The sequence below is a fragment of the Elephas maximus genome, chromosome 25, assembly GCF_024166365.1.
Source record: "Elephas maximus indicus isolate mEleMax1 chromosome 25, mEleMax1 primary haplotype, whole genome shotgun sequence".
Taxonomy (NCBI): domain Eukaryota; kingdom Metazoa; phylum Chordata; class Mammalia; order Proboscidea; family Elephantidae; genus Elephas; species Elephas maximus.
In genome coordinates, this window is record NC_064843.1 from 35,076,702 (window position 1) to 35,220,880 (window position 144,179).

General features: G+C 42.6%; 2 protein-coding genes and 1 pseudogene across 2 annotated transcripts; 2 read left to right on the forward strand and 1 right to left on the reverse strand.

The window, feature by feature from the left end:
* Window positions 1–25,809: 25,809 nt before the first annotated feature.
* On the forward strand, window positions 25,810–26,770 carry LOC126067260 (GTPase NRas-like; annotated as a pseudogene).
* A 21,616-nt stretch (window positions 26,771–48,386) lies between these two features.
* On the forward strand, window positions 48,387–70,405 carry AHCY (adenosylhomocysteinase). Its single transcript, XM_049868992.1, has 10 exons — window positions 48,387–48,520; window positions 54,778–54,968; window positions 56,199–56,274; window positions 57,901–58,050; window positions 59,850–59,962; window positions 60,383–60,590; window positions 60,682–60,769; window positions 60,869–60,986; window positions 65,726–65,920; window positions 69,512–70,405. Exons 1-10 carry the CDS (start codon window positions 48,493–48,495, stop codon window positions 69,641–69,643), a joined length of 1,299 nt encoding a protein of 432 aa, XP_049724949.1. The 5' UTR covers window positions 48,387–48,492; the 3' UTR covers window positions 69,644–70,405.
* Window positions 70,406–79,041: 8,636 nt separating this feature from the next.
* ASIP (agouti signaling protein) lies at window positions 79,042–95,033 on the reverse strand. The gene is made up of 3 exons (XM_049869003.1): window positions 94,874–95,033; window positions 85,247–85,314; window positions 79,042–81,027 (listed from the first exon to the last, which is right to left on the reverse strand). The coding sequence occupies exons 1-3, from the start codon at window positions 95,031–95,033 to the stop codon at window positions 80,851–80,853; spliced, it is 405 nt and encodes a 134-aa protein (XP_049724960.1). The 3' UTR covers window positions 79,042–80,850.
* Between the last annotated feature and the right edge of the window lie 49,146 nt (window positions 95,034–144,179).

Genomic DNA, 144,179 nt, shown 5'->3' on the forward strand with positions numbered 1-144,179 from the left:
AGCTTCTAATCCCCTCTACCCTCTCATCTCCCCAACAGGCAGGAGATGCCAACATAGTCTCAAGTGTCCACCTGATCCAAGAAGCTCACTCCTCACCAGCATCCCTTTCCAACCCATTGTCCAGATAGTTATGTTTCTTAGTAATGTATTAGTAGATAGCTAATACATTGAACAGGACCCCTGGTGGCACAATGGTTAAGCACGTGGCTGCTAACTGAAAGGTGGGTGGTTTGTACCCACCAGAAGCTCTGTGGAAGAAGAGACCTGGAGATCTCCTTCTGTAAAGATTACAGCCAAGAAAACCCTAAGGAGCAGTTCTACTCTAACCTATAGGATCGCTATGTGTCAGAAGCGACTCGATGGCACATACCACCACCATACATTCAATTGGTCATTTTATAGATATTGCTTAGGATGTGGCTAAAGTAGGAATTCAGCAAATTAAAGCTATGAGATAACACATTTTCACTATCAAATTGGTCACAACCAAAAAGTTTGATATCTCATATGTGTTACCAAAGGTATGAGGAAACAGTCACTTTCAGTGTTGATAGGAATGTAAACTGGTGTGATGCTAATTGTGTGATGGGAAGACAATTTGGCAATATCAACAAAAATTAAACATACATATATCAGGATATTCACATGCAAAAAGATGAGCTTAGATCCTTACCTCACACTAGATCAATCATGGTACATCCTGACACTGAAAAACTATGCAGCCATTAAAAAAAAATTTTTTTAAAGAGCAAGGCAGATCTATATGTACTGATGTGAAACAATCTCCAACTTATTTAGAGGAAAAAAAAGTGTAAAACATTTGGTAAAAATAAAGACCGTACATCTATTTGCTATTATATGCATAGAAAACCTCTAAGAAGGGCACAAATGTCTCAAAGAAAGTGGGTGACTGGGGGACGGAGTGGAATAAAAACATTTTTCCTCTATACCTTTTAATACTTTTTGAATAGTGTATCAAATGCATGTATTGCCTACTTGAAAAATAGATTTTTTTTAAATAACTAAATTTTTTAAGTTTAAAAAAATGAGTTAATTTGCAGAAAGATATGAAATCACATCACGGACAGGATGTAGAAAGTCCAAGCCACTAAGGTAGGACGTAGACAAGTGCAGCTTGTAACACATGGCACTGATCTGTCCAGTCTTCCAGCTTGGGAGCCAGCCCAGAGAGAAGGAGACTAGCCCGGGACCATCCATCATAGTGGCCGACTGGGTCTGCCTTCCTGGTGACTCCACATCCCACTCTTCCTGGTCTAGGGTTGGAGACGGACAGAGACTGGGCTCCCCCGCAAATCCCAAGCCTTCCTCATACTGACTGCTCAGGACAGTGGGCCTGGAGGGAGCCATCGGGTATCCACGACCACTGCCCAGAAGGGTCCGTCAGAATGGGCCCATGTCACAAGCACAGAGCTCCCGGCCATGAGGCTGCATCACAATCCTGCTGCAGCCAGGGATGGTCAGGCCACTCAAGTCTCTGGGCATTAGGATGGTACCTCACTCCCAGAAAGTGGAAGGAGGAAGGGACTTTCTCCCACTTCTCTGTAGCTGAGGTGCAGAGCTCAGGAAGTGGGATTAGAATCCTGGTTCTGCTGCTTATTTGCTGTGTGACCTCAAGCAAGTCACCTAACTTCTGAGCCTCAGTTCCCTCAGTTGCAAATATGGAAATGATACTTTTTAGATGAAATAAAGCAATACACAAAAGAAAGTAAGGGGACAACCTAAATGTCATCAGTAAGAGGGTCAGAGAGCTAGGATCCAGGCTCGGTGGCTGTGTGCAATCAGAAACAACTCCCAAAATCTCCCTGAGTTGCTATTCCAGGGGACATGCCAGGGCTACCACAGCAGGGCAGGGACACTGCAGCTTACTCTGCCAACACTGAGCTTTGGAATGCTACCAATAGCTGCTCTCACCATTCTCACTTCTCTGGGCCTCAGTTTCCTTATTTGTGAAATAGAGACAATTATGTGCATACCTTTTAGGGGTGTGTAGATATGTACATGAAATTATGTATGTAATGTGCTAGGCCAGATGCCAGGCACATGATAAGTGCCTACTCAATTAGGGTTAGCAATGGTAACGTCATGTGGTGGCTGACAGGAAATGTTCTGGAACGCAGGTAAGACACACGCAGAGATTCCAAGAAATTCTTGGAGGAGACTTGACAAGGAATGCCAGATTGCATTGGTAGGTGGGGGCAAGAGCCAAGGAACCATGGAATTATTTTAAAAGTTATTTTACTGAGAATGTGTTATATTGGTACAAAAGCTATAGAGTATATTATTTTATTTAATTTTCATAATGTGCAAAGGGCAAGGACTGTGAGAGCCAAAAACATTCAGGATTGAATTCAGCTCTGCAATTTCCCAGCTGTGTAGTCTTAAACAAGTGACTTTATCTCTCTGACCATAGATGTCCTCATCTGCAAAATGGTGATGAAAATGAGACGTCATGAAGATTAAATGAGTGAGGGTATATGCCAAGCCTGGCATAGAGTAGGTGCTTGATAAATGGTAATAGAAGCAGTTGTTGTTTTCATTATTAATATCATTTCTCTTACAGTCCATGTCAGAAGTCCCAACCATGAACAGCAGGATCTGGAGCTATAGACCAGGGTGCTGGGGACAGAGCCAGGCAAAGGTAAGGAAAAGTTCATTTTGATGGGCAGGACACAGGATCCAGAGAGGATGGAGGCAGATGGCTTATTCTGCGTTCCAGAACAAGCCCAGGTCAGCAGTTGGCATGAGGTGGCCTGGCAGCAGGACAGCCTTGCAGGAAAGGAGACAAAATAAGTCAGGGTCCTAGCCCCAGAAGCTGAACTCACTGATTCAACAGCACAGCAGTGGTTATGACCCAGGCTGTAGGGTTAGGCAGAGCTGGCCTTGAATCTCAGCCCCACCACTGACAAGCTGTGATGTTGGGCATGTTCCCCATCCTCTTTAAACTACATTCTCTTGCCTGTGAAAGGATGAATATCTTGCTCCCTACTTCTGCTCCTGTCATCCTTCTACGGTGACTGGTTCAACGTCCTTGCTTCTCAGAGTCTGCCTTGGTCTCCTTATCTCCAATGACCTCAGTCTCCCACAGTCATAACTGAACATAAAGTCCAAACCCTCCATTTCCCTTTACCACCTCCTCCCCTTCCATCCTTCACCTCACTTTGGGACTATAAATCCACTGGTCCTCATACACTGTCCACCGTCCCTTCTGGCTTCCATGTACCTCATGGTCTAGCTGGGTTCCTTGCTCCATTGTTGTAATCAACTTCCTGCCCCAACATCTCCTGGATCTTCCCAGTTCAGGATCTGCTAGGTCATCTGTCTGCCTTCTGTGGCAGCCATGATGAACACACCTAGAGAAAACCATGTATCATCGTTTTGTTTTTCTTTAGATTTAAGTTCATGAGCCCCATTGGGTTCTCAAACTTACATGGATAACTTACCAGGTTTCTCCTTTGGATTACTCTACTAGACAAGTGTTTCATACATTCTCCCCTCCTTTAGACCTCCCTCACAAGCCTCTCCCCCTTTTTAGCAGGCAATGTTGCCTCAAGCTTTTCGATAAAATAGAAGTCAAGAAAACTCCCTCACTTTCCCATCTGCACTAAAGAAGTGTTTCTCATCCCCTCCACTGATACTCTGGGTCTTGGGTCCCATCCTTTTCACCTTTTCAATTTTCTCTTCTCTCTCCTACATCACTAATTCCACCCTCTCTATTGGCTTTTTGAGCCCTGGTGGTGCAGTGGTTAAAAGCTTGGCTGCTAACCAAAAGGTCTGCAGTTCAAATCCACCAGCCACTCCTTGGAAACCGTATGGGGCAGTTCTACTCTGTCCTATAGGGTCAACTCGATGGCGATTTTTTTTTTTTATTATTATTGACTATTGGCTTATTCTACCTGCAAATGATCTGCAAACAAACATGTTTTGGAATCCATGATATTAAAATAAGTAAATAAATCTCCTGTGACCGTACATTCCCCTCTGTGTTTCCATCTTCTGCCCCTTTTACAGCCAGAAAACTGACTCAACTAAGCGTCTCACCTTTTTCATCCCAAATTCAATCTTTATCATACTCCAGTGTGGCTTCTGTCCTTTCCTGTCCACTGAAACTGTTCTTATCAAGGTCACCAACAACTGCCATGTCTCCAAATCCAGTAGGCATTAAGAGCTTGCTCTAGAGGCAAACTGCCTGGACGTGAAACCTGCTTCCCTCACTTACTTGCTGTATGGTCTTGGGCAAGTTACCTAACATCTCTCTAACTCAGATCCTTATGTGGAGAATGGACACAATAATAGCGCCTAGCCCTAGGTTGGGTTTACCCCTAGGTTATAGAGCCGTGGTGGTTCAACAATTAAGAGTTCAGCTGCTAACCAGAAAGGCTGGTGGTTCAAACCCACTCAACAGCTCCACAGGAGAAAGGCCTGGCAATCTGCTCCCATAAAGATTATAGCCAAGAAAACCCTATAGGGCAGTTCTATTCTGTCACATGGGGTTGCCATGAGTCAAAAATTGACTCCATGGCACCTAACAACGACAGCCCCTAGGTTTACCGTGAAGAGTTGATTCTGACTCCAGGAGACCTCATGTGTTGCAAAGTAGAGCTGCACTCCATAGGGTTTTCAAGGTTGTGACATTTTTGCTTCCATTGTGCTGCTGGGTAGATTCAAACAGCCAACTTTTCAGTTAGTAGTTGAGTGCTTAACCGTCTGTACCACCCAGGGACTCCTTGGCACATAGAAAGTGCTCAATAAGTATATTTTTGTTATTATTAGTAGAGTATGGCCATGTCATATTTGAGTTCTCAGCAGCTGTCAGTACAATTGCATACCCTCCATTCGTAATGAAAAGCTCCTCTCTGAGTCCCTGTGATTCCTCAAATTCCTGACTTCCCTCCTGCTAAGGATTCTACCTGACATCTAAACACCGCTCTGCTCAGGGGTCTGTTCTCTTCCCCCCCTAAGTGATATTACTCATTTCCATGGCTTAAAATGAGTAAGGAACAATACAGTGACTTTTCAACACAGTACTCTGAGTTTACATTCTTAAGGGATATATTTGGAGGACCAAAACCTCATTTGGTAGTTTTATTGTTATTTTTTTTTTTCAGTGGACCAGTATTGGTATTGTAATTTTGGAACTATTGTTTGTGTACCATAGGATAAAGCAAATAAATATGTTAATAATATTAGGAATCAAGATTTTCCATGTAGGAGAAAAGAGATCCCAATATAGTCAAAAAAGCTCAGAAAAACACTATGAGTTGGAAATAGTAATGTAACCTTATGATTAAAATACCCAGTAGCAATGAGGTCACCAAGAGCCCAACTCTTAGTCTTTAAATATCTTTCCCCATTAAAAGTGACCAGAGCACTTTGGAGAAACGGCTGATTCCAGAGTTTGGGCAGGGGAAGTACAAAGACAGCCTGGAACAATAAAGGTGTGTCACAAAGAAACAAAAGCCAACTTGAAGGGGCTCCCACTGGCCAAATTTGGGACAATTTGAGTATCAACAATAAAAAATGAATATAATTGATTATAAAATATTGAACAAATAAATATCTATGAGTTTACAGAACTGGAGAGAGGGTGAGGGGGCAAAAGAGAGAAACTCATTTGTCACCATTGGAGATGACTTTACTCTGATAACTGGTTATTAAAAGGAAAAGGTTAAGCATTTACCCCATTTTTTTTTATTGTGCTTTAAGTAAAAGTTTACAAATCAAGTCAGTCTCTCATATAAAAATCTATATACACCTTTCTATATACCCCTAGTTGCTCTCCCTCTAATGAGCAGCACACTCCTTCTCTACACTCTCTATTTTCATGTCCATTCAGCCAGCTTCTGACCCCCTCTGCCCTCTCACCTCCTCTCCAGACAGGAGCTGCCCACATAGTCTCATGTTTCTTCTTGATCCAAGAAGCTCACTCTTCACCAGTGTCATTTTCTATCCCACCAACCAGTCCAATCCCTGTCCACAGAGTTGGCTTTGGGAACGGTTCCTGTCTTGAGCCAACAGAAGATCTGGGGACCATGACCACTGGGGTCCTTCTAGGCTCAGTCGGACCATTAAGTCTGGTCTTTTTACGAGAATTTGAAGTCTGCATCCCACTGTTCTCCAGCTCCCTCGGGGTTCTCTGTTGTGCTCCCTGTAAGGGCAGTTATCGGTTGTAGCCAGGCACCACCTAGTTCTTCTGGTCTCAGGCTGATGTAGTGTCTGGTTTATGCAGCCCTTTCTGTCTCCTGGGCTCATAATTACCTGGTGTCTTTGGTGTTCTTCACTCTCCTTTGATCCAGGAGGGCTGAGACCAATTGATGCACCTTAGATGGGGCTTGCTAGCATTTAAGACCCCAGATGCCACTCTCCAAAGTAGAATGCAGAATGTTTTCTTAACAGATTTTATTATGCCGATTGACTTACATGTCCCCTGAAACCATGGTCCCTAAACCCCCGCCCCTGCTACACTGGCCTTTGAAGCATTCAGTTTATTCAGGAAACTGCTTTGCTTTTGGTTTAGTCCATTTGTGCTGACCTCTCCTGTATTGTGTGCTGTCTTTCCCTAAACCTAAATTAGTTCTTGTCTACTATCTAATTCGTGAAAACCCCTCTCCCTCCCTCCCTCTTCACTCTCATAAGCATCAAAGAATATTTTCTTCTCTGTTTAAACTATTTTTCGAGTAGTCTCATACAATATTTGTCCTTTTGCAACTAATTTCACTCAGCATAATGTCTTTCAAATTCCTCCATGTTATAAAATGTTCCACGGATTCATCATTGTTCTTTATCCATTGTGTGAATATGCCATAATTATTTATCCATTCATCCGTTGATGGGCACCTTGGTTGTTTCCATCTTTTTGCTATTGTAAACAGTGCTGCAATGAACAAGGGTATGCATATATCTGTTCGTGTAGAGGCTCTTATTTCTCTAGGATGTATTTCAGGGAGTGGGATTGCTGGATCGTATGGTAGTTCTATTTCTAGTTTTTTAAGGAAGCACTGAATCAATTTCCAAAGTGGCTGTACCATTTTACATTCCTACCAGCAGTGTATAAGTGTTCTAGTCTCTCTACAACCTCTCCAACAGTTATTAGTTTGTGTTTTTTAGGTTAATGCCAGCCTTGTTGGAGCGAGATGGAATCTCATTGTAGTTTTGATTGGCATTTCTCTAATGGCTAACGATCATGACCATTTCCTCATGTATCTATTAGGTACCTGAATGTCTTCTTTAGTGAAGTGCCTGTTCATATCCTTTGCCTATTTTTTAATTGGGTTATTTGCCTTTTTGTAGTTGAGTTTTTGCAGTATCATGTAGATTTTAGAGATTAGATGCTGATTGGAAATGTCATAGTTAAAGACTTTTTCCCAATCTGTAGGTAATCTTTTTATTTTTTTGATGAAGTCTTTGGATGAGCATAGGCGTTTGATTTTTAGGAGCTCCTGGTTATCTAGATTCTCTTCTGCATTGTTAGTAATGTTTTGTATACTGTTTATGCCATGTATTAGGGCTCCTAGCATTGTCCCTTTTTTTTCTTCCATGATCTTTATCATTTTAGATTTTATATTTAGGTCTTTGATCCATTTTGAGTTAGTTTTTGTGCATGGTGTGAGGTATGGGTCTTGCTTCACTTTTTTGCAGATGGATATCCAGTTATGCCAGCACAATTTGTTAGACAAACTTTTCTTTTCCCCATGTAACTGACTTTGGGCCTTTGTCAAATATCAGCTGATCATATGCGGATGGACTTATGTCTGGATTCTCAATTCTGTTCCATTGGTCTATGTATCTGTTGTTGTACCAGTACCAGGCTGTTTTGACTACCATGGTGGTATAATAGTTTCTAAAATCAAGTAGAGTGAGGCCTCCCACTTTGTTCTTCTTTTTCAGTAATGCTTTATTTATCTGGAGCCTCCCCATCTTTTTTTTTTTTTTTTGTATTGTGCTTTAAGTGAATGTTTACAATTCAAGTCAGTTTCTTATATAAAAACTTACACACACATTGTTCTGTGACCCTAGTCAGTCTCCCCACAATGTGACAGCGCACTCCTCTCCACCCTGTATTTCCCGTGTCCATTCAACCGGCTCCTGTCCCCCTCTGCCTTCTCATCTCACCTCCAGACAGGAGGCTGCCCACATAGTCTCATGTTTTACCCCATCTTTTTAGGAGGCTCTGAACTTCATCCTGAGGAGAAAGCAAAACTCTCTCTCTCTTTTTTTTTTTTTTTTAACAGTAAAATGCAGCTAATAAATGTAGGAAGGCTGATAGAATAAAAAAAATTTTAAATCATCATTTTGTAACCCCCAATGAAATAATTGATTTAGGGAATGATCATCAATGGCTGCTAAAACCATGAGGTGAAAGGCCATTGGACAATAGTGACAATGTATCACCTCACAGATTACCTACTAATTGCAAGGAGAAATAGACCCTGTGCAATAGTAGAGAGATGTGGCAGTCAGTCACCACCTTAACCAAGTCTTCAACATTATCGTCACTTGGCACACAAAGGGACAACCTGCCGTGACATACCTCCCAAAGTAAAAAATACCAAGCATCCAACATGACCTATGAAGCATTGTACTTTAGCCCAAAATATTTGTCCTGAATATAGATCTAGTTTCTAGTTTATAGGAAATACACAAGATAGAGGGATAAGCTAAATGCACCACAAAGAATCAATAAGATAATGACAGAGTGTTCCTCAAGATAACTGGCCTTTTTACTTCAAAATGTCAATACCACAGGAAAATAAAGGGGTGGGGAGGGGTCTGTTCTAGATTACAGTAGACTAAAGAAATATAAAATCTAAATACATTATGTGAACTTTCAGTGGGTTCGAGTTCAAAAAAGTTATAAAAGAGCAATTAAGAATATCTGATCATGGACTGGAAAATTAGATGCTATTAGGGAATTATTGTTCATTTTCTTATGTGCGATAATGATATGGCTATAAGTGAAAATGTCCTTATTTTTAAGGAGTGCATGCTGAAGTATGCAGGGGTGAAGTGTCATGTTGTCTGAAACTCATTTTCAAAAGGTTTAGCAAAAAAAAAAAAAAGTACACACATGCCTACATGTAGGTGAAACGAATATGGCAAAATGTTAACAGTTGTTAAATCTGGATGGTGGGGATTTGGGCGATCGTTGTACTATTCTCTCAATTTTGCGGTTATATTTAAACATTTTCAAAATAGAAATCAAAAAAATTTTCAGCCATAAAGGGAAATGAAGTCTGATACCACAACATGAATGAGCCTTAAAAATATGCTGAGTGAAAAAGGCAGTTGCAAAAGGACAAATATTCATTTACATGTAATAAGCAAATACACAGAACCCAAAGATTATTATTTGTTAGGAATAAGCCAATATATGGAAACCAAAGATTATTATTGGTTACCGGGATGAAAGGGAGAGGGAAATGGGGGGCGGGGGGTTCTGCTCAGAGAGCATTGAGTTTATTTTAATGGTAGTGGAACAATTTGAAAAATGTTAACAAGAATTGCTGTACAACTTGAAGAATGCAGTCAATGTCACTGAATTGTGCATGTAGAAATTGTTAAGATGGCATATGTTCTGTTATGCGTATTTTTACCACAAAAAAAAGAAGTTTGAATTCATTAAAAAAAAAAAAAACCTAAAAAAATTACCGTCCCTGTGCCTCCCAGTTTTATTTCTATATCTCAGACTCTTCCTCTGAGCCTGAAAGAAAATACACCTAAAAATGTCAACAGTGGTTATATTTGGGTAGTGTGATTGTGGGTGATCTTTTTTCTTTTCTTTCTACTTTCCTATATTTTTCAGATTCCAATGAAAATATATTACTCTTCTGGTTAAAATTTTAAAACTTGACATAATAAGCGTACAAAATTTGAAGACAAGGTTAGGTGATTCACCAGAAGGCCAACAGGCTTGTTGAAATGGGTGGGATTGTGGGGCTTATTTTAAGCTTTAAATCAGGGCTTCAAACCCTGCTGATAATTTGCATTTCCAACAAGTTCCCGGAAGATTCTAATTCTGTTGGTGAGGGACCAATTTTGAGGACCACTAATACAGCAGTGGTTCTCAAATTTATTATACAGAAGAATCATCTGGGGATCTTGTTAAAACGTAGAGTCTGATTCAGTATATCTGGGGTGGAAAGTAAAATTCTCAGCAGGGGATCAAACCAGAATGAACCGGTTCAAAGCCCTGCTTTCAATGTTCTATGGCAGGATTCTCAAACTTTGCTGTGCCTTAGAATCACTTGGGGAACTTTTTTAAAAACAGCTACATTAAGGTATAATCAACACAGAATAAAATGCTTATACGTAAAGTGTATAATTTGGTAAGTTTTAACATGTGTAAAGATCCATGAAATTACACATAGCCATCACTCCCAAAAGTTTCCTCATGTGCTTCCATAATCCCTTCCTGCCGTTCCTCCCCAGACAACCACTGACCAACATTCTATAACTATAGATTAGTTTACACTTCTTTTAGAATTATATGTATATATGGAATCATACAGTAAGTACTCTTCCACGTTTGGCTTATTTTACTCAGCAACATTATTCTGACATTCATCCGAGTTGCTGTATACATCAATAGTTCCTTTGCTTTTGTTGGTAACAGCAAGCCATTGTGTGAATGTACCTTCATTTGTTTATTCGCTTACCAGCTGATGAACCACAGGGTAGTGCATTTCCAGGTTTTTGAATAAATACTCACTGGAATAAAGCTACTTGGAACATTCACGTATAAATCTTCGTATGGACGTATGCTTTCATTTCTTCTGGTTACATGCCTAGGACTGGAATTGCTATATTATACGGTAGATGTACTTTTAACTTTATAAAAAACTGCCAAATTATTTTCCAAAGTGTTTATACCATTTTACATTCCCACCAGCATTGTATAAGAGTTTTGTTCTGGGATGCAATTAAGTTACTTGGGAATGGGTTGATTCTTTTGGGTCTTGCTTTTAAGATTAGGTGGGACAACTACTTTACGTGAAGGGAAAGACAAGACACAATACAGGTAAGGTCAGCACAACTGGACTAAACGAAAAGCAAAGAAGTTTCCTGAATAAACTGAATGCTTCGAAGGCCAGCGTAGCAGGGACGGGGGTTTGGGGACCATGGTTTCAGGGGACATGTAAGTCAACTGGCATAATAAAGTCTATTAAGAAAACAATCTGCATCCCACCTTGGATAGAGGCATCTGGGTCTTAAATACTAGCAAGTGGCCATCAAGATACATCAAAGGTCTCAACCCACCTGAATCAAAGAGAACGAAGAACACCAAGGACACAAGGTAATTACAAGCCCAAGAGACAGAAAGGGCCACATAAACCGAAGACTACATCAGCCTGAGACTAGAAAAGCTAGATGGTGCCCAGCTACAACTGATGGCTGCCCTGACAGGGAACACAACAGAGAACCCCAGGAGAGCAGTGGGATGCAGACCCCAAATTCTTGTAAAAAGACCAACTTAATGGTCTGACTGAGACTAGAAGGACCCTGGTGGTCATGGTCCCCAGACCTTCTGTTGGCCCAGGACAGGAACCATTCCCAAAACCAACTCTTCAGACAGGGATTGGACTGGACGATGGGTTGGAGAGGGATGCTGGTGAGGAGTGAGCTTCTTGGATCAGGTGGACACTTGAGACTATGTTGGCATCTCCTCCCTGGAGGGGAGATGAGAGGGTAGAGGGGGTTAGAAGGGGGCGAGATGGACATGAAAAGAGAGAGCAGAGGGAGGGAGCAGGTTGTCTCATTAGGGGGAGAGCAATTGGGAGCACGTAGCAAGGTGTATATAAGTTTTTGTGTGAGAGACTGAGTTGATTTGTAAACTTGCACTTAAAGCACAATAAAAATTAAAAAAATAAATAAAAAAGATTAGGTGGGACCAGAGCAGTGCTTAAACAAGGGTTAATTTTTCGCCACTACTGAGGCAATACCCTTCTGTGGACTCTATCCAATGCCCCAACAATCATGAAATTTTTCAGTCTGGTTGGTGGAACATGCATTATTCTTAGCCCCGTATGAATATGGAGCACTGTTCCTTCTAATCCTGTTGGGTGGTTCTTTCCCCAGTCTCGGGTAGTTTCTTCACATGCATGCAGTTGTGAGTACTCAGCTGATTACTTGGGGCGAAGCCTCTTAAAAACTCCAGAGGTTTCCCTCTAGGCAACTCTCTCCTCTCTGGTATTCTCCCCTGTGAACTCCAGCCTCCTTGGTCTCCCCAGGCTCTCAGCTCTGTCTCCCCAACTCAGGGAGTCTGTTGGACTCCACCTGGGTTCTCCATCTCTGCACTGTGGGCTGAAAATTTTCTTCAGACAGTAATTTTTAGCAGTTGTAGGTCTCACCTAATTTGTTTCTAGTCTCTTCGGAATCACTATCCTTCTGTGCCTGATAGCCAGTGTCTTGAAAACCGTTTCATATATTTTTTGTTTCTTTATTATTATTATTTTTTGTTCATATAGGATGGTAAATCCAGTCCCTTTACTCAAGGGGAGTAAAATCAAGGGAGCTTTAAAAAATCTCAACATCCAGGCCACACCCCAGAAAATTAAATCTAGATCTATGGAGGTGGGGCCCAGGCATCAGTATTTTCTTTAAACCTCTCAGGCTGATTACATTGTGCATCTAAATTTAAGAACTAGCATTCTATAATGTGCTTTTATTACTTTGGAAAGTAATAAACTATGCTTGGCCATAGGAAGATGGCACAAGGTCACATCTTCAACTTGCAGCTGATTAAAAAGATTAAATATCTTTAAAATCCCTGATTAAAAAACAAAGTTGGTTTCAAGCCCAGAGTTGAGCAGAGCCTGCCTGCATATGAGAGTTAAGTGGTTCTAGCTGTGGGAAGAAGTAACGAGGAAGGCAGGGAGCTGGGCAGCACCTCACTGTCTGGGTGCATTTACAGTTAATTATTTCCAGTCAACAAAGCATTCCTATCTCACTGTCTTGCTTCCTTTTCTTCCCCCAACAAAGGTGAAGCAAAACTCACCATCTCTATTTGGCAGATTTGGAAATGGGGCTTACGAGGTAGAGTGACTTGACAAGATGCAAATTAGTAGCAGAGTTAAAATTTTAACCCAATTCTCAGAGGCAGATTAAGGAACAAAGCAGTCCTTAGTTGGCAAGCTTCCAGGGGTCAGGGAACATCCCTGGAAAAGAGCTGAGATAAAGCAAACTCTGTTTATCAGGCTTCTAGAAGAAGAGCAAGAAATTCCTTGATAAGCTCCAGAGGTGGGAGTGGTGAGACAAGGACTTCAAAGAGGAGTGCTTGAGGAGCAATAAAGTTCCCACACTGCCTTCTAAGGTGAGGAGAGCTAGGTTCCCTGCAGAGCTTCTGCCTTGGGAGGGAATATGTAAGTGTTGGGTCAGAACTGAAAAGTTAGGAAAATAAAGAGGAGACTGGGTGCTGCTACTACATTCTCTCTCCTGACTCTTCCTCACCCAGTACTCAGCCTCTCCTCTCAATGAAGACCATATAGTAATACAGCAATATTGGCTCCCTTCTATGGAGTATTTGCTATGTGCCAAACCGTTTCTATAAATTCTTACTATGACTCTATGAGACAGATACTATCATCACATTATCTTGAAGATGAGGAAAAGTAGGCCAAAAGTATTAGTTACCTATTGCTGTGTAACAAATTACCACAAACTTTAACAGCTTAAAACAACAATAAACCTTTATTATCTCATACATTACCTGTGGGCCAAGAATTTGTGAGCAGATTAACAAGGTGATTCTGTCCTGGCATCTCAGGAGGTTACAGTCAAAATGTCAAGCTGAGCTGTAGTCATCTGAAGGCTTGGCTGTGGCTGGAGTATTCATTTTCAAGGTGGTTAATGCACATGTCTGGTGAATCAGTTCACTGTTGATGAGAGGTCTCAGTTACTTGTCCTATAGATCTTTCCTTAGGGCTGCTTGAGTGTCCTCACAACACGGCAGCTAATGTATCCCAGAGCAAGTAATTCAAGATAGCAAGGCAGAAGCTGAAATGTCTTTCACGACCTAGCCTCATAAGTCACACATCACCATTTCTATAACATCCTAGTGGTTACGCAGGTCAACCCTGTTCATTGTGGGAGGGGACTATACAAGGGTACGAATACCAGGAGGCAAGAATCATTAAGGGCCATCTTGGAGATTAGTTGCCACAGTGGCAAAGTAATTACTAAGGCCACACAGCTATAAAGTGTGAGAGGTAGGCTCTGAACCCAGATAGTCACTCTGTCTGCCACAGTAAGCATTGTCTTGAAAGAGGAGGGGCAGGCAGGTGCCTGTAGGTCTCTCCTGTCCTGGAGATATTCGTACCTGAGGTCCTGTGCTTCTCGCTCCATTGATCAGGTGGGTCAGATACCTTATCTGATGTGTCAAAGAGATATTTTGTCAAAAGAACCTAACCTAGGCACGTTTTCAAAAGGTTCCACAAGGAATCACTTGAGAACGGACTTGCTGAGTCAAAGGGAACCTGGATTCTGGCTCCAGCTTTGCCATTGACTTACTTGGGACCTTGGGCAAGTCCCAGCCCCTTTTGGGGCCTTTGTTGTCCCATCTGTACAGTGGGGTAGCTGGATTCCATGGTCCCCGAGATCCTCTGGCTGGGAGATTCTAGGATTCCATGCACAGAGTTGTTAACTGAGAATCCTGAGAGGGTTCCCACTCCACTTTCTCTGGTTCTCTCAGACCTTTGCCCAAGCAGAGTGGATGCCTCAGGTACAAGGGTCAACCTTCTGGGCCCAGGCCAGACCAGGCCATGCCGTTCAGCCCTGCTTCACCCGCAGATGGCTGGCACCATTGTTCCCCCATAAAGCTGGGCCCCTTTCCAGCTACTGCTGCCCTCAGGGCAGGGGAGAGGCTCAAAGGACTCAGTTGTGTGGCCTTCTCACCATCACCCCCCCCCCCAACCCAGGGCAGGCCTGGTCATCCAACAGGCTGACTCAGCCTATGCAGGGGAACAAAGAAGATGAGAAATGCATTCGATATTTTCCCCCAAAATACTTCAAAGTCATCATCATTGAGAAAAATCTCCTTACATTTATTTTACAGCTTAGTGGGATTTTAAAAAATCGGGATGAGAGCATTATAATCTTTTCAGTGCTTAGGAACCCATATTTTAATGATTTATAATGCACATTTGTTTGCATTTTTATATCTTTGGAATTAAGATGCACTTAACCATTGATAACAGGTCATAAACTAATTGCAGTATTTTTTATTATTTAGTATTATATAAAATAATGGTGCATATTACAATGGGATCTTAGATTTGATGGAATACAGTAATTAGACCCTGTTCTTGGAACCTAGGTCTTGTGCGGAGTAGACGGGCACCAGACCCACTCCTGTGCACCCCCACAGGCTTGTTCTTACCCTGAGTCATTGTCTTAACCCTGTGTCTCCAATACAATGCTTTACACTTTTTAAAGCTTTTTCTATGCCAAAGACCCTGAAGGAATTGTGAGGAGGAGGCTGTCCCTGTTTTTGGCCAGAACAGAGAGGTTATTTACTGTAGTGAAAGGGCACAAAAGAATTACAAGAAATTTAATTCCATGACTCATAGCTAACAGTTATCTTACTTACACTGTAGGCATTATTCTAAGTGTTTGATGTGTGTTAACTCATTTAATGCTTATAACTATTTATCAAGTAGCTACTAGTGTATTCCCATTTTATAGATAGGGAAACTAAGCCACAGAAAGGCAATATAACTTGCCTAATATAGCTGTAGGTCCCTGGATGGTACAAACAGTTTGCACATGACTACCTTTTTTTTTTTTTTTTACTATCCTGCAATGAATAAGGAAGACTGAAGAACAATTGATGTGTTTGAGTTATGGTGTCGGTGAGGAATATTGAATATACTATGGGCTGCTTTTTTTTTTATGGGCTGCCAGAAGAACAAATAAATCTGTCTTGGAAGAAATATACCCAGAATGCTCCTTAGAAGCGAGGATGGTGAGACTTTGTCTCATGTACTTCCGACATGTTATCAGGAGGGACCAGTCCCTGGAGAAGGACATCATACCTGGTAAAGTAGAGGGTCAGTGAAAAATGGGAAGACCCTCAATGAGATGGATTGATACAGTGGCTGCAACAATGGGCTCAAACACGCAATGATTGTGAGGATGGTGTAGAACCGGGCAGTGTTGCTTTCTGTTGTGCAAGTGATCACCATGAGTCAGAACTGACTCGACAGCACCTAACAACCACACTATCCTAAAGGTTGGCAGTTCATACCCACTCATTAGCACCACGAAAGAAAGGCCTGGTGATCTGTTTTTGTAACAATTACAGCCAAGAAAACCCTATGGAGCAGTTCTACCCTATAACACATGGGGTCACCATGAGTGTATATCACTTGATGGCAACAGGTTTAACAGGTTTTTAGATCATACAGCTAGTAAATGGCACAGCCCAGGGTAAAAACCAAATTTTTCCCTTGCCCTCCTCTTCCAGCTTTCACCCGAGAGGTAACATGATCATAAATGTGGTACATATCCTGCCAAACTTGTTTTTCTGCATTTGTGGCATATACACGTAGAGATATATCATTTGGCTTTCCAAGGGTGTCATGTTGATCTGCAATTAGCTTTTTTAACTTAGCCCCGTGACTTAGCTATTTCGCTTCTGAATCAGCACAGAATTCCATAGTGTGGACATCATGAAAGTACTTCTGGGTGCCTATGAGGTACAAGGCCTCATCCTATGTGCTTCACATATATACCTCATTTTAACCCCACAGCTTGTGATCACTACCAGTTTTTCCTGTTTTTTGAAAAAATTGTACTTTAGATGAAGGTTAACAGAGCAAACTAGTTTCTCAGTAAACGATTAATCGTGACATTTGTTGCCAACCCCCTGACATGTTAACACTCTCCCCGTTCTTGACCTTGGGTTCCCCGTTACCAGCTTTCCTGTCCCCTCTTGCCTCCTCATCCTTGCCCCTGGGCTGGTGTGCCCATTTAGCTTCATTTTATTTTATGGGCCTGTCTAATCTTTGGCTGAAGGGTGAAGCTCAGGAGTGACTTTATTTCTGAGCTATAAGGGTGTCCGGGACCACACTCTCAGGGTATCTCCAGTCTCTGTCAGACCAGTAAGTCTGGTCTTTTTTTTTTATGAGTTAGAATTTTGTTCTACATTTTTTTCCAGCTCTGTCCAGTACCCTCTATTGTGATCTCTGTCAGAGTAGTCAGTGGTGGTGGCTGGGCACCATCTAGTTGCGCTAGACTCAGTCTGGTGGAGTCGATGATAGCTGTGGTCCATTAGACCTTTGGATAAATGTTTCCCTTTTGTCTTTGATTTTCTTCATTCTCCAGGCAGGATGAGACTAGTGGTATATCTTAGTTGGCCACTCACAAGCTTTTAATACCCTAGACGCTACTCACCAAAGTTGAATGTAGAACATTTTCTTTATAAACTATGTCGTGCCAATTGAACTAGATGTTCCCTGAGACCATGGTCCCCACAGCCCTCAGCCCTTTAATTCGGTCCCTTAGGGAGTTTGGATGTGTCTGTGGAGCTTCCATGACCTTGCCTTGGACAAGCTGTGCTGGCTTCCCTAGTGTTGTATACTGTCTTACCCTCTACCAAAGTTACCACTTATCTTTCGTCTATTTCGTGTTTTTCATCCCCACCCCTCTCCTCCCTCATAACCATAAAAGATTGTTTCTTTTTGTGCAAACCAAGATGTTTTTATAGTAGTGGCCTCATATAATATTTGTCCTTTTGTGATTGACTTATCTCACTGAGCATAATGCCCTCCAGATTCATCCATGTTGTGAGATGCTACACAGATTCTTCATTGTTCTTTATCGCTGCGTAGCATTCCACGTGTATATGTACCATAGCTTGTTTATCTATTCATCTGTTGATGGGCAACTAGGTTGTTTCCATCTCTTTGCTATTGTGAACAATGCTGCAGTGAACATGGGTATGTATATGTCTATTCATGTGATGGCTCTTATTTCTCTAGAATATATTACTAAGAGTGAGATTGCTGGATCATAAGGTATTCCTATTTCTAGCTTTTAAAGGATGCACCACATAGTGTTCCAAAATGGCTGTACCATTTTGCATTCCCACCAGCAGTGCATAAGAGTTTCAATCTCCCTGCAGCCTTTCTGACATTTGTTATTTTCTGTTTTTTTGATTCGTGCCAGTAGTGTCGAGGTGAGATGGTATCTCATTGTGATTTTGATATGTGTTTCTCTAATGGCTAGTGATCATGGGCATTTCCTCATGTATCTGTTAGCCGCCTGAATGTCTTCTTCGGTGAAGTGTCTGTTCACATCCTTTGCCCATTTTTCATTTGGATTATTTGTCTTTTTGTTGTAGAGGTGTTAGATTTTCCTGTAGATTTTAGAGATTAGATCTTTGTTGGATCTGTCATAGCCAAAAAATTTTCCCAGTCTGTAGGTTCTCTTTTTACTCTTTTGATGAAGTCTTTTGATGAACGTAAATGCTTAATTTTTAGAAGATCCCAGTTATCTAGCTAATCTTCTGGTGTTTGTGCATTGTTAGTTATGGTTTGTTTCCTGTTAATGCTGTATATTAGGGCCTGTAGAGTTGACACTGTTTTTCCTTCTATGACCTTAATAGTTTTTGGTTTTATATTTAGGTCTTTGATCCATCTTGAATTAGTTTTTGTGTACGGTGTGAGGCATGGGTCCTGTTTCATTTTTGTGCAGGTAAACATCCAGTTTTGCCAGCACCAGTTTTGTTAGCACCATTTACCCCATTTAAAGGATTTGGGGACTTTGTCGAAGATCAGGTGACCATAAGTGGATGGATTTACATCTGGGTTCTCAATTCTGTTCCATTGGTCAATGTGTCTGTCGTTGTGCCAATACCAGGCTGTTTCAACTACAGTAGCTATATAGTAGATTCTGAGTTCAGGTAGTGCGAGTCCTCCTACTTTATTCTTCTTTTTCAACAGTCCTTTACTTACCCAGGGCCTCTTCCCTTTCCACATAAAGTTAACGATTACTTTTTCCATCTCTGTAAAGAATGCTGTTGATATTTGGATCAGGATTGCATTGCATTCGTAGACTGCTGTGGGTAGGGCTGACGTTTTCACAATGGCATTTTTTCCATTTTAAAGGTAAAGAAAATGAGGCCTATTTTAACCAAGTAAATGAAAAAAAGTAAAAATGAAGCAGGGTTTTAACTGACAGCCCACATTCTTAACCACTATACTTGTAAGTACCTTCCTTAACTGAATAGTTTAATTCATTCTCTTGCTGTTGTTAGCTGCCGTCAAGTCGATTCTGACTCATGGAGACCCCATGTGCGCACAGTAGAACTGTGTTCATAGGGTTTTCAACGCTGTCACCTTTTGGCAGCAGATCGCCAAGCCTGTCTTCTGAGGCACCTCTGGATGGGTTTGAACCGCCAAGCTCTGAATGATTTGTGCCACTCACGGACTTCTCTGATTCATTCCCCTATTGGTGAATATTTAGGTTGTTTGCAACTTTTCCCTGTTACAAACAATGCTGAAGTGAACATCCTTGTATCTGATTCTGAGTGTTTCCTAGGATGGGTTGTGATGATGGGCTTGCTGAGTCAAAGGCCGTTACATTTTTAATGGCGATATTGTCAAAACTCCCTCAGAAAATGCCTTTGTAATTTACACTCTCGCCAATTGGAGATCCTTTTTTCCCTAAGAAGCACAAGAATTTGGAGACAATACACCTAGGTTTGAGTCCTCTTTGGAATATGATTTGAACCTTCTCGGTGGGTTGTTTCCTTCTCTGTTAAATAAGGGCAATGATCCTGACCCTGGGGGGATTGTGAGGATCGGAGGGGCTGTTGTTAATGTCCCTGGCATGCAGAGAATGCTTAATAAACAGTGCTCAATAAATGATACCCAATAAACTGCTCTGGTTTAATTGTTGTTGTTGTGTGCCATCTAGTCGATTCCAACTCATAGCGACCCTATAGGACAGAGGAGTACTGCCCCGTAGAGTTTCCTAGGCTGTGATCTTTCCGGGAGCACATCGCCAGGTTTTTTTTCTTCCATGGAGTAGCTGGTGGGTTTGAACCACCAAACTTTAGGTTAAAAGCCAAGTGCTTAACCACTGTGCCACCAGAAATCCTCTGGTTTAATTCCCATTGCCATCGAGTCGATTCTGACTCATAGTGACCCTATAGGACAGAGTAGAACTGCCCCATACAGTACCCAAGGAGTACCTGGCGGATTCGAACTGCCAATCCTTTGGTTAGCAGCCGTAGCACTTAACCACTACGCCACCAGGGTTTCCCTGGTTTAATTAACCCACTGCCATTAAAGAAAAACACTCCTGGCACAGTGTAACCCCTCAGGTGATATCAGCCTGGAATGCTATACTGATGCCTATCTCCATCACAAATGTAATTAATGAACTGGAAATGCTTTATCAAGAAACGAGTAGCCAGACTGCATGCTCTAGAAAAGGGTAGCCAGCTATATCCACTGAGGAATTTCATGATGACAGCATGCCTTGGCTCGCCCACCCAGCCCATCCCTGGGGGTGTCTCTCATTTCCCCTAAGAGTTGAGCACCTACCTACTATGTGTACTGCAGAAGACTTGGTCTCTGCCAGCCAGGCCACTCTCATCCTTTTATTTTTCTTCATAGCACTCAGCACCACTTGACCTTATATTTGTTTATTATTTATCTTCCCAACTGGGACGTTAATTCCTCAAAGACAGGGGCTTTGCTCACTGCCGTTTCCCCAGCCTTTATTACAGTGCCTGGAACATCGTAGGCACTCAGTAAATACCTGAAATAAATAAATGTATGAACAAATGAATTACTAATAGCCACGAGAATGAGGAGGAAGAAGGCCAAGATGTGGCGTTGCCACTGAAACCAAAGAGGCAATTGTGTGTGGGAAGTGTTGACCCTAACAAAGCTCCCTGATCCCAGCTGAGGTGTGGTTTTATGACCCTCAGAAGAGCCCCTTCACTTGGCTTGCCTGCCTTTACAGCTGGTCATAGTCCCCAAGGGTTCATTTGATTTGAACATCCCTGGAAAGATCTGAAAGCTTTCATTGTTTTTACGTTTTCTCATGTTTCGTAAATGTCAGTCACAAACAGGCACATTCTGGAAGACATGCACTCACACATATACACACAGCCTAAAACACATGCTTGGCCATATCCCATACCCTTGTACACCCTCATGGCTCAGTCAACTCACATCCAGTTCTAATCATACACAATTGTGGACACACACTTACACTGGATCTCAGACACTCTCACTGCTCTGTCCCACACACACTCATGCACATCCACAGCCCTATGTGTATTCTTGTGTGCACAGGTACACCTCCACTTGTGCACACAACCCTTGCCTAAGTTTCCAACTCTATACCCACTCAAACTCACACACACACACACACACACACACACTCCACATCATTCCTTAAAGTTCAGCTCCTATGAGTATGTACACATGGACCCACTTACACACATCTTTTAACTCACCTCCAGGGTTCATCACACACATACAAACTGGCAATGGCCTGGTGTGGTGAACCACACTGGTTAGAGCTTACCATGATGACCTGTCCCAACAAAAGTAAGCACTGGCTACATAGCAGGTGCCCTGCACTTTGGATCCGTATCTCCATCAATCTTCACAACAATCCAATGAGGTAGATGCTGTCACTAGTCTCACTATACAGAGGAGGAAGCTGAAACTCAGAAACGTTAAATGGTGGGGCTAGGACTCAAATCCATGCATCCGACTCCAGAGCTTACACTCTTGTCTAGCATGGAAGTGTATTTTTCAAAAATGGTCACTATAATATCTCCCATCCCATATGCTCTTCTAGAACCTTGCCACTCCCCAGTCAAGAAGTAGAGTCTGTATCCTCTCCTTTTGAACCTAGATGAGTCTTTGTAACTGCCTTTGTGACAGACTGTTAACGGAAGTGGAGCCCTGGTGGTGCAGTGGTTAAGAACTCAGCTGTTAACCAAGAGGTCAGCAGTTCAAATCCACCAGTTGCTCCTTAGAAATCACATGGAGCAGTTCTACTCTGTCCTATATTCCGGGTCGATATGAGCTGGAATTGACTCAATGGCAATAGGTTTTTGTTATGGAAGTGGTGTCCTGTGGCTTTTAAGGCTCAATTACCAAAGGCGGTACAGCTTTTGCCTGGCTCTTAGGATGTTCACCCTTGGAACCTAGCTACCATATTCAGAGGAAGCATAGGCTACATGTTGAAGCCATGTGTAGGTTTTCCACTGATAGCCCAAGCTAAGGTCCCAGCTGACAGAAAACACTGACTGGTAGACATGTGAGTGAGGAAGTCTTTGACATGACTGCAGCCCACATATAGTCTGACTGCAACAGTACAAGAGACCCAGAGCAAGGGCTGCATTGCTGAGGCTAATCAATCCCCCAAAATTAGAGAGAGTAGTAATAAATGATTGTTGTTTTAAGCCACTAAGTATAGAGTGGTTTGTAAAGCAATGGATAACTAGGACGCCAGGTCAGAGAATTATTTATCCTCAGTCTCAGACCACCAGGAAAAAGAGATGCCAGGCTCTCAGTCTTCCTTCTGGACCCTCCTCTTCTACCCCCAGTATATCAGAGCACAGCCCTCTTCATCTGATCCTTCACACCAAATACGTCCACTGACACATCAATCTCCTCATATGGGTGTGAGGTCTTCAAATCCCAGGCTGAACCAGGGGGACCCTGGGCTCCAGGCCCTCACCCATTGCTGACTCTGTGGTGCTTCAGGCAAGCCTTCATCCCTGTTTCCCCTCATGTAAAATGTATGTAATCATCCTAGCCCTGCCCACCTCACAAGGGAGTTTATGAGGATCCATCCCAGAAGCTGGAATTTAAAAGGCTTTTTTTTGTGTGTGAATGCTCATATTTTAGGATCTCAGTGGGCAACTAGAACCTCACAATGTCCTAAAAAGACCTTTCAGGATCATCTAAACCAATATTCGGGAAACCCTGGTGGTGTAGTGGTTAAGTGCTATGGCTGCTAGCCAAAAGGTTGGCAGTTCGAATCTGTCAGGCGCTCCTTGGAAACTCTATGGGGGCAGTTCTACTCTGTCCTGTAGGGTCGCTCTGGGTTGGAATCAACTCGACGGCACTGGGTTTGGTTTTTTTTTAAATTTAATCCAATCTTCTATACTGTAGATGGGGAAACTGGAATATTAATTATTTGTATAGTCCCGGCACCTAATAGGAGCCCTGGTGGTGCACTGAATAAGAGCTACGGCTGCTAACCAAGAGGTCGGCAGTTTAAATCTACCAACTACTCCTTGGGAACCCTATGGGGTAGTTCTGCTCTGTCCTATAGGGTTGCTATTAGTCGGAATTGAGTCCACAGCAACTGGTTTTTAGTTGGCACCTAATAAAGGAGCCCTAGTGGCGCAGTGGTTAAGCACTTGGCTGCTAACTGAAAGGTCAAAGCTTTGAACATACCAGCTGCTCCATGGAAGAAAGATGTGGCAGTTTGCTTCCATAAAGATTATAGCCTTGGAAACTCTATGGGATAATTCTACTCTGTCCTATAGGATCTTTAGGAGTTGGAATCAACTCGACAGCAATGGGTTGGGCACCTAATAAATGTCCACACATGCGAAAGAATATGACAAGGGTAAAAATGAAAACTGGCAGAGTTGGACAAAGGATCCAACCATCTCTCATCACTTTTGCCTGAGAAGCTACACACCATGCCCTCCTCTTTCTCCTTGACCCTATAGTTCCCTCCTTCTCTCTCCCCTTCCCCTTCTGGCCAGTCCCTCTGCCTGGGTACCTTGTCTGGAAGACTCTTCCGAGGAGGGGAACCTGGTGTGACCCCTGTCACTTGGGATTTCAGGCCTGGCCAGTTTGCCTCTCTTGGAGCCCACCCCACCCTCCCAAGAGTGGTTCCCTTGGGATGCTCATTTACACAGGCTTAAAATAAAAAGCATTTCAGCACCAGAAGGAAGAATAAAGCTATAGCTCTGATAAAATGCAACACCCTTTCCTGATTAAAAACTTTCAGCAAAATAGGAATGGAAGGGAAATTCCTCAACATAATTAAGAGCACGTATGCAAAACCAATAGTCAACATTATTCCCAATGGAGAAAGATTGAGAGCATTCCCGTTCAGAATGGGAACAAGACAAGGATGCCCTTTATCACCTCTTATTCAATATTATACTGGAAGTCCTAGCTAGAGCAATAGGGAAAGAAAGGGAATCCAAATTGGAAAGAAGAAGTAAAACTATCTTTATTTGCAGACGACATGATCCTATACACAGAAAATCCCAGAGACTCCACAATAAAGTTACTGGAACTAGTAGAAGGATTCGGCAAAGTGGCAGGGTACAAGATCAACACACAAAAATCAGCTGAGTTCTTCTACACTACCAAGGAGGGCTCTGAAAAAAGAAATCAATGTCATTTACAATAGCCCCCAAAAGGATAAAATACCTGGGAATAAACCTAACCAGGGATATAAAAGACTTATACAAGGAAAACTATAAAACACTACTGCAAGAAACTGAAAGAGATATACATAAACAGAAAACTATTCCATGTTCATGGATTGGAACACTTAACATTGTGAAAATGTCAATACTACCAAAAGCGATCTACAGATAAAATGCAATCCCGATCTAAATCCCAACAACATTCTTTAATAAAATGGAAAAACTAATCTCCAACTTGTTATGGGAAGGAAGGAGGTTCCAATTGCTAAAGAAATATTAAAGAACAAAGTAAGAGGCCTCATACTTACCCATCTCAAAATTTATCACACAGCCATGCTAATCAAAACAGCCTGGTCTTGGATCAATGGAAGACACAAAGACCAATGGAATAGAATTGAGAACCCAGAAGCAAATCCATCCATCTACGGGCAGCTGATCTTCGACAAAGGGTCAAAGTCCATTCAACAGGAAGAAACAGCCTCTTTAACAAATGGTGCTAGCAAAACTGGATATCCACATGAAGAAAAATGAAACAGGATCCATGCCCCACACCGTGCACAAACAGTAACTCAAAATGGATCAAAGACCTAAATGTTAAAGCTAAAACTATAAGGTTCTGGGCAGATAACATAGGGTCAAGACAAGGGGACCTAATTTTCAGCATAATAGCCTATCAAACAAAATTAAAAATGCACAAATGACAGAAGATAAATTAGATAACTAGAAACTCCTAAAAACTAAATACTCATGCCCATCAAAAGACTTTACCAAGACAGCAAAAAGAGAACCTACAGACTGGTAAAAAAATCTTTGACAATGACATATCTCATAACATTCTAATCTCTGAAGTATATAGAAAACGTCAACAACTCAACAACAAAAACACAAACAATCCAATCAAAAAATGCGCAAAGGTCAAATTCTCATAAAAAGATCAGACTTAATGGTCTGACTGAGACTAGAAGAATCCCGGCGGTCAGGGTCCCCAAACTTTCTGTTGGCCCAGGACAGGAACCATTCCCGAAGCCAACTTGTCATACATGGATTGGACTGGACAATGGGTTGGAGAGAGATGCTGATGAAGCGTGAGCTACTTACACCATGTGGACTCTTGAGTCTATGTTGGCATCTCCTGTCCGGAGGTGAGATGGGAGGGTAGAGGGGGTTAGAAACTGGCCAAATGGTCACGAAAGGAGAGACTGGAAGGAGGGAGCAGGCTGACTCATTAATTAGGGGGAGAGTAAATGGGAGTATGTAGTAAGGTGTATATAAGTTTATATGTGAGAGACTGACTTGATTTGTAAACTTTCACTTAAAGCACAATAAAAATTATTTTTAAAAAAATGGGCAGGGGGGCTGGAAGTGCCGCTCCCTGGTGGGGGCTGTTCATGGCGGTTCTGGGGTCTCCAACATTTTTCCAGCTCGTGGTCCTGAATCTGTCCAAAGCGGAGGCAGTAGAGCTTGAGGTTCTTGCTGGTGTGAAATGACTGAGTACAAACTGGTGGTGGTTGGAGCAGGTGGTGTTGGGAAAAGTGCACTGACAATCCAGCTAATCCAGAACCATTTTGTAGATGAGTATGATCCCACCGTAAAGGATTCATACCGAAAACAGGTGGTTATAGATGGTGAAACCTGTCTGTTGGACATACTGGATACAGCTGGACAAGAGGAGTACAGTGCCATATGAGAGACCAATACATGAGGACAGGTGAAGGCTTCCTCTGTGTGTTTGCCATCAATAATAGCAAATCATTTGCAGATATTAACCTCTACATGGAGCAGATTAAACGAGTAAAAGACTCAGATGATGTACCTATGGTGCTGGTGGGAAACAAGTGTGATTTGCCAATAAGGACAGTTGACACAAAACAAGCGCATGAACTGGCTAAGAGTTATGGGATTCCGTTCATTGAAACCTCAGCCAAGACCAGACAGGGTGTCGAAGATGTCTTTTACACACTGGTAAGAGAAATACGTCAGTACCGAATGAAAAAAATTCAACAGCAGTGATGATGGAACTCAAGGTTGTATGGGGCTGCCTTGTGTGGTGATGTAACAAGATATTACAGAGTTCTATCATCAGAAAAAAGCCACTTTCAAGCTGCACTGACACCTGGTCCTGACTTCCCTGGAGGAGAAGTATTCCTGTTGCTATCTTCAGTCTCACAGAGAAGCTCCTGTATTTCCCCAACTCTCAGTAGATCAGTAAAATATTCTCTATTTGAGAAGTTCTCAGAATAACTACCTCCTCATGTGGTTGTCTGACCAGAGAAATGCACCTCTTGTTACTTGCCCAGTATTTTTCCTTCCTGGGTTCTCTCCCCTCACACATACACCTCCACCACCCCAGGTTTTTCATCTGAAAAGCAATCCACGCTCTGAAACAGAGAACCAAACTGTAGATGTAAAATTCTGTTGAAAACAGTGTCTTGAGCTCCAAAGTAGCAACTGCTGGTGATTTTTTTTTTTTCTTTTTCCTTTTTACTGTTGAACTTGGAACTATGTTGGTTTTTGGAGAAATGTCATAAATTACTATTTGCGGAGAATAGAGCTAATGTTGCTGTTTGGTTGGTTTGTAATGTTATTGGCTACATTCTGTAAACTGGCATCTGCTCTGTATTCATAAATACAAAAATGAATACTAACTTTTGAGTCTAAAAAAAAAAAAATGGGCAAAGGACGTAAACAGACACTTCACCAAAGAAGACATTTAGGCAGTCAACAAATGCGTGAAACATGCTCACGATCATTAGCCATTTAAAAAAAACAAAACAAAGCCCATTGGCGTTAAGTAGGTTCTGACTCATAGCAGCCCTATAGGACAGAATAGAGCTGCCCCATAGGATTTCCAAGGAGCAGCTGGTAGATTTGAGCTGCCAACCTTTTGGTTAGCAGGCAATCTCTTAACCATTATGCCACCAGGGCTCCACTTATTAGCCATTAAAAAAAACAAGTCCATTGCCTTCAAGTTGATTCCAACTCATAGGGACCCCACAGCACAGAGTAGAACTGCCGCATAGGTTTTCCAAGGAGCGGCTGGTGGATTCAAACTGCAGACCTTTTGGTTAGCAGCTGAGCTTTTAACCATGGTGCCACTGCCTTAGAAACCCCATTAGCCATTAGAGAGATGCAAACCAAAGCTACAATGAGGTACCGTCTCACCCCTGTAATAATGGCAATGATCAAAAAACAGGAAACAACAAATGTAGGGGGATTGGAACTCTTATACATTGCTGGTGGGATTGTAAAATGGTACAACCACTATGGAAAATAGTATGGTGCTTCCTCAAAAAGCTATAAATAGAAATAACTTATGATCCAGCAATCCCACTCCTAGCTATATATCCTAGAAATATAAGAGCAGTGACAGGAATAGACATATGCACACCAACGTTCATTGCAGCATTATTCACAATAGCAAAAAGATGGAAACAACATAAGTGCCCATCAACGGATGAATGGACAAATTATCATATATACATACAATGGAATACTATGCAACTATAAAAAGTAATGAGAAGTTGGTGACACATCTTATAACATGGATGAATTTGTAGGACATTATGCTGAGTAAAATAAGTCAGTTACAAAAAGACAAATACTGTATGGTACCACTACTACAAAAAGTCAAGAATAGATATACACAGAACAAGCAAAGTTCTTTGATAGTTACCAGGAATGGGAAGGAGAGACAGGGGGAATATAAGACCAAATAGTTAACAGTTACCCAAACGGTTAACAGTTACCCAAAAGCAAAGATGAGAGGGCAAGGAGGGGAAGGGAAGCTAGATCAATGGAAACAGAACAGAATGAAAATAATGAGAATGCTGACACATTGTAACCAGTGGCATGGAATAATTTGTATAAAAATTGTTAAACCCATTGCCACTGAGTAGATTCTGACTCATAATGACCCTACAGGACAGAGTAGAACTGCCCCATATGGCTTCTAAGGAGTGGCTGATGGATTCGAACTGCTGACCTTTTGGTTAGCAGCTGTAGCTCTTAACCTCTATGCCACCAGAGTTTCCAAAAATTGTTAATGGGGAATCTAATTTGCTGTGTAAAGTTTCACCTAAAAAAACAGTAAAATAATAATTTTTTTTTTAAAAAAACGTCTAGTTGTCCAGAATGACTCATTCCCCAAGGATCTGGGAGGCTTTGGAGTTCCTGGGGTGGCCATGGGGGTGGCTGCTGCCCCTGCACCTCAGCTTTTTCCATATTCTCCCTCTCTGAGAGAAGGCACAGGAAACTGAGTCACCAGGCTTAGGCTTCTACCCTGCCTACTTCCTCCCCTTCACTTCCCCTTCCCATCTTTGCTCTTCTTTCTAAAATAAGGTCTAAGAAGCTGGCTATCAGCAGGGCCTGGAGGTGGCCCCTCCCTGCCTGTCTCAACCTTGCCTTTGGCTGGGCAGTCTCAACCCCATTAGGGAGTGAGTAGGGCATGAGAGGTGGCCTCACTGATAGCAGCAAGAGGTGAGAGCTGACAAAAGGGGGAAGACAGGTAAATCGTAATCAACACAAGCATTCAGAAAGTCCTGCAATTAGGGACATCTAGCATAGGGGCAAACAACTCAGTGGGTGCTATGGAAACAAGAATGACAACCAACTGATGTCATTTTGGGGTGACCCTGAGCCATTGAAAAAACTTTAAGTCAGGGATCAGTCTGGCAAAAGAGTTGAAGTGGGCCGGGGAGGGGACATATGTCTACCTGGAGAGTTACCGCATCCAAGGAGGACAGCTAACACTCAGCTTGCTCCTCGTTGCTATATGACAATGTGGGACCAGTTGCCAGACCTGACAACTTTTTCAAGAGAAGCTGGAAAGCTGGACTTCCATAAGATCTCTCTCAATTTTTAAAAGTTGGCAACTCATTCAAAACATTGAAAAAATCAGCTATGGAGCAAACAGCCCAGGAATTACCATGTATGACCTCTATTCAAACCCATGCTTCATCCATGCCATCCAACAAAGCTCTGGGCCAGGTCCAGAGCAGGACGCTGGGGTACAGAGATGCCCAAGGTCTACTCTCTGCCCCACGGCCTTCTGAGTTTTCAGTCTCCTGTGAAGAATTTATTGGCAAATACATTTTACAAAAATAAAATAAAACTGTGTGTTCCCTGAGGGTAAGCCTCACTTACCTAGAAGTTTGTCTTTGCTAGAACAGCCCTTTGCCTGGTGACATGGGGTAAAAGAGGCACTCGGGTACTTAGATGAGTTTTGGAGACTGTAGGGAGAGTGACACTGTGTTGGTGCACCAGTCAGCTTTCCCTTCAGGGTCAGAGGGAGAGAAAGGGAAGGTGTAGATGTGTGATAAGCAGGAGTGACCACAGCCAAGGTGGCAGAGCGCTGAGGCTATGAGCCTGTAGACTGAAGCAGGCAGAGCTGGGCTCAGATCCTGCCTGTACCATTTACCAGCTCAGTCTTGCTGGCCCTCACTTTCCTGATCTATAAAATGCAGCTAATAATGATTTTTATCCCGTAGTGTTGTTGGGCTTGTTAAATGAGACAATCTACGTAGGGGGTTTGAAACTGTTCGGCTCATGACATTAGCTATTATTTTTTTTTCCCACTGTAATGACTTTGAAAATGTTATGCCTGCACCTGGGCAGTTCTTTCTCTGCTTTTTCTGAAGATCCAGATGGGCACCTCATCCTCTGAGAGGCGTTCCCGGAGCCCCCCACAGCCCCCAGCCCCTCTTGGCATTCTGGACACCCTGCTCTGACCTGCCCTGGCCTTGACTGCTCTGCATGGTAATCATTGGTGAGTCTGTCTCCCCCGCTGGCTGGGAGGTTCCTAGAGGGCAGAGGCCAGGTCTGAGTCATCTGTGTTCTCCAGTTGCCTGCCCTGGAGTGGGCAGCTGACAATGTTTGTGGAATGAACGGAAGGGAAGAGGAAGGGAGGGTGTCACACACAGCTCACAGATCACTAGATGAACCTAGATCACTAACTGCCCCAAATTCCTGGCAGTTTATGCACAGGGCAAAGGCTGATCCTTGTCTAACTCCAGACAGAGTGTATGTGAACATATGACTGTGTGAGTATAGATGTGTGAGTATATGAGTGTATATGTGTATGAGTGTGGGTATATGTGTGAGCGTGCATGAGTATTTTTGTGCATGTGAATATATGTAGGCGTGTGAGAGTATGTATTTAGGTGGGAGAGGGGTGAGTATGTATGTGAATGAATATGTGTGCTTAAGTGTGAGAGTGTGTGAGGCTTTGTATGAGTGTATTTGTGTGTGTAAATACATACATGTTCACTAAAATAAAGTTCCCGGGGAGCAGAGTCTTTATTTTGTTTCTTCTTGGATCCTGGGTTCCTAGCCCAACATCTAGTTCTCAAAAATATTAGTTGGATGTCAGATGAACAGGGTATGATACGGGGCGGGAGGAGGGCAGGATGGAAAAGTAGAATAGCACGGTGTTTACTAGCAGGGGTCCTGGAATCAGATAGCACTGGTGCTTCCACCATAAGCCACTGTTTCTTCACCTGTAAGGCGTGTATAATAATAGCATCTATATCATGTTGTTGTCGTGTGCCACCAAGTCGATCATGACTCGTAGTGACCCTATAGGACAGAGTAGAACTGCCCCATAGGGTTTCCAAGGAGCGGCTGGTAGATTCAAACTGCCAGTCTTCTGGTTAGCAGCCTGAGCTCTTAGCCACAGCAACGCCAGGGCTCCGTCTGCATCGTAGGATGGTTGAATTGTGTGTGTCAACTGGTGTCATTACAATGAGTGCCACTATCAACACCCAGAGCAGATGCTTCCAGGAACTAAAGGCCCTAAAAACAAATTTAAAGATCACTCACCAACCACGACCATCAAATTTCTCTAGGCCTCAGGTTCTTCTTCTATAAGCACCAACAATAAACTGCATTTTGCCTGTCTCCCAGGGCAGCTAGGAGGGTTATGTGAGATCACAGCTATCAAAAATCCCATTCCTCGGGTGAAGAGGTTGGACGGCAATTGAAGCCAAAGCTGGGAACAGGGTGCCCTCTCCTGGCAGAATGGAGAAAAGGGCGGCTCCAGTCCGACAGGTGAGGTGGGGGTACTTTCAGGACTTCCAGCGAAGGAACAGCAGAGGGACAGTGGGCTGGAGAACAGTCTCCTCCCTCTTTGTCTGCTGAACTTCTCGTCCTTCAGATCTGCTCCAGGAACGGAATGTCTCCCAGATTGGGCCAGGACCCTAGTTACAAGTTCTCGGAGCATTCTGTCCCTGGGTAATTTTGTGTCCTCTGTGGGATTATTTGGCTCCCTGGTGGCATAGTGTTTAAGAGTACAGCTGCGACCAAAGGGTTGGCAGTTCAAATCTACCAGTTTCTCCTTGGAAACCCTATGGAGCAATTCTACTCTGTCCTATAGGGTTGCTATGAGTTGATGCCAATGGCTTTGGTTTGGTTCTGGTGGGATTACTTATGGAGTCCTGGTGGCACAGTGGTTAAACCTGCTTGGCTGCTAACTGAAAGGTCGGCGGTTGGAACCCACTACCCACCAGCTGCTCCACAGGAGAAAGATGTGGCAGTCTGCTTCTATAAAGATTTACAGCCTTGGAAACCCTATAGGGTCACTATGAGTCAGTCCCACCAGGCTGTGGGATCCAACAGGGAAGGGATCATCTCAGGAATGAAGGGAAGTGGCAGCATCACAGGTCCCTTGACTCCTACAGTCCCTGGACTAGAAGGCTCTTAGCAAACTTAGAATAAAAGAATGTTGGAAGCCTAGACTTGAGGAGAAAGTGATCTAGAGGCCATTTACCCCCACTGGAGAAAGCTTCGGCCTCAGTTGGGGACAGTAAAGACCCAGATTTGAGGAGCCTCTGTACCCAACCCAAAGACAGCCAGGACTGTGGGCTGAAGGCAAGAGGCAACCCGACACGGGATCTAGGGCAGACATCCAAGAACACTAATTCATTGCACTAATACATATTGGAAGCCCTGGTGGTGTAGAGGTTAGGAGCTATGGCTGCCAACGACGAAGGTCAGCAGTTGGAATACACCAGGTGCTCCTTGGAAACTCTATGGGGCAGTTCTACTCTATCCTATAGGGTCGCTGTGAGTTGGAATTGACTCGACGGCAGTGGGTTTTAATATGTATTGGGTGCCTTCCCTGTGGCAAGCACTGGGTTGGGTATTGGGGATATAGTAGGGGGCAAAACCGGACATAGTTCTGACCCTCCTGGAAATAGTGGGAGAGACAGACACATAACCAATTTCAATATAATGAGATACAACTGCACACACTCCCATTTTACAGGTGGAAAGACTGAGTCTCAGAAGGGCAGGAGGCTGATGAGGAACGTTCCCTAATTTTTGTATTCTACGAATCTAGAGGGCTTCTCCAAAGGACAGAAACTTGTCAGTGGGTGGGCACAGGCAGCTCAGGTCGGGCTCCCTCCTCGCCTGCAGTGGAGAAGTGTGGGAAGGATTGAGGGAAGTTGGAGGGGGGCCATGAACCAAGTTCTTCAAGAAGTCCTTCCATCTCTATACCTCTACCCTGCAGTGACATCAAGGAAGGCCCAGAGGGCGGTTACAAAACAGAAGGGAGCTTGGAGGGAGAAGGGTGGACAGGAGTGTGTTGGGGGAGACACCCACTTAAGGGTGGTGTAGTAGGGGGTGTCTGTCCAGCATTGCATAACCTGGCCCCATTCCTATCAGCAGGGGTCCTCAGTGCCTGGACTCCACTTCCCCTTATTGCAGCCTCTCAATCAATCCAGAGGCTGAGACGCTGGACGTCCGGGAAGCCAAGTTGGGATGAAGGACAAAGGCAGTCCAGAAGGGCCAGTGTAGGCAGCTACGGGATTGGCCGGTGCTGGAGGCGGGACCTCGACCCGTGGCCAATGGGCGTGCCCCTTCCCCCTCCGCCCCTCTCCACTGAGGGAATCTACGTGTCTGCAAAAGCAACAAGGGAAGAGCAGGTTCAAAGGGCGAGAGGTTATGCTCCACAGTCGGCGCCAGGGTGGGGACTGGGACTTGTCTCTGCGACCTCCCCAGGACCCACGCTGGAGCCTGTACTTGGAGATGGGTCGTCTGACAATTATTTGTCCTCTGTGACTTTCAGCAGAGTAGGTGGGAACCCGAGAGAAAAGCCTGTTAGCAGTTTCTTGGTATCGAGCCTGAGATATTTTATGCCTCAATAGGCACATACCTGTTTGTGTTTCTTTTTTTTTCATTTATGCAATTAATAGCATACTAGGCACACTGTTCTGCATGTTTTGTTTTGCTTTTTTCACTTAACGTTGTATCTTGAAACATGTTCCATATCACTACATAAACATCTTTTTTGTTGTTGTTTTTCACTATTCCACCATATGGATGTACCATTATTTATTTAACAAGTTTCCTACTGAGGGCCATTTGGACTGTTTCCAAACTTTTGTTCTTAACGTCATTTAACTCCTGTGTACATCTCTGGGATAAATTCCTAGAAGTGGAACTGCCTGGTCAAAGGGCATGTGCATTTGTAATTTTGATAGTTATTGCCAGATTGTTATCCGTCAAGGTTGTACCAATGTACAATCCCAAGAGAATCACATGAAGGGCCTGTTTCCCCATAGCCTCACCAACACAGTGTGTTATCACATTTTTTTATTTTTGTCAATATGATACCAAAACCAAACCCATTGCTGTTGAGTCAATTCCAACTTGTAGTGACCCTATAGGACAGAATAGAACTGCCCCATACAGTTTCTAAGGAATGCCTGGTGGATTCGAACTGCCAACCTTTTGGTTAGCAGCCGTAGCTCTTAAGCACTATGCCACCAGGGTTTCCTGCCAATATGACAGTAAACTTAAAAAGAAAATTGATCACCTCTTGTTATGGATTGAATTGTGTGCCCCCCCAAATAAACCCAAACCAAACCCATTGCTGTTGAATCAATTCCAACTCACAGTGACCCTCTAGGACAGAGTAGAACTGCCCCATAGGGTTTCCAAGGAATGGCTGGTGGAATCAAACCACCAAACTTTTGGTTAGCAGCTGAGGGCTTTAACCACAGCAACACCAGGGCTCATTTAACCACCTATACCTATGGTTATAATCATATTTGGGAATGGGTTATGTTTATGTTAATGAGACAGTGATAGCATAGGGCGTGTCGTAAGTTAATCTCTTTTCTTAACATTTTATTGTGGTTTAGGTGAAGGTTTACAGAGCAAATTAGTTTCCCATTCAACAATTTATACCCAGATTTTTTCATAACATTGTTTGCAATTTCCTCAGTGTGTCAGTGCTCTCCCCACTCCCACCCTGGGTTCCCTGTTGCCATTCATCCAGCTTTCCTGCCCTTCCTGCCTTCTGAACTTCGTTTCTGAGTAAATGCTACCCTTTTAATCTCACATATTTGAATGTTCTGAGGCGCTCATTCCTCACTGGTGTTGTTGTTCACTTTATAGGTCAGCCTATTGTTTGGCTGAGAGGTGATCTCCAGGAGTGGGTTCATTTCCAAGTTTGAAGGGTATGTAAGGGCCATAGTCTCAGGGGTTCCACCAGTCTCCATCAAACTAGTTAAGTCTGATCTTTTTTTTTTTAATGAATTTAAATTTTGTTCTACACTTTTCTCCCACGCTGTCCAGGACCTTCTATTGTGATCCTGGTCAGAGCTGTAGGTAGTGGTAGCTGGGCACCACCTAGTTCTGGTCTCTGGCTAGAGGAGGCTGTGCTTCGAACGGTCTATTAGTCCCTTAGACTAATTGCTTCCTTGAATCTTTTTTTCTTCACTCTTCCTTGCTCTGGATGGGGAGAGACCAATAGTTGTATCTTAGACGGCCACTTGCAAGCTTTGAAGACCCCAGTCACTACTCACCAAAAATAGGATGTAGAACATTGTCTTTATGGGTTATGTTATGTCAATTGACCTAGATGACCCGCAAGTTAAGTCAATCTCTTCTGAGATGTAAAAAGAGAAGATCGAGCAAGCAAGCACAGATGGGGGAAGATAGATGCCACACCCATGTGAAGATCACCAAAAAAGAAAAAAAAATTTTTTTTTTTTTTTTTTTTGACCAAGGAACCCAAAAACAGAAGTTGAAAAGAGACAGGGACCTTCCCCTAGAGCCAGCACCCTGAATTCAGACTTCTAGGCTCCTAAACTTAAGAAAATAAATTTCTGCTTGTTAAAGCCACTCATTTGTGATATTTCTGTTACAGCAGCACTAGATAACCAGATCACATGGGGAGCCTGGACTTCCACCTCCATCTGCATTAATAAGGCACTCTTTTTCCTTCCCTCCCCACTGGGGTGGTACCAGAGGAGCCCTAGCAGAGTCAGGACTTCTACTATCACCCAGCAGCAAGGAGGTGGTATTCCCTCTCCCCTTCTCCTGCTGGACCAGGGCCTAGGAGCACTGTCAGGGAAATCCAGCTAAAACAGAAAGTTTAAAAAAGATCCAAATCTCGTAACATAATCCCAAAATGACAATGTTTCAACTGAAAATCATTCATCACACCAAGAACAAGGAAGATCTCAAGCTGAATGAAAAAAGACAATCAATAGATGCCCAAACCAAGATGACAGAGATGTTAGAGTTATCTGACAAAGGTTTTAAAGCAGCCATTATAAAAATGCTTCAGTGAGCAATTGCAAACATACTTGAAACAGATGAAAAAAATGCAAAGCCTCCACGAAGAAATAAAGGTATAAAGAAGTACCAAACAGAAATTTTAGAGCTAACACACACACAAATCAATGAATGGGCTCAACAGAAGAACGGAGAGGTCAGAATCAGTAAACTGAAAGATAAAAGAATAGAAATTACCCAATCTGAATAACGGAGAGAAAATAGACTGGGAAAAAAAAAAAATGAACAAAGCCTCAGGGACCTGTGGGTCTGTAATAAAAGTTTGAATAGTCCTGTCAGAGTTCCAGAAGAAGAGGAGAAAGAGGGTAGAGCTGAAAGGGCATTTCAAGAAATAATGGGTGAACTTCCCAAATTTGGCAAGAGTTATTAAACTACATATGCAAGAAGCTGAGTGACTCCAAAGAGAATGAACCAAATTCAAATCAAGACAAACAACAGTGAAACTTCTGAAAACTAAAGACAAAGAATTATTGAAAACAGTGAGAGAGAAATGATATCTTACCCACTGGGGAAAAATTCAGATGTCAGCAAATTTCTCATCAGAAAACATGAAGACCAGAAGGAAGTGGCACATTTGTCAAGTGCTGAAAGAAAAGAACTGTCAATCTAGAATCCTATACCCAGAGAAAATATCCTTCAGGAATAAAAGAGAAATCAATACATTCTCAGAGGAAGGAAAACTAAGAGCATTTGTCACCAGCAGACCCACCCTAAAAGAATGGCTAAAGAAAGTTCTCTACACACAAACAAAGAATAGAAGAAAGAAACTTAGAACGTCAAGAAGGAAGAAAGAACATGGTAAGCAAAAATACAGGTAAATAAAATTTCCTCGTTTAGAGTTTTCTAAACTGTGTTTGACAATGGAAGCAAAAATTATAACTGTCTGATGTGGTTCTAAATATATGTAGAGGAAATATTTAAGAAAATTTATTATATTATGATACCCTGGTGGCGCAGTGGTTAAGAGCTATGGACGCTAACCAAAAGTTCAGAAGTTCAAATCCACCAGCCACCCCTTGGAACCCCCATGGGGTAGTTCTACTCTGTCCTATATGGTCACTATGAGTCGGAATTGACTACCAGTTTGTTTTTTTTTAAATTGTACTTTAGGTGAAAGTTTACAGCTCAGGTTAATTGCTCATATAAAATGTTATACACATATTTTCATGTGACAGTAGTTGCAATCCCTACTATGTGACAGTACATAAGCTCTTTCCACCCCGAGTTTCCTGTGCCCATTCAACCAGCTCCGGGCAATGGGTTTTTTAAATATAAACAAAAGAGGGTAAATTGACATAAAAAGAGGTAAGGTTTCTAAGCTTCACTAGAACTGGTAACAGGATAACAACAATAGATTGTGATAAGTTATGTATATATAAAGCAACCACTAAAAAAGCTATACAAAGAGACACTCTCAAAAACACTATTGAAAAATCAAAATGAAAGGTTAGACAAGCACCTTAGGGCTCAGTGAGCTTATGTTAATGGGGAAAGAACAACCCAGAAAAGGAGAGTGAGAATTGTTGCACAACTCAATGAATGTAATCAGTGTCACTGAATTGTACGTGTAGAAACTGTTGAATTGGTGTAAGTTCTGCTGTGTATACTCTCAACAATACCAATAAACTATAAAAAAAAAAGAAAAATAAATTTTAGGAAAAAGAAATTCTAAACAATGCTCAAGTAACTCACAAGAAGGCAAGAAAAAGAAAACAGAGAAACAAAACACAGAGAGAAAAACAGAAAACAAAAATAAAACATCAGACCTAAACCTAAACATAATTATATTAGATGTAAATGGTCTAAATACACCAAATAAAAGACAGAGATTGACACAGTGGGTTAAAAAACATGACTGAACTATATGCTGCCTACAAGAAACTCACTTGAAATATAACATAGTAGTCAGGATGAAAGTAAAAAGATATATCATGCAAATATTAATCAAAAGAAAGCAGAATAAATATCAGCTAAATTAGACTTCTGAGCAAAGAAAATTACCAGAGACACTGTCTTAGGCTGGGTTCTCTAGAGAAGCAAAACCACTAAAGCATATAATTATAAATAAATATATATATATATACACACACACACACACAGAGATTTATATCAATGAAACAGTTCATGAGATTGTAGAGGGTGGAACGTCGCAAGTCTGTGGATTGGGATAGAGCCTTCTCCTGATTCATGTAGCAACAGGGGCTGGTGAACCCAAGATTGGCAGGTCAGAGAGCAGAGTTCTTGCTCACAGACTGTGAAGGTCAATGAATCCCAGGATTGGCAGGTAAGCTGCTAGCTCAAGTCCCAAGAACCAGAGGTCAGATGAATAAGAGGCAGCTGCAGGATCCAGAACAAGCCAAAAGCCTTGGCAAGGAGAGCAGGAAGGAAATAGGCGGTGGAGGGTAGAGAGATGAAGGCTGAAGGGGCGGTGAGCTGCCACAGGCCCTGCCCCTGCCGGTACCACTCAGCAGATTCCATCATGGGGGTGATCGCATACCACATTTCAACAGGGATATGATCACAACATTATACAACTGCCAAAACACTGAGAATCATGGCCCAGCCAAGGTGGCACACAATCTTAACCATCACAGACATAGCAGAAGAGAGACATTATATAATGTTAAAAGGGTCATTCCACCAAAAAGATATAACCACCCTAAAGGTGTATGTATCAAACAACTGAGCTGCAAAGTATGTGAAACAAAAACTAATAGTACTAAAAGGAGAAACAGACAAATCCATAATTACAATTGGAAACTTCAACACTCCTCTCGGCAACTGATAGAATTACTAGACAGAAAAGCAGACAGGATATAGAAGAAATCAACAATACCATTAGCCAACATGATCTAATTGACCTACATAGAACACCCCACCCAACAACAGCAGAATACACATTTGTTTCAAGTACTCACAGAGCATATACCAAGATAGACCATATCCTGGATCATAAAACGAATTTCAACAAATTTAAAAGAACTGAAAACATACAGAATGTTGAATCCAACTGCAGTGGAGTCAAACTAGAAATCAGTAACAGAAAGATAACTGGCAAATATCCAAACATTTGGAAACTAAACAATAAACATTTCTAAATAATCCAGAGATCAAAGAGGAAGTCTGAAGGGAAATTTTAAAAAATTGAACTGAATGAAAATGAACATATAAGATATTAAAATTTGTGGAATGCAGCTAAAGCAGTGCTGAGAGGGAAATTTATAGTGCTAAAATACATACATTAGAAAAGAAAAAAACATCTCAAATAAAACATCTGAGCTCTCAACTCAAGAACATAGAAAAAGCAGAGGAAAATAAACTCAAAATGAAAAAAAAAGAGGGAAATAATAAAGAACAAAAATCAATGAAGTTGAAAGCTCTACTTTCTGTGAAGCTCAGGCTATGATAGGTATATTGTTTTTCTTTTCCATACTTTCTAGCTTTTCTATACTACAATGAAAAATAAATTTTATTTAATAAGCAAAAAGGTTAAAATGAAATACAGTAAAACCTGCGAAAGCCAGAACCTGTGAAAGGCAGAAATCTGTCAGAGAAAGAAAAGTCAAATATCTTCCACTAAAATGAGCGATAGAAAAGTGGTAAGGATGCATCCTGTTAAAGGTGGAAAACTTCCAAGACCTGGAAAAACAAGGCAGTCCTGTTGAGTTCTGGCTCTCATAGGTTTCACTGTATGTTCATTCACTCACTCACTCAATCAGTGATTCAACAAATCCACCATCTACCATATTTTTACACAAATAATGCATGCCTTCTGTGTTTGTTTGCCAACAATGCCCTTCCCCTAGAGGTATTTTTGTAAGTGCTGCCATGTCAATTTTTTGTACATGTTGCTGTAAAAAAATTAGCATACAGTGCTTACGAAAACTTGCGGGGGAGGGCATGTTGGCAAACAAACATAGAATGCGTGCATTATTTGTATAAAAATATGGTACTGTGTTCCAAGGAAGGAGCCCTGGTGGCACAGTGGTTAAATGCTCAGCTGCTAACCGAAAGGTTGGTGGCCTGAGTCCACCAGCTGCTTTGCAGGAGAAAGATGTGGCAGTCTGTTCCCGCAAAGATTTACAGCCTTGGAAACCTTGTGGGGCAGTTCTACTCTATCCCATAGGGTTGCTATGAGTTGGAATCGACTTGGCATCAAGGGATCTGGTTTTCATTCCAGAGTGATTTTTCCTAGGAAGCAAAGACGGTCAAAGTGGGGCTGGCAAAAGCACTGCAATTGGAAACACAGCATCTCAGGTTGGGAGGAACTTCAGAAGCCACTAAGGGCTTCTTAGTTATAGGAAAAAAACAAAGCAAACTATAATTTTGCACACTTGATTTTGTGGTCTGTGAAATTTGTACTCACTCTGTTGTTCTTAGGTACTCGTAAGTCGGATCTGACTCATAGTGATTCTATGCACAACAGAATGAAATACTGCCCAGTCCTGTGCCATCTTTACAATCACTGCCATGTTTGAGTCCACTGTTGCAGTCACTCTATCAATCCAGCTCATTGAGGGTCTTTCTCTTTTTCACTGACCCTCTACCAAGCATGTCCTTCAGGACTGGCGCCCCCACCCCCCCCCATAACATGTCCAAAGCATGTGAGACTGAAGTCTTGCCATCCTCACTTCTAAGGAGCATTCTGGCTGTACTTCTTCCAAGATAGATGTGTTTGTTCTTCTGCCAGTCCATGGTACATTCAATATTCTTTATCAACACCATAATTCAAATGCATCAATTCTTCTTTGGTCTTCCTTATTCACTGTCCAGCTTTCACATGCATGTGAGGCGACTGAAAATACTATGGCTTGGATCAGGCGCACCTTAGTCCTCAAAGTGATATCTTTGCTTTTTAACACTTAAAGATTTTTTTTGCAGCAGACGTACCCAATGCAATAAGCATTTGGTTTCTTAACTACTGTTTCCACGCGCATTGATTGTGGATCCAGGTAAAATTAAATCCTTGACAACTTCAGGATACCTGTTCACAATTTGGAGCCCTGGTGGCACAGTGGCTAAGAATTGGCTGCTAACCAAAGAACTTTGCAGTTTGAATCCACCAGCTTCTCCTTAGAAACCATATAGGGCAGTTCTACTCTGTCCTATAGGGTTGCTATGAGTCAGAAGCAACTTGACAGCAATGGGTTTGGTTTTTTGGTTTTACAGGAACAACAAAGGAACCCTGGTGGTGCAATGGTTAAGTGCTCAGCTCTAACTGGAAGGTCAGCACTTTGAACCCATCAGCTGGTCCATGGGAGAAAAGACCTGGCAATCTGCTCCCATAAAGTTTACAGCCTAGGAAACCCTATGGGGCAGTTCTACGCTGTCCTATAGGGTCGCTATGAATCAGAATGGACTTGAAGGCATACAGTAACTACATAGGAAGAGCAGCAGCCAGTCATGCAAAGGGTTAGAAGAAGAACTTTCTAAGAAGAAAGACTGTCATGTGTAAGGGCCCTTAGGGCAGGACAAACATAGCTGTGAAGGCTACAGGAAAGAGCTGTACACACTCACTAGTCATCATCATCTGAAGTAACGTGTTCATTTATTTGTTATTTTCCACCTAGAATGCAAACTCCATGAAGGCAGGGATTTATTTGGCTTGTTCACAGCTGCATTCTCAGAAGCTCACAGAGTGCCTAGCAGATAAAATAACTCATTCAATACTTGCTAAATGAATGAGTGACTTCAACTTCTGGTTTACTAACACTTACTTCTTCCTTCCTTCCTTCCTCTGGGGGAGAGAGATGTCCCCAGTAGATGGTAGAAAACAATGTGGAGAATACAGTAATAGAGCTACACTCAGGGTTTTATAGGAGCATAGATGAGGCTCCTAATCCAACCGGGGAGTCAAGGAAGGGCTGGGCCTTAAAGGATAAGTGGTACTTTGACAGGAAGAATGGTAAGGGGCATCCCAGGAAGAGAGAGGAGAGGGTATCAGGGCAGGAAAGAGCCTAGTGGCATGGAAAAACCATCTGGAAGTTCTGAGTTGCCGTAATGTGAACTGCGATGCTGTTAGGGCAAACAGACAAGGCAAGGCCAGTTAGCAGGGACCGCACAGGAGAGAGTCTTGAAGTCCAGAGTAAAGTGCTTGTACCTCCTGTGGCTAGCAGTCCCCAGATGGTTTTGTTCATATGAGCTTAGCATATGCATATTAGGAAATATTCCATTAGCTGGTATCACAAGGCACAATATCCACTTAGGATAAGATTTGTCGTTAACAATAGGGCATGTAAATTCATATTTCAAAGCATCTTTTTGATACTTTTTTCCTCAAATTTTATTACATTCATCACAACATGACCAACAAGGACAATAGTGCATAGTAGGAGATCGGTCAGCTTTGGCCCTTTTCTATTGGCTTGCTGCACTGGTAATTTTAGCATTATCTAGAACCTGCTATTTCTTTGCAGGGATATTTTGAAGTCACTTGTCTGTTTTATGGGGTTAACATAGGAAAACCAAGTAACATGATCCTTATGTTCACTTAGCCAGACGAGATAGATGACAATGTACTGCAGAATGCTGAGAGGGATGAGCGAGGACCCCGCTACCCACCCCTCTCAGGAAGCCTCTGCTGCCTCACATGACACTAATGCTCAGTAGACACAGGTCAGAAATACCAACCAAGAGAGGGTCCCAGTGTCAATCCATTGAAAAGCTTAACTCCCTTTCCATTTTCAGGATAAAAAATGAATAGAAAAATGATCCCACCAGCAGGTATACAACTCACTTTGGAGACCATGGCTTTAGGCAACAGGAAGCTAGTGAATGGTTTCAAGCAGGAGAAAGACATGGTCAAATTCGCGCTTTCAAAAGATCACTGTGGCTATAGGGTGGAGGATGGATGGGAGGCAGCAAGGCTGGATGCTAGGAGACCAGTGAGGAAGTTGGCACAGTGGCCCAGGTGGGAGATGGGGAAGGATGGAATCAGGCCATTGACCAAGGGAGTGGGGAGGACGGGATGGATTTGAGAGCCCTTTCCATGGTAAAATGAACACTTACTAGGTGGAGGGAGGTGCCAGCCAGTTGATGAGATGAAGCACACAAGAAATAGAGGGAATAAGGTAAGGGTGCCCACATCTGCCTCTTCTATTTACTATTGTACTAGAGGTCTATCCAGTGCAGAAAGGCAAGGGGGGAAAAATGTGTCAGGATTGGAAAATAAGAAACAAAATTGTCACTACTGACAGATGGTAGATCACGTATATATAGTCAATACAAAAAAATTCATAGACAAGTGAGAGAATTGAGCAAGGCTTCCAGATAGAAGGTGCATATACTAAAAGCAATTGCATTTCTATACATTTGCCAAAAATACCTAAAAAATGAACCTTTAAAAAGATAAATTTAAAATAATAGAAAAAACACCTAGGAATAAATCTAACAAAACATATTTGAGACCTTTATAGACAAAACTATAGAATTTAATGAAGTTCTAAATAAATTAGTTGATGTTCAACCATTTCAAGAGGTAGCATATGATCAGGAACCAATGGTACTGAAGGAAGAAGTCCAAGCTGCTCTGAAGACATTGGCAAAAAACAACTCTCCAGGAATTGATGGAATATCAATTGAGATGTTTCAACAAATGGATGCAGTGCTGGAGGTGCTCACTCGTCTATGACAAGAAATATGGAAGACAGCTTCCTGGCCAAGTGACTGGAAGAGATCCATATTTATGCTTATTCCCAAGAAAGGTGATCCAACCGAATGTGGAAATTACAGAACAATATCAGTAATATCACACACAAGCAAAATTTTGCTGAAGATCATTCAAAAACGGCTGCAGCAGTATATCGACAGGGAACTGCCAGAAATTCAGGCTGGTTTCAGAAGAGGCTGTGGAACCAGGGATATCATTGCTGATGTCAGATGAATTCTGGCTGAAAGCAGAGAATACCAGAAGGATGTTTACTTGTGTTTTATTGACTATGCAAAGGCATTCGACTGTGTGGATCATAACAAATTACGAATAACATTGCGAAGAATGGGAATTCCAGAATACTTAATTGTGCTCATGAGGAACCTTTACATAGATCAAGAGACAGTTGTTCAGACAGTACAAAGGGATACTGATTGGTTTAAAGTCAGGAAAGGTGTGCGTTAGGGTTGTATTCTTTCACCAAATCTATTCAATCTATATGCTGAACAAATAATCTGAGAAGCTAGACTAGATGAAGAATGGGGCATCAGGATTGGAGGAAGACTCAACAACCTGCGTTACGCAGATGACACAACCGTGCTTGCTGAAAGTGAAAAGGACTTGAAGCACTTACTGATGAAGATCAAAGACCACAGCCTTCAGTATGGATTTTACCTCAGCACAAAGAAAACAAAAATCGTCACAACTGGACAAATGAGCAACATCATGATAAGTGGAGAAAAGATTGAAGTTGTCAAGGATTTCATTTTACTGGGATCCACAATCAACAGCCATGGAAGCAGCAGTCAAGAAATCAAAAGACGCATTGCATTGGGTAAATTGCTGCAAAGGACCTCTTTAAAGTTTTGAAGAGCAAAGATGTCACCTGGAAGATTAAGGTGCACCTGACCCAAGCCATGGCATTTTCAATCACATCATACGCATGTGAAAGCTGGACAATGAATAAGGAAGACCGAAGAAGAGTTGACACTTTTGAATTGTGGTGCTGGCAAAGAATATTGAATATACCATGGACTGCCAAAAGAATGAACAAATCAATCTTAGAAGTACAACTAGAATGCTCCTTAGAGGCAAGGATGGCGAGACTGCGTCTTACATACTTTGGACTTGTCAGGAGGCATCGATCCCTGGAGAAGGACGTCATGCTTGGCAAAGTACAGGGTCAGCGGAAAAGAGGAAGACCCTCAACGAGGTGGACTGACACAGTGGCTGCAGCAATAAGCTCAAGCATAACGATTGTAAGGATGGCGCAGGACTGGGCAGTGTTTCGTTCTCTTGTGCATAGGGTCACTATGAGTTGGAACCGACTCGACAGCACCTAACAACAACAAATAAACGAAGATTTTATACACACACATACATGCACACATAAAATCTCAGAGAAACATCTAATGTCGTGTAGGAGTCCATGGGTAGTGCAAACAGTTAAGGAATGGGCTACTAACTGAGAGGTTCGTGGTTCAAATTCACCCAGAGGTGTTTCTGAAGAAAGGCCTAGGGATTTGCTTTCAAAAGTCACAGTCATGAAAACTCTATTAAGTGCAATTCTACTCTGAAACACACAGGGTTGCTATGAGTCAGAAATAACTCGACAGAAATGGGTAATATCATGTAATGTGATCACTTTCTGTAACGCAGTATTGCATAATTTAATGAAATGTAATCATTTTCCAAAATGCAATGTAATGTAATCAACTGAGGTCATATCAGTGACCTAATCATTTCTGAATTATAAGAAGACCAGACTAGACAGAGACACACACATACAGGGGAGGACGGAAGGCATGTGAGGATGGTCTACAAGCAAAGGAACTTCAAGAATCACGAGTAGATACCAAAACTAGGAAAGAGGCTCACAGAAGGAATTAACATGGCTAAGACCCTGATGTGCATTTTTAGCTTCCAGAACTAAGAAAATAAATCTCTGTTCTTTCAACCAACCCACTTGTGGTATTTCTGTTATGGTAGCAGTAGATAACTAAGACAATAACAAAATGTGTAGAACAGAGTAGAACTACCCTAAAGGGTGTTCAAGGAGAGGCTGGTGGGATATGAACTGCCGACCTTTTGGTTAGCAGCCAAATGCTTAACCACTGGGCCACCAGGGCTCCAACTAAGACAATAGGCTTTCTAAAACAAGACAAAAATAACTACTTCTAAATAAAAAGATAAATCTGGCTACATTAAAACTAAGAGCTTCTATTCATCAAAAAACACCATAAAGAGGTTGAGAAGATGAGCCACAAACCAGGAGAAGATATTTGTAATGCATATAATTAGCACAGGACTAATATCCAGACTATGCAAAGAACCTTTAACTGAAAAAAAAAAAAAAAACTACCCATCTTTAAATGGGCAAAGACATGAACGGAACTTTTACAGAGACAAAAGCACATATGGATTGTAACATATGAATAGAATACGCAGCCTCATTATTAATAAAAGAAATGCAAATTAAAACCACAATGAGATGCTATTTTACACCTACCAGCTTGGCAAAAAACAAAAATTTGATAATAGGAAGTGCTAGTAAGGACAGGGAATAATAAGAATTTTTATCCACTGCCGGTGGGAGCGTAGGCTGCTGCCCTTTGGAAAATTAAGTGGTACATAAGCATACCCTATGATCAAGCAATTTGACTTGTATATATATATACTAGAATGCTAGAGCAGCATTGTTTGTGGCAGCAAGCAACTGAAATACCTCAATGCCCATCGACAATAGAATACACTGTGGCATATTCATACAATGGAATATTACACAGAAATGAAAATAAATGAACCTCAGCTATACTCATCTACTTACATGTATGAATCTCAAAAATAATCTTGAGAATAACAAGTTGCAGAACAATATACTCGGTATAATTTCATTTATACGATGGCAAAAAAAACAGTCAAAATTAAATAATATGTTGTTTAGGGATACTCACATAAGTAGTAAACCAAACTAGTTTCTATGGAGTCAGTCCCACCTCATGGGGACCCATGCGTTCCATAGAGTTTTCAGTGACTGTTATGTTTCAGAAGTAGAGGCATCTCCGGGTGGCTTCAGTTAGTAGCCAAGTGCTTTACTGTTTGCACCACCCGGGGACTCCATTACACAGGTAGTAAAACCTGTGAAGGAACAGCAAAGAAATGAAGGCGAATTCACTATAGTAGTAACTCTGGGAGTGGGGAGAAGGGACAGATGATAAACACTGAAAACAGGTGGCTCGAGGGGTAAGGCAGTTTTGATTCCACATGGATCAACTGGATACAAGTGGTCATCACAGCCATAAGTATGGGTGAGACGGCCCAGGAAGAGGGAGCAGAGTAAGAGGAAAGAAGAAGATCAACCCTTGAAGGTGCTTGGAGGAGGAGGAGGAGGAGGAGGAGGAGGAAGCTGCTCAGGCCAGAGACTGAACCCTGCCAACAGTGGGAAGAGTCAGAAAAGTGGAAGCCAACAGTGTGGGCAGGAGTATTGGGCTTATCAGAGAGGTAGGTTAGCACGCAGGGTGACGCTTTTGGATTCAGTCAGGTTCCCCGATGACCTTGGCTGGAGCAGTTTCAGACAGTAGCATCACTAGGGAGTGCAGGGGGTGCGGACCACACCGGGCGACACTGTCAGAGGGGGTGACACCAAAATGACTGTCTATAAAATTTTTGTGCAGTGTTTCAGAAGAAATTTATTATTTTTTTGTAAAAATATCCCCGTAGTTATAAAACAAAAAAAGTTTTCGTAGTAAAACGATACGCTGATTTCCTTTTGGAACCTTCTAAGGTGCTCAGTCAGACGCTTTGAATCACATCAGACGCTTCGAATCACATAGTTTCACCTGCAGGGGCTCCAAGCACCTGCTGTTGTTTTAATTGCTGCTGGTGTTCTAATAGTTGTTGATTTTGTCAAATTTTCTGGTATTTTAGGTACAATATTGTCGTAATTATCATGCGGAGGGGGGAGCGACACCAACCCTAGTGATACCACTGGTTTCAGAGAAGACCTGGGAGTGGAAGTGGAGGCCACACAGCTGAGGACTGAGAGGTGAGAAAGTGCAGACCAGGAAGGGAGACAACTCTGAAAACGTGGGATAAGGAGAGGAAGATGGGCTAGCAGCTGGCAGATAAGGAAGTAGGGGAAATCCTTGAGAGACGTTAAATGGTCTTCATGTGGCCAATTAAAAACCATTTTAAGCACGAAATGAATACCATGAATTGTTTGATGATTCCTACATACGTAGTAAAAGTATAAAGAGATGCACACAAATTTCTCTAAACTCAGGACAGTGGTTACTTGGGGGGCAGGGGGAGAGGTTCTGGGATGTGCTGGGTACCTGACATATTGCAGCTTTCCTTATACTCTATGTGGTAGGTACCACTGGCCCATTTTACAGACAAGGCAGTTGAGGCTCGGGGAAGTGAACTGGCCGGAATTCCAGTTCCTCTCGGTTTAACGTCGGATTCAGTGGCTGAACGAATGAAAGAACGGCCTCGGGCTCGCTCTCCTGGCTTCTCTCTGCGCACTCTTCCAGGATTCCGTACTGCAGGTGGCTAGACCGCACCGCCTAAAATCTGGACCTCGGCTCCTCTCTCAGCCGATATCGAAGTCCGTTCCGGCCCCGCCCCAGTGCATTGGGCTCCGCCCCGGGCGGTTGAGCCCGAACGGGGCTCATGAATATGCAAGTAAGAAGATATTTAAAGGCGCCGCCAGCAGGCGCAGGTCCCTACCCGGCGCCGCCCGCCCAGTGGCTCTCCCCATCACGAGGCCCGGCCCCCTTTGCTCTTGCCCCTCACTCCGTGCCGAAGGGCTGCCAGCATGTCGGACAAACTGCCCTACAAAGTCGGTGAGTTCCAGGACATTCAGCCGGCTGCGTACGCTCTGCGCCTGCCGGAGGGCCTGTACCGGGCGGCGCTCTCTGGGTACTCAGGACCCCTTGAATCGCAGGCTCAGCGCTATCCTGGTTACGCGAGGCCGCCTGGGGCTTGGAGTCCTGGCTCCGCCGAGAGCGCGTCGCCTGGGGCCGCCGCGGACTACAAGTCCCGGCGTGCGCTGCGGGGCCCCGGTGCAGCCGCGCGGGCTGCAGAGCAGTGGACCGGCAGTGTGTTCCGCACGGAGCGGGCCTGGGCGGGCTGGGAGAGCACACCTGGCCATGGCCTGGGACAGTCCAAGGGATACCAAATCCTGCTTCTTGGGCTTGGATCGGACCCTGGCCAACTGGGACAGTTGCTCACCTTTCTCTGGGCCTCCGGCAGGGAAGGGGAAGGCACTGAAGCCTTAGAAGGGCACGTGAGGAGAGGCCTGGAGAGGGAGGCCGGCACTGGCCCACCCGCTGGGGACTTTGCGCTAGTTACCCACCTGGCCAACAAGGACAGTTACGCAGAGAATTTCGGGGGGGAAAAAATGGAGTGGTTAGAGAAATCCTCCTGCTCTCCCACGAATTGAAGGCTGATAAACGTTTATTGAGTGTTTACTGTGGGATTGGCACTCCCTTCTAGCTTTATTCTGGATTAATTCAGTTTATTTTCACAGCTCTTTAGGGTAGTGACTGTTATTTTTCTCAGTTTACAGATAAGTATACAGAGGCAGGAATAAAGGTGACTTGCCCACAGTCTTGCAACTGAGAGGTAGTGAAGCAGGATTTGAATTCAGGCCGTTTAGGCCTCAGAACTCACTCTTTTAACCAGTGTATAGAAATGTATTTACACTTGGAGCAACCCTAATACTTTTAACCAAAAAACAAAACCAGTTCAGGCTGTTTTTTTTAAAGTAACTTCAAGACACTCGAAGAAAGGTACCAACATTATGGAACACTTGCTGTGTATCTGGTGATTTGCATGTGTTTATACATGCAATCCTTATAGATGGACATTATTATCCCATTATACTGAGGAAGAAACTGAGTCCCTGAGGGAAAGTGACTTGTCCAAGTTGGTACAAAGATTTTGTCAAAATAGTAGCTCACGAGGTAGCTGCCAGAGTAAACTGTTGTCTTCATTATGTGGATGTTGAAACTGAGGCTCAGAAAGTTTAAGTCAAAGTCACATGAGTGGCAAGCTGGGATACGGGTCTTGTCATACTGTGGAGAAATGAGTGGGTCAGGGTTGGGAGCGATTGGGTTGTTTGTAGGAGGTCCCTGTGAGGCTAGGAGACGGGCTGTATTTGGAAGTGGGGAAGCTTGACTGGTAGGGGTGGAGGAAGGAAGCACCCATCAAGAAGGATATGCTATGTGCAAGACCTTGCCCATATTGCACCTTCTTTAATCCCCTGGGCACATAGCAAGGTAGAGACGATTATCTCCCCTTTACAGATGAAAAAACTGAGGCTTGGAGAGGGTCTTGCTGTTCCTGTTGGCTTGTCCTGGGACAGGTTTTCCATGAGGACAACAAGAAAAGAGTTATTTTTAGCTACAAGGACAGGTGGTAGTGGAGGAGATGGGATTCACCAGGACAGGACACAACTCATTGTTTCCTGTAGCCGGGCTCCCAGGAGTCTTGACACGGCCTCTGGCAGTAGCCCCACCTGGCCACCAATCACTGATTGGCTCTGAGACCTGGGGCAAACCCCTCTCTGGGCCTTTTCCTAATTGGTAGATACTGGGGGTTGGACTCGCTTCAGATTTGTTTCATTTTTTGCCACCCTGTCCCATGCTGGCCCCTTTCCTGTACCTTCTCTCATTTGGGCCTAACAACAGATACAGTTAGTAAACATTTACTGACCCCTCCTCTGCCAGGCCCTGCTGGGCACTGGAGATACAAAGGTGACTGAAAGACCGGGGTGAGACAGACACGCACATGGTGCAGCATTATTGCCTCCATTTTATCAGGAAGGAGATCTGCCCCCTTCTTTCCATCTCTACAGCCACCATCCCAGTTCCAATTACCCTCTTCACAGGTCTCCCTGGGTTTCTTGCCCCACGGATCCTTGCAGCAGCCAAAGGGGTCTTTTCAAAGGACAACTCTTGTCATGGTTTTTCCCTTAAAACTCAGTTGGCTTGCCACCTCACTGGGAATAAAATCCTGACTCATCTTTTTACTCTCTCTACTCAGTCATGGTGGCTTACTTTCTGTTCCTCCATCAAGAATATGGAGCCCTGGTGGTGCAGTGGTTAAGAGCTCAGCTGCTAACTGAAAGATCGGCAGTTTGAATCTGACAGCTGCTCGTTGGAAACCCTATGGGGCAGTTCTCCTCTGTCCTACAGGGTCGCTATGAGTTGGAATCGACTCAGCAGCAAGGGGTTTGGGTTTTTTTTTTTTCTTGTTTCCAGGTTTTTGTTGAGTACCTCCTATGTGCCAGGTATCAGGTGCTTGGGGAGGAGCCTTTCAGGCTAAGGAAACTGCTTGGGTAAAATCCCTGAGGTGAGAATGAACTTCTCACCCTGGCTTGTTGAAGACAGTAAGAAGGTCCTTATGGCTGAGCAGTGAGTGATGAGGAGATGGGGGTGGGAAAAGGAGTGGGCTCTCAGATCATGTGAGGAGGTAGGGTTTTATTCACTGGCAAGGGAGGCCTTTTTTTTTTTTTAAACACTTTAGCAGAGGAGTGGCAGTAATAGGACTTAAGTTTTAAAAAGCATGCCTGGCTGCTCTGGGGAGCATGGTATGTGTAAGCAGGGAGATGGAGGAGGCTGCTTTTATTATCCAGCTGAAAAGTGGTGGTTTGAACAAGGGTGGTGAGACACAGTTGGGTTGTGTTTGTATTTGGGACATTGAGCTAACAGTGTGCTGATGGGTTGGCAGAGAATGAAGGGAAAAGAGGAATCGAGAAATCTTCTAAGTTTTTGACCAGAGCCACTGTTTGAATGGTGGTTTCTTTTCCTAAAGTGGGAAGGACTGGGGGAGTAACAGGCTGGGGAGGGGGGGTACAGGGGATCACGACTCAATGTTGCCACAGCCATAATAGGTGCCAACTGCACGTCCAAGTGGAGATGCTGAGTAGGCAGCTGGATTTATGAGTTTCAAGTTCAGGGGAGAAGTTTGGGCTGGAGATAAATACGGGGGAGGCATCACCCACCATGTAGAAGGTTTTTAAAGGCATGAGACTGGATAAGCTCATGGGGTAAGAGAAAAGGGAGGCCATGGAGTCCTGAGGGCTCTCAAACATTAGAGTCTGTTAGAGGAGGAGGTAGGGAGGTAGGCAGAAAACCTCATGAGGACAGTCATAGTAGCCAAGTAAAGGAAGGGTTTCAAGGCATTTGGTAGGCTTTGAGCATAGATAATTGCCAGTTAGATTTGGCAATCAGGCTGGTCTTTGGAGACCTGAGAAGAGCTGTTTCAGTGGATTAGTGAAGTTCCAAGGAGGTAAGAATCAGGCGGGCTCATGTCTTGTAACAGAAGAGAATGCCCAGTTTGTAGCTATGTATGATGAGGACTAGTGGATTCTATGGAAGGAAAGCGGCATAGTTCTGAATTCTCAGTGAATTGGGAAGTAAGGTGGTCAGTTGACCTGGAAAAGGTACTGAAGGTTTGGGGAGAGGAGAAAGGAGAATAAATTTACTAGGAAAATGTAATTAGGTTGCTGGAGTGTGCTATGTGTCCCCTTGAGATTTGTGGTCAAATGTCAGGTGAGATCTGTTGGTGTGGTGCTGATTTTCCTCCTGCTGGGTTCAATGGCTTAGTGCAGTGGAGGGTTGGGTTTAACTAGGGTGGAGTTTTGCTAAGCAAGTTCTCAGAGGGGAAGAGGGCAAAGAGGTTTGTGAAGCCTTGATGATTGGAGGGGGGAGGGCAGTGGGATCCTAAACTGTGGAAGAAGGAGGCGAGAATATTGGGGAGGGGACTGGTGCAGGACAGGATATTGGTAGATTTAATGGATTCAAGGTTCCGACGGGTGCAGCTTTGTTGGATTTGGGCTGTAGAAGGACTTTAGATGGGGCATGGCCCGAGTTGAAATCAAGATATCCAAGAGAAAGCCATTGTCAGTGATGGCCTATCAAAGGTGTGGGGCAGTGGGACTGGACCCTCCAATGGGGGAGGAATATTTCATCTCTAACATTGTTTAGATGCATAGTTGAAGGCAGACTGGCTTAGTCAGTTTTATTGTCTTTAACTGAGAATTTTCTACAGAGAATACCCCCCCACCCCCACCCCTTGGATGATTGTCAGCATCTAAGGTTAAAGATAAAATTCACCAGGAGTCCCAGGCCTCAACCCAACCTATTGGTCCCGTTTTCCAGGGAAGATTTACAAGTTTGCCAGTGGATTTTATCATTAAGGAAGTGACCTAGGATATGACCTTCAGGATGGACCACTGGGCTGGGGGAGGGAGGAGGGTGAGATCATTGGAGGAAAGAGTATGGAGATAGTCCTGCCTGAGAATTGGACAAATTTGAGACATTTGGTGTGGTAGATAGAGGCTAAAACATAACCTTTATTACTAATAACATCTAAGCCTGAGGACATAGATTAGTATGAAAGCCCAATGAGCCTGAAAACCAAACCCCACAATTAAGCAGCTACCTACCAGTTATAGGTGAGCCTGGTCAGGGCAGGTCTCTCTATGTGGAAGAGTGGAGAATACCTGCCTCTTGCAGGCAGGCTTGCTGGTGCCTGCAAAAAAGGAAGAGCTGAACTGAACATGCCCAGTTTATTCCTCCCAAGTATCTAGACAAGTCACTCTACCTCCCCTGGGGCAGAGAGTAGCCAAGGGTGTGAGACTGATGAGCTCCTTCCATGCGGAAAGAAACACCAGGGATGGGGAAGAAGCATTTTCACATATTCAGGGAGGTCAGGGAACTTAGAATCCGAGGTGTTAGATCATAACATCTACAGGTGTTGAAGTCACCAGGAGTGATAACTTGGACTGGAAGATGGAGAGCCAGGAGCTTAAAAATCTTGAACAAATAAGCAGTGACCTGGAGGTTGGTAGGTATCAGCAAAAAGGGTAATGGGAGGTATAGCCTGATAGCTGTTTTGCAGAGGGCACTTGTCTGGGTTGTAATGTTCCTGAAATTATTTAATTTTGTTCTCCCATAAGACTGTAAGCTGCAGTTAGGCAGGGACTATGCCTTTCTTTTTTACTGTGCTATCGGGTCGCTATGAGTCGGAATTGACTCGATGGCAGAAGGTTTTTTCAGTAGGTTTAGGTGAAAGTTTACAGCTCAAGTTAATTTCTCATTCAGAAACTTATGCACATTGTTTTGTGACGTTAGTTGCAATCTCCACAATGTGACAGCACACTTCCCCTCTCCATCCCGGGTTCCTTGTGTCTATTCAACCAGTTCCTGTCCCTTCCTGCCTTCTCATCCTGCTTTAGGATAGAAGCTGTCCATTTGGTCTCGTAAATCTGATTGAACTAAGAAGCACATTGCTCATGTGTATTATTTTTTGTTTTATAGTCCCACCTAATCTTTGTCTGAAAAGTGGGCTTCCAGAATGGTTTCAGTTCTGGGTTTACAGCGTCTGGGGGCCGTAATTTTGGGGGTTCCTCCAGTCTCTGTCATACCATTTAAATCTAGTCTTTTTACATGAGTTTGAGTTTTGTTCTACATTTTTCTCCTCCTCTGTCCCAGACTCTGTTGTGTTCCCTGTCAGGGCAGTCATTGGTGGTTTCTGGGCACCATCTAGTTCTTCTGGTCTCAGGCTGGTGGAGTCTCTGGTTCGTTTGGCCCTTTAGTCTTTTGGGCTAGTATTTCCCTTGTGTCTTTGGTTTTCTTCATTCTTCTTTGTTCCAGGTGGGATGGGACCAACTGATGTATCTTAGACGGCCGCTCACAAGCTTTTAAGACCCCAGTCACCACTCACCAAAGTGGGTTGTAGATCGTTTTCTTTATAAACTGTGTTATGCCAGTTGACCTAGATGTTCCCCGAAACTATGGTCCCCAGGCCCCAGTCCTAGCTACTCTGTCCCTCAAACTGTTTGGATGTGTCTGGGAAACTTCTTTGCTTTTGCTCTGGTCCAGTTGTGCAGACTTACCCTGTATTTTGACTGTTGAAGCCCTAGGGCCCTGGCTCCATGAATACTTGTTGAATAACTAAGAGAATACAGGGACCAGATTGCTAATCCTTGTATTTTGAGTCCACAAGTAGCTCAGGGTCTTCACGCAGTGATAGCGCTTCATGATTAGTGGATGATGTGACTCACAGAACTTCATCCATCTTGCCCCTGTAGCTGATATCAGCCTGGCCTCCTGGGGAAGAAAGGCCCTGGACATCGCGGAGAATGAGATGCCAGGCCTGATGCGCATGCGGGAGATGTACTCAGCCTCCAAGCCACTAAAGGGCGCCCGCATCGCTGGATGCCTGCACATGACTGTGGAGACGGCTGTCCTCATTGAGACACTTGTTGCCCTGGGTGCTGAGGTGAGGCCCACAGCTCTGTGACTCAAGATGGGTGCCTTGCCCTCTCTGGAGCCAGCCAGGGTAGAAAAAGACTGTGTAGGGAAGGGGAGAAGTCCAGGTGTGGTGCTGACCTCCAGACTTGTCACTTGGGTTTTCTCTCCCATCTCCCAGTGCTGTTACCCTTTGTGGTGACTGTTCCTATGTAGACAGGTTTTCTCCCTGACAGGGAAGATGGCCTCTGACTGCCCCCAATTCACATCCCCCTGACTAAGGAGCCTCAGCAGGAAAAACTCTACTCCAAGGTCCCATTTAGCTGTCTAAAGACTGACTTTCATTGGCACTTGTTGGGTCATGTGCCTTTCTTGGAGCATTCATTGTCTTGAAGGATGGGGTACTCTGATTGGTTCAGCCTGGGTCATGTGTACCAATGATTGAAAGCTCTTCCAAGCTATCAGGGAGTTAAGGAGCAAGGTGGTTCCCCAAAGGGGAGGGGATGCAGCGCAGCTAAAAACAACAGTACTTTAAGCTTCAGTCCTCAGACTGCTTCTTTCTTTTCACTCTCTTGGTGGTCTAGTTTTATGGCTTAAATACTGTTTTTTATGTGGTGAGGACTCCCAAATATATGTACTAGCCTGAATTTCTGCCAGGAACCCTAGACATACGTGTATCTAGCTATTGATGCGTCATCTCCACTTGCAGGTCTAAGACATCTCAAACTCAACAAGTTCAAACAAACTCAAGAGAATTTCCTCCCTTCCCGTTTTCCACAGCCAGTAAATAGAAACTCCAGCCCTGTGGGTCCTGTCAATTCAAGAACCTAGGAGAAATCCTTGGCTCCTCTCTTTCTCTCACCCCACAACTAATCCGCTCCGCAAATCCTGTCACCTCACCCTTCAGAATATGCCCAGAATCTGATGCTTCTCATCACCACCCCTGCTCCTGCCACATTTCTCACCTGGACTTATGCAACAGCTTCTTCACTTGTCTGCTTCTTCAGCCCTTTTCCCCTACAGCTTATGCTCCTCACAGCACCAGAGTGATGTTTTAAGATATAACTCAGATCTCACCTGCTCTGACTCCAATCCACTCATCCAGGGTCACCAGCCTGTAGTTGTGGAGCCAGCTGGGCCTTGATCCCAAGTCTCTCACCCTCTCACCCCAGCTCCAGGGCTTTCCCCTCTCCCTGCCCAGGGGCCCTGGTGCTTCTGAGCCATCAGTGACCCAGCAGCCCTGTCTTGCTGACTCTTCTAGGTACAGTGGTCCAGCTGTAACATCTTCTCCACCCAGGACCATGCAGCAGCTGCCATTGCCAAGGCTGGCATTCCAGGTGAGTCCTGCTTGATACCAGCGGTGTGGGAATGTGTGAAGGGACTCTGCCTCTCCCTGTTTACTCCACTGACTTCTGTGAGGACAAGCTTCGCTACAGCAGGGGAGAGGAGTCGTGGCCACAGAATTCATAGTAAAGAGCTGTTTTGTCCCACTTTCCTCTACAATCCTATGGAGGGTGAATATTGGCCCAACACAAGTCATGTGACCAGGAAGAGTGGAATCTTATGATTGGAAAGCACATGACATGGAGGCAGAGTCTCTTAAAGGAAGGCTGTGGGTCTGCTTCCAGAGGAACCAGGGAGGCATATGGACAAAAAAAAGTTCCAAAGGTCGTTGCCTGGTTTCTGGTAGTCTGGCAGGGAAGGGACTTTTTCACAAGCTGCTGGAGAAATCGGCACATGTCTGGCTGGGCTTGCGGAATGGAGTGGTTAGCTCTGATGGTAATTAGATAAGCTATTCAGGATTCCTTTTAACCAGGGACAGGTGGAAGGTGGAGGGAGGGAGGAAGGTGGAGGAGGACTCCTCCAGAGACTGACCAGGGCTGGATAGGCATCTCCCCCATTTCTCAGCTTTGCCTTGGCTTCATGGCCCTCTTCGGGGAGAGGCCTTGTTTTCAAGGCTATTGTCTTGTTTAGGAGGTGGCTGTACCTGCTTGGCCGGCATGCTTTACTCACAGGAGGCTCATGGGAGCCTCACACCTGTGTCCCAGTCATATCCTATAATGGGAGGAGCCTGGTCTGGAGGTCAGGAGCCCAGTGTTCTGATGCCTGCTCTGGAATGCCATCCTGAGTGTCCTGGGCACATCTGAGCCTCTCTGGCCATCTGTAGCTGATGGATGGTGATGCCTGTCTCGCTGGGTTTCTGTGAGGAAAAATGAGATGGGGCATGAAGCAGTTTTGAGTAATGGCTGGCAGAAAATACTCCATGCATAATAGCTGCTATTAATAATTTTTTGGCAAGACATAGCTTGAGACTACCCACTGCAGAGGCTCTGGGCCCTGAAGTCCTTTCGGTGGATAATGAACCCTGGATCCTACCTCATGGGTGCCGCTGAGTATGATCCCTACTCCTGCAGCTGCCCCATCCCAGCAGCAGGCATTGGAGATGGGAGCGCTGGCCACTGTGGGTTGATGTTCTAGTCCCGAGGACCCAGGCAGGTGGGGGGTGGTAAATGAAAGAATTATTTCCAGATATTTATATGTGGAGCCCTGGTGGCACAATGGTGGAGTGCAACAGCTGCTAACCAAAGGGTCGGCAGTTTGAATCTACCAGCCGCTCCTTGGAAACCTGATGGAGCCGTTCTACTCTGTCCTATAGGGGTACTATGAGTTGAATTGACTCGACGGCAGCGCCTTTTTTTTAATATGTGGGGTACCATCTCAAATGACAAAGCTGAGGCTAAGAGGTGAAGCGATTTGTCCAGGGTCACACAACTGGTGAGTGGCAGAGCCAGGATTTGAACTTGGATCTCTCTGGCTCCAAACTGTTCTTAGCACTGCTAAGTCCTTAGAGTCCTGGAGGTGTTACGGATGGGTATTAGGAGGGTATAGTATTGACTGCCAGGTGGCTCCCTGGAGCGGGAGCTGGTGGGGAGCTCAGGTCTGATATGCCTCTCGCCCTTCAGTGTATGCCTGGAAGGGTGAAACAGATGAGGAGTACCTGTGGTGCATTGAGCAAACCCTGTACTTCAAGGACGGGCCCCTCAATATGATTCTGGACGATGGTGGTGACCTCACCAACCTAATTCACACCAAGTACCCGCAGCTTCTCTCAGGTGAGCAGAGTGGATGGGTGGGCTGAGGGCTGGCTGCCTGAATGGGGCCTGCTCACCCACAGGCAGGCAGCAGGCCTGGCAGGACTCCCAGTGCCTTAAGCAGCAGATCCTTGGAGGATGACAGGCGCCTGCAAGCCTGCTGGGGCCTGGCCTCCTGACTTCTGATGGTGTGCGGCTAGAGCAGCTGGGGGAGGCCTAGCTGAGATTACAGCCTAGGGGCTAGAACAAGGGCTGGGCCCAGCACAGCTGGAAAGGAGGCAGCTTTGTAAAAAGCAGGGGCAGAAAGGGGAGCAGTGAGTGCAAAGGCCCCATGGCAGGAAAGGACTGACTATTCAGGAAACAGAAAGGAAGCCAACATGGCAGCTATGAGTGAAGGGAGTCAGGGAGTATTATAGGATGTGGCTGAGTTTGATCCTGAGAACAAGAGGAAGTATTTGGAGGGTTTTGAAAAGATTTCTCTGAAAATATACATGTTAAAAATGACTGGTGGTGGTGATGATTGCACAACATAGTGGATATAATTAATGTCACTGAATTGTACATGTAAAAATGACTGAATTAGCAAACGATTTGTTAAATTATTTCACAACAACAACAAAAAAAATTGGTCAAAGAAGGGGGAAAAATTGGCTGCTGCTGGTTAGCAACAAGATAACTCAGTTAAAAAATGGCTAAAGGACTTGAGTAGACATATCTCCAAAAAAGATATACATTAGTCATTAGGGAAATGCAGATCAAAACTACAATGATACCCTACTTCACACCCGCTAGTATGGCTATTACCAGAAAAACGAGGATGTGGAGAACTTGGAACCCTCATCCTTTGCTGGTGGGAATGGAAAACAGTTTGGTGGTACCTCAAAAAGTTAAACATGGAATTACCATATGACCCAACAATTCCACTCCTAGGTATACACTCTAAACACTTGAAAGCAGAGACTCAAATATGTGTGTACCAGTGTTCACAGTAGCGTTGTTCACAATAGCCAAAAGGTAGAAACAACCCAAATGACCGTCAACAGATGAATAGATAAACAACATGATAAATACATACAATGAAATATGATTCAGCCATAAAGAGAAGCAAAGTCCTGATAAATGTTATGACCTGGATGGATCTTACAAACATTATGCTGAGTGAGATAAGTCAGACACAAAAGGACAAATATTGTATAATCCCACTTACGTAAACTATCTAGGGTAGACAAATGCACCAAAAGTTTGTTAGTGGTTACCAAGGAGCTGGGCGGGGGGCGGGGGAGGAATGGGAAGTTAATACTGAAAGTGTATTGAGTTTCTGTTTAGGGAGATGAAAAACACTGGAAATGGCTATGGTGATGGTAGCACAGCATGGTGATTATTAATGTCATTGAATGTATGCTTGAAAATGGTTAGAATGGCATACTTTTTGTTGCATATGGCTGCTGGCTGCTGTGTGGAGGATGGATTATTTCAGGGAGACCAAGAGAGATGATGGTGGCAGTAGGGATGGAGAAGTTGGGAGTTGGGAGGTAGACTAGGCTTGATGATTGGCTTGCTCTTGAGGGGGCATCAAGAGTGGCTTCTTCATGCACGCCTGGGTGACTGAGTGGTCTGTGGTGCCATTCATAGAAATGGTAACCCAGAAGTAAGAGTGGCTTTAAGTGACAAACATGGGGAATTTGGGTGAGTTCAGGTGTAGGCTCTCTGAAGCTCTCAGGGCCTCATCCCAGAGGCCTCCCCATCCCTTAGCAGCCCCTTCCTGGCCTGAGTAAGGATAAGGGTTGAACCTGAGGCTTCTCCGTTCCTCTTGTGTTTAGGCATCCGAGGCATCTCCGAGGAGACCACAACTGGGGTCCACAACCTGTATAAGATGATGGCCAATGGGATCCTGAAGGTGCCTGCCATCAATGTCAATGACTCGGTCACCAAGGTGAGCCTATGGGGCAGTGACAGCTCCACTCTTGGCTCAGGAGTAAGCCCTTGAAGAAGGGCCCCAGGAAGGCTGGGGACATGAAACCCTCATTTAAGGGGGAAAAGGGGTTGTAGACTGAGGGTAATGAGTCCATTAAAGAAGAGGAGAACTACCCAGTGAGCTTCAGAGTTGAGTTTTTGAGGAAGGCTATTGGACCAGCAGAGAAAGGCTTGCAAGAAGGTCTTGGAGCAGATCGGGATAGACGGGTATGTGGAGGGATTAACTATAGAGAAGGAGTCACAGAAGATGGTCGGCTGAAGGCCCACCAAGCTAATATGCTGAGAGTGGGTCCAAGGCTCCTGGGCCCTGTGAAGACTCTGAGGCTCAAGGAGGCCTGGCCTTGAGGGCCCTTTCACCCCCTGCACCCTCTCCTTTCAGAGCAAGTTTGACAACCTCTATGGCTGCCGGGAGTCCCTCATAGATGGCATCAAGCGAGCCACAGATGTGATGATTGCGGGCAAGGTGGCAGTGGTGGCAGGCTATGGCGATGTGGGCAAGGGCTGTGCCCAGGCCCTGAGAGGTTTCGGGGCTCGTGTCATCATCACCGAGATTGACCCCATTAATGCTCTGCAGGCTGCCATGGAAGGTACAATAGGGTGAGGGTTGGCTGCCAGCCACTGGGGCCAGAGGAGGGGCAGTGCCACCTCAGGTAACCTGAAGCCACTGTTTCTGCACAGGCTATGAGGTGACCACTATGGATGAGGCCTGTCAGGAGGGCAACATCTTTGTCACCACCACAGGTTGTATCGACATCATCCTTGGCCGGTAGGTGCCAGGTGAGGGTCTTGGAGCCTGAGGGAGGGAGGCACCCTGGGGCTGCTCTTTGTTCCTGACTGTCTTCCATGGGCTCGGGCTCCTCAACAGGCACTTTGAGCAGATGAAGGATGATGCCATCGTGTGTAATATTGGGCACTTTGATGTGGAGATTGATGTCAAGTGGCTCAACGAGAATGCTGTGGAGAAGGTGAACATAAAGCCTCAGGTGAGAAGCTCCAGCCCTGCTGGCAGGGTGGGCAAATGGAGGGCTTAAGAGGGGTGAGGCCGTGGGCTGGCCACCATGGAGGGTAGATAAGGAATCTGGGGCTACCTGGGCAGTAGGATGGGGAGAAGGAGGGCCTGGTTTCAGATCCGGGCTTGAGGTGTTGGGGGAGTCTCAGAAGGTTTTAGGCAGGTGAGATGCACATGGTGAGATCGCTGTTTTAGAAACACCTCTCTTGCTACTGTGTGGAGAATGAAAACAGTAGAGGAAGAGGGGTGGCAAGGAAGCTATTAAAGGTTGCTCTTATAAGAGTCCTGGCGGGGGGTGATGACAGCCTCTATGTGGAGTGGAGGGAAATGGAGAAAGGTGGATGATGAATGGACTGGATGTGGGGCCAGGATGAGGGAAGAATCAAGAAGACACTAGATTTCTGGCTTGAACAGCTGTGTGAAAAGTGGGACCATTTACTGAGCTGGGAAGACGGAGTTGGGGAAGAATAATTTTTTTTTTTTAATTAATTTTTATTAAGCTTCAAGTGAACATTTACAAATCCAATCAGTCTGTCACATGTAAGTTTACATACATCTTACTCCCTTCTCCCACTTGCTCTCCCCCTATTGAGTCAGCCCTTTCAGTCTCTCCTTTCGTGAGAATTTTGCCATCTTCCCTCTCTCTCTCTCTTCCCATCCCCACTCCAGTCAAGAGTTGCCAACACACTCTCCAGTGTCCACCTGATTTAATTAGCTCACTCTTCATCAGCATCTCTCTCCCCCCCGCTGACATGTCCCTTTCATGTCTGATGAGTTGTCTTCGGGGATGGTTCCTGTCCTGTGCCAACAGAAGGTCTGGGGAGCATGGCCGCCAGGATTCCTCTAGTCTCAGTCAGACCATTAAGTTTGGTCTTTTTATGAGAATTTGGGGTCTGCATCCCACTGATCTCCTGCTCCCTCAGGAGTTCTCTGTTGTGCTCCCTGTCAGGGCAGTCATCGATTGTGGCCGGGCACCAACTAGTTCTTCTGGTTTCAGGATGATGTAGGTCTCTGGTTCATGTGGCCCTTTCTGTCTCTTGGGTTCTTAGTTGTCGTGTGACCTTGGTGTTCTTCATTTTCCTTTGCTCGAGGTGGATTGAGACCAATTGATGCATCTTAGATGGCCGCTTGTTAGCATTTAAGACCCCAGACACCACATTTCAAAGTGGGTTGCAGAATGTTTTCATAATAGAATTATTTTGCCAATTGACTTAGAAGTCCCCTCAAACCATGTTCCCCAGACCCCCGCCCCTGCTCCGCTGACCTTTGAAGCATTCATTTTATCCCGGAAACCTCTTTGCTTTTAGTCCAGTCCAATTGGGCTGACCTTCCATGTATTGATTGTTGTCTTTCCCTTCACCCAAAGCAGTTCTTATCTACTGATTGATCAGTAAAAAACCCTCTCCCTCCCTCCCTCCCTCCCCCACCCTTCGTAACCACAAAAGTATGTGTTCTTCTCAGTTTTTACTATTTCTCAAGATCTTATAACAGTGGTCTTATACAATATTTGTCCTTTTGCCTCTGACTCATTTCGCTCAGCATAATGCCTTCCAGATTCCTCCATGTTATGAAATGTTTCAGAGATTCGTCACTGTTCTTTATCGATGCGTAGTATTCCATTGTGTGACTATACCACAATTTATTTACCCATTCATCCGTTGACGGACACCTTGGTTGCTTCCAGCTTTTTGCTATTGTAAACAGAGCTGCAATAAACATGGGTGTGCATATATCTGTTTGTGTGAAGGCTCTTGTATCTCTAGGGTATATTCCGAGGAATGGGATTTCTGGGTTGTATGGTAGTTCTATTTCTAACTGTTTAAGATAACGCCAGATAGATTTCCAAAGTGGTTGTACCATTTTACATTCCCACCAGCAGTGTATGAGAGTTCCAATCTCTCCGCAGCCTCTCCAACATTTATTATTTTGTGTTTTTTGGATTAATGCCAGCCTTGTTGGTGTGAGATGGAATCTCATCGTAGTTTTAATTTGCATTTCTCTAATGGCTAATGATCGGGAGCATTTTCTCATGTATCTGTTGGCTGCCTGAATATCTTCTTTAGTGAAATGTGTGTTCATACCCTTTGCCCACTTCTTGATTGGGTTGTTTGTCTTTTTGTGGTTGAGTTTTGACAGAATCATGTAGATTTTAGAGATCAGGCGCTGGTCTGAGATGTCATAGCTGAAAATTCTTCCCCAGTCTGTAGGTGGTGGGGAAGAATAATTTTGCAATGGGGTATTGAAAAATGAGTTCCTTTGGAATATGTAAAATTTTATTTGAGTTACATTTACCGTGGAGTCATTTTTCTCTGATTATAAAAGTAATAAGGTGTTTCTGGAAGGCATTTTGACTTTGGATATCAAGAGCTTTATAGTTAAGCCAATTCTTTGGGCAGTCTTTCTCCTAATAATTGATCCTTAGGAAAGAATTAAGTATGTTCATAAGGGTGTTCATCACAGTGCTGTGTATCTGTAATAGGGAAAACTGGAAATAGTCTCACTGTTAGTAAGGTATTTTTTTAAAGCAGTTGTATTGTTTATTTTCTAATTTTCTATACTAAAATTGAACAGTTTTTAAAGGGGAGAAAAACCATATTAAATGGGGTATTTTGGTGCCCATGGGTATCCTTAAGACATTGTACAGAAGATAATAGACACAGACTCGGCTGACAAGCACCCGATCAGAGAACCACACCACAAGCCAGCCAGGAGCCCAGAGCCCCAGAGAGGTACCACACATTGACCAGTCCTACCCCATTGCCCTGAACTCCAGGTGGGGCCTGCACTAGCCTACAGGTGTCAGTTCCTGGCCAGGCAGAGGGCGCCTCCATCTCTCTGCTTGGAAGCCTGGCAGTCTCACCACGCAAGGGGTGGAGGAGTGTGCTTGTCTGGCAGCCATGCCTCTAAGAGCTAGTCAGGCCTTTCTCTGCAAAGGCCACATGGGGCTTCCTTGGGGCAATGGGTAACCCCTTCGCCAAGCTGTCCTCCAGAGTTAGACTCTATTCTCACCCTCAAGATCTTTGACTGTCCTGCCAGCCTTCCCAATTTCATTTTCTGTCTGTCCTCTTGAGGACCTGTACACTTGGGCCCCCTGGACCACTTCCTGAACACACCACTACAGTCCCTGCTTCTGTTATCTGTCTAGATGGCTCCTTTTTTTTTGGAATGGAGTGAATGCCTTTTCTTTGCCAGTTGAACTCCCACACATCCTTTAAGCCCCAGCTCCTCAGGCAGAGGAAGATGCCTACAACTCTTTGTGTACACTTCCTGTATAGCACCATCACCTACAGTTGGAATCAGTGGTTCTGGTCTCCCAGTTGTACCATCAGGGCAGAGTCCAGGTTGATGAATCCCTGCAGTGGGCTTGGCTCAAACAGTTTCAGTGAACGTTTACTGAATGAATACTGGTTGAGTATCAAACACCTTTCCTTAGGACTGTAAGGAGAGGCCTGGAAACCTGGGCTTTTGGGGAAATGTGTGGCAGTCAGCGTGAGGGATGAGGGATTGCAGGTGTAAGGATGGCAGGGGGAGAAAAACACATTTATGTGTGTTCAGGTGGTTGGGAGAGATGGAGGGTTGCGAGGATTGAGGCTAGTGATTTCCCCTTCTCCTTTGCTCTTTTTTTGCTCACTAAACCAGGAGTTCTCCAACCTTGGCGGAATCTGGCCAGACCAATTAAATTAGAATCTCTGGGAGTGAGGCCAGCATATCTTGATTTTTTTTTTTAAAGCTTCCAAGGTGGTTTTCGTGTACTGCCATGGTTGAGAGCTTGGGCATTCAGCTTTTACTAAGACAGTGGTTGGGAACATAGGATCTGTTCTCAGACTGTCCAGACCCAGATTATAGCCACTTTGTAGTGTGTGGCTCTGGGCAAGTGACTTAACCTTTTAAACTTCAGTTTTTTAAGGACCAATGTTGTTAGTTGCCATCGAGTCAGCTCTGACTTACGGTGACCCCATGTGTGCAGAGTACAACTGCTCCATGGAGTTTTCAAGGCTGTGACCTTCCGGAAGCAGATTGCTAGGCCTGTCTTCCAAGGCTCCACTGGTTGGATTTAAATCTCATCTTTCAGCTAGTAGTTCAGTGCATAACTGTTTGCACTACCCAGGAACTGCTTTAAATACTAAAACCTGTTGCTGTTGAGTTGATTCCAACTCTTAATGACCCTATAGGACTGAGTAGAACCATCCCATAGGGTTTCCAAGGCTGTAAATCTTTACAGAAGCAGACTGCCACATCTTTCTCTCCTGCACGAGGTGGCTGGTGTGTTTGAACCACCGAACTTTTGGTTAGCAGCTGAGCACTTAACCACTATGCCACTAGGACTCCTTTTAAGTACTAATGGTGGTATTTAAATCCTGGGTAGTTACTAGGGTTAAATGTGATTGATATATGTAAGGAACTTAGCACAGGCCACATGGGGATAATAATAGTAATAACAACAAGTTAATAATTTATTGAGTACTTAGCATGTGCCAAGCCTTGTGCTAAGTGCTTTATATCAGCTCATTAAATTCTCACAGCAGACCTGTGAGGTCTGTAGCTCAGAGTTGCTTAATAAATATTGGCTATTATTTTTATTATTATTTGGTATGTGCACCAGGCCCTGTGCTGGAGTTTGCTTGGGGCTAGGGAGGCCTGCTGGACAAGAGAGTAGGGTGGACAGTGGGTGCAGTGCCCACCTGCCCTCACCACTGCTCTGCCCACTTGCAGGTGGACCGCTATCAGCTGAAGAATGGGCACCGCATCATCCTGCTGGCCGAGGGCCGGCTGGTCAATCTGGGCTGCGCCATGGGCCACCCCAGCTTCGTGATGAGCAACTCCTTCACCAACCAGGTGCTGGCACAGATTGAACTGTGGACCCACCCGGACAAGTACCCCACTGGGGTCCACTTTCTGCCCAAAAAGGTGGGTTCCCATCTCTATCCCGGGCCAAGGGCCATGTGTCTGTCCCTGGGCTCCCTATGCTGAGATCATCAGAATTTAGAAATTGTTTGCCTGTCTGCCCTCACAGGGTCCTACAGGGCAGAAATCATCCTCCCCATTTGACAGAGGAGGAAACAAACCCAAAGTGGAAATGACTCCCTTGGAGCACAACCAGAGTGCAGGGCTAGGTAGTGGGAAGAGCATGGGCTTTGGAATAACCCATCAGGTTTGAATCTCAGCTTCACCACTTAGAGGCTATGTAACTGGGAGCAAGTTACTTAGCTTCTCTGTGTCTCCATTTCCTCATCTATAAAATGAAGGCAGTAGACCTCCTTTAGGGATTATGAGGGTTTCCTTAGATCAGGGGTCACAAACTCACATGCCCACAGGGATGAGGTCAGTGAGTGAAGGGGGCCAGGTGGGAGCTGACAAACAGAAGAGCACATTCGCCACTGAAAAGGGGTAACTGCCACTCAGTTGTCATCACCCTTGAACCTGAGCCCATTGGGCCAGAACTTCTGACCTTTTACGAGAAGCCAGACATCAAGATCTTTGTATGAAATACTTGATTTTTAAATCTAGGCACCTCATTACAATTTTTAAAAATCGCTTGGTGGTTCAGCCTAGACCGTCTGTAAGCTGAATGCAGCCCGAGGCTACAGTTTGGTGGCCTTAGAATGAGATGGTGCAGATAATACACTAAGCAGGGTAGCTGACTCCTGTGGTGTGTAGTCGGTGTAACCATGATGATCAGGTACTCTGACATCAAGTCCAGTGCTCATCCTAACACCCCATGCAGCCTGCCTGCCCCAGGGGTCAGAATCGCCTCCTTTTAAGTCCTGGCTCTGCCAGTGTCACCGGTGAACTTGGTGTTGCCATTTGCCGTGTCTGGGCCTTAGCTTCTCTAGCAGCTATGGTGAGAGTGACTCCTAACTCTTACAGACTTTTGCTTCTGGAAAGGCTGTGATGGAGGTTTCCATACCACCCCTGTTACCTCTTGATAGATTGGTTACATCAGCTGAGGAAGAAATAGGAAGATACCCGGTGCATTCACTCAAGGCATGGGACATCTGCCCCCAGCACCAGCCACCTCCTTTCCACCAAGTCTGCCTGGGACCCTGACTTGCCAGACCAAATATTTTGCCTATAGGAGCCTCAAGGGCTACCCCATTCTCTGCAGCCCACCAGGTCCCTAGGCTTGTTGTAGAGTAAGAAAGAATCCCCCCAGCCCCCATCTGATCCCATCTGGGGGAAATATGGCTATGAAGTTAGGCAAGGTTGGCTTCTGAAATGAGGCCGTGGTTGGTAACAAAAGAGGCAAAGATCTCGCCTCCTGCCCCAGCACTTGGCCTCATCCTTATCTTTTTCCTCCATCACTGCCAAAGTATGAGTTGGTGACAGGACACCCTCAGCTTCATGCCTCACAGGCCGTCTGTAGGCAAGGGATTAAGTATCTTGGTTAACAAGAATGATGGAGAACAGTCACCATTTATTGGTAAGATAACTGCTTGTATCAAGCACTTTACATACCTCTGATATTTGTAACAGCCATGAGAGATGAGTAATGGTTATGTCCATCCTACAAATGAGGAAACTAAGGTTCAGAGGTTGACTTCCTCCCATAGCTGTCAAGTATCAGGCCAGGAACAGAACCCAGCTCTATCTATCCAAGTTGTTAACCACTATGGCAGCCTTCTGGTGGTGGGGTACAAGGAGAAGGAAGGGCATTCTGGGCTAGGCCAGGCCAGACAAGTGAAGGGATGATTCATTTTGCACCCTGGGAATTAGAGGCCTTCATTCTGCCACTAGAACTGACCTGGACTCAGATGGGCCCTGGTCCTGCCTGTGTTTTGCTTGAGCCACATCACCATCTTCTCTGGGCTCCAGTTTCTTCATGTGTTAAATGTGAGAATAAACCCTGCCCTCCCTAACTCTTAGGGGCGTTAGTGAGGCTCTAATGAGACAACAGGAGCCCTGGCAGCACAGTGTTTAAGCACTCGGCTGCTAACTGGAAGGACAGTGGTTTGAGCCCATCAGCCTGCTCCTCAGGAGAAAGATGTGGCAGTCTGCTTCCATAAAGATCACAGCCTGGAAAACCCTGTATGGCAGTCTGTCCTAGAGGGTCACTATGAGTTGACTCCATGGCAATAAGTTAATGAGACAATAGAAGTGAAACCACTTGGGAATGGGCTGCCTGCTGCCAAAAGCTATCAGGCCATCATGGAATGAGAATTGGTGCCTCCCAAGGACAGGGGGAGGCCCTCCCCAGAGCTCTGTCTCTTCAAAGCTGCCCTGGAGGCCAAGGTTGAAATGATTGGGACAAGTTCTGGGGATTTGGAGCCAAATGGACCTGGGTTTAAATCCCAGCTTTGTCACTCACTAGCTGTAGGACCTTGAACAAGTCATTTCACTTTTCTGAGACTTAATTTCCTCATCTGTAAAGGGGGCATGGTAACTTTTTATTACCTAGGGTCCTTTTGCTGATAAGTGGAGAAAAAGGAACCCTGGTCAGACCACCAGTATGTTGGTTATTTATTGCTATTAACCCCAAAATTTGATAGCTTAAAACCACAAAGATTTATTATTCCCGTTTTTGTGGCCAAAAAGAATTTGAGAGTAGCTTAGCTGGGTGATTCTGACTCAGTAGTCTTTCATGAGGTTGCTGTCAAGATTTCTGTCAGGCTGCAGTTATCTGAAGGCTTGACTAGGGCTGGAGGATCCACAACACATCACTGTTGGCAAGAAGTCTCAGTTCCTTGCCACATGGGCCTTTTTATAGGGCTGTTCAAGTGTCCTCATAACATGGTAGCTGGTTTCCCTTAGAGCAAGTGATCCAGGGGAGACAGGGAAGAAGCCACAGTGCCTTTATGACCCATCCAAAGTTGCACACCACCAATTCTGCTTTACTCTGTACATTAGAAGTAAGTCATTCAAGGGGAGGGGAATTAGGCTCTACCTTGTGAAGGAAGGAGTGTCAAAGAATTTGTGGACATATTTTAAAGCAACTACAACTAGTTTAATCATAAGGAACTCTATTGGCTTTATAATGGAGAAGTCTAAGGCTCAGACACTGGATCCAGGGATTCACTGCCATCCAAGCTCTATCTTTTCTGGTTCATCTACATTCACTTCAGTTGTCAAATAGACTCACCACTCAGCTGAGACTGACAACCTCCCTGTTTAGAAAATCCCAGTGGTGCCCCTTTCTCCACCTGTCATGGAGAATATGTCCTGTCTATAGATAAATTCCAGAGATGCATTTTGATTAGCTGCTTGGGTCAGTTGGGACTGGGGGAGGGATGTAATTGACGGTCCCACCAAGACCACTTGGAGAGGAGGATGTGGTATGCTTCCCTCTCAAGGAAGGCAGCTGAGCAGCTGGGTGTGAGGATGGAATGACCGCAGGCTGGGTGTGAGGATGGAATGACCGCAGGCTGGGTGTGAGGATGGAATGAGGTAATATGGGTAATGCACATGTCCTTGTGCCCCAACGGAACAGTTTCTGCCTTTTTTAAGTGGCTAGAAGTCCCAAAGCATGACACTAATCTTGGCTTTTCCTGTGTTTTCCCCCAGCTGGATGAGGCAGTGGCTGAAGCCCACCTGGGCAAGTTGAACGTGAAGCTGACCAAGCTGACTGAGAAGCAGGCCCAGTACCTGGGCATGCCCTCCGATGGCCCCTTCAAGCCTGATCACTACCGCTACTGAAAGCCAGGCCTGCCCCTCGCCTTCCAACTGGCATCCCTGCCCAGGCCCCCAAAACAACTGGCACTAACTTTGAGATTGGGTTGTCATTGTTCCCCGTGATCACTCCCTAGAGCTGGTCACTCAGCCTTTGGTCCCCACTGCATCCCTCATACTGTTCCAGGTATGGCAAGGGGCATTGAGAAACCCCTCCCAAAGCCCTGGTCAACATGGAGGTACGAGGAGACACCTATAGGAAACCATGAGCTCAGGGGTCTTGGAACTGCTTACTCAGTCAGTCTTTAGGCAGTGGTCAGAGCCCATGCACTTTACATCTGAGTCCTCGCCTGGCCTTATGGACTTCACCCGGGTACTTGATTTACAGGCTTCCTCGTTCCTTAGCCTATGACGCATGAGAAGAAGCACTCAAAGGGCAGGGTGCAACTGTTAGAGTTTGAATGCTCCTGAGAGCCTGGCTTAGTGCTGGGCATTCTTTTGAACCTCTGGACAGTGAGGTTGGAACTTTTAGTCCCTATTTTACAGGGGTTAGAATAGACTTGTTAGGGGCCAGCCAAGAGAGCAAGAGAAGTGACAACCAGAGGTTGAGAGGGGCCAGAAAAATGTAAAAGCAGGTATAGGTCTGCCACTACTTTGTAACATGCTGGTTTCTGTCGCAACCCTGCGTTAAAAAGAAGTTAATTTGGTTTATAATGTGTTAAAGGACAGCAGGAAGGTGGGTTAATAAAAATTTTGGTGCCTAAAAGGATTTTGAGCCTTTGTTATACAGATAATCCACTACTATGAATGTGTGGCATGAGCAAGGGGTTATAGTCAAGTGGTAATAAACAGCAAGACGACTGGTCCAGAAGTGGTTATCTGCAGAGCGGATGGAAAGGGCCACAGGCAACTCCTTGGGCTTGGAAGTAAAGAGGGAAACTCATCTCTTCTTCAGTTATGTCTCTTGTGAACAGCTTATTTTTTAGTCCAATCATTTACTTGGTGAATTTATTATACTTTCTGTTTGTATTTATTTCCTCTACCTTGTTTTTTGTGTTTTTATTCATATTTTCTTCTCCCCATTTCCACTTTTCTTTGGATTGATCCAGTGTTCGTTGGGGGACTAGTTATTGAGCACCTACTGGGTGTTAGAGGCTCTGTAATCAATTCACTTATTCTCACAACAATCCTGTTATTATCCTAACATTATAGATGAGGGTGGAGACTCAGAAATTAAATTAGCTTTCCAAAACACAGTTTACAAGAGGCCTCACCATGATTTGAATCAAAGGAAGGCAGGTGGGAAGTTGGGCTTTGTCCCAGGTGTTCAAATGATCATTTACTGAACTCTTGTTCTGACCTTGGGAATCAAAGAAAAGCAAGACCCCACCTGGGAAGGGTACTGGAGAGAGGGCCATTCCATTGAATAGAAGGCCTGATGAGGGGTGCCGGGAGGTTCGAGGTCTGACTCCAGCCTGGCGAAATCTGAGCTAGAGGGAGAAGGCAGATGAACAAACAGCTTTGCCATCTCTTGGCACTCCCCTTTCTCTGTCCAGCTTCAGGATTCAGTGCCTGCTAGCAGCAGGAGAAAGTCATCAGAGAAGTGGTGGCACTTGAACTGATTTTTGAAAGAACTGAAGGTTTTTAACAGGAGGAATTGAAGGCAAGGGCGTTCTAGGCAGCAGGAACAGCTTAAGGGAAGAGTGAAGGTGGTGGTGGTGGGGTTATTTGGCTGTATGTAGGGAAGCCATGAGATGAGACTGCTGGGAAGGTGGCCTGGGGGACAGGAAAGGCCTTAAGGCCAGAATGAGGCCTTTGTGTTTAATTGTGGGGTAGCACAGCTCCTGGAATGTCCCCACCTGACAATTCCTTCCACAGTTGTGGCTTTTTGCTTTTATATTCGCAGACTTTGGCTGTGAGGTATTATTCCCTCGTGTTACTAAGGAGGAAACCAGTTCAGAGAGGCCAAGTAGTCTGGCCCAAGATCACAGAGTAGGTGGTGACGCCTGAACTTCAACTCTCTCATGCTCTCATGCGAGACAAATGGGGACTGGTTAAGTGAAGACTCTACTTGAGGCATAATGTTTCCACAGACCCGTTCCACTATGGAAGGTAGTGGGCTGGGCTTTGGGCTCTCGTTAGTATTCTCTTCAGGGTTAGTTGAGAGTCAAATAAACAAGTGAACATGAGGCACCTGAGGTTGAGGCAGACCCTTCCTCACAGCTCAGCTTTCCCAGGCTTAAGTCCACAGCCTCATGCTTGGTACTCCCTTGGCTGTATCGGGCTCCATCTCTTCTACTATTTGAGTGCAAAGGCATCTGAGTGACATAAGGAAGGCACTGACTGAGGGCTCACATTAAGTTCTAAAGACATGATGTCATGCAAAATCTTTGAGTCACATTCAGTGGCACGTGGTCTGAGAGGCACAAGGGGCTGAAAACTGAAGGGTCAGCAGATTCTTTCCATGCTCTCTCCGGCTTAGATACTTTTTGGGATATCCTGCCCTTAGGCAATTTTCACTTTTTTTTTTTTTTTTGACTGCATATTGTTGAAATTGTATAAGTTACATGCATACATGCTGTGACTCTGCTATAACTAGTTTACAAACTTTGGTACTCATTAGTAACAAATGACGTGGGGACCCACTTCTCAGCTGATCATGACATGACCAATGGTCAAAGCAGACCAAGATCCACCACCATACCCCATACCCGTTGCCTTTTCTTGGACACCTATTATGTGCCAGGCATTATGCTAAGTAAGCACTTTATAGGCATAATCTTATTTGTTCTTCATGACAACTTCATAGAGACTTATGTTCCCATTTTACAGAAGAGGAAACAGGCTTTGAAAGGGATCAGTGTGTTTGGTACTATAACCCAAGACCCCTCAAGGCAAGGCTGCCGCCAGAGAAGGCTCCCCACAGCCCCCACCCCAGCTCCACTGCCATAGTGGCCTTTGGGACAACGACTTTTCATAGAAAAGGGAGAGGCTGCTGTTTCAGCTAAACCAGACAGGTGAAGCATCTTCTGTTGTATAGCAGCCATGCTGCTCCCTCCAGGGGTCCCTGCCCGAGTGTAAGCACACTGCCCTTCCCCACATGTGTATCTCCTTCCAGGCACAGGAAATACCTTTTCAGATGGTCCTTCCTTTGAGAGGCCAAGCAGTCCTCCACCAGGGGTTCTGGTTTCTGTTATCCCAGCGTTTTACTTCCCTCTTTGGTTCTCAGAACCTTTTTCATTTAAAAAATATGCCCTTTCCTTTCACATCTGGTCTCAGACTTACCTCTGATCTCAGGCCTGCTAATCTCTCACATCAGTGACACCAGTTAATCCACAATGAAAGATGATGTGTCGCGTCGTACCCGCTCCCCCTGCCCCCCCGCCCCGCTCCTGATGTCTGGGTTCTCCTGTCAAAGCTGCACGGGTAAAGAAGCAATTGACTGAGAGTCCTGTGGTATCTAGTCTGGTCCTGGCTGGAATTTTTGTTTTTTAAGAAAGGGAGAAGGGAGGATGAGGCTTGAGGGATTTTGTGGAGCAGTGTGAGTAGCCTTTGAAACAAGTCCTAGGTCTGCTGTTAACTCACTGTGTGACTTGGGGCAGGGACAGAAATACCTACCTCACATGGTTGTTTCGAGGCACAAATGATATATATGAGTTATATGACAAGAACTGAGTTTTTTGCTGTATCAGGCGCCAGCATGGGAGGGAGATAAAAGGAACTTAAAATACTTAGAAAATCGCAGGATCTTAGCTAGGAGAACTCCCATAAACAGTTGATTGTCCTGGTTAACAGTTGTTCCCATACCTGCTGTGGGAACCTGTGACTTCTCTTCCTACTAATTGCTGGCTTGTATGTATGCCTGTGTGGTGAAATGAGTTCCTTTATGTGCCCTTTTGCCTTGGTTCTTTGAAAAAACAACTTGAGAGATTTTCCCCCTAAACCCTTAGGAGTTACCTTTGCCCTAGTTTTCTACCCTAGGGAATGTTACTTTTGTCCAGGTTGATTGACATTTCCTGGGTGAGCTGTAAACAGCTTGTGGTTTGATACTATTTGTCTGGTTCTGGGCTGGAGCCTACCCTGTGGTAGGTATGCATCTTGCAGGGATTGGTCAATAGACTATGCAAATTAGATGAATTGTAGCCCAGCTACACCTACTATGCAAATGAAGTGTCTGTGCCCACAAAGAGGGGATGGGTCAGTTCGTGGCCCTCGTGGGAGAGCCATGCCTTGAAATTGACAAGGAGTTTTATGTATAAATATATATATATATATGCTGCCGTCGAGTCGATTCCGACTCATAGCAACCCTATAGGACAGAATAGAACTGCCCCATAGAGTTTCCAAGGAGCACCTGGGGGATTCGAACTGCTGCCCTCTTGGTTAGCAGCCCTAGCACTTAACCACTATGCCACCAGGGTTTCCATACACACACAAACACACACACACATACACATATATATATAGCCAGCTCTATTTTTTTTTTTTTATAGAGGTTTTTCAGACAGGAAGAAGCGGAGAGTGAGAGAGAGGAGGCAAGGAACTTCCTAAAAGAGCTGTAACACAGGTCAAGGCCTGGAAAGGGCCTTGTGGCAAAGTAGGTAGTGACAGATGGTAGGGCCAAGAGGAGGCCTGTCCTCAGGGAGCCTAAGAGGAGTCCTGTATAGTCAAGAGTTGCTGAGAAAGCTGTCCTGCACTGAAGAAGGCAGACTTTGCCTACAGGCTTACTGATTTCAAGTTGTAGCCTGTCCCTTAATAAACCACTTAACTGTAAGTATGATCTGTGAGTTCTCTGTGGCCACTGCAATGAATTATCAAACCCAGAAGAGAAGTAGAGCATGCTGTGGGAGGGATGGCTGGTGTTAGAATTGGTAAAATGATTGGAGAGGAAAGGTATGTTTTATCTCCACATTATAGGGATCAGCCTCGGGCTGATCTTGATTTGCACTATTCCTCCTGAAGTTCAGACAGGTTCTGATGCTACTACTAATACTACTACTCCCTCTCCCATTTTACACCCTGCGAAAGTCTATTCTGTAACTCAGTGGCTCTTAAGCTTGAGTGGGCGTCAGAATCACCTGGAGACTTGTTAGAACACAGATTGCTGGGCATCACCCCTAGAGTTCCTGATTTAGTAGATCTCGGGTAGGGACCTAGAATTTGTATTTCTAACAAGTGCCCAGGTGACCCTAATGACGCTGGTCCATGCCAAGTGCTGTAGAATTGGCCTGTTCCCTGTTACACAACAGGTAGCAACTGCAAAAGAGACCCATCTGTCCTGAAAATGGAGAAAAGGAGCTTTCTTCAGTGGAGGTGGCAAGAAAGAGAGCCTGTAGCTGCTTCTTTGCCCCCATGAGAGGAAGCCTGCTGAGAATGAAGTCAACACAGCATTGAAAGATGGAGAGTGATATATTCCAGAGGACATCATTTGCATGAATGACTCTAGACATGCTTGATACTAACTATATCTACCCTCTGGACTTTTTAGTGAGCCTAACCTCCCCACCCCCCCAAAATTACTTTTTTTGCTTAAGTCCATTTGAATTGGGTTGCAATCTCTGGTAATTTCAGAATTCTGCTGTAGTGGAGAGCACAGGAGACCCCAGGTTGTAGGAAAACAACAGAGAAAAGAAAGGGGGAGAAGACCTTGAATATAGGGCAGTCTTAGGCTCATCCAGTCCCTTCATTGTTCAGATCGGGAGGGACTTGCCCAAAGTCACAGAGAAAGTCAGGGGCAGGATTGGGACAGCAATTTGGACTTCCTAACTCTTAACCTCCTCCATTGCCTCTCATGGCCTCTTAATCCAAGATGAGGTGCAGCCCCTGCCCCCCAGGAGCTCCATTAGAGAAATGGTTCCCCAGATAGTGGCATTGACAAGGTCTTCCAGCAGTGCACTGGGGAGTCAAATGCGGCACTATCTTGTGCTGAGTCTCCAGCAAGGTGTTGGCTCTAGGCAGAAGAGTCCACCATGGCTGGCTTTCAGTGGCCTAGTGGTTAAAGCTTTGGAGTCAGATGGGTTGAGTTTGAATCTCATTGATGAGGTGTGAGGTCTAGGCATATTACACTTTGAACCCAGTTCCTTTAATTATAATATTTACCTCAAAGGTTTAGCGTGAGAAGCAAATTAGGTAGCTTAGGTATTGTGTGTGGCTTGAAGTAGCTGTTCATTAAATAGACACTGTTGGTATGATATTATGATTATCACAGATTACATATGCTTCAAGCTGTGAGCAGGAGCCCCAGAGACCCTGGTGAGGGGCAGTAAGCAACCTCAGGATGGCATCTCAGTGCAGGGAGTTCCATGATCCTAATTTGGATGAAATTTAGGATTACTTAGAGTACTCTAGTACAGCTCGGCCTTCCAGGAGGCCTCTGTCAGAAGGGGATCAACTAATTCCCAGACGAATGGAGACCGGGAAACCGAAGGATTCCAATGGCGTAGCCCTTGGCCCATCGGTGAAGTCAACTCCTCAGGCAAGATCTTCTCATCAAGTCTTCATCCTCTCCCCTTGATTTCCCAGCTCCCCAGGGGCTGCACTCCTTCTATGCCTTTCAATCATTTCTACTTTACTGTTGCAACCTTCGACATTATACAGAATTCTAGATGTTGATAGATATTGGGATAAATAATTAGAAAATGAACTGAGATTTTTCCCAGCACTTATTAACCCCAAAACAAAGGCTTTACTTTCAATTTGGGGAGGAGGAATCAGCTTACTCAATAGCTTGTCAATGTGACATCACCAAATTAGGAAGGTTATTTATTTTTATAATCATCTTTTTTTCTCAAGTAGTCATGTTTTTAGTATTGCTGTGGTAGTCTATACAGGCATTGGGTCCAGGAATTCTAAAGAGGAGCTATGAAAGGTGCGAGTAGAACTTCTGGAACCAAAAGAATGAAGCTATTTGCTGTGGCTCCCCAGCAACAAAATGGCACAGTCATCATCATCGTCATTATCATCACCAAGTGGTAACACCTAGTAGACTCCACAACTCTCACATCCAACTGGGAGAGCTGGCAGTTAGCTGCTGTCTCTTCACAAGCCATCAGTAGAAAACTCCTTTCTGGTGTGAACACTGGCATTTGATGACTTAAAGGGATTTTCCTGATAAAATGAAAGATAACCCCTCCACCACAACATACACCCTATACCCCACAAAAAATATACCTGGTACATGGGAGAAGAAAGAGAGCAAGTCTACTCTAAACTAATCTGAAATTTGCTAATATGGTTTGGCTAATTCAGTTCAAAGCAAAATGCTTTTCTTCACCTACCAGGTCACCCTTCACGCTTGGGAGTTAGCCCTTGCAGTTAAATTCCTTTTAAAAGTTATTGTATGACTGTGGTTAATTTCCTGGGCAGTGGGTAGTGATACCAGATCTGTGGTTGTTCAGACAGATGGTGGAACTTAGAATAAGGATCCAACAGTTGCTTTCAGTTGGCCTGTGGTCCACAAAGTACATTGCTTTGTAAGTTTCAATGTCTTCTTTTAGAAACATTGATGCCTTGTAAAATGGAATAAAAAACATGCATGTGTAAGTGGTCTATGTGCCAAATGTTAACACATTGGAGACCACCTGGACCAGATTCTGAAATAAACCTCTTGCTGTTTCTGTTTATAGAAGAATGTTGTGCGGTCATGGGGCAAGCTGTTAAAACTTTTTGCAGCAACTTCTCTGTGTGGGTTAGGCCTCACAGCACTGTGCAGCCAAAACACAAGACAGAAGTAATGTGGGTGCTGAGGCTGATATATTAACTAGGGCAATTATTAATCTCCAATCTCTGATTTCAAATTTGTGTGTGTGTCATTACAAAGTTACACTAATTCAAAACTGCTTTAATGTGTCTATAATGAGGTTCCTTAAGATTTCAAATGAGGAAAGGGTATTCCTGTTTTAAATAAAAAGGTTTGAAAACCATTGCTTGAGTTGAGCTTGCAGAATTCCCAGGGCTGGAAGGACCCTCCAAGCAAGTACAGAGTCCAGCCTTCTTGTAGTAGCTGTCTGCAACTTTTGTCCCCCTTCTGGTAACAGCTCCTCAGGTTTTTTCTTGGAGAATTACCCTCCCACATTACAAAGAGACTTTGTGGGACTGTCAGTCAAGATGGCACACCCTTTTCTGGGTAGCAAGTCGGACTATTCAGACTTTCCAGGGAATTTCAATTTTGAATGGCCCAATGCAAGGACTAAAGTGACCTATCCCCATGGCCTCCCCTGGAAGAGACTATCCATTGGTTTTTGCGACCTGGCCCCTCTGTGTCCTGTCCTTTATTTCTGCACTGTAGCCCTTTGTTTGATTTCTGTGAGGTCCCCAGGCCTCTTCACAACACCCCCACCCACTTTTTTTTTTTTTTTTTTTTTTAGGCTACCTAGAGTTGTTCTGTTGCTCTCAACCCAAGAGCCCTGACAGATTTACTCCGCATTTTACAAATGGGGAAATGGTGGCATCAGGAGGTTAGTGACTTGTCCAAGGCCACACTGTGAGAACTTTGGGCACAAGTTTAAGGCCATCCCTTCCTGGAAGAAATGATCCTGAATCAATAGCCACAATGGGAGACAGGGAGATTTCCTGGCTTCTTTTTCATTTCATATATAGAGAAGTTTACTGGTTACTGTGTAAAGAGGTAGAACAAATCCTTCTAGGGCAGAATTCACTCATTTCCTCTGTGTGTGTGTGTGTGTTTGAGACAGAAAAAGAGAATCATGATGGTGGACGTGGGGGTGGAGGGCCCCAGGTCTTCATAATAGTAGAACTATAACTCTGAGGCACAGATGGTCAATTCAGGTCACCCAGGACGAATTTTGCATAGGCCTAGAACCATGCTGTCAGCACCCTGATTGAGAAAGAATCCTGAAAAGGTGGAAGAATCTCAGGAATCTCCTGAAGGGTAACTTGGGCAGGTAAATATTTAATCAAGGATCTGAGTCAACAGAAGCAAGAGTGGAGAGAGACTAGACCACATGTTAATGATAGTTCTAGCTTCTAACAAGGGCCAGTGGTCATGGCCCACTGGACTATAAGCTCTGTAAGAAAAGGAGCCATGTTGGACTTATTCACTACAGTATTCACAGTGCACCAGGCACAATTTCTGGCACATAGTAGGTACTCAATAAACATTTACTGAATGAACAAATGAATGAATAAGTTGGTTCTCCACAGTTGTCTGGACCCAGCAGCCTAGCAGCTTTGTCACTAATGGACTGGATCATTGGCTTTGCATCTCTGGCCTCATGCTGGGGGTCAAGTGGTGACTGGTTGGTGAGCAGTGTCTGTAAAACACAGGACAGTGGCTGCAATGTGTTCCAATATTCTCATTACTGATGACATTTACTCAGTAGCAGCTGTGGTACAAAGGAACAAACGGTTCCTGCCCTGTGTACTTGCAGCCTTAATGACAGAAAACAAAACAAGCAATTGGCAGTTTCTCTCTCTGTATGTGTTTTATTGTGCTCAGAGAAGCAACAGTGTCCTATATAACAAGAACAGCAGGAATGATTATTTTCCATTTTAGAGACAAATAAATGAAAGCTCAAAGAGATGCAGGGACTTGCCCAGGGTGCAGAATGGTGTTGCCAGCCTAGCCTAAAGCATCCGTCTTCTCTTTTTGTGCTCCGTCCAGGTGGCCACTCTCCAGTCTAGAGGCTGGCATTTGCTTCTTTGATTCCATACTGGCTGTGACACTGCAGGCACGGCTTGGGTCTCCATTTGGGAAAAGGTCCTTGGCAAGGAGGGAGTTTTAAGGAATTTCAAAGAGGATGGGTTGCAAGTGGGCAAGTGGGCCAGGGATATGGCTCCACCTAGCTGGCTCTTGAGCTCCACTGTCCTTAACCTCAAGCAACAGAGACACATGGGGCTTATCAAGGCTGAAGTAACTGCTCCACATTTTTCTGTAGATTCTTTCTTGTGCATATGCCTTTTTTAGTTCTTCATTGTTTGTAGTTTTTTTGCTCTTGATTGGACATAGTGATTCCTTGAGGAAGCGCTCCAGCCTCCGGAGTGGAGGTGGGGCACTGAAAGGTAGTCTCAGCTTTTCTTCCTCTTGGCAGGGATGCCCCTGGCCAAGCAGTGCAAGTAGATGTCATTTGGAGCCCTTCCCCTTCATGCACTGGGTGTTTACCTATTACCCTCCCACCCTGGCTGGCCCTTCCTCACAGACCTTGCTCCCAACTCTTTCCTTTTATCCCTAAAGCAGCATCCCAGGTGCTTTTCTCCCAGGGTCCTTCCGAAGATATAATGCTGCACCTCGGCTTCTCCCAGACTCAGAGCATTTCTGAGGACAGGATTTCAGTCAACAGCCTGGGGCATTTTTGGCCACAGGTCCCTGATAATCCAGTACAAAGGCTGCTGCCTACTCACAACAAGCTCAGACCCATTTTCTCATTCCTGGCTGACAGAGCTGTGATGGGAGGTGAGGAAGGACCCCGGAGTCCCCGCTTCCTACTTGAGAGCCCAAACTCTAGCCTATCAGTTAAAAATGCCTGGGGACCAATGATCAGTATTCATTTAGCTTGGGAGTGGGGGAAACTCCTCCCAGGTTTCAGCACCTCTGCGAACGGCTGGGGAGGGTGGAGTGGGCACAAGTGCATCTGTTTGGCAGAGTCCTACAATTCTAAGGCCCCTCAGCCTAGAGCCTTTGGCTGTAGGGACCCACAGCAACGCTCCTTCTAAATAGCCACCCCAGTCTTTATCCTCAGAGTGCAGACTCCCCTGGAGTTGGAACATTTCTTTTTCTTTTCCGGGGTACAGGGGTAGGAGGGCTCTTCAGGAGAGGGAAAGGGTGAGAGACTGAGTTCCCTGGTTTTGGAGGCATTCCCGGGTGTCCTGAAGTTTAAAGGTAGGAGGCATCAGCGTTCCCAGCTGCAGGACCCGGAGAAGCAATTACAAGGAGCGCAGCCCTATGGATCGGATAGCCGGACTCCCCCAGCTCGGTGCAGATAGTGGGTGCGCAGTCCGCAGGACTTTCTGCGGTGAAGGGGTATCGGCAAAAGGAAAGAGAAAGGGATCTCTTTCAGCCACAGAGCTCGGAACAGCCCACATGTATTTAGATTTTAGCCCAAGCCAAGTCTCCTTGCAGTCCCGCCTCCTGAAAGCTCTGCCCAACCTCAGTAGCCTCGCCTGCGCTCAGTCCTCGGAAGCGACACCTACTAAGATCACCTGCCAAGAAGCGTCCCCTGTTCTCCAGGGAGCCCCGCCGGCCCGCGCCCTGCCACCGGGCCGGGAGGCGGGCGCGCTCAGCAGTTGGGGTTCAGCACGCGGCAGGAGCAGGCGCTGCGGAAGAAGCGGCACTGGCAGGAGGCGCACGGGTCGCAGCAGGCGGGCGCCGGCGGCTTGCAGCTGTCGCGGGTGGCCACGCAGCCAGCGGGCGGCGGGGGTCGGGGCCGCGCCGCCTTCTTCACCGAAGCCTTCTTCTGCGGGGGAAACGCCGGGACTGCCGGAGCGGCCACGCCCGCCCCCTCAATCCCCACCTCTGCCTGGAGGCGGCCGGCTCGACCCACGACCACAGGGCACCCCAGCCGGTCCCTGCCGGCGCCCTCATCATGTCCCACCTGTCTCCGTCCCCATCAAAAGTTACCTGGCTCCGGCCTGACCCTCTTTTTCCCTTGGCGGACCCCACACGGTTCCCTAGCTTTTAATTACCGTCTCTGTCTTCCCTCTTCCTGTCTATCCGCAGTTCCTGTCGGCTCTGCCTTCACAGTAGTTCCTGAGTCCAGCCCACTTCGCCTCCACTGGGCCAGGCTACCAGCTTTTCTCCTTTGTCACTCTGGGCCCCCTACAATCCATCCTCCAGTGCACTAGAGGGACCTCTCCTAAGGCCATGGGTGGCATCCCACCCCTCCTTAAAGACCCCCAATGGTTTTTCGGTGCACTCAGGATGAAGTACAAACTTTACCTTGGCCCTTGAGGCCCTCTGTGTTCTGGTTCCTGCCCACCCCCGCAACCTATGCTTACCACCCTGCCCTGTGAGCTCTCCTTCTGTGCATTTCCTGCTGCAGCTTTGCATGTTGCTCCCTCTGCCGAGACCTTCTTTGCTGTGCTGCCCAGTACAGGAAGCCACTGGTCATATGTGGTTAGACTTCAAGGTACACAAGACTGCAAGTGTACCACAAGCCGTATTTCACATGTGTCTAGTGCAACTTGAGGAACTGAAGTTTCAAATGTTATTTTAATCTGAATTTCAATACTGAAACAGTGTTGGATATTTTTTATTGGGTCAGTAGGACTACATTTCACTTTAACTGTTGAAAATCAGTATTACCAGAATTAGGACGTGCTGTTTTTTTTTTTTTTTGTCAGTGTACAAACATGCACCAGGTTTCAAAGATCAAGAACGTGAAATATCTCGTTAATAATCTTTATATTGATTACATGTCGAAGTGATAATATTTTAGATATTTTGGGTAAATAAAAATGTATTATTAAAATTAATTGCACCTTTTCCTTTACCTTTTTTAATGTGGCTATTAGAAAATTTAAAATTACATGTGGGGCTCACATTCTATTTCTTTTGAACACTGCTGCTCTGGGTTGTTTTCAGGTTTCCAGGCTTTTACTTAAGTGCTTGGAGCCTTGATGGCGCAGTGGTTAAGAGCTATGGCTGCTAACCAAAAGGCTGGCAGTTTGAATCCACCAGCTACTCCTTGGAAACCCTACAGGGCAGTTCTACTCTGTCCTATAGGGTCGTTATAAGTTGCAATCAACTCGAAGGCAATGAGTTGTTTTTTTTTTTTACTTAAGTGCTGCCTCCTCAAAGAGGCCTCTCCCTGACTACTCTTCCCTTCACTCACTCTGTCTCCTTCCAAAAAACCAAACCTGTTGCCATCAAGTTAATTCTGACTCATAGTGACCCTATAAAAAAAAACCAGTGCCCTCGAGTCGATTCCGACTCATAGCGACCCTATAGGATGGAGTAGAACTGCCCCATAGAGTTTCCAAGGACTGCCCCATAGGGTTTCCTAGGCTGCAGTCCTTAGCTCCTGAGTCTCTTCTCCCACAAAGAGTCTGGTGGGTTGGAACCGTCAACCTTTCAGACCTTTCAATTAGCAGCCAAGTGCTTAACCACTGTACCACCAGGGCTCTGTGTGTCATTACCATGCTTTAATTCCTTCTAAGTGTTTATCATTATCCAAATTTATCTTCTGTATTTATTGATTTACTTGTTCATCTATTTTCCTCACAACTCCATGAGGGCAGGGTAGCTCTCTCTTGTTCACTGCTGTCTTCCCAGTGCCTGTAATGTATATTTGCCAACCATTGGAACGATCTACTTGTTCACTTTACAGCCTGAGAAAAAGGCCCAGAGAGGAACAGATACTTCCTTAAGCTCACCTAGCGCCAGGTGCCTCGTCCAGTGCTCACTGTTCTGGTTACAGTTGATCTGGGAAACGGAGGCAGACTAAAAGAGGAATAATGTGTGCGCATCAACAGTGCTTAAATCCAGTATTTTCCACAATGTGGGAACATGGGCTACGGTGTTATGATTTTAAGTGGTACACAACTATTCCATGACCTTGAATCCTGTAGTGAGAAAAGTTTCTTTTTTCAGTCTCTTTCAATTTGAAAGGCTCAGTTTGGTGTCAGCATGTTGTTAATGCCTCTCCAACACTTGGTGATCTGTCTTTTAGCACAGAGCAGTCCTCAGATTTACAGCCTTTGACAGGCCACACCATCCAGCTAGAATACACTAACGGTGTGTCACGTCATGGTTAAAATTGTGTGTCAACTTTGCTTGGCCATGATTCTCAATGGTTTGGCAGTTATGATGTAGTGTGGCAGGTTTTTAATGATGTAATCACCTCCATAATGATACATAATGTGGTCACCTCCATGATGAGATCTGTTGTGAGAAGCCAATTAGTTGAAAGGGAGTTTTCTTTTGGGTGTGGCCTGCATCCAATATAGGTGGGCTTTCTGGCAAGGCTCCCTGGCTTTTGCTCACTCTGGATCCTGTAGCTGGCTCCTGTTCATCTGTCAGCTGGTTCTTGGGACTTGAGCTAGCAGTTTACCCGCCATCTAAATTTCTGATCTTAGATTCGCAAGCACCTGCAGCTACAGGAATCAGGAGAAGGCTCCAGTCTGACCCACGAACTTGGGACTTTGCTTTACAACCTCTACAACCATGTAAGCCACTTCACTGATATAAATCTCTCTCTGTGTATACATTTATGTCCTGCACTGGTTTCCTTCTCTAGAGAATCCAGCCTAAGATATTTCATTTTCATTTTACTTATTTCTATGGTTATCTTCTATTTATGGCAAATGACACCGGTGTTCTATTTATCATAGTTACATAATTTATTAAGTTTTAATTCTAAATAAGTATATTAAATAGGTGAAACTCAGATATGGTAAAAGTTGCAAAAGTAGCTCTGAAATAACTGAGATTTGGAAACATCTCACTAATCTGAAAGAATGGGTAAGGGTGACATTGCAGGCAGGGGCCTACTTAGTACAGGAGGATGCTTTTTAGCAGGTAAGCTATTGTTACATAAAGAAGTAAAAAAACAGCCTCTGTTTATTAGCTCCAGGTTGTTTACTTCTTCATAGCAAGTTGAGGCCCATTAGCCCAAAAATGTCCGCCAGTGCCAAGCTCAAATTTGTACATATCCAATTGTTTTAAAAACAGCCCAAATAAGCAGATTTTTAGCTACTTAGAGTCGGCCTGCTTTACATACCCCATGAAACTGCACTCAACATCTGCTACCCCTGAAGAAGATAAAATCCTATACTTTATAAGGACTTTAGGATGCTGTTGTCCTTGGGAGCTCTCTGACCCACCTTGCTGCAGGAAGACATCATCCAGAGACACATAAGCTTTCTCCCCTTCTTTTCCCCAGGGCTCTTCATGCCCTCTTTCCCTTCTGGTGGCTCCCTAAGCCTCTAGTCTCTGGAAGATCTCTTTTTGTGGGGGACTACCTCATGCATGTGGCTGTCAATGCCTAAATAAATAGCTTGTTGTGCAATGCTATCTCATGGTCATATCTTTTTTTAATCAGCCTCAAATTCCCTCAAACTCACTACAGTTATTTTGCTTAGTGAGCCTTAGCCTCCAGGGCTTCTGTGGGGGTCTGACCCAGGACTGTTAGACCAGGAAGCCTTTAGGTAGCTCTCAGCTTCTTTTGTTGGTGTAAACCTAGACAATCTTCCATTCAGTGACTAGCCAGAGCTTGAGGGTTCTCTCCTTTTAACTCATTGCCATGGAGTCCATTCCTACTCATAAAAAACCAAACCAAACCTGTTGCTATCAAGTCAATTCCAACTCATAGTGACCCTATGGGACAGAGTAGAACTGCCCCACAGGGTTTCTAAGGAATGACTGGTGGATTCAAACTGTCAACATTTTGGTTAGCAGCCATAGCTCTTAACCACTATGCCACCAGGGTTTCCATTCCTACTCTTGGCAACGGTATAAGACACAGTAGAACTGCCCATAGGTTTTCCAACGCTGTAAATCTTTACGGAAGCAGACTGCCACATCTTTCCACCATGGAGCAGCTGGTGGGTTTGAACCACCAACCTTTTGGTTAGCAGCTGAGTGCTTTAACCACTGTGCCACCAGAGCTCCTTTCTCCTTTTAAGGACCCATTTGAAGTCCTGTCCCACCCCCAGAAGAATAACTCCCAGGCCTACCTTGGAAGGTCCCTTCATCATTTCAGCTTCTTTTCTGCTGAGGATCCTTTTGGATTTCTTGTTCAGTGCTTCAAAGAGAGGCAGAAGAAACAAAGCCAGTTGTTTCTGGGGGCCCTGAGCTTCAGCGCCGTGGGAGGAGGGGAGGGGGCTCAGGAAGTGCCACAGTAGGTGGGAGAGGGGATTAACGGATGAATCATATCTTGGGACACAGGCTAGCAGGTTCTTTTCAGCCTGGCTACTTACCAGCAGCCAAGGACTTTGAGCAAAGTGGCCCCAAGGAGGCAAATGGGAAATCCAAGGAGGCCCTGGGATCTGCCTGTGGCATCTATGAGGGGCCTGATCCCTTAAGCTGGTTGACCCTGGCCCACTCAAAGTCACCCCACATACCCCTTGTTTAGTCTCCACTCTCAGCAAGGGCAAGCACATTGTGATACCCTGAAAATGGTCTCTGTGTCTTGTACACAGATGTGTTTCCTGGAGTCCTATTTTGCAATTCTTAGTGCTTTGAAGTCAGGCAGACCTGATTTGAATCCGGACTCTGTCATATAGCAGCTGTGTGGCCTTGGATAACCTACTTAACCTTCTTGAGTCTCAGTTTTCTCATCTGCAAAATGAATACTGTAGTACCTACCTTGCAATGTGTTGTCTTGACAGTAAATGAGGTATGTTTATAAAGTGAAAAGTCTGGCGTACCAATAGTGATTGATGACTTCCTGATATGCCTAGAATACTCTTTTCCTTGTGAGAGGGAAGGCAGTAAGGGACGTTAATTTTGAGCTTAGGTCCAGAAGTTAAGTACCCAGGTTTGAATTCTGGCTCTGCCACATAAGAACTGAGTCATTTTTTTAAAAAAAATTTTTATTGTGCTTTAAGTGAAAGTTTACAAATCAAGTCAGTCTCTCATACAAAAATTTATATACACCTTGCTATATACTCTTAATTGCTCTTCCCCTAATGAGACAGCCCTCTCCTTCCCTCTACTCTCTCTTTTCGTGTCCATTCTGCCAGCTTCTAACCCCCTCTTCCCTCTTATCTACCCTCCAGATAGGAGATGCCAACATAGTCTCAAGTGTCTACTTGATCCAAGAAGCTCATTCTTCACCAGCATCTTTTTCTATCCCATTGTCCAGTCCAATTCCTGTCTGAAGACTTGGCTTTGGGAATGGTTCCTGTCCTGGGCTAACAGAAGATCTGGGGGCCATGACCACCGGGGTCCTTCTAGTCTCAGTCAGACCATTAAGTCTGGTTTTTTTTTTTTTTTTTTTTTTTATAATAACTTTTATTAAGCTTCAAGTGAACGTTTACAAATCCAATCAGTCTGTCACATATAAGTTTACATACATCTCACTCCCTACTCCCACTTACTCTCCCCGTCTTGAGTCAGCCCTTTCAGTCTCTCCTTTCTTGACAATTTTGCCGGCTTCCCTCTCTCTCTATCCTCCCATCCCCCCTCCAGACAAGAGTTGCCAACACAATCTCAAGTGTACACCTGATATAATTAGCTCACTCTTCATCAGCGTCTCTCTCCCACCCACTGACCAGTCCCTTTCATGTCTGATGAGTTGTCTTCAGGGATGGTTCCTGTCCTGTGTCAACAGAAGGTCTGGAGAGCATGACCGCCGGGATTCCTCCAGTCTCAGTCAGACCATTAAGTTTGGTCTTCTTATGAGAATTTGGGGTCTGCATCCCACTGCTCTCCTGCTCCCTCAGGGGTCCTCTGCTGAGCTCCCTGTCAGGGCAGTCATCGATTGTGGCCGGGCACCAACTAGTTCTTCTGGTCTCAGGATGATGTAGGTCTCTGGTTCATGTGGCCCTTTCTGTCTCTTGGGCTCTTAGTTGTCATGTGGGCTTGGTGTTCTTCATTTTCCTTTGCTCCAGGTGGGTTGAGACCAATTGCTGCATCTTAGATGGCTGCTTGTTAGCATTTAAGACCCCAGACGCCACATTTCAAAGTGGGATGCAGAATGATTTCATAATAGAATTATTTTGCCAATTGACTTAGAAGTCCCCGCAAACCATGTTCCCCAGACCCCCGCGCTTGCTCCGCTGAGCTTTGAAGCATTCATTTTATCCCGGAAACTTCTTTGCTTTTGGTCCAGTCCAATTGAGCTGACCTTCCATGTATTGAGTGTTGTCTTTCCCTTCACCTAAAGCAGTTCTTATCTACTGATTAATCAATAAAAAAACCCTCTCCCACCCTCCCTCCCTCCCCCCCTCGTAACCACAAAAGTATGTGTTCTTCTCAGGTTTACTATTTCTCAAGATCTTATAATAGTGGTCTTATACAGTATTTGTCCTTTTGCCTCTGACTCATTTCGCTCAGCATAATGCCTTCCAGGTTCCTCCATGTTATGAAATGTTTCAGAGATTCGTCACTGTTCTTTATCGATGCGTAGTATTCCATTGTGTGAATATACCACAATTTATTTACCCATTCATCCGTTGATGGACACCTTGGTTGCTTCCAACTTTTTGCTATTGTAAACAGAGCTGCAATAAACATGGGTGTGCATATATCTGTTTGTATGAAGGCTCTTGTATCTCTAGGGTATATTCCGAGGAGTGGGATTTCTGGGTTGTATGGTAGTTCTATTTCTAACTGTTTAAGATAACGCCAGATAGATTTCCAAAGTGGTTGTACCATTTTACATTCCCACCAGCAGTGTATGAGAGTTCCAATCTCTCCGCAGCCTCTCCAACATTTATTATTTTGTGTTTTTTGGATTAATGCCAGCCTTGCTGGTGTGAGATGGAATCTCATCGTAGTTTTAATTTGCATTTCTCTAATGGCTAATGATCGAGAGCATTTTCTCATGTATCTGTTGGCTGCCTGAATATCTTCTTTAGAGAAATGTGTGTTCATATCCTTTGCCCACTTCTTGATTGGGTTGTTTGTCTTTTTGTGGTTGAGTTTTGACAGAATCATGTAGATTTTAGAGATCAGGCGCTGGTCGGAGATGTCATAGCTGAAAATTCTTTCCCAATCTGTAGGTGGTCTTTTTACTCTTTTGGTGAAGTCTTTAGATGAGCATAGGTGTTTGATTTTTAGGAGCTCCCAGTTATCGGGTTTCTCTTCATCATTTTTGGTAATGTTTTGTATTCTGTTTATACCTTGTATTAGGGCTCCTAGGGTTGTCCCAATTTTTTCTTCCATGATCTTTATCGTTTTAGTCTTTATGTTTAGGTCTTTGATCCACTTGGAGTTAGTTTTTGTGCATGGTGTGAGGTATGGGTCCTGTTTCATTTTTTTGCAAATGGATATCCAGTTATGCCAGCACCATTTGTTAAAAAGGCTGTCTTTTCCCCAGTTAATTGACACTGGTCCTTTGTCAAATATCAGCTGCTCATACGTGGATGGATCTATGTCTGGGTTCTCAATTCTGTTCCATTGGTCTATGTGTCTGTTGTTGTACCAATACCAGGCTGTTTTGACTACTGTGGCTGTATAATAGGTTCTGAAGTCAGGTAAGGTGAGGCCTCCCACTTTCTTCTTCTTTTTCAGTAGTGCTTTGCTTATCCGGGGCTTTTTTCCCTTCCATATGAAATTGGTGATTTGTTTCTCTATCCCCTTAAAATATGACATTGGAATTTGGATCGGAAGTGCGTTAAATGTATAGATGGCTTTTGGTAGAATAGACATTTTTACTATGTTAAGTCTTCCTATCCATGAGCAAGGTATGTTTTTCCACTTAAGTATGTCCTTTTGAATTTCTTGTAGTAGAGCTTTGTAGTTTTCTTTGTATAGGTCTTTTACATCCTTGGTAAGATTTATTCCTAAGTATCTTATCTTCTTGGGGGCTACCGTGAATGGTATTGATTTGGTTATTTCCTCTTCGGTGTTCTTTTTGTTGATGTAGAGGAATCCAAGTGATTTTTGTATGTTTATTTTATAACCTGAGACTCTGCCAAACTCTTCTATTAGTTTCAGTAGTTTTCTGGAGGATTCCTTAGGGTTTTCTGTGTATATAATCATGTCATCTGCAAATAGTGATAACTTTACTTCTTCCTTGCCAATCCGGATACCTTTTATTTCTTTGTCTAGCCTGATTGCCCTGGCTAAGACTTCCAACACGATGTTGAATAAGAGCGGTGATAAAGGGCATCCTTGTCTGGTTCCCGTTCTCAAGGGAAATGCTTTCAGGTTCTCTCCATTTAGAGTGATATTGGCTGTTGGCTTTGCATAGATGCCCTTTATTATGTTGAGGAATTTTCCTTCAATTCCTATTTTGGTAAGAGTTTTTATCATAAATGGGTGTTGGACTTTGTCAAATGCCTTTTCTGCATCAATTGATAAGATCATGTGGTTTTTGTCTTTTGTTTTATTTATGTGATGGATTACATTAATGGTTTTTCTGATATTAAACCAGCCTTGCATACCTGGTATAAATCCCACTTGATCAGGGTGAATTATTTTTTTGATGTGTTGTTGGATTCTATTGGCTAGAATTTTGTTGAGGATTTTTGCATCAATGTTCATGAGGGATATAGGTCTATAATTTTCTTTTTTTGTAATGTCTTTACCTGGTTTTGGTATCAGGGAGATGGTGGCTTCATAGAATGAGTTGGGTAGTATTCCGTCATTTTCTATGCTTTGGAATACCTTTAGTAGTAGTGGTGTTAACTCTTCTCTGAAAATTTGGTAGAACTCTGCAGTGAAGCCGTCCGGGCCAGGACTTTTTTTTGTTGGGAGTTTTTTGATTACCGTTTCAATCTCTTTTTTTGTTATGGGTCTATTTAGTTGTTCTGCTTCTGAATGTGTTAGTTTAGGTAGGTAGTGTTTTTCAAGGAATTCATCCATTTCTTCTAGGTTTTCAAATTTGTTAGAGTACAATTTTTCATAATAATCTGAAATGATTCTTTTAATTTCATTTGGTTCTGTTGTGATGTGGTCCTTCTCATTTCTTATTCGGGTTATTTGTTTCCTTTCCTGTATTTCTTTAGTCAGTCTAGCCAATGGTTTATCAATTTTGTTAATTTTTTCAAAGAACCAGCTTTTGGCTTTGTTAATTCTTTCAATTGTTTTTCTGTTCTCTAATTCATTTAGTTCAGCTCTAATTTTTATTATTTGTTTTCTTCTGGTGCCTGATGGATTCTTTTGTTGCTCACTTTCTATTTGTTCAAGTTGTAGGGACAGTTCTCTGATTTTGGCTCTTTCTTCTTTTTGTATGTGTGCATTTATTGATATAAATTGACCTCTGAGCACTGCTTTTGCTGTGTCCCAGAGGTTTTGATAGGAAGTATTTTCATTCTCGTTGCTGTCTATGAATTTCCTTATTCCCTCCTTGATGTCTTCTATAACCCAGTCTTTTTTCAGGAGGGTATTGTTCATTTTCCAAGTATTTGATTTCTTTTCCCTCGTTCTTCTGTTATTGATCTCTAGTTTTATTGCCTTGTGGTCTGAGAAGATGCTTTGTAATATTTCGATGTTTTGGACTCTGCAAAGGTTTGTTTTATGACCTAATATGTGGTCTATTCTAGAGAATGTTCCATGTGCGCTAGAAAAAAAGGTATATTTTGCAGCAGTTGGGTGGAGAGTTCTGTATAAGTCAATGAGGTCAAGTTGGTTGATTGTTGTAATTAGATCTTCCGTGTCTCTGTTGAGCTTCTTACTGGATGTCCTGTCCTTCTCCGAAAGGGGTGTGTTGAAGTCTCCTACTATAATTGTGGAGGTATCTATCTCGCTTTTCAGTTCTGTTAAAATTTGATTTATATATCTTGCAGCCCTGTCATTGGGTGCGTAAATATTTAATATGGTTATGTCTTCCTGATCAATTGTCCCTTTTATCATTATATAGTGTCCTTCTTTATCCTTTGTGGTGGATTTAAGTCTAAAGTCTATTTTGTCAGAAATTAATATTGCTACTCCTCTTCTTTTTTGCTTATTGTTTGCTTGATATACTTTTTTCCATCCTTTGAGTTTTAGTTTGTTTGTGTCTCTAAGTCTAAGGTGTGTCTCTTGTAGGCAGCATATAGATGGATCGTGTTTCTTTATCCAGTCTGTGACTCTCTGTCTCTTTATTGGTGCATTTAGTCCATTTACATTCAGGGTAATTATAGATAAATAAGTTTTTAGTGCTGTCATTTTGATGCCTTTTTATGTGTGTTGTTGACAATTTCATTTTTCCACATACTTTTTTGTGCTGAGGCGTTTTTCTTAGTAAATTGTGAGATCCTCACTTTCATAGTGTTTGACTTTATGTTAGTTGAGTCATTACGTTTTTCTTGGTTTTTGTCTTGAGTTATAGAGTTGTTATACCTTTTTGTGGTTACCTCATTATATACCCCTATTTTTCTAAGTAAAAACCTAACTTGTATTGTTCTATATCGCCTTGTATCACTCTCCATATGGCAGTTCAATGCCTCCTGTATTTAGTCCCTCTTTTTGATTATTGTGATCTTTTACCTATTGACTTCCATGATTCCCTGTTATGTGTATTTTTTTTTAATTAATCTTAATTTGTTTGTTTTTGTGATTTCCCTATTTGAGTTGATATCAGGACGTTCTGTTTTGTGACCTTGTGTTGTGCTGATATCTGATATTATTGGTTCTCTGACCAAACAATATCCTTTAGTATTTCTTGTAGCTTTGGTTTGGTTTTTGCAAATTCTCTAAACTTGTGTTTGTCTGTAAATATCTTAATTTCGCCTTCATATTTCAGAGAGAGTTTTGCTGGATATATGATCCTTGGTTGGCAGTTCTTCTCCTTCAGTGTTCTGTATATGTCGTCCCATTCCCTTCTTGCCTGCATGGTTTCTGCTGAGTAGTCAGAACATATTTTTATTGATTCTCCCTTGAAGGAAACCTTTCTTTTCTCCCTGGCTGCTTTTAAAATTTTCTGTTTATCTTTGGTTTTGGTGAGTTTGATGATAATATGTCTTGGTGTTTTTCTTTTTGGATCAATCTTAAATGGGGTTCGAAGAGCATCTTGGATAGATATCCTTTCGTCTTTCATGATGTCAGGGAAGTTTTCTGTCAGAAGTTCTTCAACTATTTTCTCTGTGTTTTCTGTCCCCCCTCCCTGTTCTGGGACTCCAATCACCCGCAGGTTATCCTTCTTGATAGAGTCCCACATAATTCTTAGGGTTTCTTCATTTTTTTTAATTCTTTTATCTGATTTTTTTTCAGCTATGTTGGTGTTGATTCCCTGGTCCTCCAGATGTCCCAGTCTGCATTCTAATTGCTCGAGTCTGCTCCTCTGACTTCCTAGTGTGTTGTCTAATTCTGTTATTTTATTGTTAATCTTTTGGATTTCTACATGTTGTCTCTCTATGGATTCTTGCAACTTATTAATTTTTCCAGTATGTTCTTGAATAATCTTTTTGAGTTCTTCAACAGTTTTATCAGTGTGTTCCTTGGCTTTTTCTGCAGATATCCTAATTTCATTTGTGATATCATTAAGCATTCTGTAAATTAGTTTTTTATATTCTGTATCTGATAATTCCAAAATTGTATCTTCATTTGGGAAAGATTTTGATTCTTTTGTTTGGGGAGTTGGAGAAGCTGTCACGGTCTGCTTCTTTAAGTGGTTTGATATGGATTGTTGTCTCCGAGCCATCACTGGGAAACTAGTTTTTCCAGAAAATCCGCTAAAAAAAAACTGCAGTCAGATCCCTATCAGAGTTCTCCCTCTGGCTCAGGCTATTCAGATGTTAATGAAGCCGCCTGGGGAGGGTGGGGGAGGGAACAGAGAGATAGGAGAGTAGCACCTCAGAATATAGCCAGAGTTGCTTGTCTTGCTTGGAAAGACTATTATATCTGAGATTCCCGCGGGCGCGTCGCCTATGTGTGCTGTCTGTGTGGAGATTGCCCCCGGGGGGTCTGGCCCGCTGGAGTCACGGTCAGATCCTCCGCTTCCAGCCCCACGCCCAGCGTCAAGGCTCCCCTACTGGGACGGTGCACTCTCGACTCCAAAATCAGTCGCTGCCTCCCGGGGACTTCTCGTCCCTCCAGCCGCGTGGCCGTGCCGCCCCCGTGAACCAGGTGGGCCCCCTCCCGGGGTTAGTTCAGATGGGTGGAGTAGCTCCCCGTGCTTGTGCCGCGACCGAGTGTCCCGGCTGGAACGCTGTTCTCCCCGCTCCAATACCAGTCGCTGCCTCCCGGGGACTTCTCCTACCGGCTGCGTCCCACGCCGCCCGCGCGACCCGGATGGTCACCTTCCCGGGGTTAGTTCAGGGGGTGGAGCAACTCTCCGTGTTTATGGCGTACCTGCGTGCAGTCCAAATCCCTGTGGGACGGTTCCCCGGCTCGGGTGCTGCTCTTTCTGCTCCAAGATCAGTCACTGCCTCCCGGGGACTTCTCCTAACGGCTGCGTCCCACGCCGCCCGTGGAACCGGCTAGTCCCCCTCCCGGGGTTAGTTCAGGGGGGTGGAGCAGGTCTCTGTGCTTGTGCCGTACCTGACTGGTATGCTGGCTCCAGGATCTGGAAACAATCGCTGCTTCCCCGTATTAGTTCGTTCTCCGTCTCTAAATCTGTGTTTGTTGTTCAGGGTTCGTAGATTGTTATGTATGTGATCGATTCACTTGTTTTTCCGTGTCTTTGTTGTAAGAGGGATCCGAGGTAGCGTCTGCCTAGTCCGCCATCTTGGCTCCGCCTCAAGTCTGGTCTTTTTATGAGAATTTGGGGTCTGCATCCCACTGCTCTCCTGCTCCCTCAGGGGTTCTCTGTTGTGTTCCCTGTCGGGGCAGTCATCGGTTGTAGCCGGGCACCACCTAATTCTTCTGGTCTCAGGATGGTGTAGTCTCTTGTTCATGTGGCCCTTTCTGTCCCTTGGGCTCCTAATTACCTTGTGTCCTTGGTGTTCTTCATTCGCCTTTGATCCAGGTGGGTTGAGACCAATTGATGAATCTTAGAAGGCCGCTTGCTAGCATTTAAGACCCCAGATGCCGCTCTCCAATGTGGGATGCAGAATGTTTCTTAATAGATTTTATTATGCCAATTGACTTAGATGTCCCCTGAAACCATGGTCCCCAAACCCCTGCCCCTGCTACGCTGGCCTTTGAAGCATTCAGAACTGAGTAATCTTATGCTGGTTACTTAACTTTCCTAGCCTCATTTTCCTCAACTGTGAAATATGAATAAAAACAGTACTCACCTCACAGAGTCTTTGAAGATTAAAATGAGATAATCTGTCTAAAGCACTAAGCACAGTGCCTAGCACACAATATGTCTGCTGTTATTACTATTATAGGTGAAGTCAAACCAGCAATCTCCAACGCCAGGCTCTACTGCCCCTAGTATTTTTCCTTGAGCTGTCATTCTTAACCCTGGCAGACAGGACTGGTTCATCCCAGGCTTGGTTATATTCTGCAGTATTTCCTAAAGTTCGTTACTATTGATAGGGTCTCTGTGATTCAGTAAGTTTCAGAAATGCCAAGTTATATCAAGTTTGCCAAGTGCTGGACTGCAGGCTTTCTCAGAGCCTCTAGCATGCTAATCTGCATATTAGATTGGTGGCAGTGGCATGCAGGGCTTTGCCAAACCAAATGAGTTAAGGGGCACTTTATTCTCCCAGGATTATTTCATGGAATGAACAGGAGGGATCCCTGACCCCATTGCAGTGAATCCAGGCCAGATACCATGAAGCCCCCTCCCATGGGCCAGAGCCCACCCAGGCTAGGCTACTTACCCATGACTGAGACAGAAGGGAAATCCAACAGTTTCATGGAGCAATTGCTCTTCAGGCTCCTGTCATCTCTGGGTTTCTCCTTGAGTTCCAGGTGGCTGTGGGCAATGAGAAAGTACAGGCAGACCAGCAGAGAGGCCAGGAACAGGCGGGTGACATCCATCCTGAGAGGCCTGAGTGGGACAGGGAAGATGGGGATAGTGGCAACAAGCTGTACCCTCCTGCTTTATGGTGCCTTTTTGGCTGGCGTTCTGACCCTATTCAAAAGTGTCCCAGTAGAGCTAGAGGACTAGCAAGGCTTAGGACAGGGAAGAACAATGAAGGAAGAAGAGACACAAGGAGAGATGCGAAGAGGAAGAGAGAAAGACAAGGACAGGAGGAATATTGAAGAAAAGAATGCGCTGGATTGCTTTCTGCCATTTTGAGAGTAGGGTATTGTTTCCGGTTTTTTTTTTTTTTAAAGTCAGTAGCCCTTTGAGACCCTAGGCATAGGCAGAGTTGGTGAGAGGTCCCCAGTAGTGGCTGCGGTAACTAAGGCATGTAGAATAAGGTTAGTAAAGGTAATATGACTCAGTGAGAAAGATGCAGGGATGGACAGCTTCTTAAGACAATCCAAATAATTGCTGGCATCTGCTATATTCCCACGCCCAGGGGGAATAAATAGCAGGTATGGTATGTGTCAGAAGAATGCACCTGTTGGCATAGGCTAATGGATTTATTTTTTCTAACTGGGTTTCAATGGAAGCAGACAGATCCAGAGTGGATTTCTTCCCTTGAATGCCTGGGTTTGGCTCAATCATGGCTCAGAGCTTCAGCAGCGTCTCCATCTTCTCTGACTGCGGGACCCCCACCTCTCATCCCCCATACCCAAGACGGGGGCTGCTTTTCCAAGGATCTCAGTAACTAGGGGGGCCTGCCCCATCCTAGCCTTAAGGTCCTGCGGAAGAGAAAAGGAATAAAACAGTCTGCTTATGCTGGTCCTCCCACCCTGGGCCTCCCCTTATAGCAGCCTGGGCAATTTCTAGCCTGCTCCTCCCGGCCCTCAGCTTGGTTGGAGCAAAATTTTCTGCATGTCTGCTACATCCTGGGAGGAGGGGACTCAAACAGCCACTCTCCACATTCATGCTAAGCTTCTTGAAGCTGGAGGGGACAGTCCCTTCCTGTTGAAGCCCATCTTCTACTCCTCTCAGCCTTGATGCCAATTCTTCTGAGTCCTTCAGATCCTTTCATCATTGGGCATTTGCCTGTCATAAACTGGTCACCAATTTTGTCTCTCAAAGCCTGGTAGTGAGTGAGTGAAATAAGCACTGGGGTTGGAGTCAAGTCCTCCGGTCGTAGTTGCTGCTAAAACGATTACTTTCCATCCCTGACATCATTCCCTTCAGCCTGATTTAGCTGTCCTCGCTCAACAAAGACCTTGGCGGGTAATTTATTGATTTTGTTTTTGCCCTTTAGAAACAAATTTTCTTTGTCCTAGTAATTGCCATGCTGTCTTTTGATTTTGAAACTGAGTAGATGGTGTGTTATAACTCTTAACAGCTTTATAGCAGGAAGAAGGGGAGAGGCTTTGATGTCAGGGAATTTTCTGCAAAAAAGGGTCAAGGCGGAACCAGGGAAATACAGCTGGCAAGCCTTAAGAATATGTGTGAATTAGTTCTGTTTAGGGAAAGTAGAAAAGGTTTTGAGACAGAGTTCTATGAAAGTGTTTTCAGGAGTGAGTCAAGATTTCCTGATCCCAGTCCAGTCCAGCCCAGTTACCATCAAGTCGATTCTGACTTGTGGCAACCCCAAGTGTGTCAGAGTAGAACTGTGCTCCGTAGTGTTTTCAATGGCTGCTTTTCCAGAAGTAGGTTGCCAGGCCTTTCTTTCAAGGTACCCCTGGGTGGACTTGAACCTCCAAACTTTCGGTTAGCAGTCTCTTCCCGTCCTTCTGCTGTAAAATTGTTAACTGTTTGCACTACCCAGGGGCTACTTTTACTCCACTAAGGCCGCCAAAATAACCGAAGAAAATAAAAATGACTCCAATGTGCCATTCACTTAGTCTCCTAGTGTCCCTCCAATAGAATCAGCAGAAAGAATGTCACTGAAGCAGAGCAAACTCATCGGCAATTGAAAACATTAAACTGAGCTTTCTGCTAATGGGAGTTAAAATATTTCAAAATAGGCACCTGCTCTGAAAAGTCAAACAATTACACTTAAGAAGGAAAAGGGGGGTTTGCAATAAATGGAATTTTGGTTGTCTATTTTTTTTTTAACACGAATAATATGAAATGAAACCACTGCTATAGTATAGACTGACCCCAAATCCCAAATTCTGCTCTGTGAGAATCATTAGAAATCTGATACTACAGGCTACTTTCTGAAGACATTTTTTTTTTTTTTTTTTTTTTTTTTTTTTTTTTATAATAACTTTTATTAAGCTTCAAGTGAACGTTTACAAATCCAATCAGTCTGTCACATATAAGTTTACATACATCTCACTCCCTACTCCCACTTACTCTCCCCGTCTTGAGTCAGCCCTTTCAGTCTCTCCTTTCTTGACAATTTTGCCGGCTTCCCTCTCTCTCTATCCTCCCATCCCCCCTCCAGACAAGAGTTGCCAACACAATCTCAAGTGTACACCTGATATAATTAGCTCACTCTTCATCAGCGTCTCTCTCCCACCCGCTGACCAGTCCCTTTCATGTCTGATGAGTTGTCTTCAGGGATGGTTCCTGTCCTGTGTCAACAGGAGGTCTGGAGAGCATGACCGCCGGGATTCCTCCAGTCTCAGTCAGACCATTAAGTTTGGTCTTCTTATGAGAATTTGGGGTCTGCATCCCACTGCTCTCCTGCTCCCTCAGGGGTCCTCTGCTGAGCTCCCTGTCAGGGCAGTCATCGATTGTGGCCGGGCACCAACTAGTTCTTCTGCTCTCAGGATGATGTAGGTCTCTGGTTCATGTGGCCCTTTCTGTCTCTTGGGCTCTTAGTTGTCATGTGGACTTGGTGTTCTTCATTTTCCTTTGCTCCAGGTGGGTTGAGACCAATTGCTGCATCTTAGATGGCTGCTTGTTAGCATTTAAGACCCCAGACGCCACATTTCAAAGTGGGATGCAGAATGATTTCATAATAGAATTATTTTGCCAATTGACTTAGAAGTCCCCGCAAACCATGTTCCCCAGACCCCCGCGCTTGCTCCGCTGAGCTTTGAAGCATTCATTTTATCCCGGAAACTTCTTTGCTTTTGGTCCAGTCCAATTGAGCTGACCTTCCATGTATTGAGTGTTGTCTTTCCCTTCACCTAAAGCAGTTCTTATCTACTGATTAATCAATAAAAAAACCCTCTCCCTCCCTCCCTCCCTCCCCCCCTCGTAACCACAAAAGTATGTGTTCTTCTCAGGTTTACTATTTCTCAAGATCTTATAATAGTGGTCTTATACAGTATTTGTCCTTTTGCCTCTGACTCATTTCGCTCAGCATAATGCCTTCCAGGTTCCTCCATGTTATGAAATGTTTCAGAGATTCGTCACTGTTCTTTATCGATGCGTAGTATTCCATTGTGTGAATATACCACAATTTATTTACCCATTCATCCGTTGATGGACACCTTGGTTGCTTCCAACTTTTTGCTATTGTAAACAGAGCTGCAATAAACATGGGTGTGCATATATCTGTTTGTATGAAGGCTCTTGTATCTCTAGGGTATATTCCGAGGAGTGGGATTTCTGGGTTGTATGGTAGTTCTATTTCTAACTGTTTAAGATAACGCCAGATAGATTTCCAAAGTGGTTGTACCATTTTACATTCCCACCAGCAGTGTATGAGAGTTCCAATCTCTCCGCAGCCTCTCCAACATTTATTATTTTGTGTTTTTTGGATTAATGCCAGCCTTGCTGGTGTGAGATGGAATCTCATCGTAGTTTTAATTTGCATTTCTCTAATGGCTAATGATCGAGAGCATTTTCTCATGTATCTGTTGGCTGCCTGAATTTCTTCTTTAGAGAAATGTGTGTTCATATCCTTTGCCCACTTCTTGATTGGGTTGTTTGTCTTTTTGTGGTTGAGTTTTGACAGAATCATGTAGATTTTAGAGATCAGGCGCTGGTCGGAGATGTCATAGCTGAAAATTCTTTCCCAATCTGTAGGTGGTCTTTTTACTCTTTTGGTGAAGTCTTTAGATGAGCATAGGTGTTTGATTTTTAGGAGCTCCCAGTTATCGGGTTTCTCTTCATCATTTTTGGTAATGTTTTGTATTCTGTTTATACCTTGTATTAGGGCTCCTAGGGTTGTCCCAATTTTTTCTTCCATGATCTTTATCGTTTTAGTCTTTATGTTTAGGTCTTTGATCCACTTGGAGTTAGTTTTTGTGCATGGTGTGAGGTATGGGTCCTGTTTCATTTTTTTGCAAATGGATATCCAGTTATGCCAGCACCATTTGTTAAAAAGGCTGTCTTTTCCCCAGTTAATTGACACTGGTCCTTTGTCAAATATCAGCTGCTCATACGTGGATGGATCTATGTCTGGGTTCTCAATTCTGTTCCATTGGTCTATGTGTCTGTTGTTGTACCAATACCAGGCTGTTTTGACTACTGTGGCTGTATAATAGGTTCTGAAGTCAGGTAAGGTGAGGCCTCCCACTTTCTTCTTCTTTTTCAGTAGTGCTTTGCTTATCCGGGGCTTTTTTCCCTTCCATATGAAATTGGTGATTTGTTTCTCTATCCCCTTAAAATATGACATTGGAATTTGGATCGGAAGTGCGTTAAATGTATAGATGGCTTTTGGTAGAATAGACATTTTTACTATGTTAAGTCTTCCTATCCATGAGCAAGGTATGTTTTTCCACTTAAGTATGTCCTTTTGAATTTCTTGTAGTAGAGCTTTGTAGTTTTCTTTGTATAGGTCTTTTACATCCTTGGTAAGATTTATTCCTAAGTATCTTATCTTCTTGGGGGCTACCGTGAATGGTATTGATTTGGTTATTTCCTCTTCGGTGTTCTTTTTGTTGATGTAGAGGAATCCAAGTGATTTTTGTATGTTTATTTTATAACCTGAGACTCTGCCAAACTCTTCTATTAGTTTCAGTAGTTTTCTGGAGGATTCCTTAGGGTTTTCTGTGTATATAATCATGTCATCTGCAAATAGTGATAACTTTACTTCTTCCTTGCCAATCCGGATACCTTTTATTTCTTTGTCTAGCCTGATTGCCCTGGCTAAGACTTCCAACACGATGTTGAATAAGAGCGGTGATAAAGGGCATCCTTGTCTGGTTCCCGTTCTCAAGGGAAATGCTTTCAGGTTCTCTCCATTTAGAGTGATATTGGCTGTTGGCTTTGCATAGATGCCCTTTATTATGTTGAGGAATTTTCCTTCAATTCCTATTTTGGTAAGAGTTTTTATCATAAATGGGTGTTGGACTTTGTCAAATGCCTTTTCTGCATCAATTGATAAGATCATGTGGTTTTTGTCTTTTGTTTTATTTATGTGATGGATTACATTAATGGTTTTTCTGATATTAAACCAGCCTTGCATACCTGGTATAAATCCCACTTGATCAGGGTGAATTATTTTTTTGATGTGTTGTTGGATTCTATTGGCTAGAATTTTGTTGAGGATTTTTGCATCAATGTTCATGAGGGATATAGGTCTATAATTTTCTTTTTTTGTAATGTCTTTACCTGGTTTTGGTATCAGGGAGATGGTGGCTTCATAGAATGAGTTGGGTAGTATTCCGTCATTTTCTATGCTTTGGAATACCTTTAGTAGTAGTGGTGTTAACTCTTCTCTGAAAATTTGGTAGAACTCTGCAGTGAAGCCGTCCGGGCCAGGACTTTTTTTTGTTGGGAGTTTTTTGATTACCGTTTCAATCTCTTTTTTTGTTATGGGTCTATTTAGTTGTTCTGCTTCTGAATGTGTTAGTTTAGGTAGGTAGTGTTTTTCAAGGAATTCATCCATTTCTTCTAGGTTTTCAAATTTGTTAGAGTACAATTTTTCATAATAATCTGAAATGATTCTTTTAATTTCATTTGGTTCTGTTGTGATGTGGTCCTTCTCATTTCTTATTCGGGTTATTTGTTTCCTTTCCTGTATTTCTTTAGTCAGTCTAGCCAATGGTTTATCAATTTTGTTAATTTTTTCAAAGAACCAGCTTTTGGCTTTGTTAATTCTTTCAATTGTTTTTCTGTTCTCTAATTCATTTAGTTCAGCTCTAATTTTTATTATTTGTTTTCTTCTGGTGCCTGATGGATTCTTTTGTTGCTCACTTTCTATTTGTTCAAGTTGTAGGGACAGTTCTCTGATTTTGGCTCTTTCTTCTTTTTGTATGTGTGCATTTATTGATATAAATTGACCTCTGAGCACTGCTTTTGCTGTGTCCCAGAGGTTTTGATAGGAAGTATTTTCATTCTCGTTGCTGTCTATGAATTTCCTTATTCCCTCCTTGATGTCTTCTATAACCCAGTCTTTTTTCAGGAGGGTATTGTTCATTTTCCAAGTATTTGATTTCTTTTCCCTCGTTCTTCTGTTATTGATCTCTAGTTTTATTGCCTTGTGGTCTGAGAAGATGCTTTGTAATATTTCGATGTTTTGGACTCTGCAAAGGTTTGTTTTATGACCTAATATGTGGTCTATTCTAGAGAATGTTCCATGTGCGCTAGAAAAAAAAGTATATTTTGCAGCAGTTGGGTGGAGAGTTCTGTATAAGTCAATGAGGTCAAGTTGGTTGATTGTTGTAATTAGATCTTCCGTGTCTCTGTTGAGCTTCTTACTGGATGTCCTGTCCTTCTCCGAAAGGGGTGTGTTGAAGTCTCCTACTATAATTGTGGAGGTATCTATCTCGCTTTTCAGTTCTGTTAAAATTTGATTTATATATCTTGCAGCCCTGTCATTGGGTGCGTAAATATTTAATATGGTTATGTCTTCCTGATCAATTGTCCCTTTTATCATTATATAGTGTCCTTCTTTATCCTTTGTGGTGGATTTAAGTCTAAAGTCTATTTTGTCAGAAATTAATATTGCTACTCCTCTTCTTTTTTGCTTATTGTTTGCTTGATATACTTTTTTCCATCCTTTGAGTTTTAGTTTGTTTGTGTCTCTAAGTCTAAGGTGTGTCTCTTGTAGGCAGCATATAGATGGATCGTGTTTCTTTATCCAGTCTGTGACTCTCTGTCTCTTTATTGGTGCATTTAGTCCATTTACATTCAGGGTAATTATAGATAAATAAGTTTTTAGTGCTGTCATTTTGATGCCTTTTTATGTGTGTTGTTGACAATTTCATTTTTCCACATACTTTTTTGTGCTGAGGCGTTTTTCTTAGTAAATTGTGAGATCCTCACTTTCATAGTGTTTGACTTTATGTTAGTTGAGTCGTTACGTTTTTCTTGGTTTTTGTCTTGAGTTATAGAGTTGTTATACCTTTTTGTGGTTACCTCATTATATACCCCTATTTTTCTAAGTAAAAACCTAACTTGTATTGTTCTATATCGCCTTGTATCACTCTCCATATGGCAGTTCAATGCCTCCTGTATTTAGTCCCTCTTTTTGATTATTGTGATCTTTTACCTATTGACTTCCATGATTCCCTGTTATGTGTATTTTTTTTTAATTAATCTTAATTTGTTTGTTTTTGTGATTTCCCTATTTGAGTTGATATCAGGACGTTCTGTTTTGTGACCTTGTGTTGTGCTGATATCTGATATTATTGGTTCCCTGACCAAACAATATCCTTTAGTATTTCTTGTAGCTTTGGTTTGGTTTTTGCAAATTCTCTAAACTTGTGTTTGTCTGTAAATATCTTAATTTCGCCTTCATATTTCAGAGAGAGTTTTGCTGGATATATGATCCTTGGTTGGCAGTTCTTCTCCTTCAGTGTTCTGTATATGTCGTCCCATTCCCTTCTTGCCTGCATGGTTTCTGCTGAGTAGTCAGAACATATTCTTATTGATTCTCCCTTGAAGGAAACCTTTCTTTTCTCCCTGGCTGCTTTTAAAATTTTCTGTTTATCTTTGGTTTTGGTGAGTTTGATGATAATATGTCTTGGTGTTTTTCTTTTTGGATCAATCTTAAATGGGGTTCGATGAGCATCTTGGATAGATATCCTTTCATCTTTCATGATGTCAGGGAAGTTTTCTGTCAGAAGTTCTTCAACTATTTTCTCTGTGTTTTCTGTCCCCCCTCCCTGTTCTGGGACTCCAATCACCCGCAGGTTATCCTTCTTGATAGAGTCCCACATAATTCTTAGGGTTTCTTCATTTTTTTTAATTCTTTTATCTGATTTTTTTTCAGCTATGTTGGTGTTGATTCCCTGGTCCTCCAGATGTCCCAGTCTGCATTCTAATTGCTCGAGTCTGCTCCTCTGACTTCCTAGTGTGTTGTCTAATTCTGTTATTTTATTGTTAATCTTTTGGATTTCTACATGTTGTCTCTCTATGGATTCTTGCAACTTATTAATTTTTCCAGTATGTTCTTGAATAATCTTTTTGAGTTCTTCAACAGTTTTATCAGTGTGTTCCTTGGCTTTTTCTGCAGATATCCTAATTTCATTTGTGATATCATTAAGCATTCTGTAAATTAGTTTTTTATATTCTGTATCTGATAAATCCAAAATTGTATCTTCATTTGGGAAAGATTTTGATTCTTTTGTTTGGGGAGTTGGAGAAGCTGTCACGGTCTGCTTCTTTAAGTGGTTTGATATGGATTGTTGTCTCCGAGCCATCACTGGGAAACTAGTTTTTCCAGAAAATCCGCTAAAAAAAAAACTGCAGTCAGATCCCTATCAGAGTTCTCCCTCTGGCTCAGGCTATTCAGATGTTAATGAAGCCGCCTGGGGAGGGTGGGGGAGGGAACAGAGAGATAGGAGAGTAGCACTTCAGAATATAGCCAGAGTTGCTTGTCTTGCTTGGAAAGACTATTATATCTGAGATTCCCGCGGGCGCGTCGCCTATGTGTGCTGTCTGTGTGGAGATTGCCCCCGGGGGGTCTGGCCCGCTGGAGTCACGGTCAGATCCTCCGCTTCCAGCCCCACGCCCAGCGTCAAGGCTCCCCTACTGGGACGGTGCACTCTCGACTCCAAAATCAGTCGCTGCCTCCCGGGGACTTCTCGTCCCTCCAGCCGCGTGGCCGTGCCGTCCCCGTGAACCAGGTGGGCCCCCTCCCGGGGTTAGTTCAGATGGGTGGAGTAGCTCCCCGTGCTTGTGCCGCGACCGAGTGTCCCGGCTGGAACGCTGTTCTCCCCGCTCCAATACCAGTCGCTGCCTCCCGGGGACTTCTCCTACCGGCTGCGTCCCACGCCGCCCGCGCGACCCGGATGGTCACCTTCCCGGGGTTAGTTCAGGGGGTGGAGCAACTCTCCGTGTTTATGGCGTACCTGCGTGCAGTCCAAATCCCTGTGGGACGGTTCCCCGGCTCGGGTGCTGCTCTTTCTGCTCCAAGATCAGTCACTGCCTCCCGGGGACTTCTCCTAACGGCTGCGTCCCACGCCGCCCGTGGAACCGGCTAGTCCCCCTCCCGGGGTTAGTTCAGGGGGGTGGAGCAGGTCTCTGTGCTTGTGCCGTACCTGACTGGTATGCTGGCTCCAGGCTCTGGAAACAATCGCTGCTTCCCCGTATTAGTTCGTTCTCCGTCTCTAAATCTGTGTTTGTTGTTCAGGGTTCGTAGATTGTTATGTATGTGATCGATTCACTTGTTTTTCCGTGTCTTTGTTGTAAGAGGGATCCGAGGTAGCGTCTGCCTAGTCCGCCATCTTGGCTCCGCCTTCCTTTCTGAAGACATTTAACGAAGTGCTGGGGTCAGGGTTGATATTCTGGAGTACTTCTTTCTTAGGATAATTTTTTTTTTTTAACTGCTGGGAAATGGAAAAAGCAGGGTAAAGGGAAGTAAGAAGCCTCTAGTTAGCAAAAGCCAGATTGCTCCCTTTACACTAAACTCTTCTTAACCGCTCTGACACACAAGTGAAACAAATCTGTTTAACTTTCCTGAAAACCAAGAAATGAGGGATGACTAACACGTTCTTTAAACTTTTCAAAGTGGCAGCAGCGTCACTCGTTCTGGAAGCAAACTGAAGTTGCCAGCTAAACTCATATGCTTCCCCAAAACAGAATGGACGCCAAAGGAATTTCATTTCTCACCTTGTTAGCAGAAGAGGCTTGTTGCTTGCTTGCCTGCAATTTTAAAGACAAGAACAAGAAAACAACCAAGCGTAGTACAAAAATTATTTTAAACTTCACGCCGTCTCATGGATGGGAAGCTTCTCACCAATCCACAATGAAAAAAGGCAACATTTCATTAGTCCAAAAGTAGCATGGAAGCCGATCAGGAGAGCAGGTTTTATAGCTGGCTTGATCCAGAGCCTTCTGATTTGCAAAGAAGCAAAAGTAAAGGGTAGCCCTTATTTTACAGAGGAAATTTCTAGCAACCCAGGTAATTTGAAACTTAAACAGAGAAGGAGATGGGATCTCTGTAAGCAGCAGCGGAAGAAAAGAAAATCGTTTCTCCTACTTACAGCACAAGTGACTATGCCCTCTTATTATCTTCTCTAAGGGAAGCCAGAGCAGAGCATCTTCCCTGTCCTTAGGAGGCAGAGGCAAGGTGTGTTGCTGTGAGTTTTTTTTAAGGACCCCAGGAGCTCCCTGCAGCTGGCTTTCCCATCTCATCTCTTTGATTTCAGCCAAGCAAAAATCTTGCCTTTATATTCATCCTGGTGGCCACAAGTCTTGTTGTCTGGTCTCCCTATATTTCTCCCCAGTCTTTGGAATTGGAATTGGTGTTGACACTGAGGTTAGAAGGGGCTAGGGGAAATGGTTATGCTAAGGATACTCCAGGGGCAGAGTTTAATGAGAATTTAATTCAGAATGGATCCCAAGAGACAGATTGAAACTTTGGCCTAGTGAGTTAACCTAGAAAAACAAATCCTGCCAGAGAAGGATTTAACTCAGCTCCTGTCAGAATTCTGAGTGGGCTAAATTCTTGGTTAAAAAAAAACAAAACAAACCAAACTCACTGCCATAGAGTCAATTCCAACTTGAAGTAACCCTACAGGACAGAGTAGAATTGCCCCATAGAGTTTCCAAGGCTGTAAATCTTTACAGAAGCAGACTGCCACATATTTCACCTGCAGAGTGGGTTAGTGGGTTTGAACTGCTGACCTTACAGTTAGCAGCTGAGTGTTTAACTACTGTGCTACCAAAAAAAAACAAAAAACAAAAAACCAAACCTGATGCCGTCATCACAGTGACCCTATGGGATAGAGTAAAACTGCCCTATAGGATTTCCAAGGAGCGGCTGGTGGATTCGAACTGCTGACCTTTTGGTTAGCAGCTGTGAGTCACTGTAGCTCTTAACCACTGTATCACCAGGGTTCCACTGTACCACCAGGACTCCTTAAATTCTTGATGGAGAAATTAATCCCTAGATGGGCTGATTGCTGAGACCCAGCCTGTCATATTAGTAAAATCTCCTTGGGGACTTTTGATGATGGCTCGTAACTTCCAGATTTCTGTGTAAAATTTCACCAGTTGAAGGGCTGCGCTTCTGCTGACTCTTTAAACTATTAGGCTGCAGCTCTCCTCCTTATTCACTTGGGTGTTAATTGAAGCAAGTAAAATTTACAAGGTCACAATTTTGACCCCCTGGGTGATATGAAAGAGCCCTGGTGGTCCAGTGGTTAAGAACTCGGCTACTAATTGAAAGGCTGGTGGCTAGAACCCACCAGCGGCTCCCTGGGAAGCAGTCTGCTTGCATAAAGATTTACAGCCTTGGAAACCCTACGGGGCAGTTCTACTTTGTCCTACAGGATTGCTATGAGTCAGAATCAACTCAATGGCAAAGAGTTTGGTTTTTTTTTTTCTTTTTAGGGTGATATGAAGCTTAGAGGATCTGCAGAAGAAGGCAGCTTAATACAGGGCCTTGCAGGAAGTATTATATGTTTTTGTGGAGATGGGGGTGTCACAGCACTACATTGATTTATCCTCATTTCTAGGGACCAATTTCTTTTTAGTGGTTTGTAGAGATAAGGGCAACTGAAAAGAGAAGTAATTAAGGTAAGGAGTCGGCAGGCCTGGATTCCAGTTCAGGGTTTGTTACTTTCTCTCTGTGATCCTTGGGCAAGTCACATTAACTGTCTGGACCCCGCTGTCTCGTCTGCCTACCACACTGGGCTGAAAAGAAGATCAAATTAGATCATGGTGACACCTTGACAACTGCGAAGCAATCCACAAATGTGAATGTTTTCTAAATTTTAATTCATTATATGGCCCATCTTTTAGCTTAACCAAGGATGCCTTATGGATAGATAAAGAATTTGAATACAGGGTTGGAGGGAAGGGAGCAACATTCTGAATGTTACGGATGTTTGTTGTTGTTGTGGGCTGCCGAGTCCATTCCAACTCATAGCAACCCTATATGACAGAGTAGGACCGTCCCATAGGGTTTCCTAGCTGTAATCATTACAGGAGCAGATTGCTGGGCCTTTTCTTCCACAAAGAGGCCGGTGGGTTTGAACCAATGACCTTTCAGTTAGTAGCCAACTGCTTAACCATAGCACCACCAGGGCCCCTTTTATGAATGCTATGTGACAGGAATTGGGGAATGGAGGAGGTAGGGTAAGTAGGAAAGAAGAAAGAAACGGCAGGAAAGCAAACAGAAAAGACATCGAATTTCTAGAGAAAGCCTTGGCTCTGGTCCTGATTGAGGCTTAACCCCCAGCGCCGTCAAGTTGATCCTGACTCATAGCAAACCTATAGAACAGAGTAGAACTGCCCCATAGAGTTTCCAAGGAGCACCTGGTGGACTTGAACTGCCGACCCTTTGGTTAGCAGCTGTAGCACTTAACCACTATGCCACCAGGATTAAGATTGAGGCTTATGACCCTAAAATATAATCCCGTTTGTGTATGGAGAGACAGAATGTGATGTGAAAAAAAAAAAGATTTCCTTAAAAGTGTGCATGTGAACCTTAAAACTGAAGTGCTGAAATGGGTGACTTCAGGCCTAAATTAAAACTCCATTTTAGATCAAATTGCAATTTAGCCCAGAGTCTTTGCTCTTGCTTTTCTAACAAAAAAAAAAAATTTAAGCTCACATAAAAGTTTAACTACATGTAACACAAAGAGAGCAAAGATCAGGGCTTTAGCAGTGTAAAGAATTGTCTGTTAAAATGTTTATGCAGCTTGCCTTAGAAAAGATACTTAGGAACAGAAGGTTAGGAAATAGAATTGGTAATGTTAAGTAAATGTGAGGCTTACCATTGTTTCATAAATCTGTAACCAAGATTCAGCCCTTGTCATGGATTGAATTGTGTCCCCCCAAAATATGTACAAGTTGGCTAGGCCATGATTCCCAGTATTGTGTAGATCTCCTCCATTTTGTGATCTGATGTCATTATCCTCTATTTGTGGTGTTATAAATCCTGACCTCTATGTGTTAATGAGACAGGATTAGATTATGTTATGACGATTAGCTTATGTTTGTTATGTTAATGAGGCAGAATTAGGGTGGGATACAACACCCTTACTTAGGTCACAGCCCTGACCCAATGTAAGGGAAGTTTCCCTTGGGTATGGCCTACATCACCTTTTATTTTACAAGAGGTAAAAGGAGAGAGAAGTGAGCAGAGAGAGAAGGACCTCTTACCACCAAGAAAGAAGAGCCAGGAGCAGAGCACATCCCTTGGACTCTGGGTCCCTGTGCTGAGAAACCCCTAGACCCAGGGGAAGGTTGATGCCAAGGTGCATGGAGATCTCCAAGGAACGCTGGGCCCACAGATATTGAAAAGATACGAGGACCTTCCCCCAGAGCTGACAGAGAGAAAAAGCATTCCCCTAGTGCTGGTGCCCTGAATTTGGACTTCTAGCCTCCTAAACTGTGAGAGAATAAATTTCTGTTTGTTAAAGCCATTCACTTGCAGTTTTCTGTTATAGCAGCACTAGATAACTAAGGCAGCCGTATAGTCCCTAATTTTCTACTTTGACTCCCTCAAATTAGAGCATTTTAAGTTGACTTCATTCTAAATCACTTACTGAGAACTTTGCTCCATTTCTGCTGACTCCTTGTACAACTGCAACTAAGGTAAGCCATACATCTGTTACTTTAAGATGAGAGGAAAGACAGGCATGTGGCTGTGACAAAAATTGACGCAATTTTTTTTTTTTTATTCCTGACAGAATGCTTTGTCAAACAAATCTCAGGTTATAGCAAATAGGCTTACAAATGCTAAGAAAATGTTTAAGATTGTATTTTAACTACGCTCTTGTAACTTTCTGCTATGCTCCCCCCTCACTCTGTGCTTGTGAGTACAGCCTTTGATTGTTTCACCTGATAAAAACCGCTCACCCTCTCTCTGCAACACAGAGCACCCTGCAGCATCTTGTCTGGGTGCTTGGGTGTCTCCCTGTTTCGTGAAACATTTTATCCCTCAATAAAAACTCTTATTTTTAGTAGAGTGTAAGTCTGGTGTTCCACTACGACAAAAGTAATTAACCAATAGAAAAAGCACAAATTGGCCGACAGGCAAAACTGGGAACCTTCAGGGAAAAGTCAGGTGGTCAAACAGATTGTGTGAGAATGGTGGAAACGCCGGTGGCGTAGTGATTAAGAGCTACATCTGCTAACTAAAAGGTCAGCAGTTCAAATCCACTAGGCGCTCCTTGGAAGAATGGCAGGTTGTAGGAGGGTGAGAGTGGAAAGTACCCTAGAAGTCAGGGGATCTCTGGCTCTGCCACTGAGTTGGTGGGCCCTTGAATAAATTACTCTCTGGTCATTGGTTTCCTAATCTATACAATGAGAGAATTAGACTAGGGGATCCTTTTTTAAAAATCTGTCTTTGCTGCTTACCCTATGTGACCTTGGACAAATCACAATTATGTTCACCCCAGAAAGAAAAAAAAAAATTTTTTTTTCTTTTCTGTGCATTCCAAAGATGTTAATATTTTTTTTCCATATTTGCTTCAGATTTTTAAAACTGAAATAGAACATTATAAATACAGTTCCCCATTCTGTTCTCCTTTCCCTGGAGATAACCACTGTCCTGAGTTGGTGTGTACCACTCCCATGAATGTTTTTATACTTTTTCTGCATATATATGCTTTCAAAAAAATACAGAAATGTTTTGAAAGTTTTAAACATTTATAGAAATGGTTTCATACTATACGGATTCTTTTGTACCTTTCTTTTTTCAGCAATATCACACTTTTGAGAAGCAGTATAGCCTGGTGGTCAAGTACTTAGATTCCAGGAAAGACAGCCTGGGTTCATATCCTGTCTTCACTATTACTAGTTGTATGATCTTGGGTAAGTTCCTTAATCTTTCTGAGCCTATTTCCACAGATATAAAATAGGAACAGTGACAGTACTAACCACATAGGGCTTCTGTAAGAATTAAATGTGTTAAAACGTAAAGCCCATAGAACAATGGCTGCGCATACCAAGTACTATGTGTTTACTACTATTTTTCGAGATTTATCTATGTGGCTACTTAAAGATCTAGTTCATTCATTTTAACTGCATTATAGTAGTTCCTGTCTGGAGCTCTGGTGGTGCTTTCGGCTGCTAACTGAAAGGTCAGCAGTTCAAACCCACCAGTTGCTTTTTGGGAGAAGGATGTGGCTGGCTGCTTCTGTAAAGATTACATCCTTGGAAACCCTATGGGGCAATTCTACCTTGTCCTATAGGGTCACTATGAGTCAGAATTGACTTGATGGCTTCAGGTTATAGTAGTACCTAGAGGGGGCAGTTAGGTCATTGGTTACCCCTCTATGTAATCTCTTTGCGCACAGGGGTGATCTCCTTTAGAAGTGATCCAGCTCTAAACTATTATGATCTAATGGGATCCTGTTATGATCTAATGGGCTCGGATTCATGCCCATCTCTTATGTACTGCCTGGATATGGGCATTTATCAAATGAATGTCTTCATCTATTTATTTTAGCTGGAGACCAAGAGAAGAATTAATAGCTAATTCCCTTAGTACTGTTCTGTTTGCATTTGAGTTGTCAAGGTTAATTATTGGCTTCTTTTCATGATACCTTGACTTCGTTAAATCCAAGAATGCTCAAAGATAAGTAAAAGCCTGTTTATATTTCCATGGTATACCTGATTTGCTTATCAGGGACTCAGAATTACTCAATATTTCCTTGAACTGACACCTGTAATCAAGGCATAATGATGACCCCTCCCAATAAACTATGTTCTAGCTATCTAAACCTGTATACTTAAGTTTACAAAGTCTAAAGTTAATTTTATCTTTATCATACTTCTAATAAAAATCTAAGAATACTTTAAATCTGATCACCTCTCCTTTGAGTCAACGTATTTTACTTGTCCTGTAATTTATAGATTGCTGTGTTCCACCATGTATTAGATATTTCTATTATTATCAACATTTCTTAAATTTACTCACATTTTAAACCAGTATCTTTGCTCACTATTCCTTGCTGTAACATAGATTTTCCATTTGGATAATTTTTTTTTTCCTGCCTGCATCCATTAACATTACCTTTGATGCAATTCCTTTGGTGTTAAACTTTTCCAAATTTTGTTGGTGTAAAAATATCTTTATTCATAGAGTTTCTATTTGGGATGATAAAAAAGGTCTGGAAATTGATAATGATTATGGTTACATAACATTGTGGATGTATTTAATGCCGCTGAATGGTACATTTAAAAATGATTAAAATGGTAAATTTTGTGTTATGTATATTTTGCCACAATAAAAACAACAATAACAAGGAAAGTTTCCCCTACCAAAAAAAAACCTTTATGTTTACAGTTCAAGTTAGTTTCTCATACAAAAATTTATGCACACATTGTTATGTGACCCTAGTTGCTCTCCCTGTAATGTGACAGCACACGCCTCCTTTTTACCCTGGATTTCCTGCATCCATTTAAGGAGTTGCTGTCCCCCTCTGCTTCTCGTCTCGCCTCCAGGCAGGAGCTGCCCATTTAGTCTCATGTATCTACTTGAGCTAAGAAGCACGCTCTTCATGAGTATCATTTTATGTCTTAAAGTCCAGTGTAATCTTTGAAAAGTTGGCTTCGGGAATGGTTTTAGTTTTGGGCTAACAGAGAGTCCAGGGGGCCATGTCTTCCAGGGTCCCTCCAATCTCAGTCAGACCATTAAGTGTAGTCTTTTTACTAGAATTTGGGTTCTGCACACCACATTTCTCCTACTCCGTCAGGGACTCTCAGTTGTTATTTGTATTTCATTGTGGTAAATATATTTGCAACAAAACATTCGCCATTATAACATGTTTTACATGTACAGGTACAGTTCAGTGACAACAGCCCTCATTAAAAAAAAAAAATTTATTGTGCTTTAAGTGAAAGTTTACAAATCAATTCAGTCTCTCATACAAAAATTTATATATACCTTGCTACCCAATATACTCTTAATTGCTCTACTTCGAATGAGACACCCTACTCCTTCCCTCCACTCTCTCTTTTCGTGTTCATTCTGCCAGCTTCTGAACCTCTCTGCCTTCTCATCTCCCCTCCAGTTAGGAGGTGCCAACAGTCTCAAGTGTCTACTTGATCCAAGAAGCTCATTCTTCACCAGCATCTTTTTCTATCCCATTGTCCAGTCCAATCCGTGTCTGAAGAGTTGGCTTTGGGAATGGTTCCTGTCTTGGGCTAACAGAAGGTCTGGGGGCCATGACCACTGGGGTCCTTCCAGTCTCAGTCAGACCATTAAGTCTGGTCTTTTTATGAGAATTTGGGGTCTGCATCCCACTGCTCTCCTGCTCCCTCAGCGGTGCTCTGTTGTGTTCCCTGTCAGGGCTGTTATCGGTTTTAGCTGGGCGCCATCTAGTTCTTCTGGTCTCAGGGTGATGTAGTATCTGGTTTATGTGGCCCTTTCTGTCTCTTGGGCTTGTAATTACCTTGTGTCCTTGGTGTTCTTCATTCTCCTTTGGTCCAGCTAGGTTGAGACCAATCGATGCATCTTAGATGGCTGCTTGCTAGCGTTTAAGACCCCAGACACCACTCTCCAAAGTGGGATGCAGAATGTTTTCTTAATAGATTTTATTACGCCAATTAACTTAGATGTCCCCTGAAACCACGGCCCCCAAACCCCTACCCCTGCTACGCTGGCCTTCGATGTATTCACTTTATTCAGAAAACTTCTTTGCTTTTGGTTTAGTCCAGTTGTGCTGACCTCTCCTGTATTGCGTGTTGTCTTTCCCTTCACCCAAAGTAGTTCTTATCTACTATCTAATTAGTGAATACCCCTCTCCTTTCCTCCCTCCCTTCCCTCTCTCATAACCATCAAAGAATGTTTTCTTCTCTGTTTAAACTATTTCTTGAGTTCTTACAGTAGTGGTCTTATATAATATTTGTCCTTTTGCAACTGACTAATTTCACTCAGCATAATGCCTTCCAGATTCCTCCATGTTATGAAATGTTTCACAGATTCATCACTGCTTTTTATCGATGTGTAGTATTCCATTGTGTGAATATACCATAATTTATTAATCCATTCATCTGTTGATGGGCACCTTGGTTGCTTCCATCTTTTTGCTATTGTAAACAGTGCTGCAATGAACATGGGTGTGCATATATCTGTTCGTGTAAAGGCTCTTATTTCTCTAGGATATATTCCAAGGAGAGGGATTGCTAGATCGTATGGTAGTTCTATTTTTAGCTTTTTAAGGACACGTCAAATCGACTTCCAAAGTGGTTGTACCATTTTACATTGCCACCAGCAGTGTATAAGTGTTCCAATCTCTCCACAACCACTCCAACATTTATTATTTTGTGTTTTCTGGATTAATGCCAGCATTGTTGGAGTGAGATGGAATCTCATTGTAGTTTTAATTTAAATTTCTCTAATGGCTAATGATCGTGAGAATTTCCTCATGTATCTGTTAGCTACCTGAATATCTTCTTTAGTGAAGTGTCTGTTCATATCTTTTGCCCATTTTTTAACTGGGTTATTTGTCTTTTTGTAGTTGAGTTTTTGCAGTATCATGTAGATTTTAGAGGTCAGGCGCTGATTGGAAATGTCATAGCTAAAAACTTTTTCCCAATCTGTTGTTGTTGTTAGGTGCTGTCAAGTGGTTTCCGACTCATAGCGACCCTATGCACAACAGAACAGAACACTGCCCGGTCCTACGCCATCCTTACAATCATTGTTATGCTTGAGCTCATTGTTGTAGCCACTGTGTCAATCCACCTCATTCAAGGTCTTCCTCTTTTCCGCTGATCCTGTACTCTGCCAAGCATGATGTCTTTCTCCAGGAACTGATCCCTCCTGAAAACATGTCCAAAGCATGTCAGACACAGTCTCGCCATTCTCTTTTCTAAGGAGCATTCTGGTTGTACTTCTTCTAAGACAGATTTGTTCATTCTTTTGGCAGTCCATGGTATATTCAATATTCTTCGCCAACACCACAATTCAAAGGCATCAATTCTTCTTCGGTCTTCCTTATTCATTGTCCAGCTTTCATATGCATATGATGTGATTGAAAATACCATGGCTTGGGTCAGACGCATCTTAGTCTTCAAAGGTGACATCTTTGCTCTTCAACACTTTAAAGAGGTCCTTTGCAGCAGATTTACCCAATGCAATGCATCTTTTGATTTCTCGACTGCTGCTTCCATGGCTGTTGATTGTGGATTCTAGTAAAATGAAATCCTTGACAACTTCAATCTTTTCTCCATTTATCATGATGTTGCTCATTGGTCCAGTTGTGAGGATTTTTGTTTTCTTTATGTTGAGGTGCAATCTATACTGAAGGCTGTGGTCTTTGGTCTTCATTAGTAAGTGGTTCAAGTCCTTTTCACTTTCAGCAAGGAAGGTTGTGTCATCTGCATAACGCAGGTTGTTAATGAGTCTTCCTCCAATCCTGATGCCCCATTCTTCTTCATATAGTCCAGCTTCTCATATTATTTGCTCAGCATACAGATTGAATAGGTATGGTGAAAGAATACAACACTGACGCACAAATTTCCTGACAAACTAATCAGTATCCCCTTGTTCTGTCCAAACAACTGCCTCTTGATCTATGTAAAGTTTCCTCATGAGCACAATTAGGTATTTTGGAATTCCCATTCATCGCAATGTTATCCATAATTTGTTATGATCCACACAGTCGAATGCCTTTGCATAGTCAATAAAACACAGGTAAACATGCTTCTGGTATTCTCTGCTTTCAGCCAGGATCCATCTGACATCAGCAGTGATATCCCTGGTTCCACATCCTCTTCTAAAACCAGCCTGAATTTCTGGCAGTTCTCTGTCCATATACTACTGCTGCAGCCGTTTTTTAATGATCTTCAGCAAAATTTTGCTTGCATGTGATATTAATGATATTGTTCTATAATTTCCACATAAGGTTTTCACTGGCTAATGCTTTTCGGAAGTAGGCTGCCGGGTTCTTCTTCCTAGTCTGTCTTAGTCTGGAAGCTCAGCTGAAACCTGTACTCCATGGGTGACCCTGCTGGTATCTGAATACCCAATCTGTAGGTACCCTTTTTACTCTTTTGGTGAAGATTTTGGATGGTCAAAGGTGTTTGATTTTGAGGAGCTCCCAGTTATCTAGTTTCTCTTCTGTATTGTTAGTAATGTTTTGTATACTGTTTATGCCATGTATTAGGGCTCCTAATGTCCCTATTTTTTCTTCCAAGATCTTTATCATTTTAGATTTTATATTTAGGTCTTTGGTCCATTTTGAGTTCATTTTTGTGCATGGTGTGCATTGTATGGGTCTTGTTTTATTTTTTTGCAGATGGATATCCAGTTATGCCAGCACCGTTTGTTAAAAAGACTGTCTTTTCCTCATTTAACTGATATGGGGCCTTTGTCAAATATCAGCTGCTCATATGTGGATGGATTTATGTCTGGATTCTCAATTCTGTTCCACTGGTCTACGTACCTGTTGTTGTACCAGTACCAGGCTGTTTTGACTACTGCGGCTGTATAATAGGTTCTAAAATCAGGTAGAGTGAGGCCTCCCACTTTGTTCTTCTTTTTCAGTAATGCTTTACTTATCTGGGACCTCTTTTACTTCCATGGGAAGTTGGTGATTTGTTTCTCCATCTCATTAAAGAATGTCATTGGGATTTGGATCGGAATTGCATTAAATCTATAGAACGCTTTTGGTAGAATAGATATTTTTACAATGTTAAGTCTTCCTATCCATGAGCAAGGTATGTTTTTCCACTTATGTTAGTCACTTTTGTTTTCTTGTAGAAGTGTTTTGTAGTTTTCTTCATATAAGCCTTTTACATCTCTGGTAAGATTTATTCCTAAGTATTTTATCTTCCTGGTAGCTACTGTAAATGGTATTGATTTGGTGATTTCCTTTTTAATGTTCTTTTTGTTGGTGTAGAGGAATCCAACTGATTTTTGTATGTTTATCTTGTATTCTGATACTCTGCTGAACTCTTCTATTAGTTTCAGCAGTTTTCTTGAGGATTCCTTAGGGTTTTCTGTGTATAAGATCATGTCATCTGCAAATAGAGATACTTTTTCTTCTTCCTTGTAATTTGTATTCCCTTTATTTCTTTATCCAACCTAATTGCCCTGGCTAGGACCTCCAGCACAATGTTGAATAATGGTGGTGATAAAGGAACAGCCCTCATTTTTGAAAGATATTTTTGATGGGTACAGAATTCTGGGTTAATTGTTATTTTCTCCCAGTACTTTGAAGATATTGTCCCACTGTTTTATTATGGTATCTATTGTTGCTATTGAGAAATCACTGGATTATTTTGTTGCTGTTCCTTTGTAGGTTGTGGTAGATTGTTAAAAAAAAAAAAAAAAAGATGGCTGCAGATTTTTTGCAGCTCTTTCAGTCAAAAATTGAGTGTGTTTCTCTGCCCCTTGAATCTGAGATTGGTCACATGACTTGCTTTGGTTAACAGAAAATTACCAAATGCAACTCAACCAAAAGATATTTGTGTGTTGAGGTGTTCCCCCTCTTGCTTCTACTAGGAACTCTTCTGCTACCTTATGAAGAAGCCTGGGCTAGCCTACTTGAGGATAATACCACATGGAGCAGAGACAAGCTGATCCCAGCCAAGACCCCTTAGATCAATCAGCCTGACAACTACCAAATATTTGAGAAGGGCCAGTTTCATGGGTGTGTGACCTGTGCAGTTACAAAGGGCCCTGTGCTCAGGAGGGCCCTGGATTTGGTTTAATGCTCTGTTGTCACCATTTAAGAATTTTGAACAAGGAGCCTTACATTTTCATTTTGAACTGGGCCCCACAAATTATGTAGCTGGTCCTATACGTGAATAAGGCCTTCCTAAATTAGTTGGCCCCTGCCAAGTTGTCAACTGATGACAGAGATCAGCCCAGCTGACCAGAAGAACTGCCCAGGTGACTCATAAAATGATGAGCAAATAAAATAGTCATTGTCTTAAGCTACTAAATTTGATACGTAGGTGATCTGACCTTTCTCTCTTGATGCTTTTAAGAGCATCCCTTTTTCTTTTGTATTCTGTGCTGTCTTAGTCTGGGTTCTCTAGAGGAGCAAAACCAGTGAAGTGTACATACAAATATAGATAGAGAGATTTACTTCAAGGAAATGTCTCACGCAATTGTTGAGGCTGGCAAGTCCCAAATTCATGGGTTAGGTGGTAGGCTAAAGAACTCTTCTGGCTCATGTGGTTGCAAGAGCTTACAAACCCAAAATCTGTAGGTTAGGTGGTAGGCTGGAGATCTTTGCTGGTTCACAAGGTTGTGGGGGCTGGCGAATCCAAAATCTGCATGTCAGGAGGTAGACTGAAGACTTCTGCAGCCTTATGTCCCAAGAACTGGAGGTCAGGTGACGAGAAGAATGCAGGGTCAAGAGAGAGAGTGAACTTTGCCTGAACATCTATTTATATATTGGAGGCAGGCCTTGCCCCCAAGGAAACTCCCCTTTCAGCTGGTTGGCTGCTCACATCAGATCACAAATGGAAGTTGAGTACATAGTCAAATCACTGAGAATCATAGCCTAGCCAAGTTGACACATAATATTAACTATCACATGAAGTGTCATTACCTAGACACAAATTTCTTTTTATTTACCCTGTTTGGGATTCGCTGGGCTTCTTCAATATCAAGACTGGTGTCTTTCAACCACTCAGGAGAAAATTCTCAGGTACCTCTTCAAATTTTGCCTCTTCCTTATTTTCCCCTTCTGTTAACTTCAGTTCTTATCCAATACAACAATTCCCTCTTCACAGTGTCTGAATTGCTGCTTAAGACTTTCGCTAAGTTTTAAATTTCAATTTTTACATTTTTCATTTCTAGATGTTTTGTTTTTTTCAGTTTCCACAGAGTGACTGGTGGATTCGAACTGCTGACCTTTGTTTAGCAGCTGATCTCTTAGTCACTGTGCCACCAGGGCTACAATTATTCATTATAGTCTTTTATTCGCTATTTCTTTTTTCAAGTTTCTCTTCTATTACTTTACATATTTTAAATCAAAACAAACCAGTTACCACAGAGTCAATTTTGACTCCTGGCGACCCAATGTGTGTCAGAGTAGAATGTGTTCCATAGGGTTTTCTATGGCATATTTTTGGAAGTAGATCACCAACCCTTTCATCTAAGGTACCTCTGGGTGGACTCAAACTACCAACATTTTAGCTATTGTAAACATATTAAATATTATTATTTTATATTTGCTGTTAAGTGACATCGAGTTAGTTCTGACTCATAGCAACCCTATGTACAACAGAATGAAACACTGCCCAGTACTGCCTCATTCTCACAACTGTTGCTATGCTTGCACCCATTGTTGCAGCCATTGTGTCAACCCATCTTGTTGAAGGTCTTCCTCTTTTTGGCTAACCCTCTACTTTATCAAGCATAATGTCCTTCTTCAGAGACTGGGTAGAGGGTAACATTGTGTATCTAGAAGCTCAGTTTACAGTCAGAATTCATACTACCTGTATGTTCTGAAAAAACACCAAAGAAAAAAAATTAAAGTGATGTTGAGTAAATGGCACCCCCAAGCAACTGTCAAAAGCAAACTCATATCTGGAAAAGCTCACATCAATCCAAACTTGAAACAATCCTTTTAGATAATTTCACAGGAAAATGTGCTGCCCACAGTTAAAATCCCAAAATACAAGGAAATAATGGATCATAATTGAGAAACTTCAGAGACCAGAAATAGTTGTACAAAGTTTCAGGTATCATAATTATCAGATACTAAATAGGAATACACAGAGCCACTGTACCAAAAAGAATTGGTCCATGTTCAACCATTTCAGGAAGTAGCATACGATCAAGAACCAATGATACTGAAGAAAGAAGTCCAAGCTGCACTGAAAGGATTTGTGAAAAACAAGGCTCCAGGAATTGACGGAATAACAACTGAGATGTTTCAACAAACAGATGCAGCACTGGAGGTGCTCACTCATCTATGTCAAGAAATTTGGAAGGCAGCTACCTGGCCAAGCAACTGGAAGAGATTCATATTTGTGCTCATTCCACAAATGTGGAATGGTGATCCAAAAGAATGTGGAAATTATCGAACAATGTCATTAATATTACACACAAGTAAAATTTTGCTCAAGATCATTCAAAAGTGGTTGCAATAGTACATTGACAGGGAACTGCCAGAAATTCAAGCCAGATTCAGAAGAGGACATAGAACAAGGGATATCATTGCTGATGTCAAATGGATCGTGGATGAAACCAAGGAATACCAGAAAGATGTTTACCTGTGTTTTATTGACTATGAAAAGGCATTGAAATTTGTGGGTCATAACAAATTATGGATAGCATTGCAAAGAATGGGCATTCCAGAACACTTAACTGTGCTCACGTGGAACTCGTACATAAACAAAGAGGCACTCGTTCGAAGAGAACAAGGGGATAGTTCGTGGTTTAAAGTCAGGAAAGGTGTATGTCAGGGTTGTATCTTTTCACCATACTTATTCAATCTGTATGCTGAACAAATAATCCAAGAAGCTGGACTATATGAGGAAGAATGCGGCATCAGGATTGGAGGAAGACTCGTTAACAGCCTGCGATATGCAGATAACACAACCTTGTTTGCTGAAAGTGAGGAGGACTTGAAACACAGTATGGATTGCACATCAACAAAAATCTTCACAGCTGGACCAATAAGCATCATCATGATAAATGGAGAAAATATTGAAGTTGTCAAGGATTTAATTTTACTCGGATCCACAATCAACCCTCATGGAAGCAGCAGTCAAGAAAGCAAATGACGTATTGCATTGGGCAAATCTCAGCAAAAGCTCTCTTTAAAGTGTTATAAAAGCAAAGATGTCACTTTAAGGACTAAGGTGCGCCTGACCCAAGCTATGGTATTTTCAGTCACCTCATATACATGCTATCCAAAAGGCTGGCAGTTCATATCCACCTGGCGCTCCTTGGAAACCCTGTGGGGGCAGTTCTACCCTGTCCTATAGGGTTGCTATGAGTTGGAATCAACTCGATGGCAACAGGATTTTTGGTTTACCCAGTGCCAAAGTAAAGTGAGAGAGTTTCCTTGTTATCTTTCCACATGTCAAGGTTTGGTAGGCCCATTGAGGTTCTGGATTAATGCAGGGGCTTTCTATTAGATTTCCATCTTGGGTGGGCTATATGATTTATCTCTTATCTTTATGCCTTGTGCAGACATCAAAGAAGAGGTTCAAATTTTCCAAGGATCAGCAGAAGCCTTCTTGGTGAAACACAGCTTTAGTGCTTACTTACTTTGTTTTTTGGACTCTGTGGATTTTTTATTTTGGTGCCAGTTTAGTGATGGATTTAAATATACCTAAAAAAATACGTATCATACTATATTTTATCTGTTTTAGGCAGGAAGGTTATTTAAGGTATCAATCTGTTATCCTGCAAGAAATGAAAGGCAAGTATTTACATTTTTAACTTGATTAAAAAAAATAGATATTACCAAATTGCTCTACAAAGTGGTTGTACCAATTTAGAATCCCACCACAATGTATGAGAGTTTTTCTATTTCCTTAATCCTTGCCAATACTTGAGTTGGTATGCCAGACTAAATTTTTTACCAGTAAGGCTATGTCTTATCATATTTCCAGCACTTAGCACAATGCCTGGCACAGAGTAAAATCTGGGTTAATTTTTGCTTACTGAATAAATCTATAGAGAAATAGTGTTCACTTTCACATAAGAAAGAACTTTATAGTAATTTAAGCTGGCACAAGATAGAATGGGCTATAAAAGGAGGTCGTGAGTTCACTATTACTGAAGGGTTTTAAGCACAAGCTAGATTATCACTTAGAAAGGCAATGGTAGAGGAAGTGTCAACCTTCCAGTAGCAGGTTCAATGCTATACCCTTTAAAGTTTAAATCAACTCTGTATTTTAAAGACTTGAAAGAATGGGACTTATATTTTGATGGAGGTAGTGGTGAAGTGGGGGAATGGTTGAAAGCACAAGTTGTAGGGCAGGCTTAGAGGAGTGGCATGGGCAGGCATTTGTATGTAAGCCAGAGGAAGGGTTGTAAAAATGAGGAAGTAATACTACAGATGATGGAGTAATACCAAAGACACTCTTAGCTTACTTTATCATTTGGATGGCATCCAGCTCCAAATGGGAGCACCACAAAGACAGAGTTCTCCTTAGTGTTTTGACTAATTTGGTAGCATGGTCTTTATGTGGAATAGCAGTGAGTCATAAGCTTTTGCTCCCTCACGAGTCAAGGCCCTGGAGGCTAAGAAAGGAGAGGCTAGCTTTAACCCTAAGCCAACCTCGGGAAAAATAGAACAAATGAAATTGCCACAGCCTAATTAGAAAATGCACACGTGTCTGTCAGTTTGTCACTCTGTGCTAGGTTGCATGTTGCTGTGATGCTAGAAGTTATACTACTGGTATTTCAAATACCAGCAGGGTCACCCTTGGCGGACAGGTTTCAGCAGGACTTCCAGACTAAGACAGACTGAGAAGAAGGACCTGGTGGTCTACTTCTGAAAAAACTGGCCAGTGAAAACATTATGAATAGCAGTGGAACATTGTCTCATACAGGGCCAGAAGATGAGCCCCTTGGATGGAAGGCACTCATAATAAGACTGGGGAATAGCTGCTTCCTCAAAGTAGATTTGACCTTAATGACATGGATGGAGTCAAGCTTTCAAGACCTTCTTTTGCTGATGTGGCACGACTCAAAATGAGAAGAAACAGCTGCAAGCATCCATCAATAATCACTACATGGAATGTAAGAAGTATGAATCTAAGAAAATTGGAAGTCATCAAAAATGAAATGGACCACATAAAATCGATATACTAGGCATTAATGGGCTGAAATGGACTGGTATTGGCTATTTTGAATCAGACAATCATATGGTCTACAATGCTAGGAATGACAAAATGAAGAAAACTGGCATTGCATTCGTAGTCAAAAAGAACATTTCAAGTTCTATCCTGAAGTACAACACTGTCAGTGATAGGAGAATATTCATATACCTACAAGGAAGACCAGTTAATAGACTATTACTCAAGTATACAAACCAACCACTAATGCCAAAGATGAGGAAACCAAAGATTTTTACCAACTTCTACAGTCTGAAATTGATCAAACATGCAATCAAGATGCATTGATAATTACTAGTGATCGGAATGTGAAAGTTGGAAACAAAGAAGAAGGATTGGTAATTGGAAAATATGGCCTTGGTGATAGAAATGATGCTGGAGTTGCATGATAGACTTTTGCAAGACCAACAACTTATTCATTGCAAATACCATTTTTAAACAACATAAATGGTGACTATACACCTGGACCTCACCAGATGGAATTCATAGGAAACAAAATGGCTACATCTATGGAAAGAGATGATGGAGAAGCTCAATATCATCAGTCAGAACAAAGCCAAGGGTCGACTGTGGAACACAGCCTCAATTGCTCATATGCAAGTTAAACTGAAGCTGAAGAAAATCAAAACAAGTCCAGGAGAGCCAAAATACGACCTTGAGTATATCCCACCTGAATTTAGAGACCATCTCAAGAGTAGATTTGACCCATTCAATACTAATGACCGAAGACCAGACGAGTTGTGGGATGACATCAAAGACATCATACACAAAGAAAGCAAACGGTCACTAAAAAGACAGAAAAGACCAAAATGGATGTCAGAAGAGACTCTGAAACTTGCTCTTGAACATCGAGTATTTGAAGCAAATGGAAGAAATGATGAAGTAAAAGAGCTGAACAGAAGATTTCCAAGGGTGGCTTGAGAAGACAGAGTAAAGTATTATAATGAAATGTGCAAAGATGTGGAGTTAGAAAACCAAAAGAGAAGAACACACTTGGCATTTTTCAAGCTGAAAGAACTGAAGAAAAAATTCAAGCCTCGAGTTGCAATATTAAAGGATTCTATGGGGGAAATATTGAATGACACGAGAAGCATCAAAGGAAGATGGAAGAAATACACACAGTCACTGTACAAAGAAGAATTGGACCATGTTCAACCATTTCAGGAAGTAGCCTATGATTAAGAACCCATGGTACTGAAGGAAGAAGTCCAAGCTGCACTGAAGGCGTTGGTGAAAAACAAGGCTCCAGGAATTTATGGAATACCAATTCAGATGTTTTGACAAACAGACGCAGCACTGGAGGTTCTCACCCATCTATGTCAAGACATTTGAAGACAGCTTCCAGGCCAACTGACAGGAAGAAAACCCTATTTTGCCCATTCCAAAGAAAGATGATCCAACAAAATGTAGAAACTATTGAACAATGTCATTGAGTAAACTTTTGCTGAAGATCATTGAAAAGTGGTTGTGGCAGTACATCAACAGGGAACTGCCAGAAGTTCAAGCTGGATTCAGAAGAGAATGTGAAAGGAGGGATATCATTGCTGATGTCAGATGGATCTTGGCTGAACACAGAGAATCCAGGAAGATGTTTACTTGTGTTTTATTGACTATGCAAAGGTATTCAACTGTGTGGATCATAACAAATTATGAATAACATTGTGAAGAATGGGAATTCCAGAACACTTAATTGTGCTCATGAGGAACCTGTACACAGACCAAGAGTCAGTCGATTGAACAAAACCAGGGAATACTGTGTGCTTTAAAGTCAGGAAAAGTATCAGGGTTGTATCCTTTCACCATATTTACTCAATCTGTATGCTGAGCAAATAATCTGAGAAGCTGGACTATATAAAGAAGAATGGGGCATCAAGATTGGAGGAAAACTCATTAACAACCTGCATTATGCAGATGACACAACCTTGCTTGCTGAAAGTGAAGAGGATTTGAAGCACTTACTGACGAAGATCAAAGACTACAGCCTTCAGTACGGATTACATCCTAACATAAAAAAACAAAAATCCTCACAAATGGACCAATAAGCAACATCCTGATAAAGGAAGAAAAGATTGAAGTTGTCAAGGATTTCGTTTTACTTGACTCCACAATCAATGCCCATGGAAACAGCAGTCAAGAAATCAAACAATGTATTGCAGTAGGCAAATCTGCTGGAAAAGATCTCTTTAAAGTGTTAAAAAGCAAAGATGTCACTTTGAGGACTATGGTGTGTCTGACCCAAGCTATGGTATTTTCAATTATCTCATATGCATGCAAAAGCTGGACGATGCATAAGAAGACCAAAGAAGAATTGACTCCTCTGAATTACGGCATTGGCAACGAATATTGAATATATTATGGACTGCCAGAAGAATGAACGAATCTATCTTGGAAGAAGTACAGCCAGAACACTCCTCAGACACAACCATGATGAGACTTAGTCTCATGTACTTCGAACGTGTTATCAGGAGGGACCAGTCCCTGGAGAAGGACATCATGCTTGGTAAAGCAGAGGGTCAGCAAAAAAGAGGAAGACCCTCAAAGAGGTGGACTGGTGCAGTGGGTACAACAATGGGCTCAAGCATAACAATGATTGTGAGGATGGTGCAGGGCTGGGCAGTGTTTCATTCTGTTGAACTTGGGTTGCTATGAGTCTGAACAGACTTGACAGCACCTAACAACAACAATTAGAAAATGTTACATGTAAACATTTTGGTAATTCAATACTACTATGTGCCAGTCATTATGATATCCCCCCACTGCTGTCCAGTAGATTCTGACTCATAGTGACCCTATAGGACAGGGTAGGACTGCCACATAGGATTTCCAAGGCTGTAAACCTTTATAGAAGCAGACTGCCACATCTTTCTCCCGAAGAGTGGCTGGTGGGTTCAAACTGCTGACCTTTCAGTTAGCAGTTAACCACTGCACCACCACGGCTCCTTAGTCATTACCATCAGTACTGAAGATACAGAGGTGGAGATATCACATTTTCTATATTAAAAATGTTCGTAATACAATAAGGACCTAAAGTAAATCCAGATAGGCCAGGATGAGGCAAACACATGACATTATGCTTTGAAACCTGCTACTCCCAAAGTTTTATCAGCTTGCATGGGTTTGAACTTGCTAAACCTGTGTTCATGATGTAAAATTCCAGATATACCAAAATAAAGTACAAGTGCGGTGGAACTAGAAGTTACAATTTTAAATACCCAATAAAGTAGTATTTCTTCAGTTTGAGCCTTCTATACCTTCATTAGAATGATGGGGGATGGGAGGTGCTTGTAGAAAATGCAGTTTCCAGGACCCCATTCCTGATCTACCAAATCAGCATCTCAGAGGGTGGGGCTTGTAATTTTCAGCTGAAGCAAGCATCTCAAGTAACTCCAATTCACTGCAAAGTTTAAGACTCCCTGCAATGTAGTGAGAAAATCCATTCACTCCCCTTCATCCAGAGAGTATCCTCTTGACCTCCAGCACCTTGGCATTTATTTAAAAATAGTAGCCATGGAAGAGGCTGTTTCTCCTGACACCAGGAGCTCTTATGGCACTTAATTCTAATAGGAATGCCTCCCAAGAATAGCTACACCCTCCTGGAACAACCAAGCACCATTTTGTCACACGTGTTACGGAGCCAATAAATTCTCATTCAGAACTTTCATTTTCTACCTTGGCACATATTTGCTGTTTCTCTTTCAGCGTTTATAGATTTCAGACCCTACTCTGCCCCCACCCTGGTCAACGCCTTTCATCAATCCTCAATAGTTTTGGAGGAAGAAGGCCTTCACCAAAACTTCTGTGGTTAATGTTACTCAAGGAAATAACATGTGGGGAAGTACTTAGCACTATGCCAGGTATTAGTAGGTGCTCAATAAATATTTGTTGAATGGAAAAATGAAAAAGAAATGCAAAACAATATCAAAACTTCAATTCATTTACTAAAAATTATACTCAAGGCCAAAGATCTTATTTAAATTATTAATAATGAGAATATCAGTTTAGACATAAACATAATTCACAAATCTGTTCTTTTTTTCACTGAGAATATATGCTCGTTATCATACCACCTCTTGCCATAAAATGTATATATGTGTGTATACACACACCAACAAGACTAATGGGTGACAGCAAATCTTAACCTGAGGTTATATTCTAAAGGCAGTATATACAGTGAAAAGTGTATATAGTCAAAATAGCCCTTTAAATCCCTTAAAAAGATGCCACGTTGGATAACTACTTTCTCTTAATAAGTTTCATACAGTTTTTTCTCCAGTTTTGGAACATATTGCTATTACTTCAGTTGAGCGCCAGATCAAGCAGTTGGCTTGCATTTAGGGGCCATGATGTAAAGAAAGGAAATTCTTTAATCATCAGACTCACAACTCAGGAAGAAGTTCATACTCTGAGAGGCATCCAAGAATTCAGACAGTCTAAGGAAACAGCATTTCACACTCACAATAAGGTTATTGAGTAGAACAACAGAGGAATCCCCAGCACTATATAAATCCTTCCTCTTTCTTTTTTCCTTCCTTTTTGCTGAGCAATATGATTGGTTTTATAGCATGAAGCATTAAGAATGAGTTGTAGATGAGACATCTACATTTTAACTGCCTCTTTGATGATACACAGTCTTAGTCCAAGGACATAGGTCTTGAGGGAGACCATTTCTGACATTGGGACAGGAAATGAATTGAAGGAATTTTTAGATAAGGTTGGCTTTCTCCACAAAGCAATCGTCTAATGTGGTTTGATGTGAGCCTGGATCAGACTGCAAGTTAAGGCCTGAGTCAGGGCTGAGACACAGGTCTCTCAGTGTTAAATTTGTGTTAAAACTCAGCAGTAGTTCTTCTTTTCCTCTCAGACGATCCCAATCTTAACCCAGCTCCCCATCTCTTAATCTATATCCTTCCCCCCAACACTCCTCACCTTTAGTTGTTATATGAACTCCAGATGCACCGCAGAGATCTCGGTCTGATTATATATCGGAAACGATGGGAGAAGGCTTGGGGGACTTGCCTTGGGGCCTTCAGAATCTGGGGTTGTAGAGAGTTTAGGCTGAATCTGAGAGCAAGAGAAAGATCCCATTTCCAATCATGAAAGAAAATCTTTAGGGAAAGGGTTCACGTCGTCTCAGGGACAACTGGAATGAGGGGCCAATTATCTGAGGCATAGACCATCTGACAGTGTTCTACCACAACCATTTTCTTGTGTTTACAGAACTAGCTCATAAATTGTTGAAATATTCAGTGTTGCTTAATGAATAGTAATCACAAATACTGCCACTGGCATTTGTGGATATTCTGAACTTGTGAACTTCTCAGAGATGCCAGAGAGCACTGTGGTCCAATGCTATTATTTATTACTTCGAATTCCTATAGTTCCAAGTTAGGACAGAATTAGCCTTAAGTAGTTTTTGCCTGGTTGTTAGCTGCTTTTTTTTTTTTTTTTTTGCCCCAAGACTGGTTAGGGCTTTCTGGAATACACTCTCACAGCAACCTGTACTTTTTTTTCTTAGAGTCAATATAATTATAATCATTTGTGTGATTTGTTCAGTGGCTGTATTACTGTTCTAGAACGTAAGCTCCATGAGGGGAGGAATTTAAATGCCTTTCACCACTGAAACTCCAAGTCCTAGTGCAGGGCCCCAAAGATGCTCAATTAATGACCAATAAAAGAGAAATGAATACATGATCTGGGAATTGTAGAATATAAGAACTGAGAGCAATTTTGGGGGCTGGTTTAGCCCAACCCCGTTAGTTTATAGAATAGAAAACTGAGTTTCAGAGAAATGAATGAATATGCCCATTGTCACATATTTTCTTGTGGAAGAGTCAAGACTTCAACTGGGCCTCTTAATTCCCTTTTCTCTCTACCTTATTGTCACCACACACCAGGTGCTGTTGAGTCAATTCTGACTCATGGTGACACCACGTGTATCAGAATAGAACTGTTTTCCGTAACATTTTTAATGGCTGATTTTTTGGAAGTAGATTGCTGGGCCTTTCCTCTGAAGAGCCTCTCGGTGGAACTTGAACCTCCAACTTTTTGGTTAGCAGCCAAGCATGTTAACCTTTTGTACCACCCAAGGTCTCATAGAACAACAGTAACACGCTAGATTATTAGTTTGTGAATAGGGTAAAAATCAAATCCCAGACCCAAGAAATTTGAGAATGGGATGCTGACAGAGACAGGACTTTCTGGAAGAGGAAGGATATGGGCCTTATGGCCAGAATTGGAGGTTATGAGGAGGCTCCTTGGGATCTGGTAGTGAATGCTCTAGGCCAAGTGGTGAATGGGTGGGCATGGGAAGGGGAGTAATGAATTTGATTTCAGCCTCTATCAGCCAGATTAATCAGAGTTGCAACAGAATGGCATATGCATGTGAAAATTTACCAGAAGCCAAGACAACAGAGAACCAAAGGGTAGATGTTATTGGGAGACATTCCTCCATGGGTATCTTACACTCCTCTTCATCTTAGCAAATATGCCAAGAATGCAAGGCTCTGACTGTTCTTCACCCAAGGCATTTCTCAGGATTGTCTTTGCAACAACCAACCTTGAGGTATAACTTGACATAATAGCTCTTCCTAGGACAAAACACAAGCTTACTTACTGCTTGCTATAAAGCTGTGGGTTCCCGGAGCTCAGCGTTCCTCTCATGTAACACGTCCCACCACATATGCAGACATCCATCTGTGTTGTCCCTGTTGGGCTTGGGGAGCAAGGGGGACTGATGCAAAAAGACTAATGTTCATGCTGCTTACCATGCAATGAGTAATAATTTGTCTCTGACCCAAGAGTCTCAAGCCTTCTGTCAGCATCCATGAAACAATAACAAGCTAACTTATTAGATTGTAAGTAGGGTAAAATCAAATCTCAGATCTGACACATATGAGAGTTCCATTTGTTCCATGTCCTCATCAATACTTGGTATAGCCAGTCTTTAAAATTTTCAACATTCCAATAGGTGTGTAGTAGTATCTTATTGTGGTTTTAATTTATATTTACCTAATGAGCTTATTTACACTAGTATGAGTTTATTTCAGCCTGTATATCTTTGTTTTTTAAACTGCATTGTTTATTTTCTTGTATTTCTTATTATATTCTGGGTACAACTCTTTTATCAGAAAAGTGATTTGTAAATATTTTCTCCCAGTCAGAGGCTTGGCTTTTCATTCTCTTAACATTGTGTTTTTAGAGTAGAAGTTCTTAATTTTGGTGAAGTTTAATTTATTAATCTTTTCTTTTATGGATAATGTTTTTCATGTTATATTTAAGAAATCTTTGCCTAACCCAAGGTCACAAAAATTTTCTGTTTTCTTTTAAAAGTGTTATAATTTTATATTTTGCATTTATGTCTACCATCCATTTTTTTTTATTAACTTTTATTAAGCTTCAAGTGAACGTTTACAAATCCAATCAGTCTGTCACATATAAGTTTACATACATCTTACTCCGTACTCGCACCTGCTCTTCCCCTATTGAGTCAGCCCTTTCAGTCTCTCCTTTCGTGACAATTTTGCCGGCTTCCCAGTCTCTCTATCCTCCCATCCCCCCTCCAGACAAGAGCTGCCAACACACTCTCAAGTGTCCACCTGATTTAATTAGCTCACTCTTCATCAGCATCTCTCTCCCACCTGCTGACCAGTCCCTTTCATGTCTGATGAGTTGTCTCCGGGGATGGTTCCTGTCCTGTGCTGATAGAAGGTCTGGGGAGCATGGCCGCTGGGATTCCTCCAGTCTCAGTCAAACCATTAAGTATGGTCTTTTTATGAGAATTGGGGGTCTGCATCCCACTGATCTCCTGTTCCCTCAGGAGTTCTCTGTTGTGCTCCCTGTCAGGGCAGTCATCGATTGTGGCCAGGCACCAACTAGTTCTTCTGGTCTCAGGATGATGTAGGTCTCTGGTTCATGTGGCCCTTTCTGTCTCTTGGGCTCCTAGTTGTCGTGTGACCTTGGTGTTCTTCATTTTCCTTTGCTCCAGGTGGGTTGAGACCAATTGATGCATCTTAGATGGCCGCTTGTTAGCATTGAAGACCCCAGACGCCACATTTCAAAGTGGGGTGCAGAATGTTTTCATAATAGAATTATTTTGCCAATTGACTTAGAAATCCCCTCAAACCATGTTCCCCAGACCCCTGCCCCTGCTCCGCTGACCTTTGAAGCATTCATTTTATCCCGGAAACTTCTTTGCTTTTGGTCCAGTCCAATTGAGCTGACCTTCCATGTATTGAGTGTTGTCTTTCCCTTCACCCAAAGCAGTTCTTATCTACTGATTGATCAGTAAAAAACCCTCTCCCTCCCTCCCTCCCTCCCCCCTTCGTAACCACAAAAGTATGTGTTCTTCTCAGTTTATACTATTTCTCAAGATCTTATAACAGTGGTCTTATACAATATTTGTCCTTTTGCCTCTGACTCATTTCGCTCAGCATAATGCCTTCCAGGTTCCTCCATGTTATGAAATGTTTCACAGATTCCTCACTGTTCTTTATCGATGCGTAGTATTCCATTGTGTGAATATACCACAATTTATTTACCCATTCATCCGTTGACGGACACCTTGGTTGCTTCCAGCTTTTTGCTATTGTAAACAGAGCTGCAATAAACATGGGTGTGCGTATATCTGTTTGTGTGAAGGCTCTTGTATCTCTAGGGTATATTCCGAGGAGTGGGATTTCTGGGTTGTATGGTAGTTCTATTTCTAACTGTTTAAGATAACGCCAGATAGATTTCCAAAGTGGTTGTACCATTTTACATTCCCACCAGCAGTGTATAAGAGTTCCAATCTCTCCGCAGCCTCTCCAACATTTATTATTTTGTGTTTTTTGGATTAATGCCAGCCTTGTTGGTGTGAGATGGAATCTCATCGTAGTTTTAATTTGCATTTCTCTAATGGCTAATGATCGAGAGCATTTTCTCATGTATCTGTTGGCTGCCTGAATATCTTCCTTAGCGAAATGTGTGTTCATATCCTTTGCCCACTTCTTGACTGGGTTGTTTGTCTTTTTGTGGTTGATTTTTGACAGAATCATGTAGATTTTGGAGATCAGGCGCTGGTCTGAGATGTCATAGCTGAAAATTCTTTCCCAGTCTGTAGGTGGTCTTTTTACTCTTTTGGTGAAGTCTTTAGATGAGCATAGGTGTTTGATTTTTAGGAGCTCCCAGTTATCGAGTTTCTCTTCATCATTTTTGGTAATGTTTTGTATTCTGTTTATGCCCTGTATTAGGGCTCCTAGGGTTGTCCCTATTTTCTCTTCCATGATCTTTATCGTTTTAGTCTTTATGTTTAGGTCTTTGATCCACTTGGAGTTAGTTTTTGTGCATGGTGTGAGGTATGGGTCCTGTTTCATTCTTTTGCAAATGGATATCCAGTTATGCCAGCACCATTTGTTAAAAAGACTATCATTTCCCCAATTGACTGACACTGGTCCTTTGTCAAATATCAGCTGCTCATACATGGATGGATTTATATCTGGGTTCTCAATTCTGTTCCATTGGTCTATGTGCCTGTTGTTGTACCAGTACCAGGCTGTTTTGACTACTGTAGCTGTATAATAGGTTCTCAAATCAGGTAGAGTGAGGCCTCCCACTTTCTTCTTCTTTTTCAGTAATGCTTTGCTTATCCGGGATTTCTTTCCCTTCCATATGAAATTGGTGATTTCTTTCTCTATCCCCTTAAAATATGACATTGGAATTTGGATCGGAAGTGCGTTATATGTATAGATGGCTTTTGGTAGAATAGACATTTTTACTATGTTAAGTCTTCCTATCCATGAGCAAGGTATGTTTTTCCACTTAAGTATGTCCTTTTGAATTTCTTGTTGTAGAGCTTTGTAGTTTTCTTTGTATAGGTCTTTTACATCCTTGGTAAGATTTATTCCTAAGTATTTTATCTTCTTGGGGGCTACTGTGAATGGTATTGATTTGGTTATTTCCTCTTCGGTGTTCTTTTTGTTGATGTAGAGGAATCCAAGTGATTTTTGTATGTTTATTTTATAACCTGAGACTCTTCCAAACTCTTCTATTAGTTTCAGTAGTTTTCTGGAGGATTCCTTAGGGTTTTCTGTGTATAAGATCGTGTCATCTGCAAATAGTGATAACTTTACTTCTTCCTTGCCAATCCGGATACCCTTTATTTCTTTGTCTAGCCTAATTGCCCTGGCTAGGACTTCAAGTACGATGTTGAATAAGAGCGGTGATAAAGGGCATCCTTGTCTGGTTCCCGTTCTCAAGGGAAATGCTTTCAGGTTCTCTCCATTTAGAGTGATATTGGCTGTTGGCTTTGCATAGATGCCCTTTATTATGTTGAGGAATTTTCCTTCAATTCCTATTTTGGTAAGAGTTTTTATCATAAATGGGTGTTGGACTTTGTCAAATGTCTTTTCTGCATCAATTGATAAGATCATGTGGTTTTTATCTTTTGTTTTATTTATGTGATGGATTACATTAATGGTTTTTCTGATATTAAACCCGCGTTGCATACCTGGTATAAATCCCACTTGATCAGGGTGAATTATTTTTTTGATGTGTTGTTGGATTCTATTGGCTAGAATTTTGTTGAGGATTTTTGCATCTATGTTCATGAGGGATATAGGTCTATAATTTTCTTTTTTTGTAATGTCTTTCCCTGGTTTTGGTATCAGGGAGATGGTGGCTTCATAGAATGAGTTGGGTAGTATTCCGTCATTTTCTATGCTTTGAAATACCTTCAGTAGTGGTGGTGTTAACTCTTCTCTGAAAGTTTGGTAGAACTCTGCAGTAAAGCCGTCCGGGCCAGGGCTTTTTTTTGTTGGGAGTTTTTTGATTACCGTTTCAATCTCTTTTTTTGTTATGGGTCTATTTAGTTGTTCTACTTCTGAATGTGTTAGTTTAGGTAGGTAGTGTTTTTCCAAGAATTCATCCATTTCTTCTAGGTTTTCCAATTTGTTAGAGTACAATTTTTCGTAGTAATCTGAAATGATTCTTTTAATTTCATTTGGTTCTGTTGTGATGTGGTCCTTCTCATTTCTTATTCGGGTTATTTGTTTCCTTTCCTGTATTTCTTTAGTCAGTCTAGCCAATGGTTTATCAATTTTGTTAATTTTTTCAAAGAACCAGCTTTTGGCTTTGTTAATTCTTTCAATTGTTTTTCTGTTCTCTAATTCATTTAGTTCAGCTCTAATTTTTATTATTTGTTTTCTTCTGGTGCCTGATGGGTTCTTTTGTTGCTCACTTTCTATTTGTTCAAGTTGTCGGGACAGTTCTCTGCTTTTGGCTCTTTCTTCTTTTTGTATGTGTGCATTTATCAATATAAATTGGCCTCTGAGCACTGCTTTTGCTGTGTCCCAGAGGTTTTGATAGGAAGTATTTTCATTCTTGTTGCATTCTATGAATGTCCTTATTCCCTCCTTAAGGTCTTCTATAACCCAGTCTTTTTTCAGGAGGGTATTGTTCATTTTCCAAGTATTTGATTTCTTTTCCCTAGTTTTTCTGTTATTGATTTCTAGTTTCATTGCCTTGTGGTCTGAGAAGATGCTTTGTAATATTTCGACATTTTGGACTCTGCAAAGGTTTGTTTTATGACTTAATATGTGGTCTATTCTAGAGAATGTTCCATGTGCACTAGAAAAAAAAGTATATTTTGCAGCAGTTGGGTGGAGAGTTCTGTATAAGTCAATGAGGTCAAGTTGGTTGATTGTTGTAAGTCGGTCTTCCGTGTCTCTATTGAGCTTCTTACTGGATGTCCTGTCCTTCTCCGAAAGTGGTGTGTTGAAGTCTCCTACTATAATTGTGGAGGTGTCTATCTCACTTTTCAATTCTGTTAAAATTTGATTTATGTATCTTGCAGCCCTGTCATTGGGTGCATAAATATTTAATATGGTTATGTCTTTCTGATCAATTGTCCCTTTTATCATTATATAGTGTCCTTCTTTATCCTTTGTGGTGGATTTAAGTCTAAAGTCTATTTTGTCAGAAATTAATATTGCTACTCCTCTTCTTTTTTGCTTATTGTTTGCTTGATATATTTTTTTCCATCCTTTGAGTTTTAGTTTGTTTGTGTCTCTAAGTCTAAGGTGTGTCTCTTGTAGGCAGCATATAGATGGATCATGTTTCTTTATCCAGTCCGTGACTCTCTGTCTCTTTATTGGTGCATTTAGTCCATTTACATTCAGCGTAATTATAGATAAATAAGTTTTTAGTGTTGTCATTTTGATGCCTTTTCATGTGTGTTGTTGGCCATTTCATTTTTCCACATACTTTTTTGTGCTGAGACGTTTTTCTTAGTAAATTGTGAGATCCTCATTTTCATAGTGTTTGACTTTATGTTAGTTGAGTCGTTACGTTTTTCTTGGCTTTTATCTTGAGTTATGGAGTTGTTATACCTTTTTGTGGTTACCTTTTTATTTACCCCTATTTTTCTAAGTAAAAACCTAACTTGTATCGTTCTATATCGCCTTGTATCACTCTCCATCTGGCAGTTCAATGCCTCCTGTATTTAGTCCCTCTTTTTGATTATTGTGATCTTTTACCTATTGACTTCCATGATTCCCTGTTATGTGTATTTTTTTTTTAATTAATCTTAATTTGCTTGTTTTTGTGATTTCCCTATTTGAGTTGATATCAGGACATTCTGTTTTGTGACCTTGTATTGTGCTGGTATCTGATATTATTGGTTTTCTGACCAAACAATATCCTTTAGTATTTTTTGTAGCTTTGGTTTGGTTTTTGCAAATTCTCTAAACTTGTGTTTATCTGTAAATATCTTAATTTCGTCTTCATATTTCAGAAAGAGTTTTGCTGGATATATGATCCTTGGCTGGCAGTTTTTCTCCTTCAGTGCTCTGTATATGTCGTCCCATTCCCTTCTTGCCTGCATGGTTTCTGCTGAGTAGTCTGAACTTATTCTTACTGATTCTCCCTTGAAGGAAACCTTTCTTTTCTCCCTGGCTGCTTTTAAAATTTTCTGTTTATCTTTGGTTTTGGCGAGTTTGATGATAATATGTCTTGGTGTTTTTCTTTTTGGATCAATCTTAAATGGGGTTTGATGAGCATCTTGGATAGATATCCTTTCGTCTTTCATGATGTCAGGGAAGTTTTGTGTCAGGAGTTCTTCAACTATTTTCTCTGTGTTTTCTGTCCCCCCTCCCTGTTCTGGGACTCCAATCACCCGCAAGTTATCCTTCTTGATAGAGTCCCACATGATTCTTAGGGTTTCTTCATTTTTTTAAATTCTTTTATCTGATTTTTTTTCAGCTATGTTGGTGTTGATTCCCTGGTCCTCCAGATGTCCCAGTCTGCATTCTAATTGCTCCAGTCTGCTCCTCTGACTTCCTATTGCGTTGTCTAATTCTGTAATTTTACTGTTAATCTTTTGGATTTCTACATGCTGTCTCTCTATGGATTCTTGCAACTTATTAATTTTTCCACTATGTTCTTGAATAATCTTTTTGAGTTCTTCAACAGTTTTATCGGTGTGTTCCTTGGCTTTTTCTGCAGTTTGCCTTATTTCGTTTGTGATGTCTTGAAGCATTCTGTAAATTAGTTTTTTATATTCTGTATCTGATAATTCCAGGATTGTATCTTCATTTGGGAAAGATTTTGATTCTTTTGTTTGGGGGGTTGGAGAAGCTGTCATGGTCTGCTTCTTTATGTGGTTTGATATGGACTACTGTCTCTGAGCCATCACTGGGAAACTAGTTTTTCCAGAAAATCCGCTGACTGGTACGCTGGCTCCTGGCTCTGAAAACAATTGCTGCCTCACCGTATTTGTTCGTTCTCCGTCTCTAAATCTGTGTTTGTTGTTCAGGGTTCGTAGATTGTTATGTATGTGATCGATTCACTTGTTTTTCCGAGTCTTTGTTGCAAGAGGGATCCGCGGTAGCGTCCACCTCGTCCGCCATCTTGGCCCCGCCTCCTCTACCATCCATTTTGAATTAATTTTTGTATATGGTGTAAGGTTATGGATCAAAGGTCATTTTATTTAATAAGGCTATCCAATTGTTCCAAAACTATTTGCTTAAAAGACTATCCTTTGTACCATTGCTGGAAATCAATTGATCATATGTGTGAGTCTATTTCTATACTTTCTATATTGAACTATTGATCTATTAGTCTATCTTTACACCAATACCATACCACCTTGATTACTAAAACTTTATAATATGTCTTGAAGTAAGGGTGAATAAGCTCTTAAACTTTGTTCTTCCTCAAAGTAAATTTGTCTAGTCTAAGGATGTTGTATTTCCATATGAATCTTAGAATAAGCTTGTCAATTTCTCCAGTAATCTTCTGAGATTTTGATTGGGGTTGTGTTGAATCTATAGATTGATTTGGAAGAGAAGTGACATATTAACAATATTGAGTCTTCTGATCCATGAACATGGTATATCTGTACACTTGTAAAGTCTTCTTTAATTTCTCTCAGCAATGTTATATTCCAGTGGATAAGTCTTGCACAGATTTAGCTTTAAGTATTTCATATTTTCTGATGCTAAAGTCACTTATTAGGTCTAGTAAACTTTTTGAGTATTTCACTGGATTTTCTATAAGAACAATCACATCTTTTGCAAGTAAAGACAGCTTTACTTTAGTTTCATATCCAAACTGGGTGCCATTTATTTCTTTTTCTTGCCTTACTGCATTGGCTAGAATCTCCACAACAATGCTGAATAAAAGGTGTGAGAGCAGACATTCTTGCCTTGTTAATTACAGTAGGGGGAAAACATTGAGTCTTTTATCACTAAGTATGATGTTTGCTGTAGGGTTTTTGTAAATGTCCTTTATCAGGTTGAGGAAGCTCTTTTCTATTCTTAAGTTTTCTGAGAATTTGTATTAGAAATGAATGTTAGATTTTTTCAAATGATTTTTATGCATCAGCTGAACTGATCCTATAGCTTTCTTTTTTACTTTGTCAATATGATAAATTACAGGGACAGATTTTGAATGTTAAAATAACCTTGCATTCCTTGGATAAATCCCATTTGATCATAACATATTACCCTTTTAATAAACTGTTGGATTTGATTGGCCAAAATTTTGTGAAGAATTTTGCATCTATATTTGTGAGGGATGTAGATCTTTAGTTTCTGTTTCTTGTAATGTCTTTGGTTTTGGTCTGAGTGTAATTTGGTATAAGTTTTGGCCTCATAAAATGAACTGGAATGTAGTCCCTTCTTTTCAATTTCCTGGAAGAGTTTGTGGAGAATTGGTATTATTTATTCCTTACATGTTTGGTAGAAGTCATCCGTGTAGCCATTTGAGCCTGGTATTTTCTTTGTGGAAAGATTTTTAACCACAGTTTCTTTAATAGATAAAAGAATATTCATGTTATATATTTTTTTCTTGAGTGAAATTTGGTGGTTTTTGTCATCGAAGAAATTTGTCTGTTTCATCTCAGTTGCCAAATTTATTGGCATACAGTTATTCATAATACTCTGTTATTATCCTCTTGGTAGCTAAAGAATCTCTAGTGGTATCTTTCTCTCATTCCTGACATTGGTAATTTATGTCTTTCCTTTATTTTCCTTATTGGTCAGGCTATGTGTTTATCAACTTTATTGATCTTCTCAAATAACTAGTATTAAAAACAAAACAAAACAAACAAACCAAAAAAAACCCACCAGTGTTCAGTTGATTCTGACTCATTGCTACCCTATAGAACACAGTACAACTGCCATAGGGTTTCCAAGAATGTAATCTTTACAGAAGCATTCTGCCACACCTTTCTCTCATGAACCAGCACTCCCCCAGTGCCACTGAGTTGATTCCAACTCATAGCACTAGAGTTCACTTATTTTCTCTACTGTTTTTCCTTTTTCTAGGTTCTAAGCCATCTGTAAAAGCCAAATGTGTACAACTGATTCTTTTATTCATGGTAGTTATTTTTTTTTAATTGCACTTTAGATTAAGGTTTATAGAACAAACTAGCTTTTCATTGAATAGTTAGTACACGTATTGCTTTATGACATTGGATAACAACCCCACGACATGTCAACACTCTCCCTTCTCAACTTTGGGTTCCCTATTACCAGGTTTTCTGTCCCCTCCTGCCTTCTAGTCCTTGCCCCTGGTCAGGTGTGCTCCTTTAGTCTCATTTTGTTTTATGGGCCTGTCCAATCTTGGGCTGAAGGGTGAACCTCAGGATTGACTTCATCACTGAGCTGAAAGGGTGTCCGGGGGCCATACTCTCAGGGTTTTCCAGTCTCTGTCAGGCCAGTAAATCTGGTCTTTCTTTTTGAGTTAGAATTTTGTTCTACACTTTTCTCTAGCTCTGTCCAGGACCCTCTATTGTGATCCTTGTCAGAGCAGTCAGTGGTGGTAGCCAGACGCCATCTAGTTGTACTGGACTCAGTGGTGGAGGCTGTGGTAGATGTGGTCCATTAGTCCTTTGGACTAATCTTTCCCTTGTAGCTTTAGTTTTCTTCATTCTTCCTTTCTCCTGAAGGGGTGAGACCAGTGGAGCATCCTAGATGGCTGCTCACAGGCTTTTAAGACCCCAGATGCTACTCACCAAAGTAGAATGTAGAACATTTTCTTTATAAACTATGTTATGCCCGTTAAGCTAGACATTCCCCAAGACCATGGTCCCCATAGCCCTCAGCCCAGCAATTTGGCCCCTAAGGGAGCTTGGATGTGTCTATGGAGCTTCCATGACTGTGCGGTGTACAAGTTGTGCTGGCTTCCCCAGTATTGTGTACTGTCTCACCCTTCACCAAATTTACCACTTACCTATTGTCTATTTAGTGTTTTTTCCATCCTCACCCCTCCTCTCCCTCGTAATCATCAAAGATTGTTTCTTTTTGTGTGTAAACATTTTCATGAGTTTTTACAGTAATGGTCTCATTCAATATTTGTCCTTTTGTGATTGACTTAATTCACTCAGCATAACATCCTCCAGATTCATCCATGTTATGAGACGCTTCACAGATTCATATAATGATCAAACTAACTGGCTCAAGTAGCCTATTTGGGCATATCAAAACAAAACAAACCAAGAAGCTAGGACACAGTAAGCAAACATAAAAAAATAAACACAATAACTTATGGATGGCTGAGACAACAGCCAATATCAAATCGCACAAAAAGGCAGACCATGATGGCTTCAGCAAGCTCCCAAAACAAAGAATCAAGAATTCTTCTGAATGAAGAGAACTTCCTGGAAGTATCAGAGGTAGAATACAAAAGATTAATATACAGAGCTCTTCAAGAGGTCAGGAAAGAGATCAAGCAAAATGCAGGACAAGCCAAGAAATGCATGGACAAAACATTAGAGAAACTTAAGCAGATTACAGAAGAGCATAATGACAAATTTAATAGGCTGCAATAATCCATAGAGAGACAGCCAACAGAAATCCAGAAGTTTAACAACAAAGTTTCAGAATTAGACAATTCAATAGAAAGTCATAAAAGCAGAACTGAGGCAATGGAAGTCAGAATTAGTGAGACTGAAGATAAAGCACTTGGCACAAACATATTTGAGGAAAAATCAGATAAAAGAATTAAAAAAGAAAAGAAGAAACCCTGTGGGACTCTATCAAGAGGAATAACTTATGAGTGACTGGAGTACCAGAACAGGGGGGATAACAGAAAATATAGAGAGAATTGTTGAAGATTTGTTGGCAGAAATCTTCCCTGATATCATAAAAAATGTGAAGATATCATCCAAGATGCTCATTGAACCCTGCATAAGGTAGATCCCAAAAGAAAGTCACCAGGACATATTATAATCAAACTTGCCAAAATCAAAGATAAAGACAGAACTTTAAGAGTAACTAGGGATAAATAAAAAGTCACCTACAAAAGAGTGCCAATAAGACTAAGCTTGGACTACTCAGCAAAAAACAGGCATGCAAGAAGGCAATGGGATGACATATATAAAGCCTCGAAGGAAAAAATTTGCCAGCCAAGACCTATATATCCAGCAAAACTGTCTCTCAAATATGATGGTGAAATTAGGAAATTTGCAGACAAACAGAAGTTTAGGGAATTTGCAAAAACCAAACTAAAATTACAAGAAATACTAAAGGGAGTCCTCCTGTTAGAAAATCAATAATATCAGATACCAACCTAAAACTAGAACACAGGACAGAGCAACCAGATAATCAACCCAGATAGGGAAATCAAAAAAATAAATCAAAGCTGAAACACTCAAAACAGGAAAACAGAGATGTCATTATATAAAAGATGACAACATTAAAAAAAAAAAAGGGACTACAAAATGTAGTCATAGATCTTTCATATGGAAGTCAAGGCGATATAAAGAAATAAAATATTAGTTTAAACTAGAAAAATAGGGGTAAATATTAAGGTAACCACAAAGGAAACTAACAACCCTACACATCAAAATAAACAGCAAGAAATACATAAAGACTCAGCAAATACAAAATCCACAACAATGAAAAAGAGGAAAAGAAAACATATAAAGAAAAACGACTCAGCACAGAAAATTAAACTCATACTTATCAATAATTATGCTGAATGTAAATGGATTAAATGCACCAATAAAGAGACAGAGAGTGGTAGAGTGGTTGAAAACACGACCCATCTATATGCTGCCTACAAAAGACACACCTTAGACTTAAAGACACAAACAAACTAAAACTCAAAGGATGGAAAAAATATATCAAGCAAACAATCAAAAAAGAGTAGGAGTGGCAATATTAATTTCTGGCAAAATAGACTTTAAAGTAAAATCAATCACAAAGGATAAGGAAGGACACTATATAATGATTAAAGGGTCAGTACACCAGGAGGATATAACCATAATAAATACTTAAGCACCCAACTACAGGGTTCCGAAATACCTAAACTCTCACAGCGTTGAAAAGAGAGAAAGATAGCTCCACAATAAAAGTAGGAGACTTCAACACACCAATTTCGGAGAAGGACAGAACATCAAGAAAGAAGCTCCATAAAGACACGGAAGATCTAAATGCCACAATCAACCAACTTGACCTTATAGACATATACAGAACACTCCAACCAACAGCAGCCAAGTATACTTTCTTTTCCAAAGCACATGGAACATTCTCCAGAATAGATTATGTGTTAGGCCATAAAGCAAGACTTAGCAGAATCCAAAACATCAAAATATTACTAAGTATCTTTTCAGACCATAAAGCCATAGAAGTAGAAATCAATAACAGAAAAAGCAAGGAAAAAAAATCAAATACATGGAAACTGCACAACACCTTACTCAAAAACTAATGGGTTATAGAAGAAATTAAGGACAGAATAAAGAAATTCATGGAATCAAATGAAAATGAAAACACATCCTACCAGAACCTTTGAGACACAGCAAAAGCAGTGCTCAGAGGTCAATTTACAGCAATAAATGCACACATCCAAAAAGAAGAAAGGGTCAAAATCAAAGAATAAACCCAAGAACTTGAACAAAAAGAAAGAGAACCACAAAAGAAACACTTGGGCACCAGAAGAAAGCAGATAATAAAAATCGGAGCAGAATTAAATGAAACAGAGAATAGAAAAACAATGAAAAGAGTTAACAAGACCAAAAAACTGGTTCTTGGAAGAGACCAAAAAATTGATAAACCATTAGCCAAACTGACAAAAGAAAAACAGGAGAGGAAACAAATAACTTGAATAAGAAATGAGATTGGCGATATCACAACAGACCCAACTGAAATGAAAAAAATCATAACACATTACTATGAAAAACTGCACTCTAACAGATTTGAAAATGTAGAGGAAATGGACAAATTTCTAGAAACACCCTACCTACCTAAACTAACACAAACAGAGGTAGAGCAACTAAATAAACCTATAACAAAAGAAGAAATTGAAAAGATAATTAAAAAACTTCCAACAACAACAAAAAAAGCCCTGACCCTGACAGCTTCACAGGGGAATTCTACCAAAGTTTCAGAAGAGTTAACACCACTACTACTAAAGGTATTTCAGAGCATGCAAAAGGATGGAATACTCCCACAGCCATTCTATGAAGCCAGCATAACCAGGTAAAGACACCACAAAAAAAGAAAATTTCAGACCAATATCCCTCATGAACATAGACGTAAAAATCTTCAACAAAATTCTATCCAATAGAATTCAACAACATATCAAAAAAATAATTCACCATGACCAAGTGGGATTCATACCAGATATGCAGGGATGGTTCAACATTAGAAAAACAATCTACGTAATCAATCACATAAATAAAACAAAAGACAAGAACCACATGATCTTATCAATTAATGCAGAAAAGGCATTTGACAAAGTCCAACACCCATTAGCGATAAAAACTCTCAGCAAAATAGGAATAGAAGGGAAATTCTTCAGTGTAATAAAGGGCATTTATACAAAGCCAACAGCCAATATCGTCCTAAATGGAGAGAGTCTAAAAGCATTCCCCTTGAGAACCAGAACCAGACAAGGATGCCCTTTATCACCACTCTTATTCAGCATTGTGCTGGAGGTCCTAGCCAGAGCAATTAGGCTAGATAAAGAAATAAGGGCATCCAGGTTAGTAAGGAAGAAGTAAAAGTATCTCTATTTGCAGATGATATGATCTTATACACAGAAAACCTTAAAGAATCTACAAGAAAGATACTGGAACTAGTAGATTTCAGCAAAGTATGAGGATACAAGATAAATATACAAAAATCAGTTGGATTCCTCTACACTGACAAAGAGAACGTTGAAGAGAAAATCACCAAATCTATACCATTTACAATAGCCCCCAAGAAGATAAAATACATATGAATAAATCTAACCAGAGACGTAAAAGACCTGTACAAAGACAACTGCAAAAGACTGCTGAAAGGAACCAAAAGAGACCTACAAAAGTGGAAAAACATACCTTGCAAATGGATAGGAAGACTCAACATTGTGAAAATATCCATTCTACCCAAAGCAATCTAGAGATAGAATGCAATCTTGATCCAAATTCCAATGGCATTTTTTAATGAGATGGAGAAACAAATGGCCAACTTCATATATAGAAAGGGAAGAGGCCCCAGATAAGTAAAGCAATACTGAAAAAGAAGAACAAAGTGGGAGGTCTCACATTACCTGATTTTAGAACCTATTATACTGTCATAGTAGTCAAAACAGCCTGGTACTGGTACAACAATGGATACACGGACCAGTGGAACAGAATTGAGAATCCAGACCTAACTTCATCCACCTATGAGCAGCTGATATTTGACAAAGGCCCAAAGTCCTTTAAATGGGGAAAAAACAGCCTCTTTAACAAATGATGCTGGCATAACTGGATATCCATCGGCAAAAAAATGAAACAAGATTCATACCTCACACCATGCACAAAAACTAACTCAAAATGGATCAAAGACCTAAATATAAAATCTAAAACGATAAAGATCATGGAAGAAAAAATAGAGACAATGCTAGTAGCCCTAATACACAACATAAACAGTATATAAAACATTACTAACAATGCACAAACGGCAGAAGAGAAACTAGATAACTGGGTGCTCCTAAAAATCAAACACTTACGCTCATTCAAAGACTTCACCAAAAGAGTAAAAAGACAACCTACAGACTGGGAAAAGATTTTTGGCTATGACAAATCCGATCAGCATTTAATCTCTAAAATCTACAAGGTACTACAAACCCTCAATGACAAAAAGACAAATAACCCAATTCAAAAATGGCCAAAAGATATGAACAGCCACTTCACCAAAGAAGACATTCAGGTAGCTAACAGATACATGAGGAAATGTTCACGATCAATTAGCCATTAGAGAAATGCAAATCAAAACTACAATGAATTACCATCTCACCCCAACAAGGCTGGCAGTAATCCAAAAAACACAAAATAATAAATGATGGAGAGGTTATGGGAAGACTGGAACATGTATACACTGCTGGTGGGAACGTAAAATGGTGTAACTACTTTGGAAATTGATTTGGTGCTTCCTTAAAGAGTTAGAAATAGAACTACCATACAATCCAGCAATTCCACTCCGTGGAATATATCCTAGAGAAATAAAAACCTTCACACAAATAGATATACGCACATCCATGTTCATTGCAGCACTGTTTGCAATAGCAAAAAGATGGGAACAGCCAGAGTGCCCATCAATGGATGAACGGATAAACGAATTATGGTATATTCACACAATGGAATACTACGCGACAATAAT

Coding starts and splice junctions, on each gene's coding strand:
- AHCY (XM_049868992.1), top strand. CDS start 48,493: ATGTCGGACAAACTGCCCTACAAAGTCG. Junction 60,770..60,868: donor ATCGACATCATCCTTGGCCG/GTAGGTGCCAGG, acceptor GCTCCTCAACAG/GCACTTTGAGCAGATGAAGG. Junction 65,921..69,511: donor TCCACTTTCTGCCCAAAAAG/GTGGGTTCCCAT, acceptor GTTTTCCCCCAG/CTGGATGAGGCAGTGGCTGA.
- ASIP (XM_049869003.1), bottom strand. CDS start 95,033: ATGGATGTCACCCGCCTGTTCCTGGCCTCTCTGCTGGTCTGCCTGTAC. Junction 85,315..94,873: donor CCCTTCTGTCTCAGTCATGG/GTAAGTAGCCTA, acceptor CTCTCTTTGAAG/CACTGAACAAGAAATCCAAA. Junction 81,028..85,246: donor TGATGAAGGGACCTTCCAAG/GTAGGCCTGGGA, acceptor TTTCCCCCGCAG/AAGAAGGCTTCGGTGAAGAA.